General features: G+C 35.5%; 3 protein-coding genes and 1 non-coding gene across 13 annotated transcripts in view; 1 reads left to right on the top strand and 3 right to left on the bottom strand.

Moving 5' to 3' along the window:
• XRCC2 (homolog of X-ray repair cross complementing 2 (XRCC2)) overlaps nt 1–371 on the bottom strand; it is a 68,056-nt gene extending 67,685 nt beyond the window's left edge. For all 5 annotated transcript variants that reach the window (XR_015821576.1, XR_015821577.1, XM_022040858.2 and 2 more), the window contains exon 1: nt 74–371. Coding sequence is in view for 3 of the 5 variants with exons in the window: in XM_022040858.2 (XP_021896550.1) it covers nt 74–271 (198 nt within the window). In the remaining 2 variants the exon portion in view is untranslated. The remainder of the gene's footprint in view (nt 1–73) is intronic.
• Nucleotides 372–41,498: 41,127 nt separating this feature from the next.
• Nucleotides 41,499–108,346, top strand: ARC5 (P-loop containing nucleoside triphosphate hydrolases superfamily protein). Of its 6 annotated transcripts, XR_015821674.1 has the most exons (19): nt 41,504–42,111; nt 42,298–42,462; nt 42,616–42,738; nt 43,094–43,315; nt 50,367–50,500; nt 50,602–50,694; nt 61,250–61,313; nt 61,623–61,671; nt 63,013–63,095; nt 64,046–64,203; nt 64,353–64,413; nt 66,210–66,272; nt 66,388–66,488; nt 87,971–88,028; nt 88,373–88,720; nt 88,912–89,076; nt 89,222–89,353; nt 92,575–92,708; nt 93,096–93,393. XR_015821674.1 is itself a non-coding variant. In XM_022040852.2 (18 exons), the coding sequence occupies exons 1-17, from the start codon at nt 41,746–41,748 to the stop codon at nt 89,312–89,314; spliced, it is 2,253 nt and encodes a 750-aa protein (XP_021896544.1). In that variant the 5' UTR covers nt 41,499–41,745; the 3' UTR covers nt 89,315–89,353; nt 93,096–93,393. The 6 variants fall into 6 exon arrangements, 5 of the variants coding, with proteins under 5 accessions (XP_021896544.1, XP_088079096.1, XP_088079098.1 ...); XM_022040852.2 differs by lacking the exon at nt 92,575–92,708 and having other exon boundaries at nt 41,499–42,111; nt 88,466–88,720; XM_088222970.1 differs by lacking the exons at nt 92,575–92,708; nt 93,096–93,393 and adding an exon at nt 107,935–108,346.
• LOC110813655 (uncharacterized) lies at nt 103,049–107,124 on the bottom strand. The gene is made up of 4 exons (XM_088223335.1): nt 106,559–107,124; nt 105,966–106,082; nt 105,794–105,881; nt 103,049–103,303 (listed from the first exon to the last, which is right to left on the bottom strand). The coding sequence occupies exons 1-4, from the start codon at nt 106,699–106,701 to the stop codon at nt 103,049–103,051; spliced, it is 603 nt and encodes a 200-aa protein (XP_088079461.1). The 5' UTR covers nt 106,702–107,124.
• On the bottom strand, nt 105,269–105,375 carry LOC148253358 (small nucleolar RNA snoR137). Its single transcript, XR_015812982.1, has one exon. It is a non-coding gene; the product is annotated as a small nucleolar RNA snoR137 (small nucleolar RNA).
• Nucleotides 108,347–144,179: the final 35,833 nt, after the last annotated feature.

Raw genomic sequence — 144,179 nt, 5'->3', positions numbered from 1 at the left:
AAAAACAAAATCCGTCTTAAATTCGAGATTCTTGAATATCAGCATGCAACTAGTTCATGTTTAATGCAAGGACCTGGTACAATATTTGGGTTTTAGCAGAAGGTGATGGACCAACGAGCTCGATCACGTTGCCAGTGCGGAGTGGAACCCTGTGAAGCGGAGGAAGAAACAAAAATGGATGCTCTTTTAGAACCCTAGAGAGCATCTTTTTGGCGCTCTCATTTGTAGCAATCCACCCTTCATTTGTAGCAGCCCACCCTTGCAAGTCCATAATTGCTTGCTTTCTGCTCAAACATCGGCGCACAGATACATGGATGTGTATTCAAGTCCCGCGAGAGTGTTACCGACTCCACTAGTTTAAAATTAGAATTTTTCTGAATCTCCTACCAACCACCTAAAAAGATTATATTTGCAAAATTGGTCCTCGACCTTTTAAAGTCTTAAAATTAAGAATCTATTTTCTTATTTGGTTTCAGTTTGATCCTTGAATTGCTTTTAAGTTAAATATAACAGAATTTAAATAAAAAAAAAAACACACACACACACGCATAACTTGGCACTCATACATCTAACCAAGAGAAAACATTAGGCACCATATCATGCTTCTTCCTCTTTCTCTTATCATAATTTCCTCACATGCCCCTCTTTATGCAATTAATTTATGTTATCACACTACACTTTTATTATGTAACCATGGAAGTGTCTTGATGAGACCCAATTAATCACCATCTTTCTAACTTTATTTCTCTTCCAAAATATATTCATCAAATTTGACTGCTCTTCTTCTTTCTCTTCCACTCACATAATTCATAATGAATACTCACTCACAGTAAAGCAGAATAATGTAAACAGGTGGCACATAGGCATTCCCAGTTCAGCATTACTTTGTATCTCTTTTGGTTTGGTTTACTTTAGATTACATAATTCCATATAACTATCTGATGACGGTTTGTTCTTACCTTATCAAGTTAAACAATGTGGATTTTGTCAAGGTTAGGACTTCATGTGTGTAATTCTAAACTTACAACCATATATTTCTTTCAACTATCGGAGGCTATGGATATTGTCAATAAAAAAGCTCAAATTAAGACAATATTTGTATAAGATGTATATATTATTGTGAAAATTAAAAATAATAATCTTCTCCCAGTCACCGTTTCTTTCCTTCTCTCTCTATTGCAGTATACACCTATGTTTTTGTTCTCGTATTAAAATCAAGATATTTTGAGATTTCATAAAGAGAGTTGTTGTCAGATATAAAGAGAGAGAGAGAAGCATGAAAGTCATTGATGTCATCCCAATTAGGCCAAAAACAATTTCGAAGTTCAATTCGAGTCCAACCTTGAAGGGGTCGATAATTCTGGCCCACGAAGTAATATAATAATAGCGCAGGTCTAAAACTCATTTAAGGAGGGACTTAGAGCTCAATCCAAGTGTACAAGAGGGAAGAATTTAAGGCTTTTGCACATAGGGCTAAGTACCCAACCTCAATAAGCTCCCAAAGAGGTTCAAACCTTATGACTAAGTTTAGGTCAAGAAGTGGACAACCTTGAAGGCCCAAAAGTTGGCAAAAGAAAACTCCAAGCTGGATCCAATTGGGCCTAAAGATCCAAAGCAAGACAAAAAGAATGGGTGGGTCGAATAGATAGATTGTCCGAGTAGGTTGAACATACATATGGACTGGGCCACATGTGCACTCGATGCAGGCCCGCAGTTGGCCAGGTGGGTCGTGTCAGGTCTATTAGGTCCGTATGTGCGTGGTTTTGCGAGTTTGTTGGGCCATGCGAGTGGGGATGTTGCCTGACTTGAGCTCGTTCATATGCAGGCCTTGTTGCGCACCAGCGCATTGGCTGCCTGTGTGCCTAATAGGTTGTGTGCATGTGGGCGCGCTGCAGCGTGCGAATTAAGTTATTCGCATAAGTGCGCAAGGGCCTTCTAAGGCTATTGCATAATTGGGTCATATGGCCTTTGGCTTCCTTGACTTGGACCAAGGCTTGGTCCTTTCTTGGGTTGGGCTTCCTCAGAATTCTTCAAGCCCATTAATCTCTCTTGGGGATTAAGTTTCCTCTGAACAAACTTGGTCTATGATTTTGAATAATCCCATTTAGAAAAGTAGTTATGGATAATTTTACTTTTATATTTAGGGCGTCTCCATTTAGGAAATAAAAGGATATTGGCATTGTTTTCCTGTTTGGGATGAGACCCATGAGTGATTATTCTGCAAGAGTCAAGATTTTCATAGAGCTCCTCCTTGGTGCAGGATTGCATTTTTTGAACTAGCTGTGGGCTATTTAGGATCACATCACTTGTCAATTGTCTCCTGAATGTAATCTATATCTGGGACATGCTTGTTTCCAACTTCATTCCAATAAGTAGGAGATCAACATGGTCTATTATAAAGGGTTTCATATAGAGTCATACCAGTACTATAGTAATAACTATTGTTGTAAACAAACTCGGCTAGGGGGAGATGTTGGTCCTAATTGCCACCAAAATCCAATTTATAGGCACACAGTATGTCCTCAAATGTCTGAATGGTTTATTCAGATTGTCCATCAGTTTGTGGATAACAAGTAGTGTTGAAGTAAAGACTAGAGCCAAGAGCCTCTTCAAAACTTTTCTAAAAATGAAAAGTAAAACAAGGATCCCTGTCGGACACCACTAGCTAAGACACCATAGAGCCTGACAATCTCCTCAACATACAACCTAACCAACTTTCTTGTTGAATTAGTAATCTTGACTATAAGAAAATGAATGAATTTAATCAATCTATCCACTATGACCTAAATAACATTAAAATTATGAACTAGTCCTCGGTAAACCAATGATAAAATCCATAATCACATGCTCCATTTCCACTCTTGGATGGGGAGACAGTGCAGAAGACTATTGGGTCTCCGATGTTCTACCTTGACTTGCTAGTAAATGAAACATTGGGAGACAAATTCAATAATATCCTTTTTCATACCAGGCCACCAAAAGCGGCACCTCAAATCCTGATACATCTTCATATTTCTTAGATTGATAGATAATTTAGATGTATGGACTTCTTTCAGAACATCCAACTTGACCTCGAGGTTGGTAGATACCCATATTCAATCTCGAGACCTGAAAATTCCATCATCAGTTATTCTGAAGTCACAAGGTTCTTCTTATGCAAACTTGCCTATGTCTTAAAATTTTAGGATTCGTAAACTAGACTTCTCAAATTCTCATGATGAATGTTAGTTGGATCTGAATTTAGTTAAGGTACGCATCTTCGACGTAATAGTTTAATTGGAGACCTTGAATTATTTCAAGCATCCTCCAGCTAGAACCCATCAACTGTGCCAACAAGGTTAAGTTATTCTAGTCGCATGTGACCTTTAACAGATATTTGCATCATCACTCTTGTCAGAGGGTACGCTGCTATCCACAAGGATTGGTCCTTTCACGTCTTTTCAGACTATATAAGAAATGGGAAAATAAAAATTCCTTAGAGATAAAAAGCCTAATGAGACACTTGATGCATTATGCATGTCAATACATTTATTTTTTTCAGACCATTTCAAGCTCATTCCCCTTTTCATATTCAAAATTTTTTCACTAAAATCATGTTAATTAAATCACATGCAATTATCAAGTGCTTATAAAATCTCATGGCATGCTTAATCAAGAATAATTCACTTTATTGGAACAATTAAACATAAATCATGCTAATAATAAATCTTAAATTTCATAAATTTTAATTTCTAAAAATACTCCTTAAAATGTTTAAGGAAATATTAAATTGCTTACCAAAACCTTGAAGTTTTTCTACACTTTTCTTCTTTTTCTCCTCTCTTTCTCTCTCTAGATCAATTCATCTCTCTCTAAGCTCTTAAAGGATGAAAGAATGAAATGGAAGTGATGAGGAAAATGGAAGAAATGGATCCCTATTTATAGAAAATAGAGACTGTTGGATTTGTACTAAGTGGTAAAATCTAGTGAAGAGAGAGAAATTTGAGTGGAATAAGAGTGATGTGACACGACACGACGGCAGTGTGAAAAACGAAAGAAAAATCCTCTAACCGGCGGTGGCTCTCCACCTAAGGCGATGATGGCACACTGTCCAAGGTGGCACACTATGCCGAAGGCAGTAGTGTGCCTCCCAAAGTTGGCCACACGCAGGCCTATCCACGTAGGCATACTGTGTGGATGAAGCTTACATAGGGCGCACGACACGTGGCCCTATCTGCGCGCATTGTGATGTGCTCGAACTGGCCTGTTTGTGCGCGATGAGACCCGCGCACAGACCGGCTTCATGCCCCATGCGGACGGGACGTGTGCACAGTGCACACGTCCCGTGCTGGCCGCATGCACACACACGCACACAACGCATGATGCATGTGCAGGCGGGTCTTTCCAGCAAGCACTTTCTCATATGATTCCGCCCCTTTTTCCTGTCTTTTCTCCAGAAAATTATTTTAATAAAAATAACAAAAATAAATTAAAATAAAATAACGAAATCAGTATAAAATTAAAATCACGAATTTAAATTATGAAATACGATATAAAACTACAAGATAAATTTAAATAAGTTCAAGTGTCTTTAAGGCCTGAATAAATAGGAATTTCTAGATACAAATTTAGTGTGATGGTGAGCGAGGTGTTACAGTAAAAGAGCTAATTACTATGACTTTTTTTGGAATGTTGGCATGTCTGGGTAGGCTAGGTAGGATTATCAGCAGGTGGAGGTGGGGCAGCAACTACAACAGGAGCTATTCTAGATTGCTTATTAGTATTATCCTAGCCTATCAACTTCCCCTTTTATTGTTGTTGAGCTCGAACATTGTTGATGTGCTGGTAACACGCAAAAAGGAGTTCCTCGATCAACTGGGTATGTTTTAAGACCTCTACATAAGTATTTGGCTTTATCATAGCCATTCGATCAAAGATGTCTTCCCTAAGACCCCTTAAGAAATTTTCAGACCTATCTAATTTTTGTGGCTACGATCTCCGAGGTAAATTGGGACAAGTAGATAAACTTGGTGGCACATTGGCTTACGGTCATGTTTTCCTATTATAGATCTTAAATTTCTTCTTCTTTCTACTCCCGGATATAAACTAAGAAGTAAATCTTAAGAAAGACATCTATGAACTGATCCTAAGTAATCAGAGTAGGTAAGGCATCTTTCTTGAAACACCAACAATGTTCGGCCTCTCCGATGAACATGAAGGTTGTAAGGGAAACTTTTTGCTCTTTAGTAAGCTTAAAGATGGGGGAGAGTTTTTGTATCTGCCTTATCCTTGCATTGACGACCATCGGGTCAAGTCTACCATCAAAGTGATGAGGGTTTAGTCTCCTAAATTCTGAGATATTATGTGAGATAGTATGATTAACAAGACAATGATCACTTGTAGGAGGTGGCTGGCCAGCATTATGTGAGAGGTTATGGCCCATAACAACTATCATAACCTGAATTGCTCAAAACAGTTCAATAAACTCTGCCTAGGTTGGAGCATCCTGAGCATCCTTTTCTACAGAAGGTCTCCACCAAGTCATATTTGCCTATAAAAGGGGACAAAGGTTTAAAAACAAAGTTGTTTGCTAAGGTGCAAAGATTATTTCTAGTTCTAAAAAAATTTCTAGTTTTCTAAACCTAAACCCAAGACCTCAATGTAAAAAATGTCCGAGAATCATACTTTGATACCAACTGTGACATCCCCATACCCAGTGGAAAGGTATCTGATAACAGAACATCTATGAATGCATAAATATATATATATATATATATGTACACTGGAAGAAAAATCATCCCTTACAAAATATTTGATGTTCGAATTACACCTAAAGCCAAGAAGTTGGCTGATAACCTACATATATACACAACATGGTATTGAGCCACTTATTTTATTACAAAATCATAATTCATCAGTGCAGACAAACAAATGCCCAAAAAATTTCCCTACAGTCCACAAATGGATCTAAAAAGCTTTGAATGGCAACTCGGCCAGCAAATCATCACTTTTCACTTCATTTAAGGGGGATATGGACTGAGGTGTGTTCTAATAAACTCAATAAGAGATAGTATTTAAACTGCATTACCAAGGTTTTCAATAGTTAATTAATTTCAAAACATACCATTATAAACATACCTTTTGAAAGGACTGCAACAAAATTGATTAAAATATTCTGAAAACATTGGTTTTGAAGAAAACAGTGTATCTGTTAAAAAATCATTTTCAAATTGTAAGCCTCTAAATGAAATAGTGAGAAACAAATGTGAAAGGAAAATGAACCAATAATAGCAAAACAAAATGAAAGAAAATAATATGAAACATACAGAGTTCAACAAATTAACTTCACATAGCATGGCATAACGATAAGAAAAATATAGAAAATATTCATCAATCATGCACTGGCAAACATATAACAATTTTCAAATAGATTGTTAAACAGTGACAATCATGCACGGATAACAGTCATCAATCCCAAATAGTTTCAATTTATTTACAAATTTTATAAATCTTCACGCAAAACCGTTCTAATTTATATCAACTGAGGGTAGAAAAGATCCCTAACTAGCATTGTGAATGGGAAAATAATTCAATTTCGATATCATATAATTTTAGAGGAAAAACTATCGCATCTCAAATGCTAATTAAGGCAAAAGGATGCTAAATACAGAAACATATTAGGAGTGCGTAATAGATAAATGTATCCAGTGGAAAAAATAATCACAAATTTCTTGTAAATTATATGAGCTCCAAATACCTATATATAAGACTAGAAGTGGCAAAAAAATACAAAATAACATATTCGAATGCGTAATAGATAAATGTATGCAGTGGAACAAATAATCATAAATTTCTTGTAAATTATATAAGCTACAAATAGATATATATCTTAGACCAAAAAAGGCAAAAAAATACAAAATAACAAAATACAAAAGAGAGTCATTACTATATAAATTGACTCATCAGAGTGTGGGACAAGTAATGCACTCATAAAAGGTTTATGGATCCACGAGATCCTAAAAGACTTCAAAGGTAGGTCAGCGATCGATTCTTCACTATCTTCCTCATCAAGAGGGGGCATGGAAAGGGATGAGTTCCATATACTAAGTAAGAAAAATAATATTTGAATAACATCATAATATTTTAAAGATAATTAAAAGTACCATCATCACTTACCATCAAAAATCATGTCAGCATTCTTTATTAATTATAAAAATAATTTATTTTTTAAATAAAAACATTCAAATCTATCAAGTCGTAGCCACATCATGTCATCTAAATCAATAATTCTGAAAATAGAGAAAATCAAATAAATCATGATATGCACTGTCTTTCATTTTATTCTTCATGTGAAGTCGTTTTGACTTCCATCTATTGAGTGCAATATGGATTCCCGACTACCTATATGGAATGACCAATTTATTTCATTTAAAACAGCAATTTGTGGCTTGCAAAACCAATAACACATTTACAATTTGTCAAACCAATAGTACATTTACACGATTTATGGTCACGGTCGTGCTAACTACAGTGGTCCTACATGTTATCTATGGTCACGATTGCAATTCGCTGAAGGTGACCCCTACAATCTTATCACGTCACCACTATCGTTAGAAGATATACCATAATCCACAGAAATCGGTCGTCTCATATGTCTTTTCGGACTAGATAGGAGGAGAAATAGAAACCCCTCAAAGATAAAAAATCTAACGAAATACTTTATGAATTATGCATGCCAATAGCATTACATATTTCTCACGTTTGTACATCATTTCACGCTTAATTATTTTTTCACCGTCAATTGCATCATATATCAATATTTACCTCGAATATTTAGTCATTTAAATTTCACATGCAAGAATAATAAGTTCATATATATCCATAAAATATGCAATTAACAACCTAAATCATTTCACTTAAGCATAAAAAATAATCATGAGAATATTTAGTTTAACTTTGTCAATTTTATCTCGAAATGCTCTTCAGGATATTAGAAGTAAATATTAAATTCGTTACCAAAAGTTCTATGTTTTTCTTTTTGTCTTTTCTTCTTCTCCTCCTCTCCCTCTCTCTTTAGATCACTCCCTGTCTCTCTAAAGCTCTCGGAGGATGAAAGAATGGAAATCGAACTAATGAGAAAATGGTGAAGGGATGATCCCTATTTATAGAAAATGAAAATTGTTGGATTTGCGCCAAGTGGCGAAATCTAGTAAGGAGAGAGAAAGTTAATGGAAAAAGTGTGATGTGATGACTGACGGATATTATTGGCGGATGGACAATGCAATGTGACGGCAGTGTGAAAATTGGAAGCACGCTACCAAAACAACAACAACATAGTGCCCAAGGGGTGATGCACACTACCTGTGGCAACACACACTACCCCAACCAGACACAAAGGACAAGCCTAGCCTGCTACATGCACCGGCCTAGCTTGCCATGTGTAGGCTTATCACACAGGCCTATTGCGCGGATGACACGCGCACAAAGCGCAGGAGCCGCACCCATCTTCGCATGATGGGACGCGTGCAGAGACTGCGATTCGCTCCCTGCGCGAATAGGACGTGCGCACAGAGTGTAGGTTCTGTGTTAGCCGTGCTCGCACACACGTGAGCAGTACTTGGAGCATGCGTGGGCGTGATCTTTCCTGCAGACATTCCCACCGAATTTTCTGCATTTTTCTTTTTTTCTTTTTCTCTGAAATCTATTTAAATAACAAACAAAATAAAAATTTCCTATGATAAATTAAAATAATTAATTTCAAGAATTATTTAATTGAATAAAATATAAGATTAAAATAAAAAATACGATATTGATCTGAAAAAATTAAAATTATGAAACATTAAGGAGTTTTAAACAGCCTTAATAACAAAATAAAAAGGGATTTAGATTACAAATTAAGCACAAAGATTTTTTGAGTTTTAAAAAAACTAATGATCAATGCCTTAACCAATAGTGTCCCTACAATCAATTGTGATCCACTGTCGTCGAAGGAAATACTAGGAAATGTATTACCTAAACCTTTAAACTTTGAAGTTCCAATAAGGTTGTTGGTGGTTTTGAGGAAGATGGAAAGTTGCTCAGCAATCCGTAAATTTCCTTATGAAGAAATTCAAGCCTTTAGTCTCACTCTGTCCTCTATCAAACATTCTTTTAATTTTTCTAAGGAAGTGAAGAAGAAAATTTTGTGAAGGGAAAGGAGGTGAAAGGGTTTTAAATGGCCTTCTCGAATGCAAGTGATGTAACACCCAATATTTCATTTTTTTTTATTAATTATTATTATTATTTTTTATATAAATATAATTATTATTTATATGATTTTAATTTAATTTATTTAATTTTAATTTGATTTAATGAAAATAATAATAATAATAATAATAGAAAGCGTAAAAATTGGTTAGGGATTTAATTGAAAATAATTTTGGGGAAAAGGGGTGACAATTTGGGTTCTGGAGGTATTTTTGAAAGAAAAATCAGAAACTATGGGTCAAAACGCAATTTAAAAAAGTTACACTACGTCAGCTACCCGGTCAGCAGCCCTGACCAACCAGGACGCGTCAAGTGACAGAGACGTTGACGCGGGAGGCCACGCGGAGGGGAGCCGCGTGGGTGATCCGCGTGCGTGCGATCGAACGGCTGAGATTTGTTCCCGCACGCACGGACGTACCAGATTAAAAACGCGTACGGACAACCCAGATTGCATCGCACACAGATAGTTAGATTGAATCGCGCACGGATGACACAGATTGAATCGTGATGAACGGTCCAGATTCACTCCCTATTTAATTGCGATCGGACGGTCTAGATTAAATGCAATTGACGGCCCAGATCAAAAGCGGATCGGTATAAATAACCCCATCCGCACCCAAACCCAAACCCTAGCCACTGGAGCCCCTCGCCGGAGAAGACAGCCCAGCTGCCGGGGAGCCGACCGCCGCCGCCTGCCGTCGTACCAGAGCAATTTTCGACCGCCAAACGTGGTAAAAATTTCCCCTCTTGCACTAAATTTAATTTTAAACCCACACATGGCCAAATCGAGGTGAAAGAGCTAGCTAATTGGCCGGAAAACGCAGCCGCGGGGTGTTTCAGAAAATGCCTCCGATGAGGCCCTTCCTGATTCCCGTTCGATGTAATTTTTCCATCGTTGTGACCACCGTTTCCCTCTCTAAAGGTTGACCGAAGCAAAACACCCAACCGTAACGTGAGCTGGAGGAGTCGTTGCACTGGAGAGCCCCACCATCGGTGAGTTTTTGTTTTTTGCATTTTTTTGGCCCACCGAGGGCCCTAAGTGTATTTTCTCACAGAAATCAGAGCAAGTTCGGCTGAATTCGGTCGAAAACAGCCAACCCGAGGCGTATCACAACCGCCAGCCGGAGCACGGCGGAGCCGCCATGCTGGAATTCTAAAATTGGCCGAGTAGAGCCTGGGTCTGATTTTTGGGTTTATTTGGGACACTTTTAGGTACTGTAAACGCGTTTCAATTCCGAAGAAAAATTCATGGAACTTAGGAACCGCCCGTAGCAGTAACCATCTAGTTTTCAGCGTCGAATCAAGTAAGAACCCCTCACTCTATTTCCTATCATAGATGTGAAGTTTGAATAAATAATAATACACTTTTTTGTACAAGTCAGATAAATATGCATAATTAATTATGGATTGCTTATGGACCCCAAAATCGAACATTGTTCTCTGTTAATTCTTATTGATTTATTTTACAGTTTAAAAGCATGATGTTATCTAGTTTTAGAGTTTTAAATGCATGTATTACTATATTACTTGACCACTGTGTGATTTTTGGATTTAAGATATGATTGTATTACTGGGTGCATGTTCATTATTTATGTGATTGTGTTTAATTTGGTAACAGAGATTAAGGATAAACAGGAAAGGGATGTGACCTAATAAACATATAAGGTGACAACCTCACTAGATATCCTAAGAGATGGTAGACGAACCGGGTTCATAGAGAACCCTACCGTAAACGTTGTCTCATACCGGACGGGATATGGAGACTTGGTCATTTGACACTCATACCGGATGAGGTATGGAGATGACACGCTTCACTCTCATACCGAACGGGGTATTGATGTTTGATGTCTTGGCGCTCATACCGGACGGGGTATGGGGACGGCCTTGGAATTAAGGTTGTTAATGGAAAGAGTTCACGTGTAGCGGGGATACCTCTATGGATCCCCATGGATACTAGTAGGCTGGTAAAATGAGAAACGGTGATGATTAAGTATCGTTAATGAATATGAATTTTGATATGTTCTATGTTACTGATTGTGCATGAAGTTATCATCTATATGATGTTATTGTCTTTATAGGTTGTTTTCGCAGGTTCTCCAAGGGTAAGAAAAATGGAGAATGGTTTTAATTTTAATGAATGTATTAGTTTAAAATTTGTGCTCCATTAGCTATTTTTGGTTTTCTACCAACCTTTACTTCTGTGACGGCGATATATTGTGATGTCCTAATTGGGATAGTGTAGCTCACCCCTTATTTAACCATTTCAGAACAAGAGGACCCGATTCTCGACCCCGATCCGCAAGAAGGCTACAAGTAGATGCTAGATACTTTATAGTTTCCTTTTTTTTTTCATTTTTAGTATTTCTTTCGGAGAATTTATTTTGTGATATTTGTTAGTACTTTTGAGTTATTGTGTAAGGGATGTTAACTTTAACATTTATTTCGCTTCCGCACTCAAATTATTATATGCATTTCTTTTTAAATTTTCGGGATCGTTACAAGTAGTCCTTTGGATCACATGTAATCAATAGTAGCCATTGAGCAGCCTAGTAGTCGACCAACCACCACTACATAGCATGCATGCACGTGATGTGGTAGGCCATGTACGCCCAGTAATGGGTTGACAGGACAAATGGGACACCTCATCCGTCAAAAGTCATTTAAGGTTTGGCCTTGCGTGCAACTGTGTGCAACAGGCGAATAGCATGCACTCCCAAGCCTGACGTGGTAGTCGGTGCATGCGAAGAGGTGCAAATGCATGCATAGACATGACCGTCTGCGATGAGATGTCCCAGTGTAAATAAAAGGTACGCGAGCTCGGGCCTTTCCTACTAGTCTGTGGGTCATTTTCCTGTGTTTTTTTGTATTTTTTTATTCTTTTTAAAAATTTTGAAATTACTTTAAGCAAAATAAAATTTAAAATAACCAAAAATCATGCATAACACAGTTTAAATGTTGAATATAAAGGTTATGGGGTGTTACAATTAAATTTTTAAGAATTTAACTTTATTATTATCCTATTAGCAATTTCATTCATGACCAGGCTCTTATTGATAAGTTATTTAGTATACTAGGTCTTATTTTTTTTTTATTCAGGTGCAATTATAAGAATTTAAAGCTTCTGTTTGATTCATGTCGTGGCTAACATTTGAGGTATTATGGTGACTTCAATTCTGCTTTATTGATTTGCTAATTGGGTTTTCGGTTTGCTCAAGGTTTTAGTTTCATTTTTTCAATGTCTACTTTTAACTTGGTAAATTATCTGTTATCTAACTAAGTTAACTAAGGGGTTAAGTTAAAAATATAAAAGGATATATCTTTCTTTTTTTAGAATGTAAATACTACCAAAATGAATAAAGAATCACCAGCTAAGGATATTAAACATTTTAAAAAGATAAGAACAATTTATCTTGACATCTAAAAGTGTGTTTAAGAGTCTTTAAGAGTTAGAAGGAAAAATAATAGAAATAAAAGGAAACAAAAAAAAAGGAAAGGAAGAGAAGTGATAATATTTTATATTACATTATTTGGAATTTAAAAAAATTTAATGGAAAATAAATATGAAAAGAAAATTAATAGACATGTTTGGTTATTTAAAAAAATATGCGTCTTTTTTCTCAAAATTTATTTGTTTGATTATGTAATTAGCCAATTTAATTTAGGACTTAAGAATTATTTTTTCAAATTTCTAAAAATTTAAAAAATCAATCTTGAATTGTTTTCAATGGTGTTTTTAATGCTTTCAAATATAAAATTATTTAGAAAATAATATTTTGAAGACTCCAAAAATTGAAATTATCTAAAATAACTTTTCTAAGAATTTCTTTTACAGCAATGTGATTTGACATAGTAGATCACATATTATGACATATAGAAATGTATTATATGTATGTCATATGATGTAGTACAATGCATATCAAAATGTAGAAGGAAGTGTTACAAATATGTGATGTAAAATATTACAACATCAACTATGGTACAAAGAGAGGTGTTGCTTATACGTGATGTTATGTAGTGTAAACATATCACAATTACCCAAGAGATGCTTAAGGTGCATAATACGACATAATATATCACATATCACAACATATTAGTGCATCATGTTGATGTGGCTTAAATTATGAGAATATCATAATTAAACATAAGAGTACTTCTATACTTATCATATGGATTATTTTATATATTTTTTTGAGACTTAAAAGAACAATCTTTGCAATCTCCCTATATATAGGTTTGTTAAGTTATTGGTGATGTACTCTCTCTTTTGATCATAATGGAATATTTTCTTATTGGTCTTACCGAGAGATGTAGGTACATTATCAAACCACGTAAAATCCTGTGTTATTTTTTATTTTCATTTTACTTTGGTTGTGATTGTACATGATTTAGGGATCGATTTTTTGACAAATAATATCAGGGCTCGGGTTTAAGCTAAGTTAGAGAGAAAAAAACATATCAGTTAGTAAAAAAACAAGAAAATAAAAAAAAACACAACCCATATCAGTCCCAACCACCACCTGAAGGAGGAATCAGCGGTGGCAACAGCTTCCTGAAAGTTGAAGTGTCTCGGTGCAACAAGATTTGCATCTCGGTGGATCCGTTCGATTCTTTAGAGGAGTCACGACAGATCCAGAAGAAGCTTTGTGTGGTTTGGTCGATGAAGGTCAAAGAAGAGAAATCACGCAACAATTTTTTATCTTCTGATCTATATGACTTAAGAAGAAGGAAGAGGCCTTTTGGCGAGATCTATGCATAAAACTAGAAGAGCTGGAGATAAAAAAAGTGTGGCGAAGCTTGTCGAAGAAAAAAAAACATGTGCGGTGGCCCATTTTGCGTGAAGGCAATTTTTGCTCTTCCTTGGCGCAATCTCACTAGATCTGAGCTGGATTTGGAGCCACCAGCCTTTTCTATGGTGTTTTGATGATTTTTGACGACAGTGAGTGGCGGCCGGTGGTGGCGCATGAAATTCCAAAAGTCGCATGTTTGATAATGCGTGGAGGCACATGCGGTGCTTCGGTGGTTGTGTGTAGTGGTTTTCTGCACTGCAGTGCTTCCTTGTGAGTATTTTTTATTTTATGATAGTTTTATTTCTCTTTATTTATTTTTTTTTTTATGCACAATATATGGATATGAGATGATATTCACGAAAATGACTTTTAGTTTATGAAAAATTAGAATAAGATAATCCCTAATACTACAGGGATTGTTGAAGGCAATTGAAGAAAGATTCCCACATGGTATGAGGGAGATAGATGAGGCAAATTTACAAGATATAGTCTTATGTGCACTTTTGATGAGTAAAACTGATAATGTTACGCAAAAAATTACTAGGGAAGTTCCCCATTCAACTGCATTGAAAAAATTAGAAGAATTATGGTATGCAAAATTACTGACAAATCATTTTATATGAACAAAAAGCTACACAATCTAGAAATAAGTGAAGATACGCCCATTTAATAGCATATTCCTGAATTTAATTAAATCATTATAGACTTGAATCATATAGATATCAAGATTGATAATAAAGATCAGACCTTAATTATATTGTGTTCACTACCACCATCATATGAGGTCTTCATTGATACTCTGTTATACGGAAAGTATAATATTTCCCTATATGATGTTAGTTATGCATTAAAATAAAAATAGTTTACCCAGAACTTCCCAGAGTATAGAACTGAAGGAGATAATTTTGTGAACATGGGAAGAACATAAAGAACGAATAAGTTAAGAGGTAGATCAAAATCTAGAGCTAAGAAATCAAATTTTTTTGAATGTGGGAAGTAGGGTCACTTTAAGAGAGATTGTCTCAAGTTGAGAGAGAAAAAGAGAAACAAGTAAGAGAACTCTGCTAATTTAGTAAATGTCAATGATTTTGATGATAATGATATCAGTAATGTTGGAGAAGTCTTATTTGTGAGTTCTAATCGTTGAAAGAATTCTTGGATTCTTGATACTAAGTACAACATTCTATATTTGTCCACTATAAGCATTGGTTTGCTAAATACAAACAAATAAATGGTATTGTATTCATGGACAACAATAGTCCATTGACTGTAGAAGGAATTGGTACATCATAATACAAATGTTTAATTGAGCTATCAGAACCATCAAATGTTGACATGTTCCTCAGATAAAGAGGAACTTAATTTCTCTTTTTACTTTGAATTCTCAAAGATACATATTTCATGTAGAGAACGGTATTCTTAAAGTATACAAGGGCTTAATGGTATTTACAAAAGATAATTTTGAATCTAGATTATGTACTCTTCAGGGCAATACAATGGAAGTTACTGTAGCATTAAAGAAAAGTAATTAAAATCAGACTAAGTTGTGCATATGTGCCTAGGTCATCTGAGTGACAAGGGACTTTTTGTGTTGGGCAGGAGAAATTTGTTGAACGGTTATAAAGAAGAAGTTATGGATTTTTAGGAATATTGTGTGTTTGGGAACAAACCAGGGTGAAGTTCAGTAAACAAGTAACGCACAAGACTAAGGATAAGTTGAACTATATCTATTCTGACTTATGGGGTCCATATAGAACTCACTCCAAAAATAGTGCAAGGTACTTTATAACTCTAATTAATGATTATTATTGGATGGTTTTGGTATACTTTATAAGGTTTAAGGAAGATGTGTTTTCAACTTTTGTCAAATGGAATACCATTATTGAGAAATAGACAGAGAGAGAGATCAAGTGTCTTATAACTAACAATCAGTTGAAATTTTGCAATCATAAGTTTAAAAATTTATGCAGTATAGAAGGCATAGTAAGACACCAAACTTGTGTTAGGTCACTACAATAACATGGTATTGCAGAACGCATGAATAGGATTATTTGTGATAGAGCACGAAATATGTTGTCTCATTAAGGTTTAACACAGGAATTTTAGACATAAGTTATAAACACTGCTTGTTTCTTAGTTAATAGGTTTATATCCACAGCTATTGAATGCAACACTTCTTTTGAGGTATGGTTAGGATCACTTACTGATTACTCTCAGTTGAGGGTGTTTGGTTGTTCTGCTTATGCTAATATAAGGGATGGTAAATTTGAGCCGAGGGTAAAGAAATTCATATTTCTAGGGTATGTATCTGGAGTAAAAGGTTAGAGGTTGTGGTGTAGTAATTCAATGTCTTTAGGGGTTATTATTAGCAGAGATGTGACATTTAATTAGTCTTATTTACTAGACAATTAGAAGGAAAATATAATAGTAGAATCAGATCCTAGTGTTGGCGAACAAGAAGAAGTAGAGGTTGAGACTCTAACAGCTCAATCAAATAGAGTACAAGGTAGTACAACTGATCAACAACAATTTTATAGCATTGTAACAGACAGGGAGATAAGACATATTAAACTACCACAGAGGTATGAAAATCTTATTGTATATGCCTTAATAGTTGAAGAGAATTTTTTTACAAGAACTTGGAAGTTATAGTGAAGCAATTTCTAGTTTAGATGCAAATCAATGGATTGGTGCTATGGGTGAAGAAATTAAGCCACTTCAAAAAAATTAGACTTGAGAGCTCGTGCCATTGCCAAAGGGACAAAAGTAATAGGTAGTAAATGTGTTTTTAAGAAGAAAGAAGACATTTCAAGGGTAGAAGTATCTCAATACAAGGCTCGATTTGTAACTAAACTGATGTGAAACCCATCATGAACTATATCCTAATAAAAGAAGAGAGCGCACACGACTTTGAAGTCCTCAGCAAATTAGGCCCAATGGGAAAACAAGCAAAGTTGCCCGTAGGCCCAATTAACCAAGGTCGGGCTTACAAGCTTCAAAGAGTTTTCAAATTGCTCGTCAAGGATTCGGTAAGCAACGAGATCGATGACGAAGCATAAAGAGAGGTTCAAAGCCCGAGGGGTAGATGGAAGAAACATGCGACATGAGTAAATTACATGTGGCATATGAGTGACAAGCATGGCGATCTACCCGTACAGGTGGATAGCTCGCACGCGTGAAGCAGCAATTGAACTTGCAATTGGGACAACCTGCATGCCCCAAGCGTCGTATATGCGCAAGACCCAAGCTGCATGCATGCGGCCCCTGCGCATGTGCACACTTACGATCGCTCACCCGCACGCAACTCGCTACCCCTGCGCATATGCGCACCCGAGATTGCTCACACGCACGCAACCTGTAGCTCGGGATCCCACTCGGCCACCCATGCAGACAAGCCTGCAGGTCACCTCGCAGATTGCCCAAGGGCCCAAGCCCGCTAGCCCACGATTTCTACGAGCTTTCCCTCGTGCAACCCACGTGAACCAGCTAGCCCGAACCATCCAGGTAGCTCAACCGACCGACCTTTTTTTCCTTTGTTTTAAAATATTATTTAATACTTAATTTAATTTTAAAATCCTTTTAGAAAGGCTTCGGGACCCACTTTTTAAAGTCCATGTGATAAAATTAATTTTCACATGTTTTTTTAAATAAATTTCACATGGGATAAATATGAATTTTAAATTAAATATTATTTTAATACAAGTTTATCCCTTAGAATTATTTAATTAATTTATTTAGAATAAAATAATTTTTTTTATTTTATATGTATCCTAAATTAAAATAGAATTTTATCTAGAGTATTATTTTATTAATTATCTCAAGATTTTTGTATTCATTTAGATTGCCGAGGAAATGCTTTAAATAGATGTTTGCCCCTAGGATGTAGAACACACATTTGAGAATAAATTTAAGAGAATTCTGTAGAGCGTCGACTTTTCTTTCTTATAGCATTTTCACTAAAATTAGTTTCTTCAAGTTCTTCGGGAAGCAGGAGTCTTCAAAAGTCTTATTGAGCCAAGAAGTGGGGATCATTTTATTGGTAAGTCTGTGGCATTTTTCCTTTCCTTGTTTTCTTTCTCTGGTCTTTGTTTTTGTTTTTGTCTTAGAATTGTGGATTCAATTATAGGGAGGGATTTTATTTTAAGTGGTTATTGTTTCGATATTGCATATGTTGATTAGGTTTTCAAGAGTAGATTAGATCCTCCCCATACCCTTATGCGTCATAAAGATTTTACTCAATAAGAATGGAGTAACTTCAATGAAGTATTCTCTCCAGTTGTGAAATACAGTTCTATTGAAGTCTTACTTGCTCTTCACGATAGAGTTGGAGTAGTTAGATGTAAAAACTGCATTTATACATGGCAAATTAGAGTAACATATCTATATGAGTCAGCATGAGGGATTTGTCATTCTAGATATGGAAAAACATATTTGTCTACTTAAGAAATCTTCGTATGGTTTGAAATCGTCGTCTAAATAATGGTACAAAATATTTGATATATTCATGAGACATAATGGTTTCATTCGTAGTCCCTATGACAGTTATGTATATTATAAAGACTGTCAAATGATGTTGCTATTTATTCGATATTATATGTAGATGACATACTTATTGACGCTAAAAATCTATCACAGATTGATACTTTGAAAAGATAGTTGGGTGAAGAGTTTGAGAAAAAAGATTTACATACTACAAGGAAGATACTAGAAATAGAGATTACTCAGGATATAAGTGTTGGAAAACTTTTCTTGACTCAGCAATTATATGTTGAGAAGGTACTGCAATGTTTCATTATGAGCAATGCAAAATCTATAATTGTTCTTCTTGGTACTCACTTTGAATTATCTACAAACATATCACTAAAAACAAATGAAGACATGGAGCATATGTCCAGTGTTCCATACTCATGTGCTGTGGTAGCATCATGTATATCACGGTTTGTACTCGTCATGATATTTCACATGCAGTTAGCATAGTGAGTAGATACATGACATATGTTGGGAAATAACATTGACAGGTAGTGAAATGGATTTTAAGGTACTTAAAACAGATGTGAGTCTGCTGTTTGACAAAGCCAAGATGAGTGAGTCACTTGTAGGCTATGTGGATTCAAACTATGCTGGGGATTTGAATATGAGGAGATCTTTGACAAGTTACTTGCTTACTTTATCTAAAAATGTTATCAACTAGCAACAACTTTACAAGCAACAATAACTTTGTCTACCATAGAGGCCGAGTATATGACTTTAACAGAAGCAGTAAAAGAAGCTATTTGGCTACAGGTTTGGTGAGTGACCTTGGGTTAGCACAGAAAAAACTAATAATGTTTTGTGACAGTCAAAGTGTCATACATCTCACCAAGAACCAGATGTAAAATGAGTAAACAAAGTATATTGATCTCATATATCACTTTATTCGGAACATTGTGTCACATGGTATCATAGTTGTGCAGAAGGTATCTATACAAGAAAATCCTGCATATATGATGACCAAGGCAATTCCAGTTAGCAAGTTTAGACACTGGCTTGGAGTATGTAATACTCACTAATGTACTCGAGCGGGCATCATGGCAAGATGGAATGATAAGGTCATTTCCTTTGATGTTGAAGAGAATTCAAGCCAAAAGGAAGATTAGTTGATGTGGCTTAAATTCTTAGAATATCATATTTAATCATGAGGATATTTTTGTAATTATCATATCGATTATTTTATGCATATTTTGGTGATTTAAAAAAAAAATCCTTCCAGATTCCTTATATATAAATTTTCTAACTTATGGGTGATGTAATCTCTCTTGTGATCATAGTGAAATATTTTTTTACTGATTATGTCTGTGAATTTACATCACCTGACATGTAGTCGTGTATTCAATAGTTTTAAACATGTCACTAGGGATAAGAACCTATTTAGAAAAAAAAAATGGAAGTTCACGTTATATATGAACAGAAAAATAGTGCATTAGACGATTTGAACTTTTTTGAATAGTTAATAGCTTTTAATGTATTATCCTAACACGTAAATAATATTAAAAAGATAATGAGATTGTAAAAACAATTTTATAGATGTTTAAAGATCAACACGTGTTACATCATCTCGTTAAAAATTTCATTTAAGTGATTCCATTATCTTTAAAAAGTTCTTAAACAAGATAGTTGAATATACTATGTAGCTCACCAATCAATAAATTTCTTTCTCTTTCTTAAGAAAGAGGTTTTCTCCACCACTTTTATAAGTTCTACATATTTCACAAGACTTAATAACATATTGTCTTTCTTAAATAATGAATAATATAAGTGTAAGTCTAACTCTCTTAAATAATGTTTTCAATTTTTGGGTTAAAGAAGATGACAAGATTTTTTTTTTAATTTTCTACTGCAAATCCCTGTTGGAAACATAGAAAAATAATTTATTATTCATTAGAACCAATTATGTTATATTTTGGGCAGTACGTAAGTTAGACTAAAAACAAAACAAATATTGGATTTTATATCGTGATATGTGTAACACATATGCGACATATTGGAAGCCAACGGGTTGCATGCGACACATCTGTTTCACATGGTCTAATATGCACCAATGTATTGCGTGCGATAAATCCAATTATGAAAGAAAGCATATTTGATTTTGATTTTACAATTTCTTTTGAAATTTAAAATTTATTTTTGAATATTTTTATATTAAATATATCGCAAAAATTTTTACTGCAAAAATGCTAAAAAAAGCCCCATATTTCAATTATTTTAAAACTCAAACTAAAATTACCTAGAGCTTAATTTTTATTTTATGAATCTTTAGCTCTAAAAGACTTGAAATTTTTTTTAATACTTAAAAGATCTTTTTAAGAATATTTGACTTTTAAAAAATATAGAAGTAATCTAAACTTGAACTAAATTAAGAATACCTAATATATAATTATGTAATGTCCTAAAATCTCTAAGGTTATTGATGCAGGAGGGTATAAGGAGGATTGAATCAACTCTTATGACTTACTCAACGAACACAATACCGAAACTTAACCGCCTAGAAAACTCCTCCATCTAATTGAATCTACAATCTTAAAATAAATGCAAAAACAAAGACTATAGAAATAAAATAAGAAAATAAAAAACATCAGGGACTTACCGATAATTTGATCTCCGCTTCTTGACTCAACAAGACTTCTAAAAACTCCTTCTTCTTGAAGAACTTGAAGAAACTATAAATTAGCAAAACCACTAATTGAATAAAAACTTAAACTTTCAAGAATTTCTCTCAAATTGATTGTCATTGATGTGCTTATAACTGATGGGTAAGGACCTATTTATAACTTTTTTAAAATAATTTTAGAAGATTACAACCACTTGAAGAAATTAATAAAATAATATCCTGCGTAAAATTTTATCTAGTTTTAGGATAATTACATAATAAAATATTCATTTTATCCTATATAATTACAAGATAATTAATAAAATAATCAAAAGAATATAATTTTTATTAAAATAATTATTAAAAATTTGATTGACTTTATCCCATGTGATTTCAAAAGACATGTGAAAATTAATTTAAAAACATGAGAAATTAAAAGGTGGGGTTCAAAAGGCTTAAAAATTAGAAATAATAAAATAATTAATTAAAAGGTGAGTAAGGGCGTATTTTGGAAGACTCGTGTGGGTTGGCCCGATCGGTCTGCATGGGCCACGTGAGACAAGGCAAAGGTCAGGCCTATGCGCTGGGTATGGCCCTACTGGGCACGCACCTGGGTCGTTGCGTGCGTTGGGCTGAATGGGCCTGCTAGGACACGAGCCTTCCTATCTCAGGGCATAGATTCTACGCACACGGTGACAGTGCGACCCCAGGCTCCCCTCTTCAATAATATGTATTTTTCGTAATTTAAAAATTTTCGAGAATTAATTACAGGTTCTTAATGGAGGCATAACTAGTTATTTATTATTATTTATCCTATTTAACCGATTGTTTAATTTTACAGCTTTAAATGCATATTAATATACTAGAATTGGTAAAATAATTTAGTTGCATTTTTCTTGATGCATGCATTGTTTGTCTTGTGTTTATTTATAACTAAATTATGAAACTGAAAAGTAAATATAAACAGAAAATTGATTGGTTAAGTGAATGAATGAATAGTAGCCTTACCAGATATCTTAGGAGATGGTGGACGGACCAGGTACATAGGGAATCCTACTGTGGACGTCGCCTTATACCGGACGGGGTATCGATGATTGGTATTTTTTACGTTCATACCAAACGGGGTATGGGGACGGCCCGTTTCACCATCATACCGAACGAGATATCGAGGATTAGTGTTTTTTACACTCATACCAGACGGGGTATGAAAACGGTCCGTTTCACCTTCATATCGGACGGTGGTATTGAGGGATGATATTTTTGGCACTCATACCGGATGGGGTATGGGGAGGGCCGGTTAGTTGATAAGGTTGAATATTAGTTCACGCGTAGTAGGACATTTCATGGATCTCCTGGATACAAGTAGACAAATAAAAAAGAAAAGTTGTTATTCTTGCTTACTTGAATATGAGATTATGATGTTGTTGAGCTACTGTCTCTATAGGTCAATTTTAGAAATCTCGCAATGCTAAGTATGCAATAAATAGTTTTACTTATGATAAATAAATTTACTTAAATTAAGAGCTCCATTGATTGTTTTTATGATTTTTACTAACTTTCAGTTTCTGTATCGGTGAGTAGTGTAATATTCTTACTGGGATAGTATAGTTCACCCATTCATTAATTATTTTAGATCAAGAGAATTAAGATCCAAATTCCGATCAAGAAGGGGTTGTGAATAGTTCACCACTTGGACTCCTTCAAAAGCTAGTGAAGGTTGTCTTAGGATGCTCAGTTGTTTGCTTTTCATTTATTTCTTTAATATTCATTTGTTATTTTTGAAATGATATTCCCGTAAGCTTATTCGGCATTTTGAACTATTGTGTAAGGAATGTAAACCCTAACTCTATAATTTCGCTTCCGCATTCAATTTATGGTTTTATTTCATTTTAAGTTCTTGGCCTTTACACGTATGAGGTTCCCACCTGTGCGAGTGAACTCCCATGTCGTTACTCACGTGTCAAAGGTAGTTTATACGTGTTGCATGTCTTCCACTATTGCGTGGGATTCTAGGCCTTTCTTTGTGATTCATCAATGATCGTATTGCTTGCCCAATCCTTTAGTACTAGGTTGAACACTCCTTAAAGTTTGCAAACCCAGCTTCGGGTAATTGGGCCCACGGGTAACTGAGCTTGTCTCCCCAATTGTTCTAGTTCGTCATGGGCTTCAATGTCCAGTATATCTTCCTATTTGATCGGAATGTCCCTTGTGACGGTTCTCACATCACTTACTATTTTTTGTCTTTTTTTTTCCAATTATGAATAACTTAATCTTATGGTTTAAATACTTGAAGTTCACTACAAAATTCGTTTCCTCTAGATAATCAAACATTTTATTAACATTAATTTCTTATTTGTTATTTTTAAAATCAAAATAAAGTATCTCAATAATAGTGTCTTTAAGACTTCATATGTAATTACAAATATTTATTTGTTATGACATAATGAAAATAAAAAATGCAGGAAAAAATTTCAATATATGGGCACACAAATGTGATTTAATGTATATTACTATCCTAAAGTATAGTTAATTTAATTGGTGGTTTAATAAAGTTAATAATTAACTTTTTAGGTATTAATTGTCATAGATTTAATGTGTAAAGACCAAATTATTATTTCTAATTTTATGAGGGGCTAAAGTATAAATAATAAAAGTATGTGTCTTTCAACAAGTAGTATTAGAGCCACTCCATTGGTGACTCCTTGAGAAATTTCAAATTGAATTAAGGACTTATTTTGGGATTCGAGTTCATATTTTATATTATTGATAAAAAAAATAATAATAAAGGGTAGAATTCATGTGATGCTGCAGTTGCATCATGATTTTTTTTTTTTGCAATGTCCCAGGGGACTTTCAGATCTGTATTACACCAATATTAGAATTTATTAAATAAAAAAGCATCATAATATTGCAGCACGAATTGGCCAAAGAGCACCTTATCACCATCATATGATTATTATTTTAATTATTCATGACCCACTTATTTATATATATATATATATATAGTTGTTAATGTCTATATACATACGGTAATCTAACTCATTAATATATTATTTATTATATTTTGATTTAAAGCATAATTGCATGTCCATGATGCTTTTAGTATTAGTGCACATTTAAGAATAGTTCAGATTTACATGTTGTATGTGAAATGCCATGTATATACATATTTAAATTTTTGGATATTGCAATAGCATCTTTAGTGCAACAACACTATATTTAAACCATAAGATTTATGGTAAAATTTTAAAAGTGAATAATAATGTCATTATTACCTACCATCAAGTTATGTTGGGGTCCCATCTTACTTTATGAAAACAATTTTATTTATTAAAGGAAACATTATGTCATATTCACAATAATCAAATCAAAATTATACTCAACAATAGAGAAAATCAAACAAAACATGAAATGCTCAAATTTTCGAGTCATGCTTTGCGAGGTCGTTTTGACTTCCATCTTTGAGGGAAGATACGAATTTTTGACTATCCATGTGGAATGACCAAATCAAATATATAATGCCAATTTGCTCAAGCAAATTTTTGACTTGCCAAACCATAGTACGATCTATGATTACGGTCATACGAACTACAGTCGTCCTATCAAATATTCTATAACCACGGCAGTACTTAACGAAAGGTGACGATAGCTACAGCTCTCGTTTGAGGGTACGTCATCATCCATAGGGAGCAGTCCTATTAAGTCTTTCCAAACCAGATGGGGAGGGAAAATAGAAACCCCTCAGAGATAAAAAAACCTAACGAGACACTTGATGCATTTTCCATGTCAATAGAAATACGTTTATATTTTTAGACCATTTCAGGCTCATTCCCTTTTCTTTTCTTTTTTACATATTTTTCAAACAATTATCACTAAATTCATATTATTTAATCTATATACAAATTATCAAGTGCCTATAAATCACATAGCATGTATGAAATTAAGAAAAAATCACTTTATTAGAACTATTAAACATAAAACATGCAAGCAAAAAACACAAACTTCGTATTTTTTATTTTCTATAAATGCTCTTTAAGATGTTTAAGGAAATACTAAAGTGTTTACCGAAACCTAAAGTTTTCTTACACCTTTCTTCTTCTTCTTCTTTTCTCCTTCTTTCTCCCCCTTTTTTTGTTTTCTTCTGAAAATTATTTTTAAATAAAAATAATAATATATAAAATTAAATAAAAATATAATAAAAAAAAATAAAGATAAAATAATAAAATCAGTATAAAATTAAAATCATGAATTATGATATAAAACTATAGGATAAATTTAAATGAGTTCAGATGGCCTTAAGGCCCGAATGAATAGGGGTTTCTAGGTACTAATTTAGTGCGGTGGTGAACGGGGTATTACATCCCCCTTACCTTAAAAATTTGGTCCCCCAAATTTGTTTTCAATATCTTTGGAAACTTCTCACTTATCTCGCATTCTAATTCTCATATTACTTCTTTCGAAGTGTAGTGCTGCCACTGCACCTTCACGATAGGGATCGTTTTGTTGTATATAACGTTATTGGTCCCACCAAGAATTTCCATAGGGAGCTCCTCATAAGTCATATCGGCTTATATCTGCGTCTCATAGTAAGGAATTATTTGAAAAGGGTTAGGGTGGTCCCTTTTGATTATGGAGATACGAAAAACATCATGTAGACCCACAAACTCTTGAGGTAGAGTAAGGCAGTACGCTACAGGTCCAATACGCTCCATGATCTGAAATGGTCCCACATAACGAGGGCTTAACTTCCCTCTTTTTCTAAACCGCATTTTTCTCTTGTAGGAAAAAAAATTAAGGAAGACTTGGTCTCCAACAGTGAATTTCCTAGGTCTTTTACTAACTCGTCTAGCGACTTTGGGCAGTAACCAAGTTCCTACGTATGATGGCAACTTTCTCAATAATCTCCTGATTGAAGTCTGCTCCTAAATGATGTTGGTTTCTAATTTCACTCTAGCAAGTGGGAGAACGACAGGGCTTACGTACAGGGCTTCATATGAAGTTATGTCAATGCTGGAATGATAACTATTTTTATAAGCAAATTCACACAGGGGAAGATACTCATAGTAGTTATCGCCAAAGTCGATGATGCAAGAACGCAATGTCTTCCAAAGTATTGATAGTACGTTTAGATTGACCATCAATTTGGGGATGATAAACACTGCTGAAGTATATTCGACTCAACTATTTCCTAAAAACTATACAAAAAGAGGGAGGTGAATCAAGGATCTTGATCAGATACAATAGATGATGAAGCACCATGGAGTCGAACAATTTCATTGACATAAAGGCAAGCTAATTTACTAATTGAGTCAGTGGTCTTGATGGGTAGGAAATTGGCGGTCTTGGTTACTTTATCAATAATGACCCACATAGCACTACGACCAGGAAAGGTCCTAGGTAGTCTAGTGACAAAGTACATAGTTACATGCTCCCACTTCCATTCTTGAATCTGGAAGCCCTGTAACAAACTACCAAGTCTTTAGTATTCTGCCTTAACTTGTTTGTAAGCATTACATCGGGTCATATAGTCAACAATGTCCTTCTTCATTCCCGGCTACTAGTATTGACGCTTCTGGTCCCTATACATTTTGGTACTCCCGGAATGGATGAACAGTTTGAAGGCATGGACAACCTTGAAAACATCCGTCTTGATAGAGACAGGGACAAAAATACAATCCCAAAATCTATGCAAACCATCATTTAAGTGTTTGAAATCAAAAAACTCATCAAAAGAAAACTTACTCAAATTTTTGGTGATTTCTTTGTTTGTGGATTGAGTTTCCCAAATCTTCATGAAAAGATCAAGCAAAGCTCGGATATGAGCGAGATAGGTACCGTTGCCATAGTAGTTAAGGCAGAGTGTTTGCATAACATCTACTAACTTCCAACGAGAGGTTAAAGTTTAGGCCAACACTGTAGACTCCTTTTAGCTTAGTGCATCAGCGAATACATTCCCTCTACCGGGAGTTAGATGATCTTACAGTCATAGTCCTTCAGGAGGTATTCCATCATTACTGTCTCATGATCAACTCCCTCTATGAGAAGATGTTTTTTAAACTTTTGTAATCAATGTAAATTTTAGAGATTTGACCAGACAAGTAATGACATTATATCTTCAAGGCAAAGATGATGGTCGCTAACTCTAGATCATGAGTAGGGTAGTTCTGCTCATGGAGTTTCAATTGTCTAGATCCATAAGCGACCACTCCACGGTGATGTATCAAAATGCATCACAAACCAATATAAGAAGCATCGCAGTAAACTTGAAATTTTTTTGTGTTATCGGGGAGGATCAACACCGGAGCAATGGTAAGACGGTGTTTTAATTCCATAAATCTTTCACCACATTCATAATCCCAGATAAAAGGTACGCCCGTTAAAGTGAGTTGAGTAAATGTAACAATAATCTTAGAAAATTCGTCGATGAATCGCCTGTAGTAACCTGTCAAGCCAAGAAAACTACGTACTTCAGCTACATTAGTAGGCAGGTTTCAGTTGATCATTGTTTCAACCTTGGCTAGATCAACAAAAGGTCCTTCACTTAAAATCATATGACAAAGAACGAAAACTCGATCCAACCAAAAAGAGGATTTGCTATGTTTAAGAAATAGTTAGTTCTGACGAAGTGTCCCCAGCACTTTAGACAAGTGGATTGTTTGTTCCTCCGGGTTCTTGGAATACACTAGGATGTCATCAATCAATACAATGACGTACTGATCCAGTGTATATTAAAAAACTCTATTCATAAGATAAATGAAAACAACATAGACATTAGTTCACTCGAATGTCATCACCTTGAACTCGTATAGAATGCATCTACACCAAAAAGCGATCTTCAAAATATCTTCTTCTTTAACTCTGAACTGGTAGTATCCTGATCTGAGGTCAATCTTGGAGAAGACTGTGGCTCTTTGTAATTGGTCAAAAAGATTACCGATTTAAGGTAGGGGATACTTTCTCTTTATTGTTATTCGGTTGAGTTTTCGGTAGTCTAAAAATAGTATGAGGGAGCCATCTTTTATTTTCACAAATAATACCGGAGCCCCACTAAAGGAGTGACTAGGGTGAATAAACTTCTTGCTAAAAAGTTTAAAAATTAGTTTTTTCCAATTCTATGAGTTCAACATGATTCATGCGATAGGCAGGTTTTGAAATTAGTTAGGTCCCAAGAAGTACTTCAATAGAAAATTCTATCTCTCGTAGGGGAGGTAAAATAGGTAATTCAACGGGAAAAACTTCCAGAAAGTTGCAAACAGTGGAAATAAAATACAGAGCAGGATCAGCATCCATATTCCTGTTTATTCAATTGTTAGGGAGAAAAATATATTTTCTCACTTTTTCGAAGTTTGTAAGGTTATAAGTTTACTTTTACAATCAATAATTACCCTATATTTTTCAAACCGATCCATTCTTATGATAACGTCAAACCTTGAGAAATCTAAGAGTATTAAGTCTACAAATACTTCTATTTCTAAAGCTTTTATCTTATAATTTTTATAAACACAGTGAGCTTCTAATAATTCCTTAGAGGGAGTATCTACAGTTAATATTTTTTTTAAATGTTTAGATCTAATATCAAATTTATAAGCAAATGAACAAGAGATAAAAGAGTGGGTAACACCTATATCGATCAAAGCTTTGGCAAAAGTATCATGAACAGAGAACATACGTTGGATAAGGACAAGAGTGCGGAGGGCATTGGGTTCATCTAGATGGTACATACGACCTGAGCTATAAGTTTGGCCATGTCTTTCGACCGCTAAGGGCAGTCTTTAATAAGATACTAGGTGCTTACGTACCCATAACAGGCATGGTGATACGCCGACAGGGTAATTCACTATGCGAGTGATTACAATGCTGACATGATTGGGAAGGTCAAGTAGGCTATCCAGCTAGTGGGGGTAAAATAGGGGGATGGGCAACTCGGGTTCATTTATCGGGGTGGCTACTTACTGGGTCGGGCAATCTTCTTTTGTGTTGTTGGGTTTGTTGTTGTTAGGTACAGACTCAGACAATGCATTGGTGCCTGGCTAAGATGAGATCTTCAGCTAACTGAGTATGTTTTAGTACCTCGACATATAAGATGGTCCCGATCATAAATATCAACAAGAAGGCTTTTCATAAACTTCTTAACTTTACGACTTTTGGGGGTGACCATTAGAGGAGCAAACCTAGACAGTTGAATAAATCAGGCTACATATTAGGCAACCGTCCAATTTCTTTGACGAAGTTCTTAAAATTCCTCCTTTTCTTAGACAAAACCTGGAAAAAAGTTATCAAAGAATGCATCCATGAAAACTTCTCAGGTGTTAAGGGTAGGCAAGACTTCCTTCTTAAGTCGCCACCAGTGTTCTACTTCAACGATCACCATAAAGGCTGCTAGAGGGACTTTTTGTTTCTCGGTTAGGTCTAGGATAAAGAAAAGCTTCTCTATCTGCACGATCCAAGCTTCGGCTACTAACGGGTCAGGGACACCTTCAAAGTGTGGCATATTAGGCTTTCTAAATTTAGCTATATTGTGAGAGATAGACCTTTCAGCTGTTCGGCATTCCGAGGCATGCTATTGACAAGGGTTGATTTGGTTCTGTCCTACAGCTGCGGTCAATCCTTTGATAGCTCGGAAGAGTTTGGTAAAATCGATCCTGGTTGGATGGATGTAGGCCTCGGATCTTTCGGTACATTCTACGGAAGGTCTCCCTCGCATCATTCCTAAAAAAAAAAAAGACACAAGTTGGTGATCTAGTTTGAAAAAGATGACTTATTTTTCTGGATATCCTAAGGGTTTTTATACCTACAACCCTAGTTGTAAGAGATTTGGTTCGCGTAACTGCTCTAATATCATCTGTGACATCTCCAATACAAATTAAGGTATAAGGGTGCCAGATGCAGAAATATATTATAAGTGCATGATAAAAATTGTATGTAGTAGAGCAAATTATTACAAATTCCTTACCAAATATATGAGTTCCAATTACACATATATATAACTGAGGCAAGAAATTGTTAAATGCAAAATATCAAAATACAAAGGGTCACTTCTTTCACTATGTGATTGGACTCATCAGAGTGCGATACAGGTCATGCATTTAAAGTTTGTGAATCTACTGGATCTTCATAGACTTCAAGGGGTAGGTCAGCGTTCGATTCCTTACTATCTTCCTCATTTTGAAGATGAGTACATGTAAAGGGTGAGTTCTATATACTTAGTAAGAAAAACAGTATTTAAATAATATCGTAAGATTTTAAAAGTGAATAATAATCTCATTACTACTTATCATCAGGTTATGTTGGGCTCTTATCTTACTTTATAAAAATAATTTTAATTATTAAAAAAAATATCATGTCATAGTCACAACAATCAAATCAAAATCATACTCAATAATAGAGAAAATCAAACAAATCATGAAATGATTAGATTTTCGTGTCATGTTTCGCAAAATCGTTCCGACTTCCATCTCTGATGACATATATGAATTTCTAATTATCAATATGGAATGACCAAATTAGATATATAACGACAATTTGCTTAGGCACATTTCTAGTTCGTCAAATTATGATACGATCTATGACCATGACTGTACCAACCACAGTGATCCTATCAGATATTCTATTCGTGTCACCGCTCTCGTCAGAGGGTATGCCATTATCTACAGAGAGCGGTTTTCTCACATTTTTCAGAACCAGATGGGGGATGCAGAAACAGAAATCCCTTATAGATAAAAAGCATACTGAGACACTTTATGCATTATGCATGTCAATACAGATACATTTATATTTTCAAGCCATTTCAGGTTCATTCTCTTCTCTTTTTTTCTTATATATTTTTCAAACAATTATCACTAGATTCATGTTATTTAATCTATATGCAAATCATTAAGTGTCTGTAAATCACATAACATATTTGAAATCGAGAATAAATTACTTTATTAGATCTATTAAATATAAAATATAAAAGCACAAAACATAAACTTCATAATTTTTTATTTACTAAAAATGCTCCTTAAGATGTTTTAGGAAATATTGAATTCCTTACCTAAATCTAAAAGTTTTCCTACACCTTTCTTTTTCTTTTTGTCTCCTTCTCTCTCTAGATCACTCATTCTCTCTCTAAGTTCTTGAAGGATGGAAAATAAAATGGGAGTGATGAGGAAATGAAAGAAAAGGGTCCTTATTTATAGAAAATGGGGACCGTTGGATTTGCGCCAAGTGGCAAAATTCGGTGAGGACAGAGAAAGTTGAGTAGAAGATGAGCGATTTGACGCGATATAATAGCAGTGCAAAAAATGAAGGAAGAATCCTCCACTGATGGTGGCTCTTCACCCAAGGCGACGACAGACTACCCAAGGCAATGTACAGTACCCAAAGGGGCGGCGGCACACTGCAAGAAGCGGCAGTCCACTTCACCAGGCTGACCGTGCACTGTAGATTTAGCCCGCAAGCGTCGGCATGCCTTGCCGCGCGCAGGAGTAGCCTATAGTGCGCAGGGCGCTACCCGCACGCTTATCCGCGCAGGCCTTCTACACGAACGGCGTGTGCACAGGGTGCGCAACACCTTGCCCTGTCCACGCGTGATGTGATGAGTGTGGGCTGGCCTGTCTGCGTGTCATAAGACTCTCGCGCATACCAACCCCACGCCCTGCGTAGATGGAACGTGTGAACAGTGTGCAAGTCCTGTGCTTGGTCGCTCGTGCACAACGTGCAGTGCCCATGCGAGTGAGCCTCTCCCATGGATGTTTTTCCATGGGATTTCTCCCCCTTTTTTTGTTTTCGCTTAAATATTATTTTTAAATAAAAAAAAATATAAAATCAAATAAAAATAAAATAAAAATAAAGTAAAGATAAATTAGCAAAATTAATATAAATTTAAAATCATAAATTTAAATCACAAATTACGATATAAAGTTATAGCATAAAGTTAAATGTGTTCAGGTGGCCTTGTTGACCAAATAAATAGGGGTTTTCAAGTACAAATTTAGCGCGGTGGTGAGTAGGGTGTTACACTTAATGGGTCAAATTTCAAGAATTGAAAAGAGAACATGTTAATCATTATATGCTGCATGGATTTAGACCTTGCATTAAGAACTAAGCAATCTCTTCTTCTTATGGCTGAAAGTTCTTTCGATGTTAGAAGATACTTTGAGAAGTGGGAACACTCTAATCGCTTGAGTTTAATGATCAGTAAGCACGACATTTTGGAAGACTTTAGAGGTAAAATATCTTATAAGATTACTAATCTCACTAAGTTCCTTGCTGAATTGAGAAACATTTTGTAAAAGATAATAAGGCTTAAACAAGTACACTTATTAGCTAGCTTGATTTCAATGAAGTATACATGCAAGAAAAATATTGGAGTGTATATAATGGAGATGTCTCGTATTGCTTCAAAACTTAAGGCACTTAAGCTTAAGTTATCTGAAGACTTACTTGTGCATTTAGTATTAATATGTTGTCCAAAGACTTAGTCGTGTATTTAGCATTAATATTACTTCCTGTATAATACAATTAATTTAAAGTCAGTTATAATTGTCAAAAGGTGAAATAGACTCTTAATGAGCCCATTTCATATTGTGTGTAACATCCTAAATACCCAATGGGTAGAAGGGAGCCAACTACCTAAATAGTTCTGAGTGCTAATAACATTACTTGATATTGAAGTAGAAAATAAATTTTTTTTACAAAGTAATCCAATATTAAAACTTACACTAGAGGCCATAAACTGACTATCTTGGGTATTAAATACAAAATATAGAGTCCTTATAAGATTTTACATCAAAGTGCAAAATAAACTATTGAACTCGAATCATGTTTTAAAGAATTTTCAAGAATCCGTGAAAGGTTCAAATCAGGATTTAAAATAACTTAGGGAGCCAATCCTCAACTTTCATGATATTTGGGGAGCATGGATTAGGGGTGTGTTCCATGTAAACTCGATAAAGGAAATAATATTTAAAACCACACAGCTAAGGTTTAAAAAATAAACAATTTGAATAATACTTTGTATTCCTCTTACCTTGGAGAACTGCCGCGGGATGAAGACATTTAATTATTTATAAAACTCTTTTGTCTTTATTATAAAAATTTGGTGAAATAGTTATATAACCAAATTAAGAGCACCCTTACTCAACATTTAAGTAGACATGTTATGTCATATTTTGCACACCCGATGTAACAAACATTCAATGGCAATCAAATAAATAGCATATTCATTAAACAAAAGAACCATCATACAAATTGTCATAAAGTTTCAAATAATATTCTTAATCCTATGTATGTTTTATTAAGTCTTTTACCTACCTCTGTGCGAAACTGTTTTAACATATATCGAGTGAGGAGAGAGGGGATTCTTGGCTACTTCTGTGAATCATCGACCCACTCCCGGGCCATTACCATTTTCCTGTCTAAACTATGACCACGACCATACTTTGCCACAGTGGCCCTATATGTACCTAACGTGTATCCTCTCTCATTAGAGGGATTGTCGATCATCACAAGGAGTAGTTCACCAATATTTATTTAGAGAATAGAGAAATAAAAATCCCTTAGAGATAGTAGTTGAGCGAATTTTTTATTCTTTTCATTTGCATGTTACATGCTCGATACAACCTTTGCCAAATCCAATAAGATCCCACAACATATTCGGCCCGAAGGCCCATTTTCATATATCCAACCAGGCCCATTTCATAAATCTGGCTCCAAAGTCCATTTATCCTGACTTAACCTTCGGGGTATCCTCTTAAGTGAAGACCCACTAGAATAACCCTCTTCGCCCATTATCGAGGTAAAGCGAAAGGCTAAACTTGCATGCAATTTCCAATTATCATATTTTCATACATCATGTTCAATATTTCATGGTTATACAATGATCAAACACCGAAGCGATTTATGAATCAAACCATCATGTTCAATATTTTCATGTTTCGCATAAATAAACATCAATCTTGTAGGAGTTTAGACATTATAGTCATATAGTACAACTATCATATTTAAACAAGCACATATGAGTCCATGTATTAAATCATAGATGTTCCAGATTAATTTAACTAGAAAGTGTTCTTAAAAATGTGAGAGTAAATATTAAATAATCCATTACTGAAATCGAAGCCAATTAAGCCTTTAAAGAAGGAGAAAAAGACTTTTAGAGATTCCTAAACAAGCTCTTAAGATTCCAAATTTATCTTCTTCTTACCTCATTAAAATTCCTTCTTTCTCTCTCAAAGTTTCTCTCTTTTGGAAAGTAGAAAGTAGAAGGGGAAAATGAAGTGTCAAAGGAAATGAAAGATGTAAGGGAGGATAAAGTGTTAAAGGAAGTGAAAAATTGAAGAGAAACTGAATTGTTAAAGAAAGGGAAAATAAGCCTTTAAATAGATTTTTAGGGCTTTCATATGTGCGACAAGTGGCAAGCATCTGTAAAAGTAAATGGAGAGATTGGGTAGAAAGGTGGGGCGCACTCAGCATGGCCAAACATGGTTGACAGGACAAAACAATAGTCATCCCATCGATGGGCAGCTAACAATACGCAACTCCGTGTTATGCTTGCACTGCTGGCCCTAATGCACACTGTACGTGCGCAAACTGCTTGTCGCACATAGGGTACAACCATGTTGTGCACTGTGTGCAGCCATGCCGAACACTGTGCGTGCGTACTATGCACAAATATGTGTGTAGTGTGAGAGCAGTGTGCACACATAACCTTGCCCGTGAAGGTACCTTAGGAAATTTCCCCTCTTTCTTTTCTTCTCTTCCTTTTTCATTTCCTTCTAATTTTAAAAATATTAGAATAAATTTCAAATTAAAATTTAGACGAATTATAAAATTTAATTAGAATATAAAATATGAAAAGTTTAAAATATTTTGAATAAATTCTAATTTAAAAAAATTGAGTTCAACCATATTTTAGCAAAAAAAGTTCAAGGTGTTATAGTGTGCAAGAGGACGACAGATTGAAGCAAGAGAAAGCTCATAGTTCATCTGGTTAGAACCTCTAAAAATAAGGGCAAAAAAAAATGATTATGAAGTTGCTAATAGTCTTACACATAAGAAACTTAAAGAAAAAAAACATGTATCCTTTGTGGACAGCCCAGACAAGTAAAAAAAGATTATTCCAAATACCATTCTTGGTATGCAAATAAAGGTACATTTCTTACTTTGGTATGATATGAGGTTAATGTAGCTTTTGTCCCTAAAAACACTTAGTGGTTAGATTCTGGTGCCATTACTCTAATTAGTGTTTTTATGTAGGGTTGTCTGAGCTACCAAAAGCCAGTTGATATTAAAAGATACATCTATGTAGTGATGGCAAATAAGTGAAAGTGGAACAATAAACCATTTTAGGTTGTTATTAAGAGCATATTGTTATCTAAATATGAAAGATACTTTTGTTGTATCGTCATTTAGGCGGAATTCGATTTCTATTTCCTTGTTGGACAAATCCGATTACTATTATTCATTTAGAAATAATCAATTTACTATTTCATTCAATTATAACATAGTTGGTACTAGTTCATTAAGTACATTTGACAACCTATATTTACTTAATACTATTGCATCATATAATGAAAGATACATCTATGTGAGTGATGGCAAAAAAGTGAAAGTGGAACAATAAACCATTTTGGGTTATTATTAAGAGCTGATTGTTATTTAGATATGAAAGATACTTTTGTTGTACCGTCATTTAAGTAGAATTCGATTTCTATTTCCTTATTGGACAAATTCGGTTACTATTATTCATTTAGAAATAATCAATTTACTCTTTCGTTCAATTATAACATAGTTGGTACTAGTTCATTAAGTACATTTGATAACCTGTATTTACTTGATACTATTGCATCATATAATGAAACCTTGCATGCATATTAACGTGGTACTAAACGTAAGCTAAAGAATGATAATTCTGCAAAGGTATGTCACACGTGTTTGGGTCATATATCCAATTCTAGAATTGAACAACTTTTATTAGAAGGTATTTTAGATTCACTTGACGATTTTGACTTAAATGTTTGTGTTGAGTGCATCAAATGAAAACAAAACAAATAAAAGAGACTAGGTGCCAATAGATCCTTAGACGTCTTAGAATTGATACATACAGATATTTGTGGCCCATTTACTTTGGCTTTTTGGAATGCTCAACGATAGTTTATATAATTCATAGATGATTACTCACGTTATGATTACCTATATTTTATTCATGAAAAGTCAAGAGCCACTGAACATGTTCAAAATTTTCGAAGTTGAAGTTGAGAACCAACTCATTAAGAAAATAAAGTATGATAAAAACTAATTGTGCTGATGAGTATTATGTCATATATGAAGGCTCAGGAGAACAACGTCTAGGGCCATTTGCTAACTTCTTAGAGGGATGTGGAATTGTTTTACAATACGCCATGCTGGATTTGCCCAATATGACTAGTATAGTTGAACAATGAAACAAGACTTTTAAAGATATGGTAAAAAACATGATTAGTCATTACATCTTACTAGAGTCACTTTGAGGAGAATCACTAAAGATAATAGCTTATATCCTTAATAGAGTGTCAACTAAAGTAGCTATTAAAATACCGTATGAGCTTTGGACAGGCCGAAAACGTAGTTGATGCGCTTTTATATTTGGGGATATCCATATGAGGCTAGACCTTATAGAATAAGTGAAAATAAATTAGACTACACAATAATAAGTAGCTACTTTATTGGTTATTTAAAGCGATCTAGGGGGTATAAGTATTATGATCCCATAATAAAAATAATTTTCAAAATGGGAACTATATTATTTTTCGAGGATACTGAGTTTGAAATGAGAAATAAGGTTAGATATATTGTCTTTGAAGAGGAATTGGTTTCGATCCCTATTACTATTTTTTACAGTATACAGGTTCCAATACCTATCAATGCTCAAGAATCAAATATGGAAGCAATATAAGCCAATATTGAACAACTCTCTATTTAAGTTGAAATGATTATTCCTATAGAACAAACTCAACAACCTCAAGAGTCAATGCCATTAAGAAGATCCATGAAAGAAAGGAGAAATGTTATTCCGTATGACTATGTAGTATTTCTCTAAGAACATTAGGATACTTATGCAATGGTGGAAAATAACCCAATCAATTTCCATCAAATTATACAGGATTCTACTTTCAAAAATAAATCAATGCAATGAATGAGGAGTACAAGTTTATGCAAGACAGACAAGTTTGGGATCTTATTTTGTTACCTGAAGGAAAGAAATTTATTGGTTGCAAATGGATATTTAAGACCAAGAGGGATTCAAAAGGTAATATGGAAAGATATAAATCTCGTCTTGTAACTGAAGACTTTACTTAAAAGGAAGACGTTGATTACAAAGAGACTTTCTCTTCGGTTTCATCGAAAGACTCTTTTAGGACAATCATGACTCTTGTTGCATATTTTAATCTTAAGTTACATTATATGAATGTTAAGATAATGATTCTCAATGGTGACATTGATGAAACAATCTATACGGTGCAACTAGAAAACTGTCTAGTGACCTAAAGAAAATGATTTATAAATTAAAAAAATCCATTTATGGACTCAAATAAGCTTTTCATCAATGGTACCATAAATTTCATCAAGTAATTGTCTCATTTGGTTTTGAGATAAATATTGTTAAAGATTGTGTATATCACAAGTTCAGTAGGAGTAGATATATATTTTTGGTTTTATATGTTAATAACATACTCCTTATTGCCAATGGTAAGGAAATATTGTATGAGACCAATAAATTTCTACAAAAGAATTTTGAGATAAAAGATCTTGATGAGACTTCTTTTGTTTTAGGAATTCAGATATATCAAAATCAATCTCAAAGTATTCTTGGATTATCTCAAAAGAGCTATATAGAAACAAAATACTTAAAAGATATGGTATGTAAGATTGTAAATCAAGAAATATCCCTATCACTTAGGGAAATTAATTCAGTCTCAATCAGTGCCCTAACAATGACCTTAAAATTTAAAAAAAAAATGTAGAAGATTTCCTATGTTTGACAGTTGGGAGTCTAATGTATATTCGGTTTTGCACACATCGAGATATAACATTCATTATTGGAATGCTAGGTCGATTTTAAATAACCCTAGGATGGGTCACTGAAAAACAGTCAAAAATATTATGAGATACTTACAGAGAATTAAAAGTTATATGCTCACATATAAAAGGTCAGATCATTTAGAGATCATTAGGTATTTAGATTATGACTATGTTAGATGTCAAGGTAGTAAGAGATCCACTTCAAGCTACATTTATATTTTGGTTGGATGAGCTGTTTCCTATAAAAGTGTTAAACAAATATTTATAGTTTCTTTCACCATGGTAACTGAATTTATAGCAAGTTATGAGGCATCCAACCATGGATTATGGCTACAAAATTTTATCACAAATTTGTGCTTCTTAAGTGATATTGAAAAAAATACTAAAGTTATATTGTGATAATAAGTCAACTAATCCAGCGACAATAGGAGTTCGATTCGGTGAAAACATATTGACATAAAAATTTTAATTGTTAAAGAAAGGGTACAGAGTGGACATATTTCTATAGAACATATTAAAACAAACTCCATAATTGTAGATCCGCTTAATAAAAGATTAATACTGAAAGTCTTTCATGAGTACACTACTCATATAGGTGTTATATTATTTAACGATATTTTAGTTTAGTGGGAGTTTATATGTGTGTTTTATTGCTCTATTTTATATTATAGACACATTTTATGTATTCAAATATTTTCTTCAGAAATAAAGTATTCAGTTTATTCACACTCTATCTTATTATATTAAAGTTTGATATCAATAAAGTTTAAAATAGGATTAATTAGAAATAGGAATGCTTAGATCATGTTACATATAATTTCCATGTTACACTTCTATGATTGATCTATGCCATTTTATTATGTTGATATGTGTGACTATTGATGAATTTAGTTCTGTTAAATGTGATAAAAATTCCTTTAATCATATATCAGTATGGTCAATGGACAAGATTGTTCGTAATACCTGTTATGATAGCAAAATTTTGAGCTCATAAGGTTGTACACATTTATAAGGCAACATCTATGGCTTTAGTGAGAGATTGATGGAAAAAATTCCAATATATGGACACACATATATAATTTACTGTGTATTGTTATCTTAATATATAGTTAATTTAATTGGTGGTACAATAGAATTGATAATTAACTTTACGGTATTAAATTGTCATGAATTTAATGTGTACAGACTAAATTGTTATTTGTAATTTGATGATGGGCTAAATTAAAAATAATGAAAGCATGTGTCTTTTCATGTATCTTTTTAAGGGGTTGCGGTCCTCAATTTAAGTTAGAAAATATTTTTCTTTCTCCCTTCAAGAGAAGAACTTACGAACTCCAAGATTGTTTTAAATGACAAGAATCAAATTCTAACTATTAAGAACAATCAATTTCACAATGGATCAATGTATGATTTCTCTAATTTTTTTTCTTTTGTTTTCATTGAATTGATTATGGATAGTGATTATGTGTTCTAAATATTTATTTAATTAAAAAAATCATAAAATGATTGGTTTTATCTCCAAACTCTGCCATTTCAGATATGAAGAGGAAAATGATAGAAAAGTTTGAGAAGTTATTCATGATATGATAGATGTTGCAACTTTTTTTGTATTCTAAGTACAAGATATATATAATTGAGTTTGTTTATGACAATTTATGTGGATACGACACTATTAAGTCGAACAAGAAGATCAAAAAAATTATTACGACTTCTAGATAGTTAGTTGTTATGTATTGCAAAAACATCCCACAAAAAAACTTATTTTTCTTCTCCTAGTGACTTCAATAGTGGTAATAATAGTATTGTTAATTCGTAATTGAAAACATACTTATCCAATGAAAGAAGATATGTTTAGTCCAACATTATATTTATTTAGATGACGATCATGTACTCTTAAAAATAAGTAAGTTTAAGATCTAATTTAAAAGTTATTACTAAAAAAAATCTTGATAATTCTTGTTTATATAAATTATTTTAGAGCTTAGCTTTCGCGTGAGTGGAGAGACGGGGAACTCGGTTGAGTAGATTTTTTCATATTACTATAGTCAATGTAACATGTCTAAATTAATTATAGATTGAGATTAAAAAGTGAAGGTATTAAAAATATTATATTATATATATTTAATTTTTTATTTTATTTAATTAGTTATTATATTTATTTTTTGGTCATGTTCAAATGGAAATAAAATTTATTTTCAATTATTTTTTATGATCAAGATGAAGAGGCTAAAGAAGCAAGTTTTTAATAACAATTTTATTTTTATATCAAATTCTATTATATTTTCTATTTTTTATTAGTCTGTTGGTTTATACGTTATTATTATCTCTTCTTGTAGTATAAGTGAAGGTAGACCATGGATATAAATTTAAAATTTTGAAGTATGAAAATTTGAAGTTTATCTTGTCTAACTTTATATGGAATTTTAACTTGATGTGCAATTTTTGATTAAGAAAATGATAATTTGGTGTTTCAATTATATTTGTGCAGTTTGAATTATAAAATTAAATTACGTTTTTGGAGTTATTTATAATATCGCGATTTATATGTGGATTATGTAGTGTGTACTCTTGATGTGGATGCCATAATTTTAAATAGAAATTTAGTTTTTATGTAAATTCTGAATTATGAGAGGTTACATGTAGAATTTGAATTTAATATTAATATAAATGAATTAATCAAAATTTTAGGTGGAATATGATTCTTGTAAATGCGTCGTATAAGAGTTAGTTCATGTAGGGTAATGAATTGCTCAGTTTGAGATGAGTTTAGTTTGATAATATTACCTGCTTAACAATTTTGTTGGTTCAAGTCTTTCAAAATACTTTATATATTCGAATTTATTGGAGCAAATAAACCCTATCCTGAGTTTGATAAAAGTTTAAATTTTACAATATGAATTCTGTGAAACTACCTTGACTATAGGGACATAGGTGTGTTTAATCAAACTGATTTTTTAAATTATTTTTATTAATCAATTGGAACTTTTTGTTTTAGTTAGAAGGGTTATTATAATATGGTTTTTAGTTAATTTTCATATTTAAATTTTTAGAACAAAATTGATTGAAAAATTGAAGATTTGCAATTTTTTATTATTTAATATATTATGAATATAAATATTATATTTATATTAATTGATATTTTAATATTATTATACAATATATAATATATTAATTTTTTATAAACATATCCAAGTACATATGTGTATAAGAATTTTTTGGACTAAAAATTGAACTGATAGAACCAATTTGGTTAGTTCAATTTTTCGTTCAGCATATACATTTGTGTGGGTCAATCAATTTGGTCACATAATTCATTCGTTATTCAATTTTCTAAAAAATTTCAAATAAAACGGCTTCGCTTCAAAATTTTAAGTATACGTACTGTTGTCTGCGGATAAAAATGGAACGTTAGTAGTTGGGAGTGGACGAAATTGAAGGCGTCAATTTTACCTTGAAAATTTACAGACGACGACGACGAGGTCACAGGAGTAAATCACTTCACTCTCACTCGCAAACGACAACCTCATTTGTGCCTGGTGATTGTTATCAGAAAAGTAAAGAGACATGGAGGGGGAAGACGAAGCTGCCATAGCTAAGACGCTGAGCGTTAACAAGGATAAGGAAGCGCAAATGCAGGCACAGTCAAGCCTTTACGAAGCGTACAGTGAGCTTCACGGGCTAGCACAGGAGTTGGGGACGCCATTCCAGGCGCCGGCGGTGCTGGTCGTCGGACATCAAACGGACGGCAAGAGCGCTCTGGTCGAAGCCCTTATGGGCTTCCAATTCAACCACGTCGGTGGCGGTACCAAGACTCGCCGCCCTATTACCCTCCATATGAAGTACGATCCTGACTGCCACCTTCCTGTTTGTCACCTTGTCTCTGATGATGATCCCACAATTGCTCACCACAAAACCCTTGCCGAAATTCAGGCATGCTTTTTCTCTATGCTTGTTTGCTTATTTGTACCAGTGTTAGGAATTTCTGTACCATGTCTTTTTAAGTCGTTAATGTACGGTTCTAGCTGCAGTGAGGTTTGAATTCCAGTTATATATGATTTATGGCGTTGCTGAAAAATATATACTCATTGTAATTAATTGAATAAGTGTTTTCTCTAGGCGTATATTGAAGCTGAAAACATGAGGCTTGAGCGAGAAACGTGTAATTTCTCAGCCAAGGAAATAGTTATCAAAGTGGAGTATAAGTATTGTCCAAATCTTACTATCATTGACACTCCAGGTCTCATTGCTCCTGCTCCAGGCCAAAAGAATCGAGCATTACAGGTCCTTTGGCTTTCCAATGAACTCTTGAACTCCTCCTTTTCGAGGATAGTGAACCTTCAACTTGGTTTTCCTTATTTTTCATGTCATTTTTTATTGTTAGATGTACTGAAAGTGTCTTGTAAACACTGGAAAGTTGTTATTGCCTACTTGTAGGGCCAAGCTCGAGCATTGGAGTCCCTTGTTCGAGCAAAAATGCAGCATAAAGAATTCATTATATTATGTCTTGAAGATTGCAGTGACTGGAGTAATGCAACCACTCGAAGAGTGGTAATGCAAGTATGTTTCCTAAGCATTCCTAAGCATGTTATTTATTTATTTCCTGATTTTTCACCATGTAGACTATTGTCAAAAGGGAAGGGATGTTCGTTTTTGCATCCCACTCTCATCATCAAAGAAATTGATGTTACTAGCATGCTGTTTCTTGCAATAGTACAATCAACATGGGAATCCTAAACCTGTGGCAAATGGAATATATGTATTATTACAACTATTATGCTAAGAAAGTTTTTCTTGTGAAACAAATTCATATAAGATTTACGACATTTAACACCCTGCCTTCCAATCCGGCCAATGTAAGGTTGCTTGTAATCTTTGATATGGATGCCTAAAAGCTTGATGTTTCCACTTATAGGTTGATCCTGAGCTTTCAAGAACAGTTATTGTTTCAACCAAATTGGATACAAAAATTCCCCAGTTTGCACGGTCGTCTGATGTGGAGGTTTTCCTTTCTCCACCTGAATGTACACTTGATGGCTTCATATTGGGTGACGCTCCTTTTTTCACGTCTGTGCCATCAGGACGAGTTGGGAGCGGACACAATTCAGTGTATGAATCAAATGATGAGTTCAAACAGGTTTACTTCTAAGATTATGCGTGTTAATCTTGTCTTCTACATAGTTGAAGATAATCTGGTTAATAGTGATGAAGTTTTACTTTTTCACGTCATTGGTGAAATAAGTTATGCAATCAACATCCCTTTGCCTTTATTGTTTAACTTGACCATGTCTTATCGGTGGCAATATCTTTTCATGGCCAGGGTAGGATATCTCATCTATGTAAATATATATATATATATATATATAGTCGGAAAATAATTTAGTTTGAAAGTACTAATGCATCATGAGTATATATTTTCTAGATGCATCAGTCTTCAAGGATTAGCATATAGGTGCATGCATGCATATCTTTTTCATATTGGTAGTATCTAGGTGGCTGTATCATCAAAGGTCATGTAGATTTATCATTAGTTTGCATGCTCTGTTTAAGTATTTGGTTAATAACCTAGCCCCCATATAAGGTTGTTAACATCGAAAAAATAATTGTAACTTGAGGAATCTTACTACTTCCTAAATTTGGGCGTTGTAAGATTTGAACATCTAGTCGTAAAATTGAGAAGTACTTACCTTTTTGAAACAAGATAATTGATAAAGTGTCTAGAAGGTTATGTATTAATTTAAACATGTTTAGCTAGTATTGGACTCTATTGCTGATGCTGCAACCTGTGAATACAATCTAAGGTAATTGGGATAATTGTAATTTGATTAAAACGCGACAAATATTAGCTTGATAAGTTAGAATCAATTCAAAAATAGATTGATAAAATACTACAGGAGATTACCTTATTAAGTAGAATCAATCATTTACTTAACAAAATGGTTGAAAATAACCTCTCAAAGAGCACTCACGATAGCCAATGCTAAAGCAAACTTGAAAACGAAATTAAAAATCCAAATCAAATTCTTAATTCTACCTTATCTAGATTAGCATTCAAATATTAATTAAAAGACTAGAATTTAATTAAAATATAAATTCTTCTCTCTCGAGGAAGTAGTGTTGTGACCGAATTATCCCTCTTTGTTGCAGTTGGATTGGACTCTCGAATATTTGATTAATTTGTTGTAAGAGTTGGTGTTGAAGATGTTCAAAGAATCCTCATTCTTTAAATAGAAATCAAATTCTTTCTTTAAATAGAAATCAAAGTCCTCTAAGTAGAAATCAAATTCATTATTTTAGTAGAATTCTAATAAAGACTTCAGATAGGAAAAGAAATCCTTCTCCCTTGATATTTCCTTTTTCTTCTTTAATTCTTCAATATTGATTTTTGAATCTTAAATCTTGATTTTGGTGTTGGGTCGGTGGAGGAATGGGTCTTGGGCTAAAATTCTAGTACTTGTTGAAGTTGCATTTGTAGGAATTTATGCGGGAAAAGAAATATTTATTCTAATGCGATTGGGATTTCTTGTAGGCACGAGAACGCCCTACCTCTTCATGCGTGCACACTAGGCGGGCGCGTGCTGTCTTCGTGCACGCGTTGGCGCCCGTCCGTGTTGTCCTTGTGTGCGTGGACATCTTCTCTTGGGATTCTGTTTGGACTTTCAGGATTGCTTTTGGCTTATCGTGCTCACACCATACCCTCATTATTCGAAAAGATTTGTCCTTGAAGTTTGTCTATCCTTAGCCCGGGTATGCTCTTGTGAGTAATCTCCGAAATCCTTAATGGGAGCATGGATTTCTTATTGATTGGGTAGGCTCTCCTCCATGTTATTGCATGGTTGGACTTCCCCTTTTGACGAAGTACGAGATTTTCCTCTTGCTTCCTTCCATTCATCAAGTATACATTGGAGCTCATGCATATAGAACTTTATTTTGTAAAGTTCTACATAATGAGGCATGGTGAGAATCCTGAAGAAAAGATTAGTAGAAAATAACACTCTCTTGCAGTCACTCGTGTTTTATGTACTTTCCAATCTTCAAACTGAGCGTCGGAATTGACTCATCTTGAATCGAGGTACTCAATTTTGATTTAAGACATGTCAAATAATCTTAGGAGATTGTAGAATAATGCTAGATACAATAGAATGCAAACACACATATGAAGATGGTGTAGGATAGGTACTATGAATATGATAGAGATATTTTTTTGTTTTTGGTTTTGTTTGTATGAAGAGTATGAATGGATATGCAGGAGATAAGTGATGGTATAAAAAAAAATACAATGTAGGATAGTAAGAGTTATTTCGAATATAAATTTTGATTCCAAATGATGCGCAACTCAAGATCAACACATGTGATAAAAAATCCCACATGTGATTTTAGTATGCAAAAAACTTACACTCTTAACAAACTCTCCTTATTTAACCCATATTCAACCTATGAATGCAAACTAAGGTAATCGGGATGAATTGAATTGATTAAGACGCAACAAGAATTAATTTGATAAGTTAGAATCAACTCAAAAATATATTTTGATAAAACACCACAAGAGATTATCTTGATAAATAGAACTAATCTTTCACTCAACAAGATAGTTGAAGACAACCTCTTAAAGAATACTCACAATAGCCAAAGCTAAAGCAAACTTGAATTTTGGCTGTATTACTTGGCTCTTTTCCACTCAAGGTCACGGGAGTCCTTGAGGGGATCAGAATCTTTCATCCCGCGGGCGCGGGTGTCAATCCCATGAGATTCTTGAAGCTTGTGGGTTCCTTGAGACTCGTGGTTTCTTCCAACTTGTGGGCTTTCTTCTTCTCGCATGTGAGCATTACTTCTCAGGATTCTGGTTGGACTTTGGAGCGTGTTTTTGGCCTAGTCAAGATCACATCACACCTCTTTTTTTAAAAAGATTCGTTCTTGAATCTTGTTATCTTTAGGTCGGGGTTGTTCTTGTGAGTAATCTCCGAAGTCCTATAAGTTATCATCATTGGAAACAAAAGAATTAGTAAATAAACATAGCTTATCTTGGTTGCTTGTTTCCTCTCTTTCTTTTGTATATTCCATGATAGAGTGCTCGACTTTTGCAGGAGCTTGAATCTCTTCTTGATTAGGAAGCCTCTCCATCACATCATTACGTGACCGGGGGCCCGCCTCTTCCCTTAATACCTCTCACATTAATTCCCTACACTTGTTAAGTAGATATTGGAATTTTTGTATAGAGTCCCGTATTCCGTTAAATATTAACGAAAATTCATTGTCAAAAACCTAAAAGAAAGGTTAGTGGAAAATAACATTCTCTCGCAGTCACTCGTGTTTTAGGTGCCTCCCAATTTTCTTCCCTCAAATTGAGCATCAGGATTGACTCATCTTAAATCAAAGGACTCAAGCTTGATTTAGGAAACGTCAAAGAATCCTAGGGAAAGTAGATTGTAGCACAATACTAGATGCAATGCAAATATATGGATGGGGATGGTGTAGGATAGGTACTATGAATATGATAGTTATTTTTTTTCCTAGTTTGTAGGATGGGTATGGGTGCATGCAGAAAATATGCAGGGGATAACTATGTAATGCAAGATAGCTAGATTTATTTTGAATGTAAGCTTTGATACCAAATGATGCGGAATTCAGAATCAACCATTGTGATAAAAAACTTCAAATATAATATTAGTATGCAGAAGACTTAGCTCCTCAACAAACCATTCCTATTTAACCCACATTCAACCTGTGAATGCAAACTAAGGTAACTGGTATAATTGAAATTGATTAACATCACAAATATTAGCTTGATGAGTTAGAATCAATTCAGAAATATATTGATAAAATACCCCAAAGGATTACCTTGAGAGTAGAATCAATCCTTCACTCAATAGATGGTTGAAGACAACCTCTCAGAGCATTCACAATAACCAAGACTAAAACCAACTTGAATTTTATTAAGTTGAACTGAATTGAATGGATACAACTTAAGGTGTGACTTTTATATGGACTTTCACCATACTTATTCTACTAGAAAATGGAAATGAAAATGCTAATCAAATTCTCAATTCCACCTTATCTAGGAAACATTAAAATATTAATTAAAAGACTAAAATATAATTAAAACAAAAATTCTTCTCTTTTGAGGAAGAAATAGTGTCGTGGCAGAATTATTTCTCTTTGTTGCAGTTGGATTGGACTCTTGAATATTTAATGTATTTGTTGTAAGATTTGGTGTTGAAGATGTTCAAAGAATCCTCCTTCCTAAAGTAGAAATCAAATTCCTGTGGAAATCAAAGTCCTTCTTTCAGTAGAAATTAAATTCTTTCTTTAAGTAGAATTCCAATGAGGATTTCAGATAGGAGAAGAAATCTTTCTCCCTTGATGTTTCCTTTTTCTTCTTTAATTCTTGAATCTTGAATCTTAAATCTTAAATCTTGAATCTTGAATCTTGAATCCTTATAGTAGTGTTGGACCGGAGGAGGAATGGGTTTTGGGTTGAAATTCCAGTCCTTGTTGAAGTTGGATTTGTGTGAATCATTGCGGGAAAAGGAATCTTATTCTCGTGAGATTGGGACTTCTCGCGGATGCGAGAATGCCCTTCCATGCTCTCTTCATGCGTGCATATGCTAGGCGTGTGTGCGCTGTCTCTGTGCATGCCTGCGCTGTCTCCGTGCACGCCCGTGCTGTCTTCTTGCACGCGCAGGCACCTGTCTATGCTGTCCTCGTGCACACTGAGATCTTCTCTTGGGATTCTGTTTGGACTTTTGGGGCTGCTTTTGGTGTAGCCGTGTTCACATCAATTACCTTTTGTTGTTTAGAAAACTGGTCGGGTAGTGGAGGGAGTCAAAGGAGTTATGATGAAGTTTTTGTGGTCAGGGTTGGAGCAGATCACATGGATCACTTGGTCAATAGGATGTGCTTTTAGGTCTAAATTTTTGGGAATTTCGGCATCGTAACCTGTTATGAAAAAATGTCCTTATTGGTCAAAAGGCTAAGGGCTTTCTGTTGGAACCCAATTTATTATAGCATTGACAAAATGGATGAATTGCTGTTGCTAGTAGTCCCATAACATATAAAGTCCATGGAAGACCATCTCTACATTGTTGAATCTTTTTACCCCCTTCACCCGATTTCAAGTGGGAGATTGCTCTAGACTTCTTTTTTGGCGATCTTGGATGGGTGACAACTCAGTAGCCCATCAGTTTCTCTCTCTATACAATATATCATCACGTCAAAATGGACCACTTCTTTTGAAACTTGAATGACCAGGAGGCGAATGAGCTGATTTCCTTGTTTACTAGAATCTTTTCATTCCTCCTAGTAGCTCAACTGTAGGGTGTGAACTTTGACTCGTCCAAAGTTCACACATTTATATTTTTGTTTGATCATGCTAGCCTCCATTCCAACCTCATTAAAGTCATTTTACCAAGATTTTTTTCGAAACTCAAGTTCTTTAAAAAATGAAGGTGTTTGCATAAATCACAATTCTAAACAGGATTAGACTAATGACTTCCTACAGATTCATAGGCAGAATCGAGCTCTTCCTTCAGATATGTCATATGTCTCCCTACAAATGCAGAGGCACATAACCATTTATTGTTTGGTGTGATATGGCTTGAAACTTATGAACAAGCTTTTAGTATGTTTGGTTTGACTTGGTTTACACCTCCCACATTGGAATGTTTCATGCAGTCCCACATTGATTGAGAGGGCATAAGAAAAGTAGCTAAGCCTCTTTGGCAGGGGGCTTTGTTTGCAGGTCTGTGGACGATATGACTTGATCGGAATGAGAGGGTTTTTGAACGGTGTGCATTCGATCCAATTGTTGCGGGAGAAAATGACCTGTTTGGCTACTTTATGGGCGAAGGCTCCTAGGAAGTTCCCAGATATCTCTTCGTAAGAATTGGGAGGCAATAATAGTTTGATCTACAGGGTCAGTTTGCCACATAAATTGTAACTTGTTTTCCTTGAGTTCTCTTGTGTGAAGATTCCTTGAGGGTATCTTATTCTCCTTTCCTACGATTTCTTTCGTCTTAGTCCTGATAAATTTCTTCTATAGAAAAGCATTGAGAAGTACTTAGTTATCATTGGTTATGTAAATCCATATAGGAATGAGATCAAACTAAGTTAAGTTGATCCTAGAGATGGAGTTTCAAAATCCCTTACATTATTTGACGCTCCAACTATCTTCGATAAGCATTATAGCACATCTTAGCCAGTTTTGATATAGTTTTCATCATAGTTTTTTAACAATTTGATGAAACCTCTATTCCTAAAATTCCTCTTGCTACTCTTAGTTTCTTGACTTTGGAATTTGTTCACTTTGATGGTTAACCTTTTGCTTGCTAGGAACAAAAGATGGAATCTCTTTCGAAGCAGCTGAAGCTATTCTATGTTCTAATTGATCCTTGCCGAAGAATTTCCACAGCTCTTGGTGCAACTATAGCAAAAACTTATTGTGCTATTGCAGTACATATAAGGAGTGTTGAAAATTTATCTTTATTGTCACAACGTTCTTGAATCTGTAACTAACTCTCTATGATTAGAAAACTAAGCACGTCAACAGTTTTTAGGACTTGCTAGAAAGCTGTTTATGTTGGTGAATCATTCTGGAGGCAAGAAGTTCTAAGATAACACTTACTTAGACTTCAAGATCATAAATGAACAGCCTCGAGGTCTGCTAGTAATAATGAAAAGTTTTTATTTTAATATAATAATCTTCAAGTTTCTCCCATCTTAACCAAGTGAAACCAAAAAAAAGAAAAAACATGAATAGAAAATGTCGAACATAAGCATTTGGATAATTAGGCAAATGTCACATTTAGGATTTTCTAGATGACACATAGGATACTCAGAATATAAAATGCAAACCTTATGATGTTTTGATTGACTTTCATCTATCTTCTGATATGATGGCATCCTGTTGATGCTTGTTTAATATATTTCTTTACCTTTTCCTCTCAAAAGAAAAAAGTAACTGCAGTTCTGATTAATTTGTTTCTTTACTTCTGGCTACTCTACCACAATTGAAATTTATATGGCGTGCAATAGACAGTAAAACAATTTCAGAGATGCTTATCACGGGCTACTGATTTTTGATATGCAATAATTTATTGGCTTCTTTGACATCAAAGCAGGCAAAAATTTTCCCTAGAGTTATCTTAAAACTATTCCAGAAGTTCAAGGTTTCTTAAATATTTTAAATGCAGGCTATATCTCTGCGAGAGATGGAAGATACTGTATCTTTGGAAGATAAGCTAGGGCGGCCATTATCAAAGAAAGAAAGAAGTAGAATAGGTGTGAGCAGACTTAGGTTATTTTTGGAAGAATTACTACTAAAAAGGTATGCTCTCTTCTTCTTTCCTTTTCAATAACACAACACTTTATATGTCCGTGATCTAGAATATTGAAGAACTAAGAATTTCTGGAGTATATTCTTATTAGGTATATGGATAGTGTTCCTTTGGTCATTCCACTTCTTGAAAAAGAGTATCGATGTACAACAAGAAAGCTACATGATATAAACAAGGAGCTCAGGTACCTAATTCAAATTTATGAAACATCTTGGACTTTTGTGATATTGGAGTTTATTCCTTTTTAATTTTTTTTTTTGAAATAAGGGTTTGATTTGAATAAGGCTAATTACCAAAATGTGTCTGAAGTTTATGTTAATCCATAAAAATTTGGTTGCATTTTGGAACTTGACAACCACAGGAATGGTGCTAACTTTTAGATTAATAAATACACCTCAATCTTCCTCTCTCCCCCCAATCACCATTCAACATCTCCATAGTTATTTTGAACACATCCAATTCTGGAATCTGAAGGGAACTGGCTGAAAATGGGAATCAGTGGAAAAGAGCACAAATCACTGGATCATCTCTGGTATAGACTTAAAATAGAGAAGTTGTAAGTGATGGGGAACTACCTTTAGGTTGGTTGATGGGCATTTAGCTGAGGAACAGAATGTCACATAGTTACCAATAGAACGGAATTAAGTGGCAGAAAATAGTTGCTTCTCACAGTACGGTTTAGACTTAAAATAGAGATATTATAAGTAATGGCTTAGTACCAATTTGGTTGATCAATGAGCATTTAACTGAAAAACAGAATATGTTACATAGATACCAATACAACGGAATAAGCAGCAGAATAATTATTTCTCAGAGCAGATGGAAACATCAAAGGCATATTCAAGCTCTGGAACGTAAAAGCATGTTATGAAACTGAAAGACTTTAAAATGTAGAAGTTCAGATTATGAAAACGCAATGTGCATGCAAGGTCACTCTCGGGCAATTTACTGAACCCTTCATATAATGCGGAACATGTTTACCAACAGGACACTAAGGTGACAGAAGTAACACACATGCCAATCTTAGTTCCTAGCACTATTACAAATGAGAAACTGGAGAGGTGGTTCATGCTTGAAATTCCAGAGATGAAAAGTGGGAAAAGAAAGTCTGGAATTTCTATTTCAGAATTGATGTTCAAATTCTTAACTTATAAAATATTGTTGGAAAAGTGAAGGATTCCAGATTTAAGGGAATCCTGGTCAAAATTTCCTGATTCTAGCATGATTTCTTTTCCGATCAGGATCCTTGATTTTGGGCTGATATAGGCTAATCTGATTAGATTTTTCCTAGAATATCTCCTAGATTTTCTCCTCTGTAAATAAAAATACTACACAAACTAACTTAAAAACACAGGTTAGAAAAATTTTATTCAATCACTCTAATTTCTTGGTATCAGAGTCTGGTTCTTAGTAGCTCAAGTAAACCTAAATTGTAACCTTTTTTCTTCTTCTCCACCACAATCTTGTCTAGTGCAAGTCAGCCATCATCCTCGGAAGAATCATCCATTGTTTTTCCAAGGAATCCCAGTAGTATAATATCGTTTTCTTCGACAGATGCGAATGACTCACTGCAAAATGCCCACAACAGATTGAATAGGTATTATGGAATTAGTCATCCAAGGAAAAGGGAAAGAGGGTTATCTCACCAGCGAAATCCTTTCTCCAGCCAAAACCAAAGCTAACGACAGGTCATGGGAAGATGAAATCCATTGTTATGGCCTGGCTGATCAACTCCATGGAACTGCACATTAGGCACACTTACCTGTTCTACAATACAACACATGAAATCCAGAAAGCAACTCAGAAGAAAACTCTTCTTAAGGCTTTGAAATTCAATCATTCCTCCGGAATACCAAGCAGAGAACGAAATCAATAACAGAGTACTGAAACAAGTTTCTTAGCATTGGAAAGAGAGGGATTTGTTTTATACAATTCAATGGAAGTGTACTGATGATGGAATTCTATACAACTAGGTACCTGAGAAAGACCAAGTCTTTGGCTTCCTTCAAGGTTTACAAGGTGAATGAAGTAAATTGGAACCCTTGTGATACTTCAAGAAGCCTTCTCAGAAGTCAGACGGGAAGAAAGAAGGAAGAAAGCAATCTTCAATGCAACCTTGTACGCAGGGCCTGAAAAAGTTGTTTACCACCTTCATAGATGACCACATTTGAGCTTGCTGGGTTTACCTCTTAAAAGAAAATTCTGATGCCGGGTTTGTATTTCAACAATTCCTTAAGATGGTAAAAATTTTGTTTTAAGGGAATACTTTACACATTCTGGACAATTTTCTCATTGGTAATGGAATTTTCTGTCAAAGTTTGTGTTTTTATACCCCTCAACAAAATTGGGTAGCAGAGAGAAAAAATAGTCATCTATTGGAAGTTGCAATTCACTTCTGTTTGAAAACTTTGTGCCTCTCCAATATTGGGTGAGGCAGTGTGACTGTCTCTTACCTCATTAATAGACTTCCATCAAAACACCCAATTTTCTAACTGCCATTAGTTGTCTCCAGAAAGTTTTTCCTCATGTGAGATTATTCAGTTCACTCACTCCAAAAGTCTTGGTTGTTTTGCATTTTTGCATAATATCAATCCTATAGGAGGATACTTGACTCAAAAGCCAATAAATGTATTTTCGTATGATCCTCTCCTACTCAGAAAGATTTTAAATGTCATAACCCACACTTAAAGTAATTCTATATGTCCTATAATATCATTTTCCTAGAAGATTAACCTTCTTACTCCCATGTTTCTCTTCAGGGGAAGGAGCTAAGGGAGGAAAATCATTGAGATCTTTCTATATTTTGTCCAGTCTCATTGTTTATTTCATTATCGTTATCTCCCTCATTATCTCTACAACACATTTTTACGGGTGACTTAAGTCACAGGGACAACAACCTTAGAAACAGGGTGAACTATTTGTTTACTCAAGAAAACCCCAAGCTACCTAGCAAAACCAAGCATCCAAGCTAGGAGCTGATCAAATTGACAAGAAGCATCTCAAGGTACCATGGATGATTTGGATGTGCCAATTGTCAAGCGAAACTTGATCCATCTCAAGGTACCAAGATTCCCTTGGTTGCTCAAGGGCATGGCCAAACCTACGATCTAGACTATAAAGAACATTTACACTTGATGCAAAGCTGAATTAATTAGAGTTCTCTTATTTATAACAACTAATTTACATTGGGAACTTCACCAAATGGATAAATCAAATGCCTTCTTGAATAGAACCTTCGAAGAAGAAGTATGTATGAAATTACCGCCTGCATATAAGGATATAGAAAAATTTAATTATATGTATAAGCTAAAAAAGACACTCTACAGGTTAAAACAGTTTCCTAGAGCCTGGTTTACCAGGTTCAAGTACTATTGTGAAGCAATTTGGATATGAACAAGGCCAGGGGGACTATACTCTATTTGTTAAGCAGCCTAATGATGGGAAGAAGTCAATCTTGATTGTCTATGTTGATGATATGGTGATCATAGGTGATGACATTAAAGAGATAACAAATCTCAAGAGGTTGCTGAAATCCGATTCAAGATTAAAGACTTTGCGAAACTTCAGTATTTCCTTGGGATAGAAATAGATAGAAGCAAGTCAGACATTTTCATTTCCCAAAGGAAATACACTGTAGACCTATTAAAGGAAATAGGAAAACTAGGGTGTCATCTTGCTAGCAACGTTAAAAAAAAAATTGGGAACATAAGGTTTTTGAGGAAGATTCTCTGGCAAACAAAGAAAGATATTAATGTTTTGTTGGAAAACTGGTCTATCTATCACTAACAAGACCTGATATTGCTTATAATGTTAGTGTGGTTAATCAATATATGCATGTTTCAACATCTTTTCAGGTATTGAAAGGCACACCTAGAAAGGGACTTTTGTTTAAGAAAAGTAACGGTCGGGAAATAGAGGGTTGTGCAGATTCTGACTGGGCAAAATCAATAGAAGATACTAAGTCCACTGTTGGTTATTGCACAAAGTTTGGGGAAGTCTTGTTACCTGAAGGAGCAAAAAAGGAACTATAATAGCCTAGAAGCAGAATATAAAGCAATTGCACAAGGCATTTGTGACTTAATCTAGTTAGGAAAACTATTATCATATTTTAATATCATATTGGAGGATCCTATGGAGCTTCCATTATGGTAGTAAATTTGCAATTGCAATTGTTTGCATCCCCACGCAACATGATCGCATGAAACATTTTTTTTTGAGATAAAATTAAGAAGATGCATTAAAAAGTGGTAATAAGGGGGTACCGCCCATTTACAAAAGATTTACATATCAATGAAAATATCGACAACAGCTCTCATGTCATCAAAACATAAGAGACTGTGTCCCAAAAGTATGGATCCAAGACAGTGTATCCATGTATCGTTGATATTTACAAAACTATCTTCAATGCCTTCCAAAACCCTATGATCGTATGAAACATGTTCGAATTGACAGAAGTTTCATCAAGACCGAAATAGAAAGTGGAGAAATAAATTTTTCTTATGTGCCTACCAAACCACAAGTTCATATGTTCATTAGAGCACTACTTAAGCGTGATTTTGAGTCAAATGTAAGCAAATTGAGAATGATTGTATATATTCACCAGGTTGAGGGTTAGTGTTGGAAAGTGATAAGGATTCCAGATTTAAGGGAATCCTGGTCAAGTTTTCTGATTCTAGCATGATTCGTTGTTCAATTAGGATCCTCGATTTTAGGCTGATTTAGGCTAATCTGATTACGTTATCTCTTAGATTTTCTCATTTATAAATCTATATAATCACTGCAAAAACTACATCAAAAGCACAAAGCAGAAAAATTTTATTCAATCACTTTGATTTCTAATAAGACAAAAGGACATGCAGCGAAGGTCCAGAGCACCATTTGTTTAAACCACTCTTTGGAACTGCTGGTATTGTAGATGCCAAGAAGGCTAGGATACTAAAAAGCTTCTGTTTTGCCATATCCTACTAAGGTTGTAACAATAAGAAACTAAAACTCTCACATCACAAGTGAATAACTCTTTTTTTTTTAATTGAAATAAAAAGTATAGTGTATTTCATTAATTCACAAGTAACAAGATGGTACCAACTCATGTATAGAATTGGATGTCAATAAACTCCTCAAAGTCCTCCAATTAATAAAGAGGATGACCAAAACCAAAAAACTCAAGATCTGGAATCACCTAGCTCTAACTCTATCAATATCTTCATTTACCCTTCAAAAGCTCTCATGTTTCTCTCTTTCCACACCATCCAAATATGGCAACGGGGATAAGATCCACAAGTGAATAACTCGCGGTCTTCCAACTTGTAAACAACAGCCTCATGCAAAAAAATATTGCAAACCTAGAGTTGCTTTGGATGAGAGGATCTGTTGGATTCATAGTTAATGATGAGAGGATTCAGCTGCTTCGTTCCCAGGTAAGTGTATTACTGAGCTATTGCAGCAAGAAGGGAGAAGATGGCTTCTATAACAAGTGGAGTCGGTGAAGATGTTGCAGTTGCCAGTTCATCTGTAATTAGTTGTGATTTTAATAATTACTTTGTTTGATAAAGAAGAACAAATATAGGAAACAATGAGAAATTTGGAATAATCATTAATAATCTGACAAGTGTAAAAAATGTTGTAATAAATTAGATATTTCTTATTCTCCATTCTGTTACACAGAGTGGAATATTCCCAATAGGTGAGGTGGTATGGTAACAACATAAATCTGTTATCCCCCTTTCTCACATTTCAGAAAATTTGCCAATTTTTCTCTGTAAAAAGCACCCTTTGGTGCCTGAAAGAAATAAGGGGAAAAAAAAAAGAGAATTTCTTCACAAAACTCTTCATGGTATCAAAGCGCAATTTCTGATCCGAGAGCTTCCTTCACCTGAGCCAGAATTCAAATGACCACAGACGAGCTCAATTCCTCTCCTCCCGAAGTCTCTTCGGGTTCTGACCACCCGCGACTGCGAACCACAGCCTAGTTGAGCAGGCATCATCGTTAATTACGGGGTACAAACTGAACGGATAGAACTACCTTCAATGGTCAACCTCTATTTTACTGTTTATTCGCGGTAAGGGACGCGACGATTACCTCACAGGTGAAACTGTTCCTCCCGCAACCAGCGACCCAAGTTTCTGCATCTGGAAAATAGAGAATAGCATGGTAATGTCATGACTTATTAACTCAATAGTGCTCGACATTGGTGGGAACTTCATGCTGTATGAAACAACAAATGAAATCTGGGAAGCGGCTCGCAAATCATACTCCAGCAAAGATAACGTCTCCTCCATTTTCGAGGTGGAGTCGACTTTTCATGAGCTGCATTAGGGTGAGCTTTCTGTTACTTAATACTTTAGTTTACTAACCCGAAGCTGGCAGCAACTGGATACCTCCGAAGAGCATCAAAGGAGTTGTCCAAATGATGTTTGGTCGTTCAAACTCTTTGTAGAGCAGAAAAGAATATTCAAATTCTTGATGGGGTTCAACAAAAGTCTGGATGAGGTTCGTGGACGGGAGCTGGAAATGAAACCACTACCTAGCATCCGAGAAGTATTCGCGGAAATCCAGAGAGAAGAGAGCAGGAGGCGGGTGATGATGGGAGAAGCTCAGCCTACTTACTATGCTGAAAGTGTCTTAGCACTCATCACGCGGTCTGATTCCCGTTGAAAGAAGAGAAGACCGTACTGTGATCACTGCAGGAAACTCGGTCATGTCCGCGAGAAATACTGGAAGTTGCATGGGAAACCCAACAAGAATAAGGCCGAAAGAACAAAGAGCAATGGAGACCGTCAAGTAAATATTGTTGCTTCCACTATTGAAGAAAAAGTTACAAAAAGCAGTCCCTTCAATGCTGCACAAATGGAGGTCCTTCAACAATTATTCAAGTAGAACTGTTTACCTACTTAGCCCGTGCGTGCTTCTGTGGCACAAAAAGGTAAAACAACAATTGGTTTGACAGCATGTTCGTCAAAACAGGACACATGGGTAGTTGATTCTGGAGCATCAGAACATATGACAGGTAATGTATCTCTATTTCAGAATTACAAAACATCAGATGAGAATTTTACAATTAAAATTGCAGACGGGTCAATCTCCAAAGTGGCTGAAACTAGTTCTATTGTTTTAACACCACAGTTGACCCTTAATTCAGTACTTTATGTACTAAAATTGGACTATAATTTACTATCGGTTAGCAAACTTTTTGGTGATCTAAACTGTGTTGCTAAATTTGGTTAAAAAATGTGTGAATTTCAGGACTTAGAATCGGAGATGACGATTGGCAATGCTAGGATGCGCTCAGGCTTGTATCTCCTTCAAACAGACCCTTATGGAAGATAAGCTAAAATGGCAGTATGTACAAATTCTGTTTCTGTGAGTCAATCAAATAATGATCATGATATCATATTATGACACTATCGCTTAGGTCATTCAAACTTTTTGTATTTACAAAAGATTTTGCCCTTATTGTTAAAGAATAAAAATTCACTTTTGTTTCAATGTGAAGTGTCAAATTTCTAAACATAGTTGAAACTCTTTTGCAAGTTTGCCATATAAGCCTTCCAAACCGTTTACATTAATTCACAGTGATGTTTGGGGACCTTTCAGGGTCACCAACATATCCGGAAATAAGTGGTTTGTATTTTTTATTGATGATCGCATTAGAATTACTTGGGTCTTCCTAATGATTGAAAAATCCGAAGTAAAAGGTATTTTCAAAAGATTTAATTCTATGATCCAAACCTAGTTTCATACTACTATACAGGTACTTAAAACTGATAATGTCTGTGAATATTTTGAAACCACTCTTGGGAAATATTTTGAGGAACATGACATTATTCACCAAAGTTCTTGTGTATACACTACTCAGCAAAATGACATACCCGAACAAAAGAAACAGACATATTCTTGAAGTTGCCAGATCCATTATGTTCACTACTCATGTTCTTAAGTTTCTTTGGGGAGAGGCAATACTCACTGCGACTTATTTGATAAACTGAATGCCTTCCCGTATTTTGCATTTTCAAATACCTTATGATCTTTTTTCTCAGAACTTTCCTGATTCACATATCTTACACTCACTGCCACTTAAAGTTTTCGGGTGTTCTGCCTTCGTTTATATCCACTCACATTTTCGGAGAAAATTTTACCCAAGAGCCCTTAAGTATATCTTTGTTTGATACTCGTCGAATAAAAAAGGATACAGATGCTTTTTTCCGGATATACGACGATTTTATAATACAATGGATGTCACTTTCTTTAAAAAACAGTCTTTTTATCCCACTATTGATATGCAGGGGGAACATTTTATTTAGAAATATCAAGTGTGGGATGTCAGTATCCGTTCTATCTACCCACAAAATTCGCCTCCTCTAGCGTCTGATCTTGAACCAGAACCTGTAGCAGAAACTGAGTGTACACTAACTGCAGTAAATGAGTTACGTGTCTATATTAGAAGGAACAAAGTTCGTGGGGAACAAGTACTGAAACCAACCAGGACTTGCCATAAATCTGTACTCACTCCAATGGTTCAGGAATCAACAAGTAATGAGGTACTTGTTACTGATTCTGCTACTGATATTGACTTACCTATTGCTGTGAGAAAAGGTACCAAATTATGCACAAAATATCCTATACAAGATTATGTATCATTCGGCAATCTATCTCTGAAACATCATGAATTTGTGAGCAAACTAGACAGTAATTCTCCAGAACCAAAGACAATCCATGAAGCTTTTCAAATACCAGAGTGGAGAACAGCTATTCAAGAAGAGATTAGTGTTCTTGAGAAAAATGGGAATTGTCTGAGCTACTTCCAAGGAAACGACCAGTTGAATGTAAATGGATATTCACGACCAAGTACAACCTAGATGGGAGTGTAAATCGACTCAAAGTACGCGTTGTGGCCAAGAGGTTTACTCAGTCCTATGGTATAGACTATCAGGAGACCTTTGCTCCAGTCGCCAAGTATAACACAATACGGGTATTACTCTCTCTTGCATCAAATCTTGATTGGCCCATTTGTCAACTGGATGTAAAAAATGCATTTCTTAATGGTGATCTAGAAGAAGAAGTGTATATGGATATCCCACCAAGTTTGGAAGTAGAAGGTCAGTCTCACAAGGTTTACAAACTCAAGAAATCGCTGTATGCACTCAAGCAATCCCAAAGAGTTTGGTTTGACAGATTCACAAGGGTTGTAAAACATATTGGGTATGAGCAATGTCAATTAGATCATATTTTATTTGTCAAACATTATATCTCAGGTGAAAGATCAATTCTGATTGTGTGTGTAGATGTTATTATCTTCACAGGAGATCATATTGAGGAAATTCGAAAACTTAAAGAGTTTCTAGCTAAAGAATTCGAAATTAAAAATCTTGGAATACTCAAGTACTTCCTAGGTATGGAAATTGTTCGGTCTAAGAAAGGAATTTTTCGTATCACAACGAAAATATGTCCTGTATCTCCTGAAGAAAATAGGTATGCTTGGTTGTAAACTTGCAGATACGCCTATGGATCCAACAATGAAACTGGGATCTACAGAATATGAGAAGACTGTTGACAAAGAAATGTATCAGAAACTGGTCGGGAAACTAATATACCTGACACACATAAGACCAGACATCAGCTTTGCAGTCAATACAGTAAGTTAATTCACGAATCAATAGTCACAAATACATATGAAGGCCGTGTACAGAATTTTGAGGTACCTAAAAAGGACACCGGATCAAGAACTATTTTTCCAAAAGAAAATAAACAGGGATATTGAAGTCTTTACTGATGTTGATTGGGCAGGATGGATAATCGGCAGGAGATCCACTTCTGGCTACCGCATATATGTGTGGGGAAATCTGGTCACATGCTGCAGTAAGAAGCAGTCTGTAGTATCTCGTAGTAGTGCAGAATCTGAATTTCGAGCACTTGCACATGGAATTTGTGAAGGGATATGGTTGAGAAGAATACTACTAGTATTAAAGGTATCTATTGATACTTCTATAAAAGTTTGGTGTGACAATCAATCAACGATCAGCATGGTCAAGAACCCAGTACACCATGATAGGACCAACTATGTAGAGATAGATCCACATTTCATCAAAGAAAAGATTGAAGATGGAACCATATCTCTTATGCACATCCCTATCAATCAACAAGTTGCTGACATGCTAACAAAAGCACTATCAAAACAGATATTTAATAATATTATATCTAATTTAAGTTTACTCAATATATATATGTAAACTAGATTGAGGGGGAGTGTAGAAAATGCTGTAATAAATTAGGTATTTTTTATTCTCCATTTTGTTACACAGAGTAGAATATTCCCAGTAGGTGAGGTGGCATGGTAACAACAGAAATCTGTTATCCCCCTTCCTCATATTCTGGAAAAAATGCCAATTTTCCTCTATAAAAAGCACCCTTTGGTGCCTGAAAGAAATAAGAGAAAAAAAAAGGAGAATTTCTTCACAAAACTCTCCATTCACAAAACTCTTTAGTAAGAATACAATCAAACAAACGATGACTTAACATTAATATCTTAGAGTCATGTTCTTTTAATTTTAATTTAATTGTGAATATGATAAATTTCGTTTAGTTGGTTTCCAGACTGCATTTATCTTGGATATGTTTTGGTAATTCTCTCTTAGATATGTTTTGTTAATTTTCTCTTTAAATAATGGCTGTGTCATTCGCATATTCAAGTAACCTTCTGTTACTGTTTCTTTCATCACTGATTGTTTTTCTTTGCATGCAGCTCTCTAGATGAAGTAAAGTTAAAGGAGAAAGCAAGAAGATTTCATGATCTTTTCTTGACCAAGGTTTCTATTAATTGTCGAGGGTTACCACTATTATGCTTGTGTTCATTGCATGTTTCTTTTGTTATTGTAGTTGATTCTTCATGAATTCTTGAATGGAAAAGGTATAAACTGAACAGGTTATGAATCAGTCTATTTTAGTCATTTTCCCCTTTTTCTGTTAATTTTAAAGCAAGATCTTTTCTAACACTATTGTGCTCTTAGATGCTACTACTGAATGAGTTTCACACATGTGGGTACGTGGACGTGCATGCACATCCATGTCTTGTTCTCTTCTCCTTTATACTCACTGAAGTGTACTTTGTTACTCAGCTGTCATTGCTGCTGAAAGGAACAGTTGTTGCTCCTCCAGAGAAATTTGGTAAATCATATTGATGTTTCTTGTCACGGACATCAATTAGCTCATAAGAGACACACATTAATAAAAGCTACAATTTCATTTGCGCTTAGTTGGAAAAACAGTCCCGACCTTTAACTTTTTTTCAATTTAGTTCCTGATCTTTTAATTATTCTAATCAAGTTCTTGGCCTTCTATTTTTTTTCCCAAGTTGATCCTTCAGTTAACTTATTCGTTAAAATAATTAAATTAGATATGTAATCAGCATTTGGCAACTAAGTGATTTGTTAAAATTAGTGATATAGCTGCAACATGAATTAAATTTATAAGCAGTTACTGTGAAAATTTAGTAGAAAATAACTTGTACATGTTTCTCTTCTTCTGCACTCCTGGTACTTATAGCAATACAGTCTTACTACTTTTCATTAAAAAAAAAGAAAATTTAGTAGGACATATTTACATGGTATGGGTTGAGACAAAAAAATGGGGATCGAAGATATGGTCGTTCTCTGCAGGTTAGATTTGAATATTTTATGATAAGATAGAATCTTACGTGGAACATATTAATCTGTGTGAAAATCAAGTCATCAATTTTAATGATATAACCATGTGGTAATGAATGTTCAAAAATAAGATAAAGTTAACTGAATGACTAATTCGAGAAAATCAATGGCTTGATGATGCAGGACAAAGAGAGTTTGAACAAAATACTTATAAAAGATTTAAGAACTGAATTTTGAGATCTCAGATCTCAATAATTAAATCAGTAACTCAGCATTTTTACCATATGATTTGAGTATAAATAAGATAGGGTACCTCATTTATTTATTTATTTTAAAGATAATTAGTATGATATGATTCATTCTTTCACAAGCTCCAAGGGGTGCTAACCCATGTACAAAAAATGTATAGGGTACCTTATTTATAGACAGCAACGCACAATCAAATAGGAATTCATAAGTCTATCTAGCAATTCTACAAAATAGGAAAATAGACTAATTACTTAGAATAACCTGTGATATAGAAAATAACTAAATTAGTACCTAACTAAGCTAAATAGCCTATGATAGGGAATAATAAACTTATATCATTAATAAGCTTATAGATACAAGTTCCTAAATAAACTAAATACCTTAATAGTACATAATTGTTATAATTATAAACATATATTCAAATTATTATGTCTATGTTAGGAGCTTCCTATTATACATCACTTGATCACAATAATTAAAAGCTTCGAACTAAATTGAAAAGAAGTTCAAGATCAGGCAACCATTTTCGCAATTCTCTCCTTTTCAGTTTTCTTTCATTATTCTTTGATACTCATGTTTTTCAGTTATGTGCAATTACATTTTCTTGTTCTAGGTGAAACACTGCAGGATGAAAGAACAAATGGAGGAGCATTTGTTGGCACTGATGGTCTACAATTCTCGCACAAGCTAATTCCTGTAAAATAATAATTTTTTTATCAATATTTCCATGCACTTAAATTTGCAAGCTACTGTTTTGAACTAGGTATGCAGGATTGTCAATGCTTCCAGTCAAATGTCTTACATACTTTGATCTGGAACTCTGCATGTATTTGTGTATCTTGGTATATATGTGAGACCGTATTAGTGCACGTGAATGTGCTTATTTGCATTTGTACAAATGCAGGCAAATCAACAAAATCAATCAGATAAGAATAGATGTTTAGATACAACTTAAATATGCTTCATCAAAATAAAGAAGCTTTTGTTTCTTGTTTGCTTCATGTAAGTAGCTTCAGGCTCTTAGGCTGTTAACTTTTTCTTTTGAAAGAAAAGAGAAGAAATATTATTCATATAGATACCAAAGGGTTATCACCTAAGCACAAAAGTTAGTTACAAGTCAATCAAGTGGTTCATGATAATCCTAAAATCCTTCTAATCTTTGATGTCATGAGTTACAAAATAGAACCAAAAATTGTATATTCATATACTTCTAACATATGTAAAGTTAGTCTCATTATCTTCAAAAACTCTTGCGTTTCTTTCCTTGCACACAATCCAAAAAATGATTAGTGAGATAAGGAATAAATACTTTTTTTTTTTTTACAAAAACCTGCCTAGACTCATAACTCCCTGCTCACGTCTTCAGCCATAACCCATTTTACCACTAGTAGCCCCAAAACAGAACTCCATAAGCTATAATTCTCCGGGCACCTCAGCAGTAAATGGTTACAAGTTTCCTCATCAGATTTGCACAAATAGCATCTATTAGCCATGATATTTCCTCTTCTTTTAAGCATATCTATAGTCAAAATGCATTTTTTCGCAGCTTCCTAGATAAAAAATGCCAATCTAGGAGGAGCTCTATTCTTCCAAATCTGTTTAGAGGGAGCAAAACCAGCATTCAATATCTTTTTCCTTATGCGCAGAATGCGGGAATGCGTCTTTATGGAGGGGCACAATATCATCGTGCAATGGCTGAGTTTCGTTTTGTGGTTGGCGGAATTAAATGTCCTGCAATTACACGGGAAGAAATTGTGAATGCATGTGGTGTTGAAGATATTCATGATGGAATGAACTACTCAAGGTATCATTATTCCCTGCTTACAAAATTTCAATCGTTGAATCTTTATGCATTTGTAGTATTTTGAATAGGGAGTTCACTTTCTAACTCATGGACGTCTTTCTACTGCTTTGTCTTTGTTTTTCTGACTTATCTTTCCACTTGGAAATTAGGACGGCCTGTGTGATAGCAGTTGCAAAGGCCCGCGACACATTTGAACCTTTTCTTTGTCAGGTTTGTACATAGTACATCATATTTGTTGTCTTTTGGTTTTACTTGTTTTTGATGCCTAGAGTTAACTTCAGTGATCTCAAAACTAAAAGAAAGAATTGTTCCATGGCATGTTTACTTCACAGACAGAGGTATCAACTTAATTCACTGACAACTTATGACACATTTAGTTCACTATATATTGTAGACATATGCCAAGAATGTAAGAACTATTATGTGACAAAGACTTCTTTTGATGTAGGAGAAGTAATGCTAGACCCACAGTTGTCATTCAAAAATCGAAAAATAAAGAGGACATATGTGGAAGAGGATAGAAAATTAGATAGATAAATGGAAATAGGAGATACCAGTGAAGACTTTAGCGAGAGAATAAAAGAATGTTAGAAAGACATGAAAAACAAGAGAGATAGAAAGAGATCTCAGATCTCAAGAATCAAATCAATAACTCAAACTTTGTATAACAATCTTGAATCAGTTACTTACTAGCTAAGCTAGGGTGTCGTATATATTACCAAAATTCAATCAAAATAGTAAAGCTAGAAAATAGGAAGATAAATTGAATAATTGACTAACCTATTTTTATAGCATCCTAATTTAATAGAAAATAATGAAACCATACTAATAGTTGTAAAACTACAATTAACCATTCACAAATTACAACTATAGTTAACCATTCACAACTAAACTAAGTACACTAATAACATATAAACATTACTATTACATACATTTCTCTTATTGTTGAAATATGCTTATTTTAATATTTTCCTATTTTGCACCACTTCTTATACTGCTTGGTTGAATAAGAATTATTCTATAGTTGTGATTAGTGGAGAAGTTGTAATCCTAATTTATGGGTGGGAGCCATGGATCAGGATTATAATCTTAGCTATAATAACTAAATTCAGTTTAAAAAATCCATTACATCCTATTTACCAATATTGAATTTCAATTGTTGAATCTTTATGCATTTGTAGTATTTTGCTATTTTAAGGTTTTGAAAAAATTATGAAATTAGAATATTAAAATAGGCTTTTTTTGGCTCTGATAGTATGTTGAATTTTGGAGAGAAAATAATAATTTTATTTCTCATCCTTCAGTTTGTTACATTTACAGTATTTATAAAATTTTTATCCTACTGATAGGAAAATTCTTATTATACTAAACTGATAATAATATGAGATTATTATTTTTGTAAAATTTTAATTACATAATATCAAAAAATTGAATAATAAACTAAATTAATTAATTAATAAAATATAGTACTCAATGCTCCCCTTAAGTTGGTGTAGGGATATGTCTTCTAACATACAAGAATATATAAAATATCCTATATGATTAATTTTTAGGATTGCTTTTCTTATACTTAAGTACATATATAGGACCCTGTTATTGAAAAATAAACATGGGATTCTAGTTTTCCACAACAATATATACATTTTATTAATACATACATGTAATATATATAGTTTTAAAGAAATTAACAAAAATAGAGGGCTATTATAGTGATTTTCATAAGTTACTACAATTTTTTTCAACCATTATTATGATCGAATTGAATATTGTAAAGATGTTGTAACATAATCATAACTCCATTACAATTTTTTTTTATGCCTGGTTAATAGCTATTTCGTTCTAGTTGTATTAATTTCAAGCGGACTGGACATGCCATTAATCCTGAGAGCAAGTATTTGGCTAAAAAAGTATTTGAACTTTACATTTGAATTTCAATTTATGTTTTCTGCATGTTCGTCTTCTCTCTATCCATGCCAAAACTAATATCTTTTTTTTTGTTGATATAGCTGGGATGTAGGCTCTTGCACATCCTGAAGAGGTTATTTCCTATTGCTTTGTACCTTCTTCAGGTATAAGCTTTAATTTTAGTTAAATGTCAGTTATAATTTTTTCTCAAGTGCTATGTCAGTTATTGGGCATTCTCCTATAACAATGTTTATAACATATCTTTACACCCACAAACAGAAAGACAGCGAGTACTTAAGTGGCCATGAGGTGTTTCTCAAGCGTGTTGCCTCTGCCTTCAGCAGCTTTGCAGAATCCACCGAAAAAGCTTGCCATGAAAAGTAAACCAGTTTCTGCATTACAATCTAATTGTTTTTCATTATTACTGATGATATTTTCAAGTCTATTCAGAGTATTTGTGGTGCCATGAATTATCTCTTTTAGTTACTATTCCAGAATAATGTTCTGGTCTTCATAATTTTTGTGGAGTCCACCAATTAGATTGGTTTCACTAATTCATGATCTGTTAATGTCCCCTGCCTTGGTCATTTGAAGAAATAAAAAATAATGACATGCAACAAAGTAATTTAGTTCCTCCAAATTAGCAGGTTCTGAGGGAAAAACACCTCAATCATAATTTTTATAATAGTTAAAATATTACAAAATATATTATAAAATATTCTTATGTAATTATTGATTGATTTTCTACTATTAATAGAGTATTTTATGTTTTTATATATAAATCCCTTTTCTCTATATATATATACCCCTACCCCTACGTAATGAAATACAAGAAATATTTAATATTTTTCACTAATTCTTTACATGGTATCAAAGTTAGGGTTAGAGTTTTAGATGTCAGATTAGATTAGACCATATAAGAGTTAAACAACTCATTCCCGACAATGAAGGAGTCAACCACCATCATTCGACCAGTTTAGATTGTGGCCAACGTGGTGGTGCACGCAAAAGAGGCGGAGGAAGCTGTTTTCTAGCAATTTTGAGTCCTCATGCGTCAGGTGAATCAGAGGAGATCGGTTCGCATGGGGGTCAAGTTCGGCACGAGATCAGAACCCGAAGAGACACTTGACCAGCACGTTCAGAGCAAGAAACCAGAAGGCCGGAGCGGAGAAAGTCGCGGCGGAGCAGACCACGCGATAAAAAGTTTTCTTTCGGTTTTTCAGTGCGATTTGAGGTGGTTTTGTGAGTCCCTTCTGGATTTCGGTTGTAAGGTGAGTTCTGTGGTGATTTTCTGCCGAAGGGAGGTATTTTGGTGATTTTCAGCAGGGGAACATGACTTTTTGACAGCAACGCGTGAACTCCAGCGACTGCACGTGAACTCCGGTGGTGGTAGTGTGGTTCTTTTGGTTTCCGTGTGTGAAGAAATATTATATTTTCTCAAAATTTTTATTTTATTTGCAATGTTTTCTTAGTATCTCTAACTGCTGTATTTTGGGTGTTATGAGTGACATATGTTTTATAATTTTTGAATTGAAATGGATGATAATAATGTTTATTATTACTGCCGTGAACAAGGGCATATAAAGCAGTATTGTAAGAAATTGCAGAATTGCAATAAGAGGATAAAGGTCGCTAATATTGTTGCTGCCGCTGCTAACTTATTTTCTGAGAGAACTGTTATGATTTCAGCTGACAAGTATGTTAAATTCACTCAGTATTAAGAATCTTTAAATAAATTTTATGCTCGTGTTGAATTAGAAAAAAATTTCTTATCTCCTCTTTAAACAGATAGATAATTGATTATAGTGTTACAAATCACATAACATATAATTTTAATATTTTTTTTAGTTTTCGACCCCATAAAACACCTTTTCCTGTAACTCTTCCTGATGGATCGACCTATAACATTGTGGGTTCGAGGACTCTAAAAGCAACGTCATTTATTACCATATCATCTGTATTAAGTTTACCTAAACTTGCCTTGAATATGATTTCTGTGAGTAAGTTTACTAAAAATTTGAATTGTTGTATTATATTTTTCCCTGATCACTGTGTTTTTCAAGATATTATAACGAAGCAGATTGTTGGTAAAAGAAATATATTAGATGGTTTCTACATTCTTGATACTTAGGTGCCCCAATCGATTGTCTGCTCTACTGTTATCTCTTTGTTTGAAGTACATTATCAATTGGGACATTCTTCTCTATTTGTGTTGAAGAATTTATGTTCTCAGTTTCATGATATACCCTAACTGGATTGCGAGTTATGTCGGTTTGTAAAACATCACCGTATTCCATCAGCTACAAAGGTCAATAAACGAGTTGAGTTTACTTTTGAATTAGTTCATTATGATATTTGGGGCTCATTCATGTTCCGTACAAAACCGGGTTTAAGTATTTCATTAGCTCTGTGGATAATTTTTCTCAAATAGCTTAGATATATTTTATGAAGAATTGTTCGGAAGTATTTTCTCACTTTTGTACTTTTTGTGTTGAAGTCAAGACATAATTCAATGTTTTTTTGCATGTATTGAAGATTGATAATGCCAAAAAATATATGTTAGATTCATTTCAGAACTATATAACTCAATACAAGATGCTTTAGCAATCCTGTTGTATTGATACACTATCTCAAAATGGTGTCATTGAGAGGAAGAACATGTATTTACTTGAGACAACTCGAGCCATCTTATTTCAAACGCAAGTCCCTAAACAATTCTAGGCTGATGCTGTTTACATGACTTGTTTTTGGTTAATCGTACGCCATCTACAGTACTTGATGAGGATATTGCTTACAGTTTTCTTTTTTCAAATAAGTTTTATTTTCGATGTAAGTTAAGATATTTGGAAGTACCTGTTATATTCGAGATGTGCGATCTAGTGTGACAAAATTGGATTCAAAGGTTTTGAAGTGTGTATTTTTGGGATATTTTTGCCTTCAAAAAGGATACAAGTGCTACTCTCCAGATCTCAATAAAAATTTGGTATCAACTGATGTGGTCTTTTCAGAGAATATACTATTATTCTCCTAATTATTTAAGTTTACAAGTCAGGGGGCGGACGACAAATTATTCATCTATAATTTCACGCCAGTGCCTTTATTGAGTAAACAGATAATAGTATTACTCTAAATAATGGGTCTCCACCAACTCTACTTGAGGAAGTTGATGATAGAGTTTGTATGTTTCCGACCCAAGTACCACTACCAACTATTCATGTTTATTCCAGAAGATAACAAATTAATGGTACATGTCATGTATCAAATCTGTTGTCATCTGATTTTGCCCCATAGGCCCTTGATCTTCCCATTGGTTTTCGTAAAGGTAAACGTTAGTGCACTATTCCTGCGCCAACTTATCCCATTGCTAATTTTATCTCATATGACCATCGGTCTCATTCGTTTAGTGCTTTAATTATTTCTAATAGATTCGATTTCTATATTTAAAACAGTTAAGGAGGCTCTGAATAACTCTGGTTGGCGTAATGTCATGCTTGAAGAGTTAAATGCTTTTAATGATAATCATACCTGGGATCTGATAGATTTACCCAAAAAAAAAAAGGCCGTAGGATGTAAATGGGTATTTGTAGTCAAAGTGAATTCAGATGACTCAGTGTGGCGAGACTTACAGCTCGACTGGTAGCGAAAAGTTATGTTCAGACTTATAGGGTGAACTATTTTGATACATTTTCTTTAGTGGTTAAACTTACCTCTGTTTGTTTATTCATATCTATTACAATCTCCCAAGATTGACTCTTACACCAACTAGACATTAAAAATATATTTTTTCATGGTGATTTCTTAGAAGAAATGTATATACATCAGTCATCTGGATTTGTTACTCAGGAGAAGTATGGAAAAATTCGTTATTTAAAAAAATCTTTGTACGGTCTGAAACAGAGTTCCCTTGTGTGGTTTGACAAGTTTAATGAGGTAGTATGTAAATTCGAATTGAAGAAGAGCAAGTGTGATTATTCAGTTTTTTATAGATAATCAACAGCTGGTATTATACTTTTTGTTGTTTATGTTGATGATATTGTAATTACAGGAAATGACCATGTAGGAGTATCCTCTTTCAAGTCGTTCTTACATACCAAATTTAATATCAAAAACTTGGGACAGCTAAAATGTTTTTTTCGGAGTTGAAGTAACAAGAAGTAAGGAAGAGATTCTATTTTCTCAGAGAAAGTTACTTGCAGAAACAGGAAAGATTGATGTTAAACCATGCAATACACGAATAGTACCAAATGTACATCTTAAAAAAATGATGGTGATCCCCTTAATAATCTAGAGAAATACAGGCGATTAGTTGGGAAATTGAATTATCTCATTATGACTCGTTCAGATATTGCGTACCCTATCAGTGTTGTTAACTAATTTATGTCATCACCTACAATCAAACATTGATAGGGTTTGGAACAGATTTTGTGTTATGTAAAAAGTGTTCTGGGACTCGGTATAATATTTAGAAATCATCGACATATTCACATTGAATGTTTTACAAATGTTGATTGGGCTGAATCTAAGGTTGATAGAAGATCTATTAGAGGATATTGTGTTTTTGTTGGTGAGAATCTTGTATCATGAAAAAATAAGAAGCAAACAGTTGTATCTCGCTCAAGTGTAGAGTTCGAATATAGAGCTATCACCCAATCCACATCTTCTGCAAAGTTCTGGTGCGATAATCAGACTACCCTTTATATTGTCTCAAATCCTGTGTATCGTGAGAGAACCAAATATATTAAGGTTGTTTATCACTTCATCCGAGAGAAGATCGTAGAAAACTTTGTATTTATTGGCTATGTTAAAACAGGAAAACAACTTAGTGATATATTTACAAGGGTTTTAAATGTAAGTCGAATTGAATATATTCGTAAGAAAGTAAACATAATTAATATTTATGTTTCAGTTTGAGAAGAAGTGTTAGAATATTACAAAATATATTACGAAATATTCTTATGTAATTATTGGTTGATTCCTAACATTAATAGGGTATTTTAGGTTTCTATATTTAAATCCCTCTTTTATGTATATATACCTCTAACCCTATGTAATAAAGTATAAGAATATTCAGTATTTTTCCTTAATTCTTTATAATAATGCAATGGCCTGGACCGGTGAAATTTTAAATGTAAGCATGACCTTTTGGTCTATTGCTGGAATATTAGAATTAACACAAATCTCATTTTAGTTCTCTTTTTTCTTTATAGGAGAATAAAAGATCATTAGTTCAGAAGCATACAAGTATGTTCTGTATAATTATTTACTTGGCCAATTGGCCTTTTAAATCTATTTGTGTAGCACTAAAAAAATTTATCAATGAGTAATTTTGTTCCATATTTATTGTTGGACTCAGCACCTCTATAATTGTATAATTGATAATTGACTCATTTTGATTGATGGTCTAGAATTTCTAGGACACAAAAGGTAATACTAAATGAAGGGATACAGTTTAGGGAGGAGGAGAATATCTCTAATTAGTTGTCTTAGAAATAAAAAAAGGTAAACTACTAAACCCTCATTATGTAAAAACAGAGGTGAACATGTCGATAAAATTTAATATAAGAGAGAAAAATATTAAAAAATAGTAGTCAATGAGGATATTAGTAACTTAGGCATTTTTATATGAATTATCATCGCAAGGTTCTGATTTCTATTTATTCATGTTAAACTGTAACAAAAGAGATATTTATGTTTTTCTTCTTAACAAATAAGGACACAAAAGTAGTATCTATATATCTTTTGGGAATTTTTTTAATATGCCATTTATAATATGATTTGAGATAATGTCACTGAACGACTCGTGTCGTTTGGGGTGTGTGGCTGTGGAGAGAAACCCACTCCTATTTATTTTCACATTGTGATGTTGCTCGGTGTTTGTGGAAGCCATTGGTCGGGTCCTTTGACTTTTCTTGGGTCACTCTCCCAACTGTGGGGTATTTTATGAATACGCGTATTCATGGGAAAGAGGCCAAACCCTTTTGAAGAAGGGCAGTCTTGCTGGCTTATGGATCTTATGGCTTGAAAGAATAGGTGTATCTTTAATGATTGCTCTTTGTCTGATTAGGATGTATGGAGAAGGATGACCTTTTTGGCCACAGTATAGGCAAAAGCTCACCTATGGTTTTTAGATATTGCTCTTTTTTCAGGTGTTACATAGGAATTGGAAGTCAGTAATTTTTTTGATGATGTAGGATTTGGAGTCTATTGTCTTCTGCATGGTCTTTTGTATTTTGATTTTCCTTTTTGTCTATTTTTTCAATTCTTCTACTGGAAATTTCGAGGAGGATTTCTTGTACTCCATTTTTGTACTTTCTCTTCCTTCCTAATAGTACTTATTTTTCTATTAAGAAAAACTAATTAATCCAAAACTTTAGGTTGATAAAAAATGACCTAATTCTATTTTTTTTTTTCGTAATACGTATAGTTCAAGGGGGTCATTTAGTGGGTTTCGGGGTGTGGAAAGAAAGGTTCAACAAGGATCCTGTTACCACATTTAGTATCATTTAGTCCATGGGGGGTAGAGGAGAAAATTTGGGATCATTTAGTGAGTTGGTATAACACCCTGAAACTTCTGTGTTCGAATGCGATGTTCTAAATTCTGTATTTTCTAAATGTTATGATCTTTAATTTAATTTCTATCGGATTTTAAAATTTTTGCTGCTTGTGTGTTTTTAATTTTTAATATTTTACTTTATTAAAATTATGTAATTTATTTTATTTTTATATTTTTGTCAAAAGCTATTTTTAATTCTTTAAAAGAAAAATGAAAAAAAAATTGGAAAAACGGAAAACAGCGGGAAAAAAATCCCACGAACCGCGAAAATGGCTCTCGAGGTTGTGAGCCCGCATGCCTGCGTATCTGTCTCGCATGTGAGGCAGACCGTGCATGTGCCTTCGTGTTGTCAGCGCGCGTCCTGTTTGGCCTGTGCTTGGTCAACTGTCATGACCTTCAGCTGTCCCTCGTGTCGCCTCCCATCTGTCGCCGTTGGCCTACACAAGCTGCCACATGGCCGCCATGCACACCGCCACGTGGCAAACATGCATTTTGCCTCCCATGGCTATTTAAAGCCCCTCCACTTCCTCTTTTCTCCCATTCCTTCCATTTTCTTCTTTTCTTCACTTAACTAAAGGCTCAGAAAGATAATTTAGAGAGAGAACGCTAAGAAGAAAGAGAGTCTTGGGAAGAGACCGAAAAGCCTTCGATTTTCACATGGTAATTCTCCTTCCTTCCTCCTTGGTTTTCTTTTCATATTACATTTCAGAAAGGGCACACCTTTAGGCTCTTTATTTGCTTAAATTTTGGAAAAACTACTTAAGAACATGATTCTACCAAACAACCTTCCTTTCTCCTTCCAAAAAACAAACCGATTTCGAAAAGTTTAAGGTTTCTGATGAGGGATTTCTTGAATATTTTCTCATACATTCCTTAGTGATTTTCTAGATATTTAACTTGAAATTTTGAATGATCTTGATGCATGAATTTGAAATATGATGAAAATGAACGAGAATTAAGATGTATGATTGAGTCAACATATGCTGATTTGAAGTATGTGCAGGTTTGACCATTTGTCTTGCCTTTGGTGATGGCGGAGATCGTCGTTCTATTGTGCCTTGGGAGAGGATGTCCTGATTGACAAGTCCGGATAAAATAGGCTTTTGTGCCGGAATACGTTGTTAGACTACCACTGGGTTCTAAGTGTGTGATGATTATAAATGAAAATCAATAAAACAAGTGAAAGGAATACAAAATCTGTTTGATCGTTATCTCTGAGGGGTTTCTGCTTTTGTATCTAAATCCGTATTTGAATATATTGGTGAACCACTCCTTGTGAATAAAACTGGCGTTCCCTCTGATAAGAGTATATTTGCGATCTGATCTATAAGGGACATAGTGGCGAAATACAGACATGGTTATTAGTTTATGTTTAAAATGATGAATACGGAAATGAATATGTTGCCATTCACAGTGGTTGTTTAGCGATCTTTTCTGTAAAAGACGTTAATAAAACTTAACCATCTGATAACATGGCTAGCATAGTTGTTTAACATTTCATGTTCTAATAGTTTCGGATGATATGTTCCTTTCTATTTTATCTTAATATTGTTATACTTTTAGTTGGTTCAACTAGTTTCAATTCCACTACCTGCTTGTGTCTTGACTATCTTACTTTATGATTTAACTTTATGTCATGTTATAATATCAATGTTTAAAAATGAGTTTTAAAACAAAGATAAAGATTTTTTTGGTATTTCGAATATATTCGCTAAGTTACATGATATAAAGGTAAGTCACTCATTAAAGTAAAGGTGTTTTATTCTAAAGGTTAATGATATGACCCTAGGAGGGCGTTCTAGTTACCGGGGAGGCAACCATCAGATTTCGCACCAATTCGAAAATAAGGCTCAGGAGAAGATTGGACTAAAGAAACGGAGTCGAGATTCGATGACAATGCCCAATCCTATGAAGCCCAAGGATCTAGGCCCAATCCCATGAAGTCCAAGGATTTAGTTCGTGCAAGCTTAGATCAGGTAAGATGTATCATCGATGCCATCAAGACCAAGAAGCCTCGTGGACCGACAAGACAACCGGCCCAAGGAAGTATCAACAACAATGAGTTGTGGGCTTTCGGATTGATCCTAGAAGATGAAGGTGGCGTGTCTGAAATAATGCACGGAGGGGAGGTACTCGCGAGTGGGCGACTCGAGTCGCCCGGCCAGCCACCCAGCCCACTAGGCCCAACTTGCGGCCTAGCGAGCTGCGCGCCTGAGAAGAATGTTCGGTCCATGCCGCACGCCCTTGCAGGTGGGTCGACTGAGGCCCATCGGGAAGACTTGAAGACTAGCCCTCATCCCGAGGCCCGATTCAGCAGACCTGCACTTGAGGGAGAAGAAATTGGGACGAACGCTCGGCCCAGCAAGCCGGCCCTATAGCCCGGCCCAGCAACTGCTGCGGGCACAACCAAGTAGAAAATCAGGTGGGCCGTAGACCCATGAGGCTTGAAGGCCGCGTGCGCAGACCCGACCTAAGCCTTGCACGCACATGCGGGCTTCCCTAGCCCGCACAAGTGAGTTGTGTGTGTGTGGTAAATTTTTGGATTTTTTTTCTCCATATGGCCTATGTGATTTTTCAGCCCGAAATTTACAAAATTCACATGATAATTATCATATCATTATTTAATTATTATTATTTGGATTAAGAATTAATTATATAATATTTTAATGTTAGGGTTATCTTAAACTATTATTTTATTATATTTTTAATCTTATTATTTATCCTATTATTTTAATGTAATTTTCACATGTGTTTTACAAGAAATTCACATGGGATAAATATTACCATATTTTATTTATTATTTTATTGTAATTCTAACCCTTAAAATTATTTAATTAATTTGTTTGTGGTAGAATAATTATTTTATTATGTATTTATCTTAAATTAAGATAGAATTTTATTTAATATATTATTTTATTAAATTGTCTCAAAATTTTTTACTAATGTAGATTGATTGGGACATGATATAAATAGACCTTTGCCCATAGGATGTAAACACCATTTTTGATAATCAATTTAAGAGTATTCTTTAGAGATTCGAGTTTTCTTCTTTTAACATTTTTGTTAAAATTAGTTTTTTCATGTTTTTCGGGAAGTAAGAGTTTTCAAAAGTCTTGTTGAGTCAAGAAGCGGGGATCAACTTATTGGTAAGTTTATGGCCATTTTCCTTTATTTATTTTTCATAATATTTATTTTTTCATTTCTTTTAGAATTTTATATTCAATTAGAGGGAGAAGTTTAATTTTAGATGGTTATAGTTTTGGTATTGCATAAGTTGAGTGAGTTTTAAGAGTTGATTCAATCCTTCACATACCCTCCCGCGTTATCTGGTATCAGAGTTTTGACTCCAAGAAATCCAAATCTATCTTTATTTGATTTAGTATTTTTTTCATTAACAATTTAAATTAATTTTTGATTTGTTCGTATTGCATTCTATTTGAATTCATATCTATTCGTTCAATTCAAGTAGTTCGTGTTATTATTAAAAAAAAAATCATATATATCAAAATACAAAAATATCCCAATTACACCATATAAGGCAATTGACACGTTGTTTGCATCTTGCATGATAAAAGTAGGGCGACTGCCCATTAGATTGTCAGAAAACCATTGAGAGGAAGAGTAAGTCATCTCATAGGTGCGAGTGAAAATTTTTGTTTTTTCATTTTGTCTGCATCATTCATACCGCATTGCATATTCTGCTCGTGCTTGCACAATTTGGGAATCTAGAGTTTGTTAGGAATTTTTCTCTGTGGCAATTTTTTCCTAACTTGCAGGGACTCGATTAAGGGCATCCCAACTCCAACGCTCTGCTTGACCAAGAGAGTGAGTGTGGTAGCAGAGACGAGTGTAGTAGGACAACATGAACTTTGGCACTGAGACCTTAGTGCAATTCCACATGCACGTGTTCCACCAGGACCTAGTACCATCCTAACACCTTCCACTACTTTTTGGCTTCCTTGTTATATCCAGGATCGCTACGCAACAGTGAGATAGATTCAAGAACGAATCCTTTTGAAGGAAGGGGGGATGATGTGACCCTAGGAGGGCGTTCCATTTATCTGGGAGGCAAACATCAGATTTTGCGCCAATTTGGAAATAAGACCAGGGAGAAGCCTGGACCAAGGAAACGGACTCGAGATTCAATGACAAAACCCAATCCCCTAAAACCCAAGGATCCAGTTCGTGCAAGCTTAGATCAGGTAAGATGGATCATTGATGCCATCAAGACCAGGAAGCCTTATGGGTTGCCGGGACAACCGGCCCAAGGAAGCGTAATGACGATGAAGACGAAGGTGGGGTGTTCAAGACAATGCACGGAGGGGAGGTACCCGTGGGCGGGCGACTTGAGTCACCTGGCCTGCTAGGCCCAACCCACAGCCTAGCAAGCCGCACGCTCGAGAAGAACGTGTGGCCCATGTTGCACACTCCTGTAGGTGGGCGGACTGAGGCCCATCGGGAAGACCCAAAGACCGGCCCTGATCCTGCTCGATTCAGCAGACCCACACTTGAGGGAGAAGAAACCAGGTTGAATGCCCGGCCCAGCGGCAGCCGTGGGCACAGCCGAGGAGGAAACAGGGTGGTTCGCTGACTCGTGAGGCCCGAAGGCTGCGCGCATGGGCTGGCCCAAGTTGCGCGTGCATGTGCGGGCTTCCCCAGCTCGCACGGTGAGGTGTGTGTGTGGTAAGTTTTTGGACTTTTTTTTTCTCCACTTGGCCCATGTGATTTTTTAGGTCAAAATTTACAAAATTCAGATGGTAATTATTACCTCATTATTGAATTATTATTATTTAAATTAAGAATTAATTATATAATATTTTAATCTTAGGATTATGCTAAACTATTATTTTATTATATTTTTAATCTTATTATTTATTTTACTATTTTAATGTGATTTCCACATTTGTTTTACATGCAATTCATATGGGATAAATATTAACATATTTTATTTATTATTTTATTACAATTCTATCATTTAAGATTATTTAATTAATTTGTCTGACATAAAATAATTATTTTATTTTGTATTTATCCTATATTAAGATAAAAGTTTATTTAGGGTATTACTTTATTAAATTATCTCAAGATTTTGTACTCATCTAGAATGGTCGGAAAATAGTATAAATAGACATTTATTTCTAAGATGTAAACACAACATTTGATAATTAATTTGAGAGTACTCTTGAGAGTTTCGACTTTTTTTCTTTTAACATTTTTGCTAAAATTAGTTTCTTCAGGAAATAGGAGTTTTCAGAAGTTTTGTTGAGTCAAGAAGTGGGGATCAACTTATCGGTAACTCCGTGACGTTTTTTTTTTACTTATTTATTTTCCTTAAAATTTGTTTTTGCATTCCTTTTAGGGTTGTACATTCAATTAGAGGGAGAGGTTTAATTCTAAATGGTTATAGTTTCGATATCGCATACGTTGAGTGAGTTTCAGGAGTTGATTCAATCCTCCCCATACCCTCCCGCGTCAATTAATAACATTTATAAACCTTAGTAGTGTAAGCTTAAGTATTATTTCATTTTCTTATTTATTTGGAACTCACCCCAATCTATGTCCCCCCTCAGATGATGGAAATGATGATTCGCTCGTTGAGTTGTCCTCTAATCTCTGTTTGGATCCATCCACGGATGTTTAGGAAGATTACGAGTGTTTTATCTGTCTCTACTCTGATGAAATCAACTTATAATGAAAGAAGCGGCTTTTTGTAACTTTATTTTGGCAGCCATTTTCTTGGTCTCAGTTGATGAAATTTGAGACTCAAATTTTATTGTTAGGGATTTAATTATTCTGCTGCATATATATATATATTTTTATTATTGCACTCGTATCTATTCTATTATCAAGCTCTCTTTTACTCCTTTAAATATGTAGGATGTCGCAGTTGGTATCAGAGCATAATTCTCAGAAAATTCCTTAAATTGAGGTCTAAACTTTAGGTTTAGAAAGAAATATATGTTAGGGAGTTCTTAGCCTTAGAAATGATCTATTTGGATCTAGTCATCAAATTTGTTTCTAAAACCTTTTGTCTCCCTTTTAGTAGGCTTAATGACTCAAGAAAGACCTTCCATATAACAACCTGAGGCTCCGGATGCTCCTATCCGAGTTGAGTTTACGGAATTATTCTGAGCCATTAAAGGTCTCACTGTCGCTGTAGATCATAACCAAGCCCCTAATGACCAACCACCTCTTGCAAATGATCATCATCCTGTAGACGAAGCATCTTCCAAAATATATTAGAATTTAGGAGACAATTATCACCTCACTTCGATGGTGGACCCGATCCTATGGCCGTAGAGGCATGAATTCTGTAAATTGAGAAGTTTTTTTCCGTTTTGGATCTTTCCGAGGAATAGAAAGTTCCTTTGGTAGATTTTATGTTCACTGGAGACTCTGAACATTAGTGGCAATTTAAGAAGGACAATTTGCCAACTCTGACCACTTGGGGTCATTTCATGGATGAATATTTCAAGAACTTTTTCCTAATTTATGTTCGAGAAGAGGAATTTCAAGACTTGCATCAAGAAATATGACTATTAGATAGTATGCTGCCTGATTTGCCCAGTTGTCCCAATTGACTCTTGAGATTATAGCCACTGAGAGTTGAAAGGCTCAGAAATTTTTGAAGGGTCTTAGATTTAATATTTTTGACCGAATTGTTATATTGAAGCCAACTCCTATAATTAGATTCTTGAGCATGCCCAGTTGGTCAAGGAACTCATTGTGGCCCGATATCGGTAGATTAATCATGTTCGTGCACAACAACAACAGAGGAGGAAGATGACTAGCCATGGCCCTGATCGTGTTGATAAACGACGCTGTATGATTTTTGTTACTGTCCCACCCCCACCTCCTAGTAACTGTTCAGTTTGCCACTATTTGAACAATTCTTGCTAGAAGTGCGGGAGCATGCAACATTTTGTGAAGGACTGTCCCCAAAAGCCGCGAGACATTGCTAGACCCATTGCACATTGAAAAGTCTTCCATCTCCACGAGCATGGTGTTGTAGTTAAACCGGTTATTATTCAGGATATGTTTTATTTTTTACAATTCAATTGCCCGTACTTTGATTGATATTGGTGCTACCCATTCTTTTGTATCATGTAGATTTGCAAGAACCTTAGGAATTAAAACAGAACTTTTTATGACGAATTTCAGAGGTAGAAACACCCTTTAGAGTACTTTTAGAAGCCCATGTTGTATATAAGAATTGCAGAGTGAACATTTCTGGTAAAGAATTAACTATGGATCACATACTTTTAGATTTTTCCGGTTTGATGTAATACTAAGAATAGATTGGTTAGAAAATTATCAAGCTATCATCGACCGTGATAACAAAATTCTAACTCTGCGCTCGCGCATAAGGAAATAATCTTAGAATTATAAGAAAATATTACTTTGTAAATGAATGTTTTCCGAATGTTTATAAAAGTTTATAACTACATGGTAAACATTTCTTTTTCAAAAATTTTGCTTGTCCTTTTCTAACTTCTGTGATGCATAGGCACATGAATCTTGAGCTATTAGTTTAGACGATCCCTATCTTTTGTAACTTTCTGGATGTTTTTCCTACAGAACTATCAGGTCTGCCTCCCTAGCAAAAGATTGAGTTCTCTATTGACCTAATCCCAGGGACAACCTATATCAAAAATTGTTTATTGTATGGGGTGAACGGAGTTTTTGGAGTTAGAACGTCAGATCACAGCATTGAGGGAGAAGAAGTTCATCAGACCAAGTCATTCTCCTTAGGGTTTCCCAGTTTTATTTTTGAAAAAGAAGACTGAGACACTCAGGCTATGTATTAACTATCGGGAACTCAACCAGGTGACCATCAAAAGTAATTACCCCTTGCCTTGTATTGACGACCTGTTTGACCAATTGTAGGGAGCATCAGTCTTCTCTAAGATTGATCTCAGGTCGAGCTATTATCAGTTGAGGGCTAAGACCAAAGATATTCTCAAAACGGCGTTTTGCTGTAGGTATGACCAATATGAATTCAAGGATACACTTCGGGTTAACCAATGCCCTCGCTGCTCCATGAACCTTGTGAATTGAGTTTTCAAGTCTGGACTAGATCAGTATATCATCGTTTTCATTGACGACATTTGGTGTATTCCAAGAGCGCTCAGGAATATGCAGTTCACCTAAATCAAGTCTTAGAGATCTCCAACGATACTGACTCTATGCCAAGTTAAGTTAATGCTTATTTTGGTTGGATCGAATTTCTTTTCTTGGTCATACGATCTTTAGTGATAGAGTTTCTGTTGATTCTTCAAAGATCGAGGATGTCAATTATTGGAGTCAACCGATCAATGTCACATAAGTTAGCAGCTTTTTGGGATTGACGGGTTATTACGAGCGCTTCATTGGTTCTCCCGTATTGGCGCTCCCTTAACTTGTCTAACCAGAAAGGGTGTCATGTTTGATTGGGGTAAAAAATTTGAAGATAGTTTTATCGAACTTAAGTATCAACTCACCATTGCCCCGGTATTGACCCTCCCTGGCAATACCAGATGATTCCGAGTTTTTTGGGATGATTTTCATGTTGGTTTGGGATGTGTATTCATGTAGTATCGTCAGGTAGTAGCATATGGTTTCAGGTAATTGAAACCGCGTGAATGTAACTATCCCACTAACGACCTTGAACTTGCCGATATTGTTTTTATCTTGAAAATATGGCACTGCTACCTGTATGATTAGATTTTTGAAATCTGTACCGATCATAAAAGTTTGAAATATATATTTTTTCAGAAGTTAAACATAAAACAGAGGCGTTAGATGGATCTTTTAAAGAATTATGACTGCAAGATCCTGTACCACCCAGGTAAGGATAAAGTAATCGCTGATGTCCTTAGTCGAAAGGACACAGCCATGTTGGCACAATTGATGGTTTCTAGCTGGAGGATGCTCGAAATAATTCAAGATTTCTAGTTGAACCATTACGGGGAGGGTGCATACCTTGCCCAAATTTGGATCCAGCCCACTCTCTTCATGATTTTGGAAGGCAAAGCAACGGATCCTGAAAATTTGAAGCACATAGACAAGTTTGCATTCGAGGAAATCTGCGACTTCAAAATAACCAATGATAGATTGTACGGGCTTCGAGATCAAATATGGGTACCTAGTGACCCCGAGCTTATATTGGATGTTATGAAGGGAGCACATGCATACAAGTTGTCTATCCATCCTGCAACTACCAAGATGTATTGACATCTGAGACGCCGTTTCTGATGGCTTGGTATGAAAAAATATATTGTTGAGTTTGTCTTTCGATGTCTCACGTGCCAAAGGATCAAGCCAGAGCATTAGAGACCCTGTGTTTTTCTGCAAGGTCTCCTTATCCGATAATAGAAATGAGACCATGTGACTATGGACTTCATCAAGAGTTTGCCAAGGACAAGTTCATATCATAATACTATTTGGGTCATTTTGAATAGATTGACCAAATCGGCCTATTTTCTTACAGTCAAGATGCTCAATCAGTAAGTTAACTTGGTTGTATGATGAGGAGATTATTCGACTCAACGGTGTTTTTGCTTCTGTGGTTTCAAAAAAGGATCCTCATTTCACCTCTCATTTTTTTGGAAAAGTTTATAAAAAGCTCTTGACTCCAGTTTGTACTTCAGCACTACTTGCCATCCATAAACTGATGGACAGTCTGAATGGACCATTCAAATATTAGAAGACATATTGCGCACTTGTGTATTGGACTTTGGTGGCAGTTGGGATCAAGATCTCCCTTTTGCCGAGATTGCCTATAGTAACAGTTATTGCTCCAGTATTGGTATGATTCCATTTAAAGCTTTCTATGATAGGTCCTACCAATCTTCAAGCTCTTGGAACGAGATTGGGAATAGGTGTCTCCCTAGAACGAATTATGTTCAAGAAATTGTTGACAAGCTTGCCGTCATTCGGAAGGACCTCATCACTGCCCAAGGTCGTCAGAAGAGTTATGCTAACAATCGAAGAAGACCTTTGGAATTTGCTATTGATGACCATGTTTACCTCAAGGTCTTTTCATACAAGGGAAGGATGCGGTTTGGAAAGAGAGGAAAGTTGAGCTCTCGTTTTGTTGGCCCTTTTGAGAGTTTGGAACGTGTAGTTCCTGTGGCATACCGTCTTGCATTGCCTCCAGAATTTGCCCGCCTATATGATGTTTTTCATGTCTTTGTGCTCATAAGGTATCACCACAATTCTTCTCACGTTATCCCGCATCAACAAACTCTTATCTGTTCGGATATAGCTTATGCGGAGTACCCTAACGAGGTTATTGATTGGACGGAGAAGGTTCTAGGCAACAGGAGGATTCCTAAGGTCAAAATGTTATGGCAGCATCACACTCTAGATGAAGTGACGTGGGAATTGGAAGATGAAATGCAGGACAAGTATGTCGAGTTGTTTTAAACTTTTTTCAACTTTGGAAGACAAAATTTTTTGTAAGGTGGGGATGTAATACCCCAAAACCTTTATGTTCGAATGCGGTGTTTAAAACTCTATATTTTCTAGACATTACAGCTTTTAATTTAATTTCTATTGGATATTGAAATTTATGCCGTTTGTGCATTTTTAATTTTTAATATTTCGCTTTATTAAAATTATAAAATTTATTTTATTTATTTTATTTTATTTTTATTCTTATATTTTTGTCAAAAATTATTTTTAATTCCTTAAAAGAAAAATGAAAGACAAATAAAAAAAACAAAAAATGGCAGGAAAAAATCCCGTGAACCGCAGAAACAGCCCGCGAGCCCGCGCGCATGCGAGGTGGACCGTGCACGTGCCTATGCACATGTCACGTCGTGTGCTGTGCACGACGTCACATTGCGCCTGCCTGCACGCGGTCATGCTGTGCAGTCATGTCGCACGCTTGTGTGTGCATATGCCTGCGCGCGCACGGTTGCACACGCCTCTGTCCAGCCCCTGCATTGCAGCTGCAGCCCGTAAGCTGTCAGCGCGCGTCCCGTCGGTCTGCATGCAGTTAGTTGTTACATTCGTCAGCCGTCCGTTGCCGTTGGCCTCCACATGCTGCCATGCGGCAGCCATGCACACTGCCACGTGGAAAATATACATTTTGCCTCCCATGGCTATTTAAAGCCCCTTCGCTTCCTCTTTTCTCCCATTCCTTCCATTTTCTTCTCTTCTTCACTTAACCAAAGGCTTAGAGAGAGAAATTAGAGAGAGAAATTAGAGAGAGAAAGCTTAGAAGAGAGAGTCTTGGGAAGAGACCGAAAAGCTTTCGATTTTTACACGGTAATTCTCCTTCCTTCGTCCTTGGTTTTCTTTTCATGTTATATCTTAGAAAGAGCACACCCTTAGGCTCTTTATTCATTTAAATTTCAGAAAAATTACTTAACGACAGGACTTTACCAAACAACCTTCCTCTCTCCTCCCAAAAAGTAAACCAATCTCGAAAAGGTTAAAGTTTTCGGTAAGGAATTTCTTGAGTATTTTCTCATAAATTCCTAAGTGATTTTCTATATAATTTAACTTGAAATTTTGAATGATCTTGATGCATGAATTTGAAATGTGATGAATATGAACGTGAATTAAGATGTATGATTGACTCAATGCATGATTATTTGAAGTATGTGTGGGTTTGACTTTTGGCCTTATCTTTGGTGATGGCGGAGAGGGTTGTTCTATTGGGCCTTGGCTTGAGAGGATGTCTCGATAGACAAGTACGGGTAAAATAAGTCTTTGTGCCGGAATAAGTTGTTAGACCCCCACCGGATCCTAAATGTGTGATGATTATAATGAAAGTCAATAAAATAAGTGAAAAGAATGAAAAATTTGTTTGACCATTATCTCTGAGGGGTTTCTGTTTTTATATCTAAATTTGTGTCTAAATATGTTGGTGAACCACTCATTGTGAATGAGACTGATGTTTCCTCTAATGAGAGTGGATTCGCGATCTAATCTGTAGGGGCCACAGTGGCAAAGCACAACCATTGTCATTAGTTTATGTCTAAAATGACGAATATGGACATGAATATGTTGCCATTCACAGTGGTTGTTTGGGGATCCCTTCTGTCCTCAGTTGATATAAATTAGAACGGTTTCGCACAAAGATTTGTAAAAGATGTTAATAAAACTTAACCATTTGATAACATGCTTAAAATAGTTGTTTAACATTTCATGTTCTAATAATTTTGTATGTATATACCTTTCTATTTTATCTTAATCTTCTTATGCTTTTTAGTTGGTTCAACTATTTTCAATTATACTACTTATTTGTGTTTTGACTATCTTACTTTCCGCTTTGCTTTTATGTCATTTTATGATATCAATGTTTAAAAATGAGTTTTAAAACAAAGATAAAGGTTTTCGTAATATTTCGAATAAATCCGCTAAGTAACAAGACGTAAAGGTAAGTCACTCATTTAAGTAAAGGTGTTTTATTCTAAAATTTAAATACTATTTCTCTTACTGAGTTATTTGAAACTCACCCCAATCCATGTTCCTTCTTAGATGATGGAAGTGATGATTCGCTCATTGAGTTGCCATTTGAAGTCTGTTTGGATCCATTCACAGATCGTTAAAAAGATTACAAAAACTTTATCTGTCTGCACTCTGATGAAATCAACTCGTAATGGAAGAAGTGGCTCTCGAGAACTTTTGTATTTTTATGTACTTTGGTAGCCATCTTTTTTGACCTCAGTTAATGAAATTTGAAACTCAAATTTCATTGTAAGGGATTAATTTTTCCACTGCAGATATATATTTTTATTATTGTACTCGTATTTGTTTTGTTATTTGACTCCCTTTTACCCCACCAGATATCTGGAATGTCACAGTTAGAAGGTTTCTTTTCTAGTCCAATTGTTCAAGGGGGTTTGGCATTGGTGGAATCTTAGACCAAATAACTTATCTCTATTGGGTAAATGACTTTCCCATTTCCCATGGAAACCGAACTCTTCATGGTACAAGGTGATAAATAATATCATGGGGGTAGCGGGGACAATTGAGATGCCATAGAAGGAAGAACCACTTCTCGCAACAGTCTCTTGTGAGCCATCTCCTAAGACTACTCATTCTTCATTCCTTTAACCCGGTTATAAGTGGGAGATGGTACTAGCGTCATCTTTTAGGAAGATAACTTGCTGGGGAATCAATCTTTGACCATTGAATTCCCTCTATTTTTCTATTTATCATTTAGACAAAATGCCCTATAACTTGTTTCACTCTATTACAGAGGCAAAGAACTTTCATTTCAGTCGAAACCTATCAAAAAGGGAGATCTTAAATACAAAACCTTTTAACCTTGTTGGAGCCGGTTCATATCTCTTTTCAACCAGGCATCAAAATTTGGACCTTGGATCCATCAGGCTTGTACAATGGTAAGTCCTTCTTTGAACACCTAACCAAAAACCACATCTTTAGCCACTTTCCTATTGCCATGACATTCTGCAAAGCTCCAGTTCTATCAAAGGTAAATGTGTTTATATAGTGAGCCATTCATCGAAGACTCAACACTGATAAAATACTACAGAATGTCTTGCTGCACTCTGTATCAACACTGATGAAATACTACCGAATGTCTCACTGCACTCAGTCTCCAGATATCTGTATCATGTGCTATAATAGAGGAGACAAACTTCCATTTATTCTTGCATTGCAAGAGGACACAATTTCTGGACCAAAATGATTGATCTCTTCAGTCTTTATTGGGTTATTCTTCCAACTGAGGAGAGTTTCTGTACCTCATACATTCACAGAGAGGTGATGAGAAAGGGAGAAAAGCCCATCTGGCAAGGTGCAAGATATGCAGGATTATGGTTTATATGGCTCGAATGAAATTGTAGGATTTTTTACGACCATTCCTCATCCTTCTATGAGCTATGGGAAAGGGTGACATTCTTAATCACCTTATGGGTCAAAGCGCATGGAATTACTCTGATATATCGATCTCAGACCTTCGTCAGTATTGGGAGGTGGTTATTTATATCCCATAAAACAGCTATCTCCTTTTGCAAGGATTTGGGAACGGAGAGGTTCAGCAAGAATCCTGGCAATTAAGGGTGTGGATAGAGAATCCCAGCCGAGTGTGGACACCATCAATTAAGGCACACGTTAGCTGTTTGCGATGAAAGCCAAAAAAAGAAACAATTAATGGAGGAGATATTGTGCCAAAGCCAGCTTTTGTGGGCACAGGTACACAGAGAGAATAAATGTACACTAGGATCAATCTGTGATAGAGTAGCTTTAGGGGTCAGATGTGTGAGCACAGGAACATGCGAGCAACATAAAAGAGGCTGACATAAGGAAAATGAGGCTACAAGCTCTGCTTTTTTATTTTTCTTTCTTAATTAAAAATAAGAGTTTAATCGACTATATAGACTGAGAAAAAATCCAAAAAAGAGGAAAGCTTTTGATACTATGTCAGCGATACCAAGTGTCTGAAAGTCTTTCCATTAACCTAATTGTACTAAAGAAGGAAGTAGTCCACAGTTCATATTTAATTTGTCTTAGTTTTCTGGATTTGTGTCCAGGTTTTTTCTTTCCAAGTATTATATTTGTGGCAGTATGGGTATTGAAATAAATCTGGACTGTCGTATTTTAGGAGTATTTGAAGTCTTGGTCCTTTGCTTGTGGTTGGCTATGTCTAGCACGGAGATAGAGATAGATAGTTCGTAGCAGTTCCCCAAGTTCTGAGAAAAAACAGCAACTGCTTGTATTCTCTCTGTTGTAATAAATTTCCATCTCTGAATTCTGTAATACTGTTAAAGAAATTTGTTAAAGTTAAATACTTATTTACGCAAGAGATCATCACGTTCTCCCTAAATGAGATCCTAAAGTAAGATGCAAAATAGGTCAAACAAGAAAAACCAAGAAACAATCAAATCTATTTTATGTAAACTGTCTCATAGCTTGATTAGCAGGGGCTTTGCTATAATACAATCCTTTCAGGACATGTGAATTGAACAAATAAAGTTCTGAAATTGAAAGACGGCTGCATATCAAGAAGATGACACTAGATTGTGATTTTGATCTCTGTTGCTTTCTTTTTTAGCTCCCAAATCCACATACTTTATGCTTTTCTTTTCTTAGAACTTCGTTGTATTTTTCACTTGCAAATGCTACATGCCGTTAGAAGTTTGTTTTTCTTGTATGTTTATTTGACAGTATCTACTCAGCTTTTTGTCCAACGCTTATTTTATGCTTTTCTCTGTGCTTGGAACTTTGTTTATTTTCCACTTGCAAATGCTACATGCTGGTTAGAAGTTTGTTTTTCTTGTATGTGTGTTTGACAGTATCTACTCAGCTTTTTGTCCAAAGCTTTATCTCTTTGCTCCATACGCATTGCAGATGCATGGAGGATTTAGTGAGCACAACTCGCTACGTCACTTGGTCCCTTCATAATAAGGTAATAATGACATATGAAGCATTTATTTCCGGGAAAATAAAGTCTTTATGTTAAGTTCTATTGATTTCTAACATGTTACTTTTTGAAACTGGATTATGCTCTGTAAACCCATTCACGTATAAGAAGTACACATTCTATCAGTTGTGTCTCTCCATTTCCATTGTAGGCCATGTATTTCCCGAAGCCATCTATGCCTGAAGATGGTAATGAAAGTAGGAAGCATGATTTATCATCCTAGAATTTTTTATTTTAGATCAGAGAAGCTTGAACGATTATATAATTTTTTCATTTGCATGTCTATCTCCTCAGTCATTTTGCCTCTCTTTCTGATGTTAAAATTTCAGAACCGTGCTGGTTTACGTCAATTTTTGGACTCATTTGGTGGAACAGAACAATCTGCTACTGTGGGTAATTCAGTACCTGTTGGTCTTTCCCAGGAGTCATCTACTGGGTCAGTTGTCTATGAGAAGCCTGACACTAAGTCAAGGACAGAGGTAAAGCTCAGTCATCTGGCTTCAGGCACGGATTCAAATTCTTATATTCAAACAACAGAAACAAGGCTGACTGACCTTCTGGATAGCACACTCTGGAATCGGAAACTTGCTCCTTCATCTGAAAGGATTGTTTATGCTCTAGTACAACAGATATTTCATGGCATACGAGAATACTTCTTGGCATCTGCTGAACTGAAGGTTCTTTCTTTTTTACAGTTCTATTTTGTTTTGATTTGAATTTCCTATTTCACCTCATGCTATTGATTCATTCTTTAAAAAATTGGAGAAAAGTAGAAAAAAGAGAGAAATTGGTTCCTGTAACTTTGCATTTTATTAATCCATATTTCTTATGTTCTTATTTCATGGATTTTGTACATTTGATTTCGCAGTTCAACTGCTTTCTTCTAATGCCAGTTGTGGATAAGTTGCCTGCTCTTCTCCGTGAGGACCTTGAATCTGCTTTTGGAGATGACTTGGATAATGTTTTCGATATCACCAACCTTCATCAATCACTGAGCCGACAGAAGCAAGACACAGAGATTGAGCTCAAAAGGGTAGATTCATGATGCAGCTTGGAGGATATCTTTTAATTATGTTTATTCAGCAAAGACACACACCCACACACAAACACACACCATATTGCATAAATTTTTTTATGTTTTTTAGTTATACTTATCCAATGTAATGATGATTTTGCAGATAAGGAGGCTAAAAGACAAATTCAAGATGATAAATGAGAAGCTCAACTCACATCGTATTGCTTCAAGTTTGTTGACCACTTCATCAGAGTGATTCACAGTCCATCATAAAATTAAAATGAACTGCTTAAAGGTATGCACAAATGCAAGAATATTTTCCGCAGGTGCACTTTCTTTAATTTTGAAGTTTGATGTTGAACTAAATGAGTCTAAGGTAAACTGGTCTTATTATAAGACATCCATCAACCCATAAATAATGATCTATAATTAATTGGGTTGGAACTCAAATTTTAATGATGCGAGCCAACTATTCATAAAAGCCATAAAGGCCCTAAGGTTTGTGATGAAAAAAGACCTAATGGTACAGTACATAACCTACGTTAAGTCTCTTGTGGCTGCTATATAAATGAGTAACATACTGATTTTAATCCTATTAAAAGGAATTCCTAAGGAAGAAAGGTAGGAGAAAAATCTTAGTGCATAATAGTTCTTCGATTTTACTGCAAGAAATATAGAGGGAAAATCAGGTTTATCTTTAAATTTAATTATATATTGCGTTTTTAAGTAATCATGTGTAATCCAAATTTCCATAATTTTTTCCACAATTGTTTATAAGAGCAGAATTACATTATCTTGGAACCCTAAAGTAATCATGGTTCTAAAACAACCATTCCATCAAGTTTGGTAGAAGAAAATAGAGATTTATAAGCATAAATTTGGATAATGAGGTATAAATCTATTTTCTTATGAACTTATTGATTTCATGTGGTTATATGTGTAGATTTATGTATCTTCATCAATATTATACATGATATATATGAGGTTATCGGGTAAAATTAAGAAAAAAAAATTGATGCAGAACCTAGTTGCCATTGATGGTGATACATGAAATATACGAGGCTATTGGGTATAAAGTGCGGGAATTCTGAGGATCTAACATATGGCCTTTTACAACTAATTCCTGCTATTCTTAGGCATCTAGATCTGCCAAAAACAAAGGAAATACTTGGTCTCATAACTGGAAAATTAAAAATTTCTTTCTATATCATTTAAAAAGAAATTTGGAACTGGTTGGTGAATCAAAACAGGTCATTTTGATTGTTTTTTTCCCCAATAACTAATAGTTACTTTAGATGAATTAAAATAATACCAAGAAGTTAGCTGATGTGATCTTAAATGACCCAAATTCTGTTCCAAGGATGCAATCCTGTATCAAGGAGGAATCCCACAGAAAGCAGAAGTCACACGGGACAATTACTCACGAGTCTGCAGCTGCACGGGAAGAAGAGCATGCAGCATGCACAATGCGCAAGCGCAAAGATGCAGCACATATATGTTACACAACACACGGATGCAGACCCGTGCGTGCAGGAAAAAGGAATTCCCGCAGGTCCTGTCCCAAGCAGAATGGACCAAGTTTGTTCAAAGAAGGCTTGAAACGCATTAAGAGACCTGCAAGCTTGGAGAATTACAAGGGAAGAAGAAAGGCCAACTTTTGGCCTGACTCGAGAAGGCCCCAAGGCCTCATGGCCAAGGAGACATTCTGCCAAGGCAGGCTGCGTAAGCCAGCAGCTTAACGTGCGTGTATGGGCATGCACATGTGTGACAAAGGAGCACCTGCATGCGGGGCATGCAGAAGATCCGAAGCCGCATGCAGCAGGGTGCGCTTGTGCGGATAGATGCTGTCACATGCACACATGAAGTGCACACATGCAGATCGCGCCCAGGAAGGCACATGTGTGGGCTGCCCCAGCCGCACGCACACCAGCTGCGTGCGCGCTTGCGCTTGGAAGCTTCCTTAAGCACCAGCTGCACGCGGACAACAAGCTTGAGTCCAAGGAGGGCTCCTCTTCCTTTTTCCTTATTTCCATCCGATTCCTATGCTGCACTCTATAAGACTTCTGGACAAAATTGAAATCCAAAAAGATGGATATTCAGCCAAGAGAGGGAGTCTACTTTAGTTAAGTTAGTAATATTTTATTAATTTATTTTGATGTCTAGATAAGAATTTTAATTATTTTATTATTTTTAGTAAGAGTCCTAGTCAAATTAAGTCTTAAAATTAAAATAAGAATATGTAATCCTACTTAGAAAATTAAATCTTATAAAGGCTCTCCCACTGGGCTTGTAATCACAACTTACAATTTTGAGGATTAAATAAAATTAAAGATTTGGCTTTTCAATTAGCTTTACCAATTTTCTCTTTCAAAAAAAAAATTAGCTTTACTAATTTTGAGTGTCCTTAAGCGTTTTCAAGTAAGGAAGGTTCAGACTGATTTTTTTAGTTAAGGATTCACAGTTAACTTATCGGGTAAGCTGTGATGTTTTTTCTATTCTTTTTTATTTTTTCCAATTACCTTGATTTGCAATCAATCTTATTGGTTGTGCTTCAAGTAGGAAGGGTAATAGGTGGTTAAGTTTTCTGATTGTTACGCTGTGTGAGGTTTTGAGAGTCAAAATGATCATTTCCCATCCCTCCCGTTTTATTAACTAGTACGTATATTGGGATTTTGTTTTCTTCTAGGAAGATAAGAGACAATCAGTTTACTAGAATATTTGCTTAGTTTTGGATTTCTAACAAGCTTGTTTGGTATATGGACACCCAGAGCATCTAGAATCATAACGGCCATGATTCTCTCTAGTGTTGACTATCTAAAATATTTAGAATCACTGCTACCAGGATTCTCTAGAAATATCCTTACTATTCTATTTTTCTCTTATACTATGCAGATCTTTTACAGTAAAAAATGTAAATCCCTTGACTATATCGTTCTTTGTTTTGCAACCGTTCATAGCTAAGTTTCCATGTATCAGAACCTTGTATGTATAGGTTATGGGCCTCTATTTGAAAATATAAAGAAAAAAAATGTTTCCTTCTCGTTCTACTATTGTTTTCAACATGGTATGAGAACTATGCCCATGATTGCCCCTTACCTCCAAACTTGATCGTCCTGAACTCCATAAGATTTTTTGTTCGTGAAGCCTAATTTTCTAAAACTTCAATGAGTTTCTTTTCCTCACGCTCAGTTCCTGTCACTTCAATTTAGGCTCTATTTTTCTCAGTGCAGCAGTGATATTTGTATGAATAGAGAGAAATGAATCCACTTACGGATCAAAGTGAGTGCTGATATGCATCTCAAACTTCCTTAGAGAATGTCGGGAAGTTGGCCTCTGGTTTTAAGCAGAGAGTGCCAACACGTTATTTGCATTAAAAAACGAACAACATGTCTGTAATGCCAAGTTCCCTTACAGTATTGTGTCGTCTTCCTTGGTGAACCTAAAAAGTAGGGATACCTGTAGGCAGAAACTAACAACTTGCTTGCCTTGTAATGTTCTCTGTCCTGCTTTCTTTAGTGAACAGAGAAAGACAGCCCAGGAGGTGGTTTTTTGGTTCATAAACAAGGAAAGTGGCTGCAGATAAAGTTGATAGGGGAACTGCAAAAATTTATCACCTGCTAGTATGGTGCTGATAGTTTTCCAATCAAGAGGTACTAGCCCAAACTCGTTGCTTATTACGGTTTGACTGTTAGTCATCCATAGTAAGCTCACTTAGCTCTGTTATGTTAGATGACATTTCTTGCTAATAGTAAAAAACAAAATGCAATATGGAATATAAAGCCAGGAGCTTCAAACAGTATAACAGGTTTTCTAGACCTCCTTGAACTATATATCAAGCTTAGATAATGATAAAGTTCATACTAAGATGGGTTATTATCACATATCACTAGTAAAGGTTACATTACTTGCGCACCCTCCATTGCACTTTCTTCTATCCTTCACGTTCCTGATTTTTCTAGTAAGCTGTTCTCTGTAAGTGCAATCAACAATACCTCAATTGCAAAGTTGCCTTTATCTTATTTAGTATGTTGTTTCAGGAACTGAGGAGAAATAATTGGCTTTTTTACATTGCAAGACGAGCTTTATGTGTTTGTGGAGAGTAACAGTTCTTTGGTTCCTTCTAGAACTCCAGCAATTGGTAGGTGTGCATGTATCTGGTAATCAACAATCTATACAGTTGCATAGGAGGTTAGGTCATTCATCTTTTTTTTCTTCTTTTGTTAGTTTGTTTAAGAAGTGCAATTCAGAATAGTAGTTCTTTTATGTGCGTTAATATGCAAAACAAAAAGAACTACTTATTCTTTAATCAAAAAGAAACTTCTTGTTCTTTTTTAACTATTCATTCTATTCTGTAGTGCATTAATTTATTATTTAACTGTAGATGTTTTTTTTTTAATTGTTATTGATTGTTATACTAGAATGACTTAACAACAAAGAAAAAATCATTTTCAGCATGTGAAATATAAAGCCAAATCATTCTATTGGAAAAAAATATTTCTAATTGATAACCTATAAACTACATGGATGATGCTTTTTGGTGCTACCTGTTTTGCAATAGTGCTCAAATGGGTTGTTGAGCCTCCATGCTCACCATGGGCTTTCCGCAAACCTTAACAGGGACATGCAATTGTTGTTAAGTTGCCTACTTCGAATGCCTTTTGAAACTTTAGGCTTCCTCAAATCTTACTAAGAATAGACAATGTTAAAAAGAATGCATGTTATATATATTATTAAAATTGAGGGCACTATATATATTCTTAAGGTAGTAAAAGAAAATATATAATTAATTACATATATGGGTATTTTACTAATATACCTTTTACCTTGATTATATAAAAATATACTTTCTTTTTTAGTAAATGTTTCCCAATACCCCCTCTCAAACTGGTTAATAAATATTATCTATTCCCAGTTTGGAAATTATCATTTGAAATATGTGATTATTCGACTCTTTAGTTAACACATTAGCAAGTTGTAAGGTGGTGAGTATGTATGGCATGTAAATCACAATCGCTATTGAGTTTCTCCTTAATAAAGTATTTTTCAAATTTAATAAGGTTGGTTCTATCATGTTGTATCGAATTGTGTGCTACATTAATTGTTGACTTGTTATTTCAACAGTCTAATAGGCCATTCTTATTAATTTTTAAGTCTTACATAATTAGTTTTGGCCAACACATTCATTAACCCCTTGGGCCATTGCATGAAATTCCGACTTTGTAGTAGATCGGGTTACTGCATTAAGTTTCTTACTTCTCCATATGATCAAGTTTCCAGCTAGCAAAGTACAGTACTAATAGTGGATCTTCTATCAACTAATGGTTCTACATAATTTGCATCAATGTAGGCTTCAATAATCAACTAGTTATTTCTTTTAAATATAATACCTTTCTTTGGTGTACCCTTCGAATGGTGGAGTACTTGATTTACAATTGTATCTTCTTGAGCTCGTGCATGAATTGACTTCTCATGCTTATTACGTATAGGATATCCAGTTTGGTGTATGAAAGACATACTAGTTTTCCAACCAGTCTTTGGTGTATTGTCTTATTAATATTTGGGTCTTCTTTCGCCAATCTAGTTTGTGATTAAGATTTGATTAGGGTACTAATAAGTTTACATGCCAACTTCTCAATCTCCTTCAAAAGGTCAGTAACATACTTTCGTTGTGAGATAAGTATCCCTATTTTAGAGTAAACCACTTTTATCTCGATGGAGTATTTTAACTTTTCTAAATCCTTTATTTCAAGTTCTTTGGCTAAACATTACTTGAGAATCATTTTTTCCCTTTTATCATTACCTATCACAGTTATAGCATCCACATATACTAGAAAAGCTGTGACCTCCCCTGAATTGGAATGTTTAATAAACAAGATATGATTTTCCTGACTTTATTTGTAACACATAGCTAGTGTAACCCTTGCAAATCTTCTAAACCATGCTCTGGGAAATTGCTGAAGCCCATACAGTACAGTTTTTAGTTTGCGCACTTGATTGGCCTTTGTGCACATGGTAAATTTTGTAGGAATTTTCATATAGATCTCTTCTGCTAAGTCTCCATGCAAGAGCACATTTTTCACATAAAATTGTTTTAATTGCTAATTAGAATTTGTACATAAGGATAATAGAACTACATTCCTTATTCATTTTTAGTGGTGCAAAAATCTCTTGGTAATCAATCTCATAAATTTGGGTATTATCCTTTGGCTACCAATCTTATCTATTTAAAGAAGTTATGAAGTTATTTTGAGGGAAGTTTTTCTCTACTTTCTGCTTGCATTTTCCAACTCCAAAAGAGCATATTTATACACAAATAAATAACAACTTTTCTGTACCAGAACCGGACTTTGTGGGGTCAGGGAATATTCAGAATTGGTGTAGGTGACACACCACCAATTCTGTTATTCTCCTTTCTACGGTACACAAAAAAGGACAAAGGAGATGACAACTATTTTCTACATTTTCTACACTCTTCCTCAATCAAAGTTTATATAGATGTTGTGTAAATCTAGATTGGATACAATATTTTCAAATACATGTTTAGGAAGAATTTTGGTTAATATATGTAACACCCAAATTTTTATTATTTTTATTTTTTAATTTATATTAGAATTTTAGTTTAATTTAATTTAATAAAAATAAAAATAATAATAATGATAAAATATGGTAAAATTATTTTTGGGATTTAATTGAAATTGATTTTGGAAAAAAAGAAGTGAAAATTTGGATTCTGGGGGTGTTTTTGAAAAGAAAATCGGAAACCGGGGGTCAAAACGCAATTTAAGAAAGTTTGTCACGTCTGCAGCTACGTCAGCAGCCCAATCAGCAGCCCCGGCCAATCAGAACACGCCGCGTGGCAAGGAAGCTGACACGGGAGGCCACGCGGGACAGAGCCACGTGGGCGATCCGCGTGCACGCAATCGAACGGTCCAGATCTCACGCGTGCGGACGGCCCAGATCTCACGCGCACGGACGACCCAGATCTCACATGTGCGGATGGTCCAGATTGAATCACGCACGGACGGCCCAGATCGCATCCTGATGGATGGCCCAGATTTATTCCCATTTTAATAGCGATCGGACGACCCAGATTAAATTGTGATGAACGGCTAAGATTAAAAGGGGAAGGTTATAAATAACCGCACCCACACCCGACCCCAAACCCTAGTTGCTTGTACCCTCGCTGGAGAAGAAGAACCAGTCACTAGAGGAGCCGGCCGCCGCCACCCACCGCCGCACCGGAGGGTTTTCTGACCGCCAAACGAGGTAAACTTTCTCCCATTGGCTCGTTTTTCGATGCTGAATCCGCCTATGGCCAAATCAGAGCGAAACCACCGGCATATCGGCCGAAAAACACCGCCGAAGTCCAGCGGCGCCGCTGCGGCTTCCCTCAATTTTTGCCTCCGATGAGGCCTTTTCCGGTTTCCGTTCGATGCAATTTTTACACCACTATGATCACCGTCCTTTTCTCTACAGGTTGACCGGAGCAAAATATCAAATCGCAGTAAAATTCATAGGTGTGTCTGCAGACTTACAGCCGAGCATTTCGGTCTCCTTTAGGAGATCAAGTACATATTTCCATTAAGCCACGAAAATTTCCTTCTTTGATCGTTCAATCTCCATGCCTAGAAAATATCTGAGTATTCCTAGGTCTTTTATCTCAAATTCTTTGGGCAGGAACTTTTTTAATTTATGAATTTCTTCCCCATTGTCCCCTATAATTATAATATCATCAACATAAACTGTTAAGATAGACTTCTTACCCAAGTCGCAGTGTTTGACAAATAAAGTGTGATCTGACTAACATTACTCATATCCCACTTGCTTGACAGCTCTTGTGAATCTTCCAAACCATGCCTTCAGAGATTACTTGAGTCCATAGAGTGCCTTTCTGAGTCTGTATACCTTATGAGAGTTGTTGCTTGTCACAAAACCCGGAGGGATGTCCATGTACACTTTCTCCTCCAAATCTCCATTAAGGAAAATATTTTTCACATCTAATTGGAACAAAGGCCAGTCTAGATTTACTGTAAGAAAAAACAAGATCCGTATCATGTTGTGCTTGGCTACAGGAGCGAAAGTCTCTTGATGGTCTACTACATACGATTGTATGAGCCGCTTTGCCACTAGACGGGCTTTGTGTCTGTCTATACTGCCATTAGGATTATATTTAGTTGTGAAAACCCATTTAGATCCTACCTGATGCTTGTCAGGAGGCAACTCTGTCAATTTCCCATATCTCATTCTTTTCAAGAGCTCTCATTTCTTCCTGGATAGCTGCTCGCCATTCTAGAATTCTGAGTGCCTCATGAACTGTCTCAGGCTCAGGTGAGCTCTCATCTAGTTTGCTTACAAAAGCATGATATTCTGTAGACAGATTACCGAATGACAAATAATCCTGTATGGGGTGGTTAGTACAGAATCTGGTTCCTTTTCTCAAGGCAATAGGCAAATCATCATCAGTAGTAATAGTCTTACCAGTCGGGTCCAGGACGGTCAAAGGCGGAGTCGAGTCATGGCAGAGCTCAGTCCCTACTGGAACACTACCTTTCTGAGCCTTGTTCCTCCTAGTATAGGCGCGTAACTCCTTTGTTGTAGGTAATGTACTTTCTGGTTTGGACTCATTTTATGTGGTGATATCTGGTGTGTGTGGATAAGTGGTGAAGAAATGGTAGCTTCCCAAATGTGACATTTATGAGTATGTTTCTCCCCCTGAATGTTGTTTTTGGGATAAAATAGTTTATCTTCAAAAAAGGTGGCATCCATGGTGTGATAGAATCGACAGTATCCGAAAAGAAGCATTTGTGTCCTTTTTGATGAGGAGAATAACCTACAAAAATGTATTTAAGGGCTCTAGGATCAGGTTTACCTAGAATGTGTGAGTGGACATGAATATATGCGGAGTAGCTAAAGACCTTTAGTGTTAGGGAATTTAGGATACAGCCTGAGAGAAGATTAAATAGGGTTTGGTACTTGAGGACTCAGGAAGACATTCTGTTTATCAAGTAAGTGGCTGTGAGTAAGGCTTCCCCCCAAAAATGTTTTGGTACATTCATAGCAAACATAATGGACCTGGTGACTTTCAGAATGTGTTTATTTTTTCTCTTAGCAACACTATTCTGCTGAGGAGAATAGATGCATGAACTCTGATGAATTATACCATTTTCAGCAAAATAACTATTAAGGGTCGATGTAAAATATTCACAAGCATTATCAAATCTTAACACTTGTATTATTGTGCCAAATTGGGTTTTGATCATTTTGTAAAAATTTTGAAATATGGCTCTTACTTCTGAATTCATTTTCATAAGGAATACCCAAGTGATCCTTGTGTGATCATCAATGAAGGATACAAACCACTTATTTTCGGATATGTCAGTGAGTCGGGAAGGTCCCCAAACATCACTGTGAATTAAGAAAAATGGTTTAAATGACGTATATTTGAGATTAGAAAAAGTATTCCGAACATGCTTAGAAAGTTGACAAGTTTCATATCGATATAATAAAGGGTCTTTATTAGTGAACAATGACAGAAACATTTTCTTTAAATACAAAAAGTTTGGATGTCCCAAGCAGGAATGCCATAACATGATTTCATGGTAACAAGTACTAGTAACAAAAATATAACCAGTACATACTATATTTGGAGCTTGTCTATTAGAAGGTTTAGTACCGAGGAGGTAGAGTCCGATATGCACTCTAGCACTACCAATCATCTTCCCCAAGTTTGAGTCCTGAAATTCACACAAAGTTGAACTAAATATAGCAACACAGTTGAGATTAGTAGTCAGTTTCTGAACTGATAGTAAATTATATGCTAAATTTGGAACAAAAAAAATCGATTTCAGAACAATTAAGGGTGACATGACAATTGAGCCAATACCAACTACTCTAGATACAGTTCCATCCGCAACCCTAATGGTGAAATACTCACTGCAAGGACGGTAATCTTTAAACAGAGAAACATTACTAGTCATATGGTTGGTTGTACTGAAATCAACTATCCATGCTTGTTCACCTGTAGAACATGCTGTAAAATAGAGTACCTGAGGATTATTATCTTTTTGAGTGATTGTTATATTAGCTGAACCTTGGGATAACAATTTTTGAATGGTCTTTTGGAGAATATCAAGTTGCCTTGGTGTAAAATGGTCATTTCTAGAACTTGAGGTGGACTCAGATCCTTCTTCATTTGTTGCTGTGACTACAGCTGCGTTACTTCGTGATTCTATGGAGCTTTCAGATTTCAGAGGACGATGGTCGGGTGGTTTGCCATGAAGTGCCAGTAACGGTCGCGTACGTGGTCAGACTTTTTGCAGTAATCACAAAATAGTCTGCTCTTTTTCCTGCGACTCTCAGAATGCGTCATTAGAGTCGATGCATTCTCATATGACCCTGCTACAACACGACCCTCACCCATCATAATTTTCTTTCGGCTCTCATCTTTTATGACTTCTTAGAAGGCTTCGCGAATGCTGGGCAGAGGCTTTTGACCTAGAATGCATCCTCTTACATTGTCAAGGTAGGGATTTTGACCTAGCAGAAATTTAAACATCTTCTTTCGTTCAACCAAGTTCTGGTAGGTTCTGGCATCTTCAGGGGAGACCCATTTCACCTCTTCAAACGCGTCAAGCCGCTGCCAGCTTCGCGTAAGAATATTGTAATATTGTGTCACGGTGGAGTTGCCCTAGTGGAGGTCGTGGAGGGCTGTTTCCACTTCAAACACAGCTGCAGTATTGTCTTTGGAGGAATAAAATTCTTTGGTAAAAGTCCAAATGTCGTGAGCAGTTTCGTATAGGAGGAAATTTTCTCCTATTTCCGACGTCATTGAGGTGACGAACCAAGACATGACGAGGCTGTTCTCCATTTTCCATGTCTTCGCATTTGGATCAGTGGTGAGTGGTGGTGTTGTTTCTTCGGTGATATATTCCTCTTTACCCTTGCCTCGGATAAAAAGCAACACAGAAGAGGACCACTGTAGATAATTGTTTTTAGTCAGCTTGTGGCCCGTAATCTGTGAAGAGGCTTGCTCTCCGAGGCCGTGCGTGATTGCTAAAGAAAAGAGAGGTCCTGAAGATACCTCAGGTGAAGATGAGGACGATGTATCTCCAGAAGCCATAACACTTGTTGTATTATGTTGGAACAGGGGGAGTCGAATGCGGAATCAGAACCGAAGAAGCTATGATACCATAAAGAAATTATGAAGCTATTTTGAGAGAAGTTTTTTCTCTATTTTCTGCTTGCATTTTACAGCTTCAAATGAGCATATTTATACACAAATGAATAACAACTTTTCTGTACCAGAACCAGATTTTGTGGGGTCAGGGAATATTCAGAATTGGTGTAAGTGACACACCACCAATTCTGTTATTCTCCTTTCTACGGTACACAAGAAAGGACAAAGGAGATGACAGTTGTTTTTCTTCTAGAATAACAGTTATTTTTTACATTTTCTACATATTTCTCTATAGATCCACTAGGTTTATACATAATAGTGAATACCCACTTACACCCTACTGGTTTTTTTCCTTTGGTAGGTCCATCATTTTCCATATTTGATTCATCTTCAGAGACTGCATTTTAAATTTTCGTGCATTTTCTCTTTCTTCACTAGTTAAAGTCTCATATAGTGTATAAGGTACTGTATTTAAGCTCATCAGACGTTTTTATGTAATGAAAAATATTTTTTAAATGACACAAAATATAAGATCGAGTAAAATGGATGCTTAGTCTATTCTTTCATTTCTTTTCTGAGTGCAATAGGTATATTTATATTACAAGGTAAAGAGTTCTCAAAGCTTGCCTCATTTTCAGCACCACTTGGATTCATAAACTTTTTTTGGATCATAATCTGGTTTTTTTTCGGCTATAAAAGCGGGTTAGTACTGATGAAGGTAACTATAAGGTAGGATGTGAGTTTAGAATTTTTTTTTGTCTTTTGGTACTAAAGGCCAATATATGGTTTTTGGAAAAAGTTAGAATATTTTTCTTGTAACTCTATTATCATGCGGAAGAATAAATATTGTATCATTATTGAATTAGAGGGCCTCATGTATACACATTCTTAAAGTAATTAAAGGAAATATGCAATTAATTGCATATATAAGTATTTAACTAGGTTACATTTTATCTTGATTATATAAAAATACACATTCGTACTTAGTGAATATCTCCTAAGACTATAAACATTATCATTTTCCGATTAGAATTTTTTTTTTCTTTTGTTATCAGGAATATCACTTCCTGAAAATCTCAATGATTTCCCTCTACCCTAGTCATCTCTTCAGGGAGAGAGTAGGCAGGTGGTTCCAAGTGATAATGGTGATAACCCAAATGATCTTTAGGATAGCTAGATAGGGGTGATCCAGGAACTTATTCCTTTGGACACAAGTCAATTGGAGGAGAGTCTACGAAGTCAGATGCCGATATTGATTAAGCTCTTGAAGAAACTACTGCTAAGTCCATTTTCTTACTCTCTATCCTCTTAACATATATTCCTTTATTGATGATCTTGATGTTCCTATTTCTTTTAGAGAAGGGATTTGTTTTGCACTAAACACCTTTTTATCTAACATTGTCTTATATGATTCACTATCTCCTGCCTATAGAGTCTCTGTGCTTTGTTGTTTTTTGTTTTTATTCAACGGAATTGACAAGAAGCCTTGATAGATCCAAAGTAGAAGATAAACATATATGGTAGATGAATAAGAACCTTGGCAAATAATGAAACATGGTCAGGATTAATTTGATTAACATAATATGATTATGATATGACTTGACATGATATTTTCTTTAATAAAGTAAGTTATTTTTATAATTATTGAAATGGAGCCCTAACACGAGTCTTGATTGTAAGTAATTATGGTATTTTACTAAAGTTTTAAATTACTTTTAAAATTTTAGTGATGTTATTTAAATATTATTTTTCTTATTGAATATGTGGAATTCACCTATTTTCATTTTTCCTCAAATGAGGACGAAGTAAGAAACCGATCGTTGACCTACCATTTGAAACCTTCGAGAATCCCATGGATCCGTGAACCGTTACGAGTGCATGTTTTGTCCTGTACTCTTATGAATTCATCTTTTGTAGAATCTTGTAGTTAATTTTGTTTTCGCCTCATTATCGTGAGAATGAGAACTCTATTATTATTTTAGAAGAGATTGTAATAGTTTATTCCACTGTATACATTAATCTTATGTGCACTCGTATATGTTTTTGTATTTGACACTCTTATGTTTTAATTAGTATTCGGGATGTCACAAAGGGTATCATAGTAGTTACGTAAAATAATCCCTTATAATTGAGGTTGTTAAAAAACCACTCTAGAATACTTAGGATATTTCTTCTTTTCAAAAACTAAACTACCAACTCATGTCTTCCTTTTTTTTTTGTAAGAATGACGCGAGGAAGACCCTCTGTTGAATAAATTGAGAGACCTGAGGCTCAGGATCATCCGACCAGGAATTTGTTGAGTTTTTCCAAGCCATCCAGGGTCTAATCGCAGCTGTAGGCCAAACCCAAGCAAATCATTGCCAACACCCTCCTGCCCCTAACTATCGTCCAGCCGAGAGATGTATCTCCCATAACATAGTTGAGTTTAGGAAACTTAACCTATTCTAATTTGAAGGAGGTTGCGACCCTTTAGAAGCTGAAGCCTAGATCCTGCATATAGAGAAACTTTTCTCTGTCTTACACTTGACTGAAGAACAAAAGGTTCCCCTAGCAGTATACATGTTAACCAGAGAAGTCGAACACTGGTGGTAGCTTAAGAAAGAAGTCTTACTTACCCTTACCACTTGGGATGTTTTCATGGATGCTTTCTTAGAAAATATTTTTCCTGTCTATGTTCAGAAAAAGAAAGAAGAGGAATTTCAAGACCTTTGCTAGAAAAATATGACGGTTGCCCAGTATGCAGCCCGATTTATCCAGCTGTTTAGGTCCACCTCACTAATGATCACCTCTAAGAGTCGTAAGATTAGAAAATTTTTAAAGAGCCTTTATGCTGATATTTACGATCGAGTCGTGATGCTGAGATCCAACTCTTATGATGAGTTGTTGGAACATGCCTAGTTGACTGAAGATCTTATCTTGGTCCGGGACCAATGCATTGCTCGACTTCGTACCCAACAATAGCAAGACCAACCTCAACAACCAAGAAGAAGACTGGCTGACCCAGTTAGTAGCCACCTTGATAAACGACCCCGAGTTGCTCCTCCTGCTATGCCTCCACCTACTGAACACCTGCATGACCTACTCAACCATGTCAACATTGTGGACACTTGCATGGTGACCAACCCTGTCGACATTTGAACAACGCCTCCTATAAGTGTGGAAGCACTCAGTACTTCGTGAAAGACTCTCCAGCGGTCGAATGACATAGCTAGACTAGTAGCCCAAGGTCGTGTGTACCACCTTGATAAGTTTGGTGCCCTCACCATTCTTGTTATTATTCAGGGTATGCTTTCTATCCATAACACTACTGCTTGAGCTCTGATTGATACAGGTACCCACCCACTCATTTATTTCTTGTTCTTTTATTTGTAAATTAGATATTAAGGCTGAACCTTTAAATGAGGTATTTAGCAGTAGAGACTCCCTAAGTAGAGACTCCCTTTAGAGGTCTTTTAGAAATTCATTATGTGAATAAAAATTGTAAAATAAAAGATTCAGAAATAGAATTGTTAGCAGATCTTATACTCTTAGATTTTTCAAGATTTGATGTTATCTTAGATATGGATTGCTTAGAGAAATATAGAGCAATCATTAACTGTGAAAGTAAGATTATAACTCTTCTTTCACCAAAATTTTTTATGAATTTTGTTTTGCTATTTTGCTAATCTTTGAATAAATAGGAATATGGATGTCGATCTCGCCGTATATATAATATCTACTATTGGATGTGTTTTCAGAGGAGCTACTTGGTCTAGCTCCCCCACGGGAGATAAAATTTTCTATCGATCTGCTTCCCAGAACTCAACTAATCTCAACTCCTGCTTATCGCATGAGTCGTTTGAACTTGAGCACTAGCTCTCTAAGCTTCTTGGGCAAATATTTATTCGCCCTAGCCATTCCCCTTGGGGTGTCTCGGTGTTATTTATAAAGAAGAAGGACAATTTCCTCCAATTGTGTATTGACTACAGAGAGCTCAACTAAGTGATGGTGAAAAGTAAGTATCCTTTATCCTGTATTGATGATCTCTTTGATCAATTGTAAGGTGCTACAGTTTTCTCGAAGATTGATATCAGATTGGGGTACTACCAGTTAAGAGTAAAGGAAGAAGACATCCCTAAGTCACCCTATTCATAAGATTCATGGATCTTATGAATAGGGTTTTTTGGCATGCACTAGATCAATATGTCATCATATTCAATGATAACATCCTGGTGTACTCTAGGAGCCACAAAGAACACGCAGATCACTTGTCTTGAGTATTAAAAACCCTCTACCGAAATTATTTGTATGCAAATTTCAACAAATGCTCTTTTTAGTTGGATCGAGTCTCTTTCCTTGGTCATTTATTCTGATAAAAGAGTTTTTATGAATCCATTCAAGGTTGAAACTGTGATTAATTGAAGTTCGCCAACGAATGTCGTTGAGGTATGTAGTTTCCTTGGTTTGGCTGGCTATTATCGGCAATTTATTGATGGATTTTCCAAGATTGCAATTCCGTTGACCCGTTTCACTAAGAAAAGTGTTCCTTTTATTTGGGATTATGAAGGTGAAGAAAGTTTTGCTGAGTTGAAATATCGCCTCACCTCTACTCTAATGTTGATCCTTCTTGACATGACATGACATGATGTTTTCTTTAATAAAGTAAATTATTTTCATAATTATTGAAATAGAGCCCTGACATAATTTCCGATGGTAAATAATTATGGTATTTTATTTAAGTTTTAAATTACTTTTAAAATCTTAGTGATGTTTAAATACTATTTTCTTTGCTGAGTATGTGAAACTCACTCATTTCTATGCCCCTTCAAATGAGGATGATAGTGAGGAACAGATCGTTGACCTATCCCTTGAAACCTTTAAGGATCTCGTGGATCCGTGAATCGTTTAGAGTGCATGTTTTGTTTCGCACTCTGATGAATCCATCTTTCGTAGATATTTTATTCCGCTGCATACATTAATCTTATATGCACTCGTATCTATTCCTGTATCTGACATTTTTATGTTTTAATTAGTATTTGGGATGTTACAACAATAACAGAGAATAGCATGGTGGTGTTTAATGCTAGTCAAATTTATTTATGCTTCGGAAACATGAACATCATCCACTTTTAAATTAATAGAGTTCACCAGTAAGAAGCAACAATAGGAGGGTTGCGAGATTTGCAAAGAATTTTTTGAAGGCATCAACTTTCACATTTTGAGAGTTCACTAGTAAGAAGTAACAATAGGAGGGTTGCAAGAATTGCAAAGCATTTTTTAAAGTTTTTGATAAGAGATGATAATTCATAAAGCTGCACTATATCAATTTGACATGTAAAAATTGCTTTATCTAAGGGATTTTGTCAAATTTAAGAAGAATCAAGATGACCTAGTGAAGGATTGTAAACATGATAAGGAAATTAACTTTTGCATGCTAGTAAAAAGAAATCAAAAAAAGGAAGATTCTTTTATACAAAAAGTAGGAAAGGATAGAATCATACTATAGGACAATAACCTTCACGAAAGCAAATTAGAAAGAAAATTAAGCATGGAATAACAGACAAAAGAAAGGGAACTCACTCTGATGGTGTCATAGTGGTTCCATCCAACCTCAGATGAGAGGCGACCTAGCAGACAGTACTTGTGTCTCTTCTGAAGCCTCAATACCCTAAATTATAGGGGAAGAGTTCATTCACCTAATAAAAATAAGAAAATCCCAATAAAGCGAAGGGCCACATACGGAGAAACTCACTTAAGAGCTTCAAAGATGACCATCCTCTTCATCTTGTCATAAGGAGGGGGAACACCCTCATAAGACTTCAATCGTGCAAGAGCAGCAGCTTCATGCTTTGTCTTGTAAGGAATCATTCTATAGCAAGAAATACAAGACAACTCTATTAGATGCAAAAATTCCCTTGCTAAAATTAAGTTGAATCCTAAATTAGTGTTCCCATTATCAACTAATAGCTATGAAACAATAACGTTACTCACCAGCTAAAAAATATCCAACTCAGATCAGTTATAAACTATAGATTAGTAAAATAAGTACTTGATCAAAAAAATAAAGGTAATGTATTAAGAAAAAAATGATATTTATAATAAAAGAAACAACACAAATCCGAAAAAAAAAAAATCAAACTCAATTTTTTATATGATAATATCATAAGCACAAACCAATGCAGATTTGCCTAATAGATGAAAAATGTTCACTCAATCATTATTCAATAGCTCACAATACTTAATCAACAGAATGAATGAAAGTACAATGTTAATATATTCCAATATCAACCAAATGATATAAAATTGGTAAAATGGAAATTCAAGGATAGGGAGAGACAAACTAACAGATGGTGCGCGAGAAGATGTTGGCGGGGGAGCGGAAGTGAATGAGGCCATGAGAGGGCTTGGTGTTCATGCGCTTGCGAAGAAACCTCGTGTACTTCATGTTCTGGCGGACAAGCCCTCCCGACATGCATATCTCCTCGCATCTCACCATGACGAATTTTTGCCCGTTTAAGAGCTCTTTAGCAATGATTGATGCCAGTCAGCCAAGCACGTGGTGCCTCGCATCCACCACCACCCGCTTTGCGCAGATCCATGATCCCGACACCAGTTTTGGCCTTGGTGGAGAAATGGGTTTCAGCTTTGAAGATGAAAAGAATGGGTGGTGAAGAAAAAAAAATTGGGTTAAGGGTAAACTTAGAATTAATAAAATATCATAAGGGTAAAAATTAAAGAAAAATATTTTATTATAAAAAATTACCGATTCGGTGTTTTGAAAATCTGTAAAAAAGGGAAAAATTTACCATGAAATACTATCTAATAATAATATTATCTATTTGGAAGTGGATTCAAATAAAACAAAATCATAAAATTATCATACCGTACATTAATTACTCATCATCCAAACAATGGGTTAAGCTTTATTACTTCAATTTTGAGATCTATAAAATTTCAATTTTCAGTTGGACTGGATACAAAAGATTAGCAGCCTTGACTAAAATACATGTTTCTGTAATGCTTACTGGGCTGTTTTGGGGCTTATATCTGTGTATTTCTTCCATCTAAGAATTAATTTCCGTGGGAGGGATCTGTTTGAAAACTTTTTGCTGTCTCAAGGAAAAACATTGGATGTGTTTGCAAAATATTTTCGAACTAGCGGCTGTAAATAATTTCTTAAAATTTTGGGTCATAATTAGAAATTAAATATTTTATTTTCACTTATAGGTTTGGCTTTGAGATGTTTTGTGATTGATATCATTGTTGTACGCAGCTAACTGTGATTATATCACATGGGTTAAGCATATGGAGGTCAAATATTTGATAGTAAATTTGTGAAAAGAAAGGAATATGGCATTACAGTAAAACACATTAGAGCTGCAAACAGTCAACATAACCCATTAACAAAATGACTTTGCCTAACCTTTCCAAGAAACATGCGGGTGATATAGGTTTAGTGGAGTCCTACAAAGTTGTTGGTTTGTGGGAATCATTATGGTTGTCATAATTCTTGTTTAGACACAGTCCTTAATGTGTTATTTTATTGTTTATGATAATCATAAACTAATTTTTACTCATAAAGTTTTAAATACATTTACTGTCAGATGTTGATTTTATACACTCTGGTACATAATGACATGTAATTCTATAAATTGGGACATTTTGTTTTGCTCACAATCTTGTGATGTATATCCTCTAACACATAAAAAAATTATTTGCAGATATTATCAAGTATAATGAAGAAAATATCTCTAATACTTAATGCTGCTTAAAGAAGAGAAACAAAAGACTAGGAAATGAAATGGCATATATTAAATCAGATAGTAGTGTCACGGAAACTGCAGTATATTTATTAAATCCGATAGTAGTGCCACCGAAAGTGCATGGATAATCTACATGATCATGGAAAGTGTTATGTCATTTCGAATCCCTGTTACCTTTCAAATGTTTTATTGTGTAATGTAATTTAATTTTGAAAATATTCTATATATAATGTGAGAAATATTCTGTATATATTTTGAAAATATTTCAGTATATTTTGAAGATATTTTAGAACAGAACATTAGTACTTTATGTATATAAAGACTTATAATTATATTAGTGATGTACTCTTAATTTTTATTATGATAAGAATTTTTTTTCCATCTTATTTATATATGTATTTTTGTCAAACTACATTAATCTTGTATCTTTGAGTATTTTACTCTTTATTTTTTAAAATTGTGTACATTAGGGATTTATTTTCTCGACACATTGGATTAGTTAAAAATTAAAAATTGTCTCACCCAATTTTGTTTTAAATATAGGGTCAATGAAATTTTAAAATTATCTAAAATCTTCATGCAGTTAAACATTTGTACCCAATTAAATTTTGCACAATGCATTATCATATTTCACCAAATTAGCCATTCTGATAAAGACTTTTATTAGTTTTAACATCTTGCTATGTCAGCATAGCACATCTCTGATGCATAAGAGTAAAAAAAAGAGCGCTGTTGTTGGCGTGCAAGGAGGAAATAGAGTAAGATGATGGAGCTGATAAGATTTTAATAATTTATTATTATTTCTTATATATTATATACGACTTTTGAATTAAAGTTAGCCTGAAAACAAAACATTAATATTTTTCTATTTCCATAAGTCATAATATGGGAGGATCTTAAAACTAACAAAAAGTTTAACAGACGGGTCAATTGGTGCATGATGGATGGTGGACGGTACTACACTTGAAAATGCATGGTCCAATTTGATATAAACGTAAAAGTGTAGGTTTTTGATATTATCGTTTTTCCTATGTATATAGGCACATGTATTTTATTTGATATAAATGATTATTTTTCTCCTTTTGTAGGCTATTTGTTAATTGATAATTTCAGTTTTTAATTAAATCACTTGTGTAAAATATGATCACAATTAATTGGAACTCCAAGTTTAGTTGTGTCAGACTGTCGGTCTAGGCCATAAAGCTCATTGCCTTTGTCATAACAAAAATTTAATAGAACGCCATATAAGTTAGGGTTAGCTGGCACTTGTCGGCTCCATAGGTGCATGTTTGTTTATAGATAGATTACTCAGTCACTGTCTCAACGTGTGTTATTTCACAATTTGGCATTTTGGCCTAAAGAAAATAAATGGCTACGTATTTGCCAAAACTACTACAAAGGTGAAGATGTTAAGAAAATAAAAGAAAATATAAAGTTAAAGAAAGGGGAATCGAATAAAAATGAAAAGAAAGTATAGATCAAATTTTAAACTCATGAACTATCAAGTAACATTATGTATCTTGAGTTTCTATCGTAAACTTGGTCAGAACATACATCACATATAGATATCCAAATCCTACAAACATGTCGTTCAATTAATCAACATTCACAATCCCCACCAAAGAAAGATTACAAACATATTGCATGAATAAATCCCAAAAGGAATTTGAAGACATATTAGAACAAATTCATATATCCCTATTAGCACACCAAATAAAATCACTCATGAGTCTCGGTACATCTTGGTACTCCCGGGATGGATAGATAGCTTGGAAGCATGGGTTATCTTGAGAACATCCACCCTTACAGCGGCGGGGACCCAAATTCGGTTATGAAATCTAAACAGTCCATCATCTAAAATCTTAAAATAAAAAAATTCGTCAGAAGAGAACTTACCTAGATTCTTGGCTAGTTCCTAGTCTGTGGACTAAGCTTCCCAAATTTTCATGAAGAGATCCGACAGGGCTCGGATTGAGCGAGATAGGTGCCTTTGCTATATTAGTTGAGCTGGAATAATTGTAAAGTATCTATTAATTTCCAACTAGAGGCCATGGTTTGGGTGAACACTGTGGACTTCTTTCTGCTTAGTCCATCAACGACTACATTCTCTCTATTGGGGTGATATAGGATTTTGCAATCATAGTCCTTTAAGAGACCTATCTAGCGTCTCTAAATCATATTTAACTCATTTTGCGAAAAAATGTATTTCAAACTCTTGTGGTTAGTGTAAATCTTGAAAGTCTGGCCAAACATGTGATGACGACATATCTTTAGGGTAAAGATAATGGTTGCCAACTCTGGGTCATGGGTAGGGTAGTTTCGCTCATGAAGTTTCAACTGTCGGCACTCATAAACAACTACTCTACCATACTGCACTAAGACACACCCCAAGCCAATGTGAGATGCATTGCAATAGACCTGAAATCTTCCAATATTGTTAGGGAGGATCAACACAAGAGTAGAGGTAGGTCGCTGCTTTAATTCCATGAAGTTTTCATTATATTTGTAACTTTTGATAAATGACACACCCTTTCGGTGAGTTGGATCAATTGAGAAACAATTTTAGAAAATCCATTAATGAATCGTCAATAGTAACCTGCCAAGCAAAGAAAACTACGTACCTCAGCCACATTGGTGGCAGATTCCAATTGATTATTGTTTCAACTTTTCATGAATCCACATAAACTCCTTTACTCGAAATTACATGGCCGAGGAAGAAAATTCGATCCAACTAGAAGGAGCATTTGCTAAGTTTAGCATATAGTTGGTTTCAGTGAAGGGTCTCCAACACTTCAAACAAGTGTACTGCATGTTGCTCTAAGCTCTTGGAGTACACTAAGATGTCATCAATAAATACGATTACGTATTAATCTAGTGCGTGTCGAAAAACTCTATTCATGAGGTCTGTGAAGGCTGCAAGGGCATTAGTTAACCCGAACGACATTACTCTGAACTTGTACAAACCGTATATGCACTAGAAAGCAGTCTTCGGGATATCTTCTTTTTTAACTCTCAACTGGTGATATACCATTTTGAGGTTAATTTTTGAGAAGACCGTGGCTTCTTGCAATTGATTAAAGAGATCGTTGATTCGAGGTAAGGGGTGCTTACTTTTAACTGTTACTCGATTAAGTTCTCAGTAATCCATGTAGTGTCTGAGGGAACCATCCTTCTTTTTCATGAACAATACTGGAGCACCCTAAGGAGAATGACTAGGGTCTATGAACTTCCAGGTAATTAGTTCAGAAAGCTAATTTTCTAGCACTGCAAGCTCAACACGACTCATACGATAGGTAGGCTTCGAGATTGGTTGGGTTCCGAACAACAGTCCAATTAAAAATTCTACCTCTCGTAGGAGAGGTAGACTAGGAAGTTCGATGGGAAAGACATTCAGAAAGTTGCAAACAATCGGTATGGAACACACATCAACACCCATATTCCTATTTATTCATTTGTTAGGAAAATTAATAACGATCGCAAGGTTATAATTTTACTTTCACAATCAATTATTGCTCTATATTTTTCTAACCAGTCCATTCCTAAAATCACATCAAATCCTAAAAAATCTAGCACTATTTGATTCACAAATACTTCTATTCCTGAAGCCTTCATCTTACAATTGTTATATACATAGTGAGCTTCTAATAATCTCCTAGAGGAAGTTTCTACCATTAATATTTCAGTGATATTCCAAGTGCTAATTAAGGTAAATGAATGTCAGATACAGATTCAGAATAATGATTGCATGATAAAATTTATGCAACGAAATCAAATCATAACAAATCCCTTATAAATATATATAAGTTCTAAATATATATAAAAACTGAGGCTAGAAGTAGCTATAAAATACAAAACATAAGGGCCACTTTTTTCACTATGCTATTGGATTCATCAGAGTGTAAGAACAGTCATATACTCAGACTTGTGGATCCATAGGATCCTCATAGACTTCCAAAAGTAGGTCTGCCTACGGTTCCTCATTTTCTTCCTCATCTGGAGGGCATGGAAAGAGTGGGTTCCATATGCTCAGTAAGAAAAATAGTATAAAATTAACATTGTAAGATTTCAAAAGTTAATTATTTTATCTTATCATTTAATTTTCTCGTTTACCAATCTCACATTATAAAAAATTATTTATTTGATAAGAAATGATATATTAGTACATAAAATCAAACATTCATCATGCAAGATAATAAAGAAAATCAAATAAATCATGAAATGCACAAATTTTGTGTCATACTTCGCAAAATCGTTACAACTTCCATCTCTGAGGGCAGATATAGATTTCCAACTATCCAAGTGGAATGACCAGATCAGATATAGATACGATAATTTGCTTAAATCTATTTTTGATTTTCCAAACCATGGTATGATTTATGACTATGGCCATACAAACTATAGTAGCCCTAACAGATATCTAAAGTCACGATATTACTTAGCCACGGGCGACACCTATAGATAGTGCAATACTATTCTTGTTAGAGGGCACACCGTCATCTATTGGAAGCGGTCCTTTTACGTCTTCCAGACTAGATAGGGTAGGGAAAAATAGATACCCCAAAGGACAAGGGGAATAGATATCTCTCAGAGATAAAAAGCCTAACGAGACACTTGATGCAATATGCATGTCAATATAGATACACTTCGGATCATACAAGCTTCATTCCACTTTTTTTTTTTTTTTTCTTTTTTACTTTTCCCATTACTGATTACATATTAGATTTATTACATGCAAATTCACATAGTAGCATGCTTGAAAATTAAAACAATTTGACTTATCTGAATATAGAGACATACAAAATAGACAAATTAACAATCATATTAAATTTTTTTTATCTAAAAATACTTCTTAAGACGTCGAAAGTAATGCTAGATTCCTTACCAAAACCTAGATGATTTTTTCTTCACCATTCTCCTTTCTTTCTCTTCTTCTCTCACTAACTTACTATATATCTCTCTCTAAACCTTTGAAAATGGAAGAAATGGAAGTGTGGAGTACAAGGGAAGGGGGAGGCAAATTTATAGAATTTTAAAATCATTTGATTTGCTCCAAGTGGTAAAATTCGGTGAAAAGAGAGGAGAAAAAGATGCTTGGCATAAAAAACGAGAGAGGAGGGCCTCCTCTGCCAGCGAAGGTGGCGCGTCACCCAAGGCAGCAGTAGTGCACTACAGGCTAGCCTACTGGCACACAAACCTATTGCCGCGCACGTGGGGACTAGCATGCACAGGCGCAGGGCCTTGGCGCGCTTTGTGCCACGCGTGCAAGTCTACACGCTCATGCCCCAAGCGCACAGGGCCTATCCATGCAAGCTTGTTGCGCGACTGGCACGTGCACAGTGTGTGGTGCATCTCCGCGCATGAGGCGATGCACAGACAGTTCGCCTGCGTGTGACAGGACTCACGCACAGGTCCTGACCCCGCAAGGTGCGCATGGAGGGATTGTGTGCGCTGTGCTCATGGAGGGATTGTGTGCGCTGTGCGCACATCTCGTACGTGGATGCATGCAAAGAGGTCGTGCGTGCTATGCACACGCTCCGTGCATTGGGGCGTGCGGAAGGGTCGTGCCCACTGTGAGCATGCCTTGTGGCTACTATTCGCGCATGCACACGCGGACAGTGCCGACACCCACGCGGGCAAATAGCTTTTTAACAGGATTTTTTCCAGGCATTTTTTTTCCGTTTCATCCTTTTCTAATTTTTTTTCTAAATTTTAATTTTAAATAAATTTAGTTAAAATAAAATAATTTGAAATAATAAAATAAAATAAAAATTAGAATAAAAATCAATCAAAATTATGAATCACGATAAATGTTAAACAATGTAAATTAATTAAGTTTAAAGTGGTCAAAGGCCTGAATAAATAGAGTTTGAAATTATTTTGGCACAGTGATGGGCAGGGGATTACATCCCGCCCACCTTAAAAAAATTTGGTCCCTATATTTGTCTCGAATAAGTCTGGATACTTTTTTCTCATTTTGTCCTCCAATTCCCGTGCAACTTCTTCCGGGGTAGGATGCTGCCATCGTGCCTTCATCATTGGATCGTCTTGTTACATAAGACCTTATCAGTCCACCCAAAGATTTTCACGGGAACCTCCTCATAGGTCATATCAGCCTGTACTTACACCTCATCACGCGGAATAACATGAGATGGATAAGGGTGGTACCTCTTGAGCATCAAGACATGAAAGACATCATGTAGACCCACGAACTCTCGGGATAGAGTAAGTCAGTATGCCACGGGTCCAGTGCACTTGATGATCGAAAAAGGTCCCACATAACGAGGGCTCAACTTCCCTCTCTTCCCAAACCACATGTTGCCTTTCTAGGGGTAGACTTTTTGGAAGACTTGATCTCCTACGAAAAACTCCAGGGGTCACCTACAATTATCGACGTAACTCTTTTGGCGACTCTGGGTAATTGTCAAATTCCTGTGGATGATTGAGACTTTTTCAATGGTTTACTATATGAAGTTTGGTCTTACGTAGCGTTGGTTCCAACTTCATTCCAGCAAGTAGGGGAATGATAAGACCTTATATACAATGCTTCACACGAGGGCCATACCGATGCTGGAATGATAATTGTTATTATAAGTAAATTCACAAAGAAGAAGATACTCATACCAGTTATCAGCAAAGTCGAAAATGCAAACACGCAACAGGTCTTCTAATGTCTGGATCATATGTTCTAAGTGACCATCTGTTTGGGGATGATAAGTGGTGCTGAAGTATAACCCAGACCCCAAAGCTTCTTGAAAGTTGTCCTAAAAGTAAGAAGCGAGCCTGGAGTTGCAGTCAAATACAATGGATGAGGGAACTCTATGAAGTAAAATAATCTCATTAACATATAGGCGGGTTAACTTACTGGTGGAGTCTGTGATTCAAATAGGTAAGAAATGGGCAGTTTTGGTAAGCCTATCCACGATGACCTAAATGGCATTTCGACCAGAACATGTCATGGGCAATCCGGTGATAAATTCTATAGTCATGTACTCCCATTTTCATTCAGGAATCGGAAGACCCTGTAACAAGCCACCAGGTCTCTGATGTTTTACCTTTATCCGTTGAGAAGTGAGGCATCATGAGGCGTAGTCAACTCTATCTTTCTTCATTCTTGGCCACCAATATTTTCATTTCAAGTCATGGTACATTTTGGTACTCCCGAGATGAATGGATAACTTGGAAGCATGGGCAGTCTTGAGTATATTTATTTGTACAGCAATGGGGACTAAAATTCAGTTCCAAAATCTGAACAGTCCGTCATCAGAGATCCTAAAATCAGGAAATTCATTATAAGTGAACTTACTCAGATTCTTAATGAGTTTTGGATCTGTGTCTTGTGCTTCCCATATCTTCATAAAGAGATCTAGTAGGGCTCGAATCTGGGTGAGATAGGTGCCTTTACCATAATAGCTAAGGCGGAGCGATTGTACGCTGTCCATCATCTTCCAACTAGAGGCCATGGTTTGAGCCAGTTTAGCAGGCTCCTTTCAACTTAGGGCATGAGCGACTACATTCCCTCTCCCTGGGTGATAAATGATATGACAATCGTAATTCTTCAAAAGATCCATCCAACGTCTTTGCCTCATGTTTAATTCCTATTGAGAAACGATGTACTTGAGACTCTTATGGTCAGTGTAGATTTCAAAGGTCTGACCATATAAGAAATGCTGCCATATCTTCAGGGTAAAGATAATGGCTGTCAATTTCAGGTCGTGGTTAGGGTAGTTCTACTTATGAACTTTGAGCTGTCGGAATCCAAAGGTGACTACTCTGTCATGCTGCATCAAGACACACCCCAACTTAATATGAGATGCATCATAGTAAACTTGGAATCTCCCCTCATTATCAGGGAGGATTAACACAGGAGCAGAGGTGAGACGACGCTTTAGTTCTATAAAGCTTTCACTACACGCATAATTCCAAATAAAGGGTATGCATTTTTCTAGTGAATTGAGTCATAAAGAAACTTCGCACCTCGGCCACATTAGTGGGCGGACTCTAGCTGATCATTGATTCCACCTTGGACGGGTCTACAGAAACTCCTTCGCTTGACATTACATGACTGAGAAGAGAAACTCGATCCAACTAAAAAGAGCACTTGCTTCGTTTTGCATATAGTTGGTTTTCGTGGAGAGTTTCCAACACTTCAGCCAAATACACAAGAATGTCATCAATAAAAACGATGACGTACTGATCTAGTGTGTACTGGAAATCTCAGTTCATTAGGTCCATAAAGGCTGTTGGGGCGTTGGTCAATCCGAACGACATCATCCTAAACTTGCACAAACCGTATCTGCACCGGAAGGTAGTTTTTGGAATATCTTCTTTTTTAACTCTCAACTGATGATACCCAGTCCTGAGATCGATCTTAGAGAAGACCATAGCTCCTTGCAGTTGATTAAAGAGATCATCAATCTGGGGTAAGGGGTACTTACTTTTAATGGTCACTCGATTGGGTTCCTTATAGTCCACACAAAGTCGGAGGGTACCATCTTTTTTCGTTACGAACAACACGGGAGCGCCCCAAAGAGAATGGCTAAGGTGAATTAGTTTCCAGGTGATAAGGTCAGAAAGTTGATGTTTTAGTTCTGTTAGCTCAGTGCAACGCATGCAATATGCGGGCTTTGAGATTGACTGGGTTCTAGACAATAATTCAATCGAGAACTCTACCTCACGTGAGGGAGGAAGACTAGGAAGTTCGATGGGAAAAACATCTAGAAAATTGTAAATAATTGGTATGGAACACACAACAGGATCAATGTCCATATTCTATTTCATTTAATTGTTAGGAAAATAATAACAATAATTTTTATTTCTTTTTCGGGGATCGTAAGATTACAATTTTACTTTCATAGCCTATTATAACTCTATACTTTTCCAGCAAATCCAATCCTAATATTTCGTCAAATCCTACAAAATCTAATAGTATCAAGTTTACACATATCTCTATCCCTATAGTTTTTATCCTACAGTCCTTATATACACAATGAGCTTCTAGTAGTCCTTTAGAGGGAGTTTCCACTACTAGCGTTTTTTCTAAGGCTTTTGGTATAATTTCTAGGTTACATGCAAATGCATAGGAAATAAAAAAGTGAGTTGCACCAGTATCGATCAAAGCCTTGGTAGAAGTATTATGAATAGAAAACATACCCTAGATGAGAACAAGAGCAGAGAGGACATCGGATTCTTCAAAGTGATACACTCGACTTTGTGATACGAGTTGGGCTACATCCTTTGATCGCTGAGGCTAGTCTTTTATAAGGTACTGGGTGCTTCTGCAACGATAGCAGGTGTTATTGATATACCGACAGTGCAGGTAAGCATGTGAGCGAGCACAATGTTGATAGGGTTTGTTAGCTCAGGTAGGTGGAGCTGTAGATGGTGGCAAGGCAGGAGGTAGGGCAATTCTAGTTCCTTTGTTTAGAGGGTGGGTTCGGTAATCATTTTCTAAGCTGTTGGGGTTGTTGTTGGGCACGAACTCGGGCAAAGCGTTGGTGGTTGGCCGAGATAAGATCTTTAACCAACTGGGCCTATTTAAGTATCTCCGCATATGAGCTGGGTCTCAGCATCACGACCTGGTCATAAATGTCGGCACGAAGGCCTTTGAGAAACTTCTTAACTTTTCAGATTTTGGGGGTGACCATTAAAGGGGCAAACCTAGGTAGTTGAACAAAACGGACTGCATATTGAGCTACAGACAGGCTTCCTTGGTAGAGATCCTAGAATTCCTCCCCTTTCTTTTCTCAAACATAGGTAGGGAAGAAGTTATCAAAAAAGCATCCATGAAAAATTCCTAAGTAGTAGGGTTAGGTAGGACTTCTTTCTTAAGTCCTCACTAGTGTTCAGTTTCACCATTTAACATAAAAGCTGCAAGAGGGACTTTTTGTTCTTCGGTTAGGTATAGGAATGAGAAGAGCTTCTCTATTTATAGGATCCAGGCTTCGACTACTAAAGGATCAGGGCCACCTTCAAAGTGTGGGGTTAAGTTTCCTAAAGTCCGCTATATTGTGGGAAATAGACCGATTTATGTTTCAGAATTTAGGGGCAAGAGGTGGATAAAGGTTGGCCTGGTTTTATTCTACGACTACAGTTAATCCTTGGATGGCTTAGAAAAGTTCTGCAAACTCAGCCCTGGTCGGATGATCTGGGGCTTCGGGTCGTTCAGTACGTTCTATGGATGGTCTTCCTCACGTCATTCCAACAAGAGAAAGGAAGACACGAGTTGAAGGTTTAATATTTCAAAAGAGGATTTATTTCTTCCCTAGGTACTCTAAAAGGTTCACCTACCCTAGGCCTCAGTGCAAAGAATTTATTCTGCAAAATTTAGCTCTAATACCATCTATGATATCCCAAGTACTAATTAAGGTAAATAGGTGTCAGATACAAATTTAGAATATCGAGTGCATGATAAAATTTATGCAGCGAAATCAAATCATAACAAATCCCTTATAAATATATATAAGTTCCAAATGCATATATAAACTAATGGCAGAAGTGGCTACAAAATAGAAAATGTAAGGGCCATTTCTTTCAGTATGCTATTGGATTCATCAAAGTACGGGAATAGTCATGCACTCAGACTTATGGATCCATGGGATCCTCATAGACTTCTAAGGGTAGGTCTGCATGTGATTCCTTATTTTCTTCCTCATCTGGGGAGCATGAAAAGAGTATGTTTCATATGCTCAATAAGAAAAATAGTATTAAATTAAAATCGTAATATTTCAAAAGTTAATTATTTTATCTTACCGTTTAATTTCTTCATTTACCTATCTCATATTATGAAAAATTATTTATTTATAAAGAAACTGATACGTCAGGACAGAAAATCAAACATTCATCATGCTAAATAATAAAGAAAATCAAATAAATCATAAATAGCACAAATTTTTGAGTCATGCTTCACAAAGTCGTTACAACTTCTATCTTTAATGGCAGATACAGATTTCCAACTATCTAAGTGGAATGACCAGATCAGATACAGATACGATAATTTGCCCAGGCCCATTTATGGCTTTCCAAGACATTGTACGATCTATGACCACGACCGTACCAACCATAGTGGTCCTAATAGATATCTATAGTCACGATATTACTTAGCCACGTGTGACCCTTATAGATAGTGCGACACCACTCTCGTCAGAGGGCACGCCGTCATCCACTGGGAGTGGTTCTCTTATGTTTTTTTATACCAGATAGAGGAGGGGGAAATGGACACCTCGAAGGGCAAGGGGAACAGATACCCCTCAGAGATAAAAAGCCTAACGAGGCACTTGACGCAATATGCGTGTCAATACAAATACACTTTGGAGCATACAGCCTTCATTCCATTTTTTTTTTTTTTGCTTTTACTGTTACCGATTACATATTATATTTATTACATACAAATTCATCAAGTGTCTGCAATTCATATAGCATGCTTGAAAGTTAGAACAATTCAACTCATTTGAACACAGAGGCATACAAAACAGACAAATTAACAATCATATTAAATACATTTATCTAAAAAGACTACTTAAGACGTCGAAAGTAATACTAGATTTCTTACCAAAATCTCATTGATTTCTTCTTCACCATTTTCCTTTATCTTCTTCTCTCACTAAATTACTATCTCTTTATCTCTCTCTCTAAATATTTAAAAAATAGAAGAAATGGAAGTGTGGAGTGGAAGGGAAGGGGGAGGGCGATTTATAAAATTTTAGAACCATTGGATTCACACCAAGTGGCAAAATTCGGTAAAGAGAGAGGAAAAAATGATATTCGGCATGAAAAATAAGGGATGAGGGTGAGGGCCTCCTCTATCGACAGCAGTGGCCGCGTCGCCTAGGGTAGCAGCGACACATTACCCGAGGTGGCAGTGCTCCCACCAGTGCGCTGCAGGCTAGCCTATAGGTGCATAGGCTTATTGCCCGTGAGCAGGGGCTAGACTGTCCGCATGCGAGGTGATGCGCGAACTGCCCACCTGCGTGCAACAGGACATGCGCAGGTCCTGACCTAGTGTCGTGCATGAGGACAGGATGTGCGTGCTGTGTCCATGCTCTGTTGCTACTATGTGCGTATGTGCGCACGCAAAGTGCCCAGCACCTGCGCAGGCAAACAGCTCTCTCTTGGGATTTTTCCTGCAGATATTTTTTTTTTCCGTTTCGCTGTTTTCTAATTTTTTTCTAAATTTTTGTTTTAATTCAATTTTGTTAAAATACAATAATTTGAAATAAAATAAAATAAAATACTTTAAAATAAAATAAAATAAAATACTTTAAAATAAAATAAAAATTAATTAAATAAATAAAAATCAATCAAAATCACGAATCGCGATAAATATTAAACAACGTAAATTAATTAAGTTTAAAGTGGCCAAATACGCGATTAAATAGAGTTTTCAAATCATTTTAGCATAGTGATGGGCGGGGTGGTACAATTTTCGCTAAAAGTTCTAGTCTAATATCGATTTTACAAGCAAATGCATAGGAAATAAAAAAGTGAGTAGCATTTGTATTGATAAAAGCCTTGGCAGTAGTATCATAAATATAAAGCATACCTTAGATAAGAACAAGAGTGGGGAGAGCACTGGGTTCATCTAGGGGGTATACTCAACCCTGTGCTACAGGACTGGCCACGTCCTTTGGTTGCTAGGGGTAGTCATTTAAAAGATGTTGAGTGCTTCCACTTTCATAGTAGTTGTCATTGATACTCTAACAGGGTAGGTCACCATGCGAGCGACCACAATACTGACAGGGTTGGTTAGGTCAGACAGGTTGAGCTGTTGGTGGAGACAGGGACGAGAGAAGGGCAACTCTAGTTCGTTTATTGGGGTGGCTACTTACTGGGTCAAGCAATCTCCTTCTAGGCTGTTGTGGTTGTTGTTGGGTACGAACCCAGATAATGCATTGGTGCTTGGCGAAGATGAGGTCTTCGGCCAATTGGACATGTTCTAACACCTTGACATATGAGCTGGGTCTCAGCGTCGCGCCCCGATCATAGATGTTGGCATGAAGGCCCTCTAGAAACTTCCTACCTTTTCAACTTTTGGAGGTGACCATTAGAGGGGCGAATATAGACAGTTTGATAAAAGGGGCTGCATATTGGGCAACCGTTAGATTTTCTTAGTGGAGATCCTGAAACTCTTCCTCCTTTTTCTCGGACATAAGCAGGGAAGAAGTTATCAAAGAATGCATTCATGAAAACTTTTCAGGTGGTAGGGGTATGTAAGACTTCCGCCTTAAGTCATCACAATGTTCGGCTTCACCATTGATGGTCTAATTTTTGAAAAGAGGACTTATTCTTCCTAAGTACTCTAAGGGTCTTTCTACCTAAGGCCTTAGTTGTGTGAGATTTGGTCTGCATAATCTGCTCTGATACTATCTGTGACATTCTAAATGCTAATTAAGGCATGTGGTTGTCAAATATAGAAATAAAATTATGAGTGCATGATAAAAAATATGTGCAGCGGGACAAATTAATACAAATCCCTTACAAATGTATCAGTTTCAATTTCATACATATAACTAAGGGTAGAAGTGGCTGCAGAATACAATGTCAAAATATAAAAGAGGGCCACTTCTTTCACTATGGTAGTCGACTCATCAGAGTGCGGGAACGATCATGCACTCAAGTTTTATGAATCTATGGGATCCTCATAAACTTCAATGGGTAGGTCAGCTGGCGGTTCTTCATTCTCTTCTTCATCTGTGGGGGGACATGGAAAGAGTGAATTCCATATGCTCAGTAAGGAAAATAGTATTTAAATAACATCATAAGGTTTTAAAGGTGAATTATACTAGTATAAATACCTACCATTTAGTTATTTCGTATATCTATCTTAACTTATGAAAATAATTTATTTATTAGAGAAAATATCACGTTAATATAATCAAGACAAACACACAATATACTAGATAATAGAGAAAATCAAATAAATCATGAAATGCTTAGATTTTCATGTTATGCTTCGCGAAGTCATTACAACTTCCATCTCTGAAGGCAAATACAGATTTTTGACTACCCATGTGGAATGACCGGATTAGATACAGATAACAATAATTTGTTCAGGCACATTTTTGACTTGCTAAACCGTAGTATGATCTATGACCACGACCGTACCAACCATAGTGGTTCTATCAGATATTCTATAGTCACGATAGTACTTAGCCAAAGGTGACCCCTAACAGATATTCGCATCACCACTCTCGTTAGAGGGTACGTCATCGTTCACTGAGAGCCGTCCTCTTACTTCTTTCAAAATCAGATGGGAGAGGGAGAAATAGATACCTCAAATGGGGGTTAGGGGAATAGATACCTCGAATGGGGTTAGGGGAACATATATTTCTCATAGATAAAAAACCTAACGAGATACTTGATGCATTACGCATGTTAATACAGATAAATACTTTGGACCATTCATGCTTCATTCCACTTTTCTTCACTTTTTTTTGTTCTTTTTTTATTTTTGTAGATAACCTTACCAGTTTCATATTATTATAATTACATACAAATCATCAAGTGTTTATCACTCATATGGCAAGCTTGAAACCCAAAACAATTTAATTTATTAAATCTATAAATACAAAGCAGTCAAAACAGGCAAAATCATAAATTATCTATTTAATCTTTTCTTTTTGTTTAAAAATACCCTTTAAGACGTTTAAAGAAATACTAAATTCGTTACCAAACTTCGATAATATCTTCTACATCGTTCTTCTTTTCTTCCTCTCCTCTCTCTAGATTGCTCTCTCTCTCTAATTCTTGAAAGGTGGAAGGATGGAAGTATAGAGAAAATGGGAAGGAAGGGCACCTATTTATAGAAAATGGGACCGTTGGATTTATGCCAAATGAAAAAATTTGGTTAAGAGAGAGAGAAAAAGATGTTCGACATGAAAAATGGAGGAGGAAGACCTCTTCCATCGGTGGCAGCGGTAGGAGCAACGACACACCGCTCGAGGGCATCATCGGCACATTGTCTAAGGTGACAGTGGCCTTACTCGCTCGGTATGCTGCAGGGCTAGCCTGCAGGCATAGGGTTACCTTGCCGTGCGCTCAGGAGCTAGCATGCGCATGCACAAGGCCTAGGCATGCTTGGCGCCACATGTGTAGTCCTACTGTGCACACGCCACAAGTGCACAGGGGCCTACTCGCTCGGGGATGATGGTAATGATTTATAAATGAAAATGATTAGAGCTATGTAATACCCCGAAACTTTTGTGCTTAATTATTGTGTAAAACCTCTAATTATTTGGGTCTTAAGGCCATTAACTCTTTAAAATTATGTTTTTAATTTTTGAATGAAATGAAGTTTAAAATTAAATTATTTTGCATACTTATTATTATTATTATTATTATTTATTTTTCACTAATTTTTAAATTTTAGGAAAAACGGAGAAGGAAAGCGGCAGAGAAATCCTGCAGATAAGCCGCAAGAAATTTTTCCCTGACTACGCATGCCCCGCAAGCTGCGCACACGCGCACCCACATGACTAGCCGAACGAGTGCTTGTGTGCCTGCGCGGCCAGCCGGACAAGCGCCTGTGCACATGTCCCATTCACGTGGGCGTGAGGCACGCAATTTGCGCACTGCCACCGTTTAGAAAGCGTGTGTCGTCCCTTGGTTGGCATGCCTTTGGTCTTCGTGCCACTATTGTCTTGTTTGTTGTTCATCAGTTGCCGTGTCGTGTCAATTTACTTTTTTCCTCCCTCTCTCCTCATGGATTTGTGCCACTTGGTGAAAATCCAACAGTTTCCTTTTTCTATAACTAGGGATCCTTCCACCACTCCTTCATCACTCATCTTCATGTTTTTCGTTCACCCAAACAATTCTAGAGAGATAAAGAAAGAAGTAAACAAAGGAAGGAAGAGGAACATAGGTAAACTTCAAGCTTTTGATAAGGAAATTTGGTATTTATTCTTACATTTTAAGGAGTATTTTTAAATTAATAAATAGAATATTGAATGAATATGAATCGGTTGGTTACATGTTTAAATATTGCTATGGTTTTAATATATTTATGCAGATATTTTATGATATTACATACTTGTGTCGTATTAATATTTGTGAGAAAATAGATAAGTGAAATAAGTAAGATGACATGATTAAGCCTGAGATTATTTGATAAATATGTGAAGTGAATATTGATATTTGCATGCATCGCATTTAAATTAATATGATTCATTCAGCTTTTTATCTCTCAAGGGTTCTGTTTGTTCCCCATCTAGTCTAAAAAAAGTGAAAGGACCGCTTCATGTGGATGACGATGTATCCTCTTATGAGAGTGGTGACGCGATATGATTGTAGGGATGATCTTGGGGACCTATGATCGTAACTATAGTTTACATGTAGGACCACTGTGGTTGGCATGACCGTGGTCAAAAAACGTGTCATGGTTTGGTAAGTTGTAAATGTGTTGTGTTTTAGCAAGTCGCAAATATGCTGAAAATAATAAAAATGAATTTGTCATTCCACAGTGGTAGTTGGGACCTGCATAAGGGGAAAAAAATTTTTCGCGACTTTTTTGCGTGATTTTTTCACTGTTTTTCTCCGTTTTCCCCTAAAATTAAAAATTAGTAATAAAAATCAAAATAATAGTTAAATAAAATAATTTTAAATAAACTCAAAATTATACAAAAATTAAAAATATAAATTTAAATAGTTCATGGCCTTATGGCCAGAATAAATAGAAGTTTTATATAACATTTTTAAGTATGAATGTTCCGGGGTGTTACATGCCAGCTCCCTTAATGTACGATCTTGTTTCATATTTTCTTGTTTCGGGTGCAGTAGATGGAGTGTTGTCTTGATGTGTCTGCCTTTTTTCTATAGTTTGTTTTCTTAAGTCTTTTGTGATTTTGTCAATTTTCGAATCATAAAGAAGTGGTTCTCCACAATTAGTCCTAGTCATAAAAGAAAGAAAACAATAAGTAAATCACAATTTCCCAACAACGGCACTAAAATTTGATGGGTCGAATCCATGGCGATAAGAAGGGTCGAATCCACAGTGAATTGGAAACCAATTTTCTTCCTCGACCAATTTTATATGTTCAACATTAATGCAAAATATAAACTTGGAAATAAACAAAATAATATAAACAAAACTCTTGGCTGGAAGCTAGAAACTAAATTAATTTTAAGAAGGATTCACAATCGATAAAATAGCTAGCTCTAGTAAGGTAGTTGATCATAGATGCAAGGATTCGTTTTACCTAAAATATGACAAATCTGTTATAGTTGTCGAAAACTTTCTAACAATCAATCCTTCCTTATTCTTAAACCAACTAAGAAAAGTTCATTAGTTGGTTATTCACTGCCAAGTAATCCTAGGAATGTCCATAGGATTTAACTTGTCAATGACCATGAAAGCTAGAAGGACCTAATTCAAGTTATTGGATTGATCCACGCGAACTAGTAAACTAGATGATTTACCTCCTCAGTGCGATACTAATTATTACTAGGTGTCAAAACCACTAAAACTATTACAAATTTGAGCACTATGACTAGCTATTTGTGGTTTCTCTTCTCGTATGATGGGCCCTGTCCAAATGGATTCAAAACAACAAATATATATAGGTGTAGGATGTAAATAAATACTAGATATGAAATGAAACTCAAATTAATTCGAGTAGATCTCACCAATACATTGCTGAAGTTTGCTAGATCTATCAACTAGGAAAAAGAAATAAACTAGCCACTCATGGTGGATTTTAATATAAAAGAGATTTTAGGGATCAAAGGAGAGAAGAAATATGAAGAAGAAAAAGTGCAGCAGCAAGGAAATCTACTTTGTCCAGCGTGGGGCAAGAGGAAAGATGATCTGGGAACCTGTTGTAGCTGCCTTTTATAGCAAAAAAACTAAGATTTCCTCTTTTTCTTGATTTGTAATCTTTCCTTGATTCTTGGCACATCCCTAGCTTTCTAAATTGATCCCCATGATTTTCTATTCGTAAATCTTCGACTGAATAGGATTTGTTTCGATTTCAAGTATGCGACATTTTTCCTTTTAAATTGATTGTTGTGTGCGGTCGGTATAAGCCTTGGCCAAGGCTTGTTTCAATTGTGCATGGCCTTAGCTTTGCCGAGGCTTGCTGTCTGTTGGGACCAAATCTTGCCTGAGGCTTGTTCCTGGTCTTGATAACTTGTCATGAACTTCTCATTTCCATGTCATTTTTCTTTCTCTAGAACTTGCTTCCTATCTTGCAACAAAAAGTTAGAAGTAGCTTGAATTAAATAACAATCCATACAATGAACACCTAAAAAGTGGATAATAAGGATGTTGTTTTTATGCTCTATCAACATTTAAGATATTTTCATGTAGTCGTGACTCATCAAAATTCCCCTATTTGCTTTTACTAAGAGTATGGCAAAGGATCAGTACCCATAAAAATTTCATTGTGCTAAAACGTATACAAAGACATCGGAGTAGATTATCAACCAAAACTAAACGAAATATGACATCAAGCAAGCATTCACAAGTGTCTCAGGTTATCATTATGTCATTTAGCTAAAAAGAGCACTTAGAGGCGTATAAGTAAAAATTTAAGAATTCCTTACCGTAACTGGGTTGACTTAGCCTTTTAATGGCAAACGAAGAGCTTCTATAAATCCTCCTAATGAGCTTATAAAACTCTAAGCTTTTCTTTCCTTTCTTACTCCTTATCCTTCTCGAAAAGCTTTTCTTTCCCTCCCTAAAGTCTTTCTTATTTCTTTCTAAATTTTTGAAAAGTGAAAAAGAAAGAGTGATGTGGAAGAAATGGAGAGGAAGGGGTTTAAATAGAAAAAAGAGAAGGTTGCATTTGTGTCACTTGGCAAAAGTCAGTGAAATAGAGTGAAGAGGTGGTTTTGAGGCCCACCAAGCATGGTCAAATGAAAGAGGAGAAAAGAAAGGCTAAGGGTGGCCATTTGACTAACAGGAGAAGGTTGTCCCAATGGTGATAGTGCCCTAATGTGCGCATGCGCAGGCAGCCTTATCGCAGATTGTGTGTGCACAAACGTACACAGTGCATGCGGTCTACTTGCATGGGGCTGTCCGTGGTCACAAACTATGGCTCACGAACTACTGCTCGTGGGTCACGGACAGCGTGCCGGGGTTGTGGTTCAAGTTTTCTCCCTAGTCATTTTCCTTCGTTTCTTTTTCTCTTGAAATTTGGGTAAACTTGGATAAAATTTTCGAATAACTTAGATCTATAGGCAACAACTTGCCCCTACTGTACAAGCACATTCTCTAACCTTGAATGGGACACGTTGCTTTCTATTTGAAGGTAATTGATGTCGTTAGGAAAGACTGATATTGGAGCAATGGCAAGTTAATGCTTAATCTCTAAAATGCTTTCTTCACATTCAGGATCCCAATTGAAGTAGAATCCCGTCTTGACAAGGTTTTTCAGGGAGTAGAAATACGAAAAAAGGCTTGGATGAAACACCAGTAGCACACAACTCGTCCCAAAAATCTGTAAATGTCTTTAGTGTTGAAAGGTTGGTCTGAGCTGATGACATTCTCGATCACTATTTGGTCGATGGAAACCCCTTCACCGAAGCCATATATCCAAGGAAAGAGATTCAGTCTATCCAGAAGGAGCACTTTTCAAACTTGGCATACAAATAGTGCTGACAGAGAGCTTCCATTACTTGAGTGAGGTGGACGGCAGTGTCTTGGGAGTTCCTCAAGTACACCAGTATATCGTCGATGTGGACAAGATTGTACTAGTCCAAGACAGGTTCAAAAATCTGGTTCATGAGGTTTGAGAGCATTGCGAGGGCATTTTCGAATCCATAAGGCATGACTTGAAATTCAAAGCAACTATAACAATAATGAAACACCATAAACGGCATATCTTTGGTTCAGACTCTTATCTGGTGATAGATTGACTTGAGGTGGATCTCGGAGAATACTGCAGCACCTAGAAGTCAATTGAATAGGTTCTTGACAAGGGATAAGGGTCAGCGCTTGTTGGTGGTTACTTTGTTGAGTTCTTGGTAATTGATGCATAAGTGAGGAGTTCCATCCTTCCTTTTTTTATGAATAAGACCACAACACTCCATAGAGAGGAACTAGGTCGGGTAAACTTCTTCTTTCACAATGCCAAAAGTTGGCGATGTAGTTCTTGAAGCTTGATCCTATTCATTTGGCCTTTGGGTAAGTCGATGGGTTGAGTTCCAGGAACTAGATTGATGGAGCATTCGACATCTTACTTGGGAGGCACGCTCATTAGTTCTGTAGGGAAGACATCCAAAAAGTTACCAACGATAGGGATGGTTTGAGGTGATGGTTCAGGATCCATCATCCTACATAACACAAGGGTTAGAATAAAACAACATTTGTAGAATAACTTTTACTGTTAAGGTGTATGCATCAAAGAGTTTTAAAACAGTTCCTAGTGTTTTCTATACGTAGTATATTTCCAAATTTATCTAAATAGGATATGACTCTCTAATGATGATAGTGACGGACATCTAAGGCTTCTAATGTTGGAGGTGGGAGCTTATTTATGAGGAATCTTTCCTAGAATCAAGCTTTGATACTATCTTGTGACGTCCCAAATACCATTGGCTAAAAAAGGAGCCAAGAACTCAATAGATTACGAGTGCAAAATTTTTTGTTTTACATTGAAGCGGAATTAAGAGATCCCTTACAACCTTCGAAGTTCATATAATAAGGCCATAAGATGGCAATTTAATATAAGATAGGCCCCTTGACAGGAAGCCTCATTAGAGCATGGAGTAACTATTGTACTCGAATTATGTCATAAAGTATTATCAAGAGTCTAGGACTGGGTCTACCTGGACTCTAAGAGGTGACTTAGAGAGTAAACTCTTAACTTTCTTAACACCTGGGGGCCCACAGATTAGGGATAAGTTCTATGTAAACTCAGTAAGAAAAACAGTATTTGAATCACATGACTAAGTTTTAAAGGGTAAGCAATTTTAGTAAAGCTCATATACCTCTTACCTTGGAGTTCGTCGCGAAATGAAGACATTAAATCGTATGAAAACCGTTATCATTATAAAAACCCAACAAACATATATTTAATAGGATAAAATATCATTATTAAGCAGATCCATTTTTCAAAGGATACTCGAACAAAGAAGTTAGACAAGAGAAATATTAGAAAGCATGAACGATGAACGAAAAATAGGAAATTTCATCATACGAGTAAAAATGGTGTTCTAAATGATAATTAAATTTTATTTATTTTTTACTAACCTTTGCGCGAATCCATTACAACTTATATCCACTGAGGGCAGAAGGGATGGAACATCCCACCCATCGCTGTGCTTAATTAGTTTGGAAAATTCTATTTATTAGGGCTTTTAGACCGCATTAAACTCATTTAATTTACTCCACAAATTATTATTGTAATTCATGAATTTTGTTTATTTTTAATTATTTTAATTTTATTTAATTTTATTAAAACTATTTAATTGTAATTTAATTGCATTAATTTTAATTTTATTTTATTTCAGTATAAAAAAATGAAATTTCAAAAAAATGGCAAAACAGGAAAAATCTCGCGGGAAGGGGAGCTGTCCGTGGGTACCTGTGCACTGTGCGCGCGCGCACATCAAGCGTGAGATGTGCGTACAACGTGCACGCCCCATCTGCTTGTGTGGTGTAGGGTCAAACCCTACGGGCATCCTATCATGCGCAGGCATGCCATCTGCACGTCACATCGCGCACGGACAGGCGCTGCACACAGTAAGCCTGCGCGGATAGGCCCCTATGTGCTTGGAACTTGCACACAGTAATCCTGTGTGCACGGCGTTCAACGTGCCTAGGACTTGCACGTGTAACAGGGAGGGCTGTGTGCTTGTAGGCTAGCCTGCTGCGTGCCGGGCAGGCCACTGCCGCTTCGGGGAGTGTGCCGCTGCCACCTTGGGTGGTGTGCCGCTGCCACCGTTGGAGGAGACTTTCCTCCCATGTTTTTTGTGTTGAACATCTTTTTCCCTCTCTCTTAACCAGATTTTTCCACTTGGCGCAAATCCGAGAGTTCCTAATTTCTATAAATTGGGTCTTCCCTTCCCATTATTCCCCACACTTCCATTCTTCCATTTTTCAAGAATTAGAGAGTGAGTGACCTAGAGAGAGGAGGGAAAGAAAAGAAGAATGATGAAGGAAAAATTATCAAGGTTTCAGTAAGAAATTTTGTATTTCTTTAAACTTCTTAAGGGGTATTGTTAGATAAAAGAAAATTTATTAAATATTATAATTGTGATTTTGCCTGTTTTGCATGCTTTTATATTTGTAGGTCTAATAAGTTGAACTTTTATTGATTTAAAGCATGCTATATGATTTATAAACACTTGATGATTTGCATGTGATTAAAATAATACGAAGTCAATATTGTTACCTAAAAAATAAAAGAAACAAATGGAATGAAATGGTCTAAAATATGTATCTGCATTGACATGCATAATGCTTCAAGTTAAGTTTTTTTTATCTCTGAGAGGTATTTGCTCCCCTAACCCCATCCGGGGTATCTATTTTCCCCACCCACATATGGTTTGGAAACACATAAGAGAACCGTTCCCTGTGGATGACAGCGTACCCTATGACAAGAGTAATTACGCAAATATCTATTAGGAGTCACCTTTGGCTAAGTACTGTCGTGACTATAGACTATATGATAGGACTACTATGGTCGGTACGACCGTGGTCATAAATCGTACCATAGTTTCGCAAGCTAGAAATGTGCATGAGCAAATTGCCGTTATATGTATCTGATCTAGTCATTGTACATGGGTAGTTGGAAATACGTATCTGCCTTTAGATATGGAAGTTGAAATGACTTCGCGAAGCATGACACAAAAATCTAATCATTTTATGATTTATTTGATTTTCTCTATTATCTGGTGTGATGTGTGTTTGTTTTGATTATATAAACGTGCTATTCTCTATAATAAATGAATTGTTTTCATAATGAAAGATAGGTCTACGAAGTAGGCAAATGGTAAGTATTTATATTAGAATAATTCACCTTTAAAACCTTACAATGTTATTTAAATACTGGTTTCCTTACTGAGCATATGGAACTCACTCTTTCTATGCCCCTTAAGTGAAGAAAAAAATGAGGAACTGCTAGCTGACCTACCTATTGAAGCTTATGAGGATCCCATAGATCCACAAAACTTGAGTGCATGATTATTTCCGCACTTTGATGAGTCCAATAACATAATGAAATAAGTGGCTCTTTTTTATATTTGTACTTTGTATTTTGTAACAACTTCTACCCTTAGTTATATGTATGTAATTGGAAATCATAGATATTTGTAAGGAATTTATATTAATTTGTTTTGCTGCATAAAATTTTATTATGCATTCGTAATCATATTTCTGTATTTGACACTCATTTGCCTTAACTAGCATTTAGGATGTCATAGATGGTATCAAAGTAGAATTACGCAGATCAAATCCCTTACACTGATGCCTTAGGTAGAAAGACCCTTAAAGTACTTAGGAAAGATAAGTCCTCTTTTAAAAATTAAACCACCAACTCGTGTCTTCTTTTCTTTTGTAGGAATAACGCGAAGAAAACCATCTGTAGAGCGTATCGAGCGATCTGAAGTGGGGATCACCCAAACAGGGCTGAATTTGTAGAACTCTTATGAGCCATCCAAGAATTGACTGCAGCTGTAGAATAAAATAAAGCTAACCTTTGTCCATCTCCTACCCCAAAATATCGAACAGCCGAGAGGTCCATTTCCCACAACATAGTGGAGTTTAGGAAACTTAACCTAGCCCATTTTGAAGGTGGCCCTAACCCCTTAGTAGCCGAAGTCTGGATCCTATAGATAGAGAAGTTTTTCTCTATCCTAGACCTAGCTAAGGAATAAAAAGTTCCCCTAGCATCTTTTATGCTCAACAGTGAAGCCAAACATTGGTGACGACTTAAGAAGGAAGTCCTACATACCCCTACTAGCTAGGAAGTTTTCATGAATGCATTCTTTGATAACTTTTTCCCTGCTTATGTCTAAGAAAAGAAGGAGGAGGAATTTCAGGATCTTTGTCAAGAAAATCTAATGGTTGCCCAGTATGTAGCCTATTTTATCTAACTGTCTAGATTCGCCCCTCTAATGGCCACCTTCGAAAGTCGAAAAGTTGGGAAGTTTCTAAAGGGACTTTGTGCCGACATCTATGATCAGATTGCGATAGTGAGATCCAACTCGTATGTTGAGGTGCTAAAACATGCCCAATTGGCCGAAGACCTCATAGTCAAGCACCAACATATTGCCCGAGTCCGTACCCAACAACAACCCCAACAGCTTAGAAAGAGATTGCCTGACCCAATAAGCAGCCACCCTAATAAATGAACTAGAGTTGCCCTTTCCCCTGCAATAACTCCACTAACAGCTTAGCCTACCTGACCTAACCAACCTTGTCAGTATTGTGGTCGCTCACATGGTGACCTACTATGTCGGCGTATCAATCATGCTTGTTATCGGTGCAGAAGAACCACACATCTCATTAAAACTACCCCCAACGACCAAAAGACGTGGTCGGGCCTGTAGCTTAGGGTCGTGTGTATCCCACTCATGTTTTTATTCAAGGTATGCTTTCTATTCATGATACTTCTGCCAAGGCTTTGATTGATAGAGGTGCTACTCACTTTTTTATTTCCTGTGCATTTGCTTGTAATCTTGATTTTAGGCCTAAACTTTTAGTGAAAATATTAATGGTAGAAAATCCCTCTAGGGGATTATTAGAAGCTCACTGTGTATATAAAGATTGTAATATAAAAGATTCGGGGATAGAAGTATTTGTGAATCTAATATTGTTAGATTTTTCAAGATTTGATGTGATATTAGGAATGGACTGGCTAGAAAAGTATAGAGTAATAATCGACTGTGAAAGTAAAATTGTAACTTTACGATCCCCAAAAAAAAGAATAAAATTTATTGTTATTATTTTTTCCAATAATTGAATAAACAAAAATATGGGTGCTGATCCTACTGTGTGTTCCATACCGATTGTTTGCAACTTTCTGGATGTCTTTCCCATCAAATTTACTAGTTATCCTCCCCTGTGAGAAGTAGAGTTCCTAATTGAATTACTTCCCAGAACTCAGCCAATCTCGTTGTCAGCCTATCGTATGTGTTGTGCTGAACTTACCGAGCTAGAAAATTAACTTTCTAAACCTATTACCCCAAAGTTTATCCGCCTTAGCCATTCTCCCTAGGGTGCTCCTGTATTGTTTGTAAGAAAGAAAGATGATTTTCTTAGAATCTGTATGGATCATCGAGAACTCAACCGAGTGATAGTTAAAAGCAAGTACCCTTTATCTCAGATCGACGACCTCTTTGATCAACTGTAAGGAGCCGTGGTCTTCTCTAAGATTGACCTCAGCATGGGATACCACCAGCTGAGAGTTAAATAAGAAGATATTCCGAAGACCACTTTCTGGTGTAGGTACAGTTTGTATGAGTTTAGGGTAATACTGTTTGGGTTAACCAATGCTCCTGCAGCCTTCATGGATCTCATGAACAGAGTTTTTTGGTACGCACTAGATCAGTATGTCATCGTATTTTTTGATGATATCTTAGTGTATTCTAAGATCTTGGGGGAACATGCAGTACACTTAATTGAAGTGTTAGAAACCCTTCATAAGAACCAACTATATATATAACTTAGCAAATGCTCATTCTGGTTGGATCGAGTTTCCTTTCTCAGTCATGTAATTTTAAGTGAAGGAGTTTCTGTAGATCCATCCAAGGTTGAAATAGTAGTCAACTGGAATCCACCCACCAATGTGACTGAGGTACGTAGTTTTCTTAATTTGGCAGGCTACTACCGGCGATTCATCAATGGATTTGCTAAGATTGCTACTTCATTGACCTGACTCACCCGAAAGGGCATACCATTTGTCTAGAATTACGAGTGTAATGAGAGCTTCATAGAATTGAAGCGTCGTCTTACCTCTACTCCTGTGTTGATCATCCTTAACAATATTAAAAGATTTCAGGTCTACTGTGATGCATCTTATATCAACTTGTGGTGTGTCTTGATGCAGCATGGTAGAGTGGTTACTTATGGGTTCCGATAATTGAAATCTTATGAGAAAAACTACCTAACCATGACCTGGAGTTGGTGGCCATTATCTTTACCTTGAAGATATAGTGTCATTATCTGTTTGGTCAGACTTTTGAGATTTACACTGATCATAAGAGTTTAAAGTACATCTTCTCGCAGAGGGAGTTAAATATGAGACAGAGATGCTGGATGCATCTCCTGAAGAACTATGACTGCAAGATTATCTATCACCACAAAAGAGAAAATGTAGTTGCCGATGCACTAAGCCGAAAGGAGTCTGCAGTGTTGGCCCAAACTATGGCCTCTAGTAGGAAATCGATGGATACTATGCAGCTCATCCGCCTTAGCTACTATGACAAAGCCATCTATCTTGCTCAGATCTGAGCCCTGCCGGATTTCTTCATGAAAATATGAAAAGCTCAGTCTACAGACCAAAAACTCACTAAGAATCTAAGTTCTCTTAATCTCCTGATTTTAGGATTTTATATGATGGACTATTTAGATTTCAGAATCGAATTTCGGTCCCCGTTGCTATAAAGGCGGATGTTCTCAAGACCGCTCATGTTTCTAAGCTATCCATCCATCCTGGGAGTATTAAGATGTACCGAGACTTGAAGCGTCAATACTGGTGACCAAGAATAAAGAAGGACATAGTTGACTATGTCTCCCAATACCTCACTTGCCAGAGGATTAAAAAAGAACATTAAAGACTCAACAATTTGTTACAAGGCCTCCTGATTCCAGAATAGAAGTGGGAGCAAGTAACTATGGATTTTTTCATAAGATTGCTCAGGACTTGTTCTGGTCGGAATGCTATTTGGGTCATCGTTGACAAGTTAACCAAGACCACCCATTTTCTACCCATCAGAACCACTGACTCCACCAGCAAATTAGCCTGCCTATATGTTAATGAGATTGTTCAACTTCATGGTGTTCCCTCATCCATTGTATCTGATTGAGATACTCGATTTACCTCCCACTTTTGGGACAACCTTCAGGAAGCTCTGTGGTTTGGATTGTATTTCAGCACCGTTTATCATCCCCAAATGGATGGTCAGTCAGAATGTATAATCCAGACATTTAAAGACATATTACGTGCCTGCATTCTCGACTTTGGCGATAACTAGTATGAGTATCTTTCCCTATGTAAAATTACTTAAAATGACAGTTATTATTCCAACATTGGCATGGCTCCGTATGAAACTTTGTATGGTAGGCCTTGTTGTTATTCCACTTGTTGGAGTGAAGTCAGAAACCAGTGCCATTTGGGAACGGGCTTCATCCAAGAGACTATTGAGAAGGTTGCGAATATTTGCAAGAACTTGGCTACTGCCTAAAGCCGTTAGAAGAGTTATGCTAATAATCGTAGATGACCTCTACAAGGAAAAGATGCGGTTCAGGAAAAGAAGAAAGATAAGCTCTCGTTATGTGGGACCTTTTTAGATCATTAAGCACAATGGACCTGTAGCATACCGCCTCATTTTATCCCGAGCGTTTACGAGTTTACATGACATCTTTCACGTCTCGATGCTTAAAAGGTACCACCCTGACTATTCTCATATCATTCCTCACATTGAAACGCAGATACAAATGGATATGACGTATGAGGAAATTCTCGTGGAGAGACCGACAAGGTCTTGCACAACAAGATGATTCGCATGGTGAAGGTACAGTGGCAACATCATTCCTCGAAAGAAGCCAGGTGGGAGTTGGAGAGCGAGATGAGGGAGAAAGGAAGGAAGAGGAATGTAGGAAAAACTTTAAGCTTTCAGTAAGGAAATTTGGTATTTATTCTTACGTTTTAAGGAGTAATTTTAAATTAATAAATGGAATATTAAATGAATATGAAATGGCTTGTTACATGTTTAAAATTGCTATGGTTTTAATATATCTATGCACATATTTTATGATATTACATGTTTGTGTCGTATTAATATTTGTGAGTAAATAAGTAAGTGAAATGAGTAAGATGACATGATTAAGCCTCAGATTATTTGACAAATATGTGAAGTGAATATTGATATTTATATCCATCCCATTTAAATTAATATGATTCGTTAGGCTTTTTATATCTCAAGGGTTCTTTTTGTCCCCCATCTGGTCTAAAAAAAGTGAAAGGACCGCTTCATGTGGATGACGATGTATCCTCTTATGAGAGTGATGACGCGATATGATTGTAGGGGTCATCTTGGGGACCTATGATCATAACTATAGATTACATGTAGGACCATTGTGGTTGGCATGACTGTGGTAAAAAAACGTGTCATGGTTTGGTAAGTTGTAAATATGTTGTGGTTTAGCAAGCCGCAAATATGCTGAAAATGATATAAAATGAATTTGTCATTCCACAGTGATAGTCGAGATCCACGCAGGTGTAAAAAATTTTTCTGCGGCTTTTTTGCATGATTTTTCTACTATTTTTCTTCATTTTCCCCTAAAATTAAAAATTAAGGATAAAAATCAAAATAATAGATAAATAAAATATATGAAAATTAAAAACATAAATTTAAATAGTTAATGGACTTAGGATCCGAATAAATAAAAGCTTTATACAACATTTTTAAGTTTGAAGGTTCTGGGGTGTTACATGCAATCTCCCTTAATGTGCGCTTCTGTTTCATATTTTTTGTTTCGGGTGCAGTAGATGGAGTGTTGTCTTGATGTGTCTGTCTTCTTTCTCTAGTCTGTTTTCTTAAGCCTTTTGCGATTTTCTCAATTTTCGGATCGTAAAGAAGTGGTTCTCCATGATCAGTCTTGGTCATAAAAGAAAGAAAAATATCAGTAAATCACAATTTCCTTACAACGGCGCCAAAATTTGATGGGTGTTGAATCTACCAAAAATATATTACTAATTAACCAATAAAATAATATTGTAATAGCAGTAATGCACAGTGAATTAGAAACCAATTTTCTTCCTCGACCAATTTTATATATTCAACATTAATGCAAAATATAAACTAGGAAATAAGCAAAATAATATAAACAAAACTCCTGGCTGGAAGCTAGAAACTAAATCGATTGTAAGAAGGATTCACAGTCGATAAAATAGCTAGCCTTGTAACGCAGTTGATCATAGATGCAAGAATTCATTTTACCTAAAATATGACAAATCAGTTATAGTTGTCGAAAACTTTCTGACAACCAATCCTTTTTTATTCTTAAACCAACTAAGAAAAGTTCGTTAGTTGGTTATTCACTGCCAAGTAATCCTGGGAACGTCCATAGGATTTAACTTGTCAACGACCATGAGAGTAAGAAGGACCTGATTCAAATTGTCATATTGATCCACGTGAACTAGTAAACTAGATGACTTACCTCCTCAGTACGATACTGATCATTACTAGGTGTCAGAACAACTAAAACTATTACAGATTTGAGCACTACGACTAGCTGTTTGTGGTTTCTCTTCTTGTATGATGGGCCCTGTCCAAATGGATTCAAAACAAAAAATATATATAGGTGTAGGATGTAAATAAGTACTAGATATGAAATAAAACTCAAATTAATTCAATTAGATCTCACAAATACATTGCTGAAGTTTGCTAGATCTATTAACTAGGAAAAAGAAATAAACTAGCCATTCATGGCGGATTTCAATACAAAAGAGTTTTTAGGGATCAATTGAGAGAAGAAATGTGAAGAAGAAAAAGTGCAAGAGGGAAGATGATCTGAACCTGTTGTAGCTGCCTTTTATAGCAAAAAAACTAAGATTTCCTCTTTTTCTTGATTTGTAATCTTTCCTTGATTCTTGACACATCCCTAGCTTTCCAAATTGATCCCCATGATTTTCTATTCATAAATCTTAGCCTGATTAGGATCTATGTCGATTTTAAATGTGCTACCTTTTTCCTTTTAAATTGATTGTTGTGTGCGGTATAAACCTTGGCCAAGGCTTGTTTCAGTTGTGCATGGCCTTAGCTTTGCGAGGCTTGTTGTTTGTTGGGACCAAGCTTTACTCGAGGTTTGTTCCTAGTCTTGATAACTTGTCATGAACTTCTCATTTCCATGTCATTTTTCTTTCTCTCGACCTTGCTTCCTATCCTGCAACAAATGGTGAGAAGTGGCTTGAAGTAAATAATAATCCAGACAATGAACACCTAAAAAGTGAATAATAAGGATGTTGTTTTTATGCTCTATCAACCGTCGAGATATTTTCATGTAGCAGTGACTCATCAAAATATCCCTATTTCCTTTTACTAAGAGTATGGCAAATGGTCAGTACCCATAAAAATTCCATTTTGCTAAAATGAGTACAAAGACATCGGACTAGATTAATGAAAGACAATTCCGAATAAGCATTGTCTATGAACAAGGAAGTTATAAGTAATGCAACTATGAATCTCATGGAGAGTTCGATCCTTGCTCAGGATGAACGCTGGAGACATGCTATCAACAAAAACTAAATAAATATGACATCAAGCAAACATTCACAACTGTCTCAGGTTATCATGATGTCATTATTAGGGTTTTTAAGCCGCATGGAACTCATTTAATTTACTCAGCAAATTAATATCATAATTTATGAATTTTGTTGATTTTTAATTATTTTAGTTTTATTTAATTTTACTTAATTTAATTAAAAGTATTTAATTTTCATTTAATTTCATTAATTTTAATTTTAATTTATTTAAATACAAAAAAATGAAATTTCAGAAAAATGGCGAAACGGGAAAACTCCTGTGGGAAGGGAGTTGCTTGTGTGGGCGCCTTCACACTGTGCATGTGCACGTGCGCACAGTAAGCATGGGACGTCCGCACAGCGCTCACTCACGCACAGCTGGTGCGGGATGTGCGCATAACGAGCACGTCCCATTTGCGCGCGCAGTGTGGGGTCAGACCCTATGCACGTCATATCGCACGTAGGCGGGCCCGTCCACACGTCACCTCGCGCACGGACAGGCACCGCACCCTGTGCACACACTGTCTGCATAACAAGCCTGTGCGGATAGGCCCCTGTGCACTTGGAAAATGTGTGCAGTAAGCTTGCGTGCATGACGTTCAGCACGCCTAGGCCCTGTGTGTGCCGCAAGGAGAGTTGTGCGCCTGCAGGCTAGTCTGCAGTGTGCAGGTTAGGTCACTACCGCCTTGGGCCGTGCACTATTGTCACCTTGGGCGGCACACCGCCTCCACTGGCAGAGGAGACTTTCTTCCCTCATTTTTTGTGTCAAACATATTTTCTTTTCTCTCTTAACTGGATTTTGCCACTTGACGCAAATCTGACAGTTCCTAGTTTCTACAAATTGGCCTTCTCTTCCCATTTTTCTCCACACTTCTATTCTTCTATTTTTCAAGAATTAGAAAGAGAGAAAGAGAGAGAGAGTAATCTAAAGAGAGGAGGGAAAGAAAATAAAAACAATGAAGGAGAAATTATCAAGGTTTTGGTAAGAAATTTTGTATTTCTTTAGACGTCTTGAAGGGTATTTTTAGATAAAAGAAAAATTATTAAATATTATAGTTGTGATTTTGCTTGTTTTGCATGTTTTTATGTTTGTAAGTCTAATAAGTTGAACTGTTATTGATTTCAAGTATGCTATATGATTTATATATACTTGATGATTTTCATGTGATAAAAATAATATGAAGTCAGTATAGTTACCTGAAAAATAAAAGAAATATAAGAAAAGAAAAAGAGAAAAGTGGAATGAAGCATGAATAATCCGAAGTATTTATCTGTATTGACATGTATAATGCATCAAGTTAGGCTTTTTTATCTCTAAGGGGTATCTGTTCCCCTAACCCCATCCAAGGTATCTGTTTCCCCCTCTCCCAACTTGTTTAAAAAAATATAAGAGGACCGCTCCCTGTGGATGACGGTGTACCCTCTAATGAGATTAGTGACACAAATATCTATTAGGGATCACCTTTATCTAAGTAGTCTCGTGACTATAGAATATCTTATAGGACTATTATGGTTGGTACAACCGTGGTCATATATCGTACCATAGTTTGGCAAGCCAAAAATATACCTGGGTAAATTGCCATTATCTATATCTGATCTGGTCATTTCACATGGATAGTTGAAAATCTGTATCGGTCTTTAGAGATGTAAGTTGTAACGACTTCATGAAGCATGACACGAAAATCTAAGCATATAATGATTTATTTGATTTTCTCTATTATCTAGTGTGATGTGTGTTTGTTTTGATTATAGTAACGTATTGTTTTCTTTAATAAGTGAATTGTTTTCATAATGAAAGATAGGTCTACGAAGTAGGCAAATGGTAAGTATTTATGTTAGAATAATTTACCTTTAAAATCTTACGATATTATTTAAATACTGTTTTTCTTACTGAGTATATGGAACTTACTCTTTCCATGTCCCCTCAAGATTAAGAAGAAAATGAGGAACCGCCAGTTGACCTACCTATTGAAGCTTATGAAGATTCCATGGGTCCACAAAACTTAAGTGCATGATTGTTCTCGTACTCTGATGAGTCCAATAGCATAGTGAAAGAAGTGGCCCTCTTTTGTATTTTGACTTTGTATTTTGTAGGCACTTCTGGCCTCAGTTATATGTATGTAATTTGAACTCATATCTATTTGTAAGAGATTTGTACTAATTTGTTCTGCTGCATAAAATTTTATTATGCACTTGTAATCTTGTTTCTGTATCTGACACCCATTTGCCTTAATTAGCATTTGAGATATTATAGAAATATGGGTAAAAATGATGTTCTAAATGATACTTCAATTTTATTTATCTTTTACTAACCTTCGCGTGAATCCATTGCAACTTATATCCACTGAGGGCAGAAGGGATCTCTGACTACCATTATGAATTACCAACCCTTTTCTTGGGTCCTTATCATTTCTCCCATCTAGATTGTAATCCTTGCGATCTAATCATCATGGTAACCCTGCATTCACCTAACGCATATCCTCTCTCATAAGAGGGAATGCCGATCATCACCAGGAGCAGTTCACCATCACTTATTCAGAGGGAGGAAGAGACAGAAACCTCTTAGAGATAATGGATGAATGAATTTTTTCATTCTTCTCACTTGTTTATTTCATGCAACAGTTTCATATTTGTTCCATACAAATGCTATATGTTCAATGCAACCATTTTCTGAATCCGATAAGGATTCGTCTACTTATCTAGCCTGAAGGCTCATATTCGGCCCGAATGCTCATGTCACATATCCAACCCGAAGGCTCATATATGGCTTGAAGGCTCATTTCACATATCCAGCCCAAAGGCTCATATCACATATCCGTGCAGGAGCCTTATTTTACCTGGACTTGATATTCTTCACTGTTACCTAAGTATGGCAAAGGGTCAAACTCGCATGCAAACTTCTAACTTTCATATTTTCATGCAATATGCTCAATATTTCTATGGCAAAAAATATTAAACATTGCAGAGATAACAAACCAACAATTCGACCCAGCAAAATATCACTCTAGACAAGGTTTCATGCATTTTAATCATGTAAAAAACCCTTATGCATCGTGCCTTATGTTCAAAACTCGGTGAGGATCCAACACATTTGACAAAAAATCCATTACTTTTGGTATTGACCATCGGGATATTTTCACGCACCCTTTTTGTGTTTACTAAGAGTAAGGCAAAAGATCAATACCCATAAAAATTTCATTTTGTCAAAATAAGTATAAGGACATCAGAGTAGATTATTAACCAAAATTAAACAAAGTATGATACCAAGCAAGCATTCGCAATCGTCTTAAGTTATCATTATGTTATTTAGTTAAAAAGAGCAATTAGAGGTGTAGAAATAAATACTAAAAAATACCTTACCCTAACTAGGTTGACTTAACCTTTTGGTGGCGAAGGAAGAGCTTCTAGAAATCCTCTAAATGAGCTTGTGAAACTCTAAGTTTTTCTTTTATTTCTTTCTCCTTATCCTTCTTAAAAACCTTCTCTTTACCTCCCTAAAGTCTCTCTTCTTTCTTTCTAAATTTTGGAAAAGTGAATAAGGAAGAATGATGTGGAGGAAATGGAGAGGAAAGAGTTTAAATAGAAATAAGGAATGCCACTTGGTGAAAATAGGTGGAATGGAGTGAAGAGGTGGTTTTGGGGCCCACCAAGCATGGTCAAAAGAAAAAAGAGAAAAGAAAGGCCAAGGGTGGTGATGTGAGCAAGAAAAAGAAAAATAATTTCCTTAAAGGAAGAATCAACCAAGAGGAAAAACTTCTTCCTAAACTATGTGATATCTTAAAGGAAGAGAAAATCAAATCTCATTCCTTAAAGAATTAATCCCACGGTTTAGAAAAGATATGGATGGTATCTTTTCTCCTTTAATGTCCAACCATAATTTACCATATTTATTTCCCATAATTTCTCTATAATTAATAAAAATTTTCTCCATTTAAAAAAAAAAAGATTCACAAAAGAAGATCCTAGCTAGCTTATTTTAGTCAAAGTCTTCTTAATTTTTATTATTTCGTATTCAAGGCAATATTTAATTTCATTTATAACTTCTACAATTAATTTCAAAAATTTATTTCCTTATAATGCACATGGTTCACTCTATAAATAGGTCTTCAATTCCTAGTTGTACGCATTGAAGTTTGAGAATAACAAAACTATGAAGTTTTAGTTTTTAACTAGCTAGGTTTCGTCAACCTTCTTGTTGAGTGGGAATTGATTTGACTTATCAAGGTAAGTCTTTACTGTGTTTTATCAATTTTCTTTTGAATTTATTTCTCACTTATCAAGTTCATACTTGTGGCATTTTTAATCAATTCAATCTTTCCCAATTACCTTGGTTGATATTCACATGTTGAATGTAGGTTAAGTGTGGGTTTGTTAAGAGTTTTATGATTCTGAATACTGATATTATATACGAGGTTCTTGATCATGTTAGTTGATCATGGGTTTTGCATCATTTAGTATTAGAGTTTAGGCTCGAGATAGATCTTATTATCTTACATCTTTTATCCTTACATATTTTTTTATTCTTCATATTTAAAAGAAAAAAACATACTTTGCATCATTTCTTACGCATAAGAAAAAAATAAAAAAATATCATATTTGTATTGTTTTTCTTGCACTCTAAGTTTTTTTTTCTCTGTGATTTTGTTCCATTATATCTCTAAGTAACTAATTTTACCCTAGTTACTTAACACCATATATAAAATACACACTATCTTTATCCGTGTGTTTGAACTGTTACTTTTAGAATTGTTTTACCATTTCTTTCCATAGGATTCCTTGATGTGTCATAAATAAAACTTGATTAAAAGAAATTCAATTCTCATATTCAACTTGAAGGAAGGAGGTTGAGTAAAACACAAAGAGCGAAAACATGAGAGAGTGTTATTCTTATTAACCATTCCTTACAAATTTTCGCAATGACTTTATACAATATTTCAGTTGATGACATTTTCTCAGAAAAAGTAGAATTGGTGAAACTCCAACATAAAAAGTGTCCAATTTGAGGATGAATTGTTTTTGAAGAGGGAGGGGATGATGTGAGCAAGAAAAGGAAAAAGAGTTTCTTTAAAGGAAGAATCAACAATTAGGAAAGACTTCTTCCTAAACCATCTGATATCTAAAAGGAAGAGAAAATCAAATCTCATTCCTTAAAGAATTAATCCCACGGTTTAGGAAAGATATGTACGGTCTTTTTTCTCCTTCAATGGCCAGCCATAATTTACCATATTTATTTTCCATAATTCCTCCATAATTAATAAAAATTTTCTCCATTTAAAAAAAAAAAGATTCACAAAGTCTCCTTAATTTTTATTATTTCGCAATCAAAGCAATATTTAATTTCCTTTGTAATTTCTACAATTAATTTTAGGAAATTTATTTCTTTATAATGCACATGGCCTACTCTATAAATACGTCTTCAATTTCTAGTTGTATGTATTGAAGTTTGAGAATAATAAAATTATGAAGTATTAGTTTACAACTAGTTAGGTTTCATTAACCTTCTTGTTGAGTGAGAATTTATAGGTAAGTTCTTATGGTGTTTTATCAATTTTCTTTCAAATTGATTTCTAACTTATTAAGTTCATACTTGTGATATTTTTAATATATTCAATCTATCTCAATTATCTTGGTTGACATTCACATGGTGAATGTTGGTCAAGTAGAGAGGGTTTGTTGAGGGTTTTATTATTCTGAATACTGATATTATATGTAGGGTTCTTGATCATGTTAGTTGATTATGGAATTTGTATCAGGTGGCCATTTGACCGATAGGACAAAGCTGTCCCATTGATGACAACC

Source organism: Carica papaya, chromosome 6 (assembly GCF_054855325.1).
Source record: "Carica papaya isolate Zhongbai chromosome 6, ASM5485532v1, whole genome shotgun sequence".
Taxonomy (NCBI): Eukaryota; Viridiplantae; Streptophyta; class Magnoliopsida; order Brassicales; family Caricaceae; genus Carica; species Carica papaya.
This window is presented reverse-complemented; position numbering and strand designations above follow the sequence as displayed.

What these genes read in the sequence shown, in the direction of transcription:
- ARC5 (XM_088222970.1), top strand. Translation starts at nt 41,746, where the DNA reads ATGGAGGGGGAAGACGAAGCTGCCATAGCTAAGACGCTGAGCGTTAAC. An exon ending in CAAATGATGAGTTCAAACAG is followed by an intron (nt 43,316 to 50,366) that starts GTTTACTTCTAA and finishes TTTTAAATGCAG; the next exon opens with GCTATATCTCTGCGAGAGAT. An exon ending in GAAAAAGCTTGCCATGAAAA is followed by an intron (nt 66,489 to 87,970) that starts GTAAACCAGTTT and finishes TACGCATTGCAG; the next exon opens with ATGCATGGAGGATTTAGTGA.
- LOC110813655 (XM_088223335.1), bottom strand. Translation starts at nt 106,701, where the DNA reads ATGCGAGGAGATATGCATGTCGGGAGGGCTTGTCCGCCAGAACATGAA. An exon ending in CATCTTCTCGCGCACCATCT is followed by an intron (nt 106,083 to 106,558) that starts GTTAGTTTGTCT and finishes TTCTTGCTATAG; the next exon opens with AATGATTCCTTACAAGACAA. An exon ending in ACCACTATGACACCATCAGA is followed by an intron (nt 103,304 to 105,793) that starts GTGAGTTCCCTT and finishes TAGGTCATGCAG; the next exon opens with GTGTTCAGTAGGTGGAGGCA.